At 42.9% G+C, this 121,896-nt stretch overlaps 9 protein-coding genes across 15 annotated transcripts in view; 2 read left to right on the top strand and 7 right to left on the bottom strand.

The window, feature by feature from the left end:
* Positions 1-488, top strand: part of pitpnc1b (phosphatidylinositol transfer protein cytoplasmic 1b) — a 13,732-nt gene extending 13,244 nt beyond the window's left edge. Inside the window, exon 9 of the mRNA XM_084557604.1 lies at positions 1-488. This exon is cut by the window's left edge and continues 1,329 nt beyond it. The gene's annotated coding sequence lies outside the window, so the exon portion shown is untranslated.
* Positions 489-23,341: 22,853 nt separating this feature from the next.
* Positions 23,342-31,607, bottom strand: LOC311496502 (uncharacterized protein; the record flags this gene model as incomplete). The annotated part of the gene is made up of 15 exons (XM_084556387.1): positions 31,538-31,607; positions 29,156-29,209; positions 28,417-28,472; positions 28,051-28,117; positions 27,201-27,320; positions 26,879-27,075; positions 26,566-26,706; positions 25,736-25,901; positions 25,448-25,628; positions 25,195-25,339; positions 24,498-25,091; positions 24,293-24,391; positions 23,998-24,120; positions 23,857-23,911; positions 23,342-23,766 (listed from the first exon to the last, which is right to left on the bottom strand). The coding sequence occupies exons 1-15, from the start codon at positions 31,590-31,592 to the stop codon at positions 23,342-23,344; spliced, it is 2,478 nt and encodes an 825-aa protein (XP_084412513.1). The 5' UTR covers positions 31,593-31,607.
* Positions 31,608-43,807: 12,200 nt separating this feature from the next.
* ntd5 (ntl-dependent gene 5) lies at positions 43,808-52,545 on the bottom strand. Its single transcript, XM_084557854.1, has 8 exons — positions 52,408-52,545; positions 51,076-51,210; positions 50,471-50,695; positions 46,207-46,330; positions 45,660-45,736; positions 44,966-45,148; positions 44,559-44,756; positions 43,808-44,441 (listed from the first exon to the last, which is right to left on the bottom strand). Exons 1-8 carry the CDS (start codon positions 52,472-52,474, stop codon positions 44,359-44,361), a joined length of 1,092 nt encoding a protein of 363 aa, XP_084413980.1. The 5' UTR covers positions 52,475-52,545; the 3' UTR covers positions 43,808-44,358.
* A 603-nt stretch (positions 52,546-53,148) lies between these two features.
* On the bottom strand, positions 53,149-61,172 carry dbpb (D site albumin promoter binding protein b). The gene is made up of 5 exons (XM_084557357.1): positions 60,483-61,172; positions 60,042-60,327; positions 58,929-59,369; positions 56,173-56,432; positions 53,149-55,598 (listed from the first exon to the last, which is right to left on the bottom strand). The coding sequence occupies exons 2-5, from the start codon at positions 60,229-60,231 to the stop codon at positions 55,383-55,385; spliced, it is 1,107 nt and encodes a 368-aa protein (XP_084413483.1). The 5' UTR covers positions 60,232-60,327; positions 60,483-61,172; the 3' UTR covers positions 53,149-55,382.
* Positions 61,173-63,059: 1,887 nt separating this feature from the next.
* Positions 63,060-72,311, bottom strand: LOC311496366 (uncharacterized protein). 6 transcript variants are annotated; one of them, XM_084556202.1, is made up of 4 exons: positions 71,968-72,311; positions 71,465-71,577; positions 67,130-69,614; positions 63,061-66,841 (listed from the first exon to the last, which is right to left on the bottom strand). In XM_084556202.1, exons 3-4 carry the CDS (start codon positions 69,150-69,152, stop codon positions 64,467-64,469), a joined length of 4,398 nt encoding a protein of 1,465 aa, XP_084412328.1. In that variant the 5' UTR covers positions 69,153-69,614; positions 71,465-71,577; positions 71,968-72,311; the 3' UTR covers positions 63,061-64,466. The 6 variants fall into 6 exon arrangements, with proteins under 6 accessions (XP_084412326.1, XP_084412327.1, XP_084412324.1 ...); XM_084556203.1 differs by having other exon boundaries at positions 63,065-66,841; positions 68,936-69,614; XM_084556200.1 differs by having other exon boundaries at positions 63,060-69,614; positions 72,030-72,311.
* Positions 72,312-79,148: 6,837 nt separating this feature from the next.
* shisa7a (shisa family member 7a) lies at positions 79,149-82,772 on the bottom strand (the record flags this gene model as incomplete). The annotated part of the gene is made up of 5 exons (XM_084556322.1): positions 79,149-80,068; positions 80,273-80,458; positions 80,738-80,803; positions 81,315-81,469; positions 82,006-82,772. The coding sequence occupies 5 exons, from the start codon at positions 82,770-82,772 to the stop codon at positions 79,149-79,151; spliced, it is 2,094 nt and encodes a 697-aa protein (XP_084412448.1).
* Positions 82,773-88,261: 5,489 nt separating this feature from the next.
* ube2s (ubiquitin-conjugating enzyme E2S) lies at positions 88,262-93,202 on the bottom strand. The gene is made up of 4 exons (XM_084556168.1): positions 92,616-93,202; positions 91,795-91,942; positions 90,023-90,213; positions 88,262-89,935 (listed from the first exon to the last, which is right to left on the bottom strand). Exons 1-4 carry the CDS (start codon positions 92,616-92,618, stop codon positions 89,570-89,572), a joined length of 708 nt encoding a protein of 235 aa, XP_084412294.1. The 5' UTR covers positions 92,619-93,202; the 3' UTR covers positions 88,262-89,569.
* A 1,910-nt stretch (positions 93,203-95,112) lies between these two features.
* On the top strand, positions 95,113-98,409 carry josd2 (Josephin domain containing 2). The gene is made up of 5 exons (XM_084556844.1): positions 95,113-95,370; positions 95,614-95,742; positions 97,368-97,493; positions 97,857-98,051; positions 98,269-98,409. Exons 2-5 carry the CDS (start codon positions 95,621-95,623, stop codon positions 98,378-98,380), a joined length of 555 nt encoding a protein of 184 aa, XP_084412970.1. The 5' UTR covers positions 95,113-95,370; positions 95,614-95,620; the 3' UTR covers positions 98,381-98,409.
* A 2,087-nt stretch (positions 98,410-100,496) lies between these two features.
* Positions 100,497-119,144, bottom strand: ttyh1 (tweety family member 1). Of its 2 annotated transcripts, none has more exons than XM_084556837.1 (15): positions 119,014-119,144; positions 115,538-115,702; positions 113,863-114,092; positions 110,871-110,982; positions 109,074-109,411; positions 106,990-107,085; positions 106,793-106,865; positions 105,298-105,373; positions 105,064-105,119; positions 104,664-104,756; positions 104,482-104,574; positions 104,231-104,370; positions 103,434-103,494; positions 101,718-101,796; positions 100,497-100,635 (listed from the first exon to the last, which is right to left on the bottom strand). In XM_084556837.1, the coding sequence occupies exons 2-14, from the start codon at positions 115,670-115,672 to the stop codon at positions 101,758-101,760; spliced, it is 1,542 nt and encodes a 513-aa protein (XP_084412963.1). In that variant the 5' UTR covers positions 115,673-115,702; positions 119,014-119,144; the 3' UTR covers positions 100,497-100,635; positions 101,718-101,757. The 2 variants fall into 2 exon arrangements, with proteins under 2 accessions (XP_084412963.1, XP_084412962.1); XM_084556836.1 differs by having other exon boundaries at positions 103,327-103,494.
* Positions 119,145-121,896: the final 2,752 nt, after the last annotated feature.

A 121,896-nucleotide genomic window follows, 5' to 3' on the forward strand; every position in this document is an offset into this window, starting at 1 on the left:
AATTTTTTGTATGTATGCATTTAAAGGAGAATGGGTTCTCCTTGTCAGGGATCAATGATGAATCTTCTTACATCTTACAGTTTTGTAATAATATTCAATTAAAATATGTATTTTATAATGAAATCAAGGGGAAATTCTTTGTAGAAAATGCTCTGTATAGTCTTTTATAATGACTTATTGTCAATAAACGCAAATTCTTTCCAATGAGAAGATTTACTTGTGTCTGCCCAGATACGCAAAACATTGACTCGCTGCATCACATTATCAGTCATGTTTGATCAGTATTGACCTATAAAGATGAACCAGCTGCAGGCACATCACAGCTCTCTCATGTAATCTACTCACCAATTTCACGCTGCGTGCCATGTGGAACCAGTTCCAGCAGCAGTGGACATGAAAAGAGGCACCCACTTGGGCCAGCGTGGTTTGTGGCAGCCTTCTCTCTGCAAGACAATGGAGAATTATGCATTTTTAACAGATGCGGGGTTGTGAGTTGGGCGTGGGTGCTTGTCTGTCATCCCTGTGTCACTTTATTGTTCCAAGGCTTCAGGACAAACGCCCACACTTGTCACGAAGAGACTTGAAAGTTGTTGTGATTGACAGACAAGGCAGCTTGCTTTGAATGGCACGCTTAATTGCTCGCATTATGGGCCTCATTATGGCGTCTTTTATCCATACAAATCAAGAACCAGCATGACAGTTTGTTATTAGCTTCCCAACAAAGCGCCGCAGACTCGCATTCACATACGTACACAAACACAAAACTCTTTCTCTCAATATCTCTTTTTACAGTAGCAGCAGGAGGCTGATATGAAAGACAAGTGCTCACCACAGTCAGGAGCGTTCATAAGCACTGCAGAGGGTGAACAAACCGCTGGCTGCACTGCATTAACATTACCTCTTGCTCTTTTGCTTCTTTGTCTCTGCCATTAAAATTTCTGTCTCATGTCTCTATTGCCATCTCCACAATTCTCCTCTGCCCCCTCGTTTTCTCTCTCTCTCTCTCTCTCTCATTCTTGAAATCTCCCTTGATCTCCCATTCTTACGTCCCTCTTTATCTGTGTGTCCTCATCTTCCTCAAGAGGGCCTCTAAAGAAGATGTACTGTGTTCATTATATGGAAATGTTCCCCGTGGTACATTATCATAGATCCTGACCCCGTAGCGCTGAATCATCTTGCTATTCCCAGTCCGCTAGTCAGGAACCACAAATAGCATGGTAGAGGAAAGACAGGGCGTTCTCCAGAGGCGCAACCAACCAGCTGCACAGCTGTTGCCGGGACTTTTTACTGTACAGTCACTTTCATGTGGAACCTTGAACTGGACACATGAGTACACAAGCGTGGGAGAAAGAGGAGGTACGAAAAAGAATAATATAAACAGTAAGACGACTTTAACAAGTAGAAAGTTGGAACAATTAAAAAGAAGAATTCTTGCAAAGGAAAGGATAATAGACATGTGTGGACGTAATTTCTCCTCCACCACGATGGTATTTTGGTTAACCACGCTGATGAACGAGCCTCTGCTCCAGATCAATACATGCTCTCCATTCACTAGTCAGACAGTAATGCAGCTTCCTCATTTGATTGACGATATGGTGCACGTGTGTAACAGTTCGTCATTTCCTTGCTGCGCAGTAACTCCGTTGTTAAAGGACGCTGACCATTAAGCCTCAAGGTTTACTATGTCGCTCATTTAATCTCAGTCTACATGCCAACGCTGATTGATAAAGGTTTAATGTGGCGGTGTGTTAGCGGGGGGAGGGGGGGGTGAACAGATACACAACCTCAACAGAACGGGTGTTGAGTCAATTAAAGGGAAACTTAATATTTATAAATGTGATAATATTCTGACAATATTTACCTCCCATTATGTAGTTATCCATGTCTGATAAAGTATATGTGTGTGTTTGTGTGAATTCCCACGAGTATAAGGCTTACATAAGACTAAACGGTGAGACCGAGATGCTTGTGTTCCCTCATTACAGTGTCAGCAATACAGTTTTTAGCCGCACTCAACCACATAAATGACTTTAAATCCTCTGTGTATTAAGCCTCACCACTGGGAACCCAATTTGTAACCTCTGCCCAGTAATACGTTAACTGGACTTTATCAGGGGAATGGCAGAGTGTAAAATTCATACAGTATCTGAGAGAACTAATTGAACCAATTAAGAAAGTGAATATGGATTACTGTGGGACTGTGGACACACACACTCCCTCTGGAATAGAGCTGGAGCCCACTGCTTTCACGCGATAATGATTGTCATTGCAAATGGATGGCGGTGCAGGGTCCCCGTGTGCTCCACAACAACACTCCCAGTGTCAGCTGGCTTTGCATTTACACTGATGGGTTTTCACTTCTGCAGCAACCGATCCGAAGGGCTGCTATTCTGGGCAGTAATTAATTGCATGCGGGTAAAGGAAAAGTCAAGGATAAGTGTTAAAACTGTTCCTCGCCTTGTTCATACTCTCGCTTCACACACGGGCACAGACGGCGTTCATTTTTCACCCAAACACACATTTGCTAGAGGAAACAAAAGGAGTGTGAGTATAAACAAGAAGATACGCAGGAACTTTCACAAAAATAAGGGCCTAGGGTACTTCATGCTTTAAATATCTTAATCAGAGAGCCCATAAAGCCTCCCCATTTTAATTGCACCACCATGACTATTAATTACATAACATCCATTGCGGTCAGCATGCCCATATGTTTGCTAATGGGAGAGGATGGATTAGAATACAATGGTTATTATTGATCCACAAAGGTAGAATTACATCTCCCCCCCAGCATGTAGGCAACATAAATATTGTTTTTCTTGCAAATGCATAAAACAAATGGCAGGAGACACTTCAAATACTGAATGCACACTGCACCGTAGTGTTATCGTAAAGAAGCTTCATAAGGCGAGGTGACTGTGAAGCAAGAGATAAATCAGGACAAAGTACCAAATTATTGCAAAACAAAAGACGCCTCATGTGCTGCAGGAATAACACGCAGCGTCCTTTTGAAACCGGAATGTCGCCTCTCTGTGATATACAATAAGGAAAACAGGATGCAAGGTTAAAAAGATGACATCATTTGATATTCAGACAACTTTTTGTACTTGTACACACTATACTGTTGGGATGGCGCCTCTCAGCGTTTTCCGCTCCCCTGCAGCATTAAACTGTAATTGACTGCCATTTTTTGTTAAGATAGTCGTGTCACATTTATTCAGCCCTTACATAAGTTTGTTGTACTTAAAACTTTCTGACCCCAAAAGGGAGCTGAAGCAGAACGGAGACCTCCATAATGATCCTTCATTTGCTTCAGCTGCATATCAACCCCTCTCATGAATGTATTCAAGGTGAGTTGAAATCATGGGAAAGACAAAGGAGCTTCCACAAAAGCTGAGAGAGATTATTTCATCACACCTGACGGGCCTTGGGTATAAGAAGATTTCCAAAAAAAAAAAAATAATAATAATAATTACCTTCCAAGAGACGCCATTGGGAGCATGTTTAAAATCGAAGCCATCAAACATGCCTGAGCTAGAGGTTTCTGGATGTGAAGAATGGACAAATATTCCTATCGAGAGGTGTAACAAGCTTGTCAGCGCTTACTGAAAACTTTTGTTACAACATATAGAAGGTAAAGGATGCTCCACAAAGTACTGAAGCTGAGGACTGAATTATACTGGACATGCACAAGTGTTAAAAGAGTTACATTTATTGTCATTATCTTTCATCCACATCACTATAATGTCTTGTGAGGTGAAGGCATTGAATATTTCTGATTGCAACTGTTTTTACTACCACACTAGCATCCTGTACAGGAAGTCGCCTCCACCTGCTGAGGAGACTGAGGTCCTTTGCGGTGTACTAGGGAGGACACTAATCAGAACATGTTATGAAGCAGAGGTTGCATCAGCACCCTTCTACACTGTTGTCTGTTGGTGAGATGGAATCACAGAGAGGGACAAGAAAAGACTGGACACACTGATAAAGGGGATCAGCTACATCCTGGGCTGTCCTGTGGACTCAGTGGAGCAGGTAAGTGAGAGGAGGATGTTGGCCAAACTGTCAAACATCCTGAAAACCTCTTTTCACCCCCTGTTGAGACTGTTGGGCCCATGAGTAACTCCTTCAGCCAGAGACTGCTGAACCCACAGTGCAAGAAGGAGCACTTCCTTTGTCCCTTCAGCCGTCAGACTGTCTGAGAGACACAGACACCATCTAGACAATCTGTCTATATCTCAGGAAACGTACCTATTTATCAATGTGTTACTTCATCCTGTGTAATTCTGTGTCCTTTCTCAAGTGCAATAACCATATACCCATATTGCAAGTTCTTTCGTATTGTTTTCATACTCATGTAATTTCCGTGCAACTCTCGTTTTTCCATTTGTACACACAAAAAGTAATGAGCACACTCAGTAATAGGAGCGTGCAGTGCTTAGGGAGCAGTTAAGGGGTTAGGTGCCTTGCTCAAGGCCACTTCAGCCATGAATATCAAGGGGAGAGTTTTGCCTATTCACCTCACACACAAATTTTCTTCCTTTCAGCCCAGTGATTCAAACCAGGGACCCTACGGTTCCCAGTCCGCTTCTCTAACCACAAGACCTGGTTTGGTTTGTTTAAACAATTGATTTGTTTCTGCTTAAAGTCAGTCTCTACGTGTCCGTGTAGTGAATATGAAGCTAGAGTCACCTTTTTTTTTTTTGCTCCGCATTATAACTAGACAGAGGAAGACATTACTTATCTACTATATTTTTAAAATGACACAGTGAAACCATTCTATGTTCGTGCTGTACTATAAAATACGGTTTTCTTTTATATTTGTGTTAGCCTGCATGTCTGACTTGCAAGACATGGTGACAGATTGCTCCTAACTGACAGTACAGTCGGACAGGGCCAGAAACTTGGCAGCACATGACTGGTTTACCGGTGACAGTTCAAAATAACAGTGAGGTGCCAGTCAACCTGTACACTGGAGGAGAACTATCATTTCATTTTCCCAGGCCAACCTGTCAGTGTTTCTTTTGGCCTATCACTGCAGGTCTACTTTTGTAGGGACCACAGCTTTACTTTCTATTGGTCACTGAACCCTCTGGCTTATCAACATAGACTATATTTATTTTGTTGAGGACCTGCAAGGTTAAGTTTTTATACCTAGTTCTGATCCCAGGGTCAAAAGGAACATTGAGTTTTTTGTTTCCCTTTAAAAGCTTTGCTTCTCTCAAAATTATTATTATATATATATATATATTTATGTTTCCCGCCATTTATTGTTTTGTTTTAAATGAATGTAGGTGTATATGTGGATTAGTTCGGGAAGTAATTTGAGAAAAACCAATGCAATTCTCTAAAAAGCTGAAAAGTCTTAGACAATATGGTAATGACTACCCAAGTCATAATTTCATATAAACGCCCACATGCTTTTTATTCTCCTGCTGCTCACATAACATCTATTACAACTTTCCATAGCTCTAGGCCAAGCTTTCCTCCTCGTCTCTCTTTCTCCTCACCCTCTGTCTTTCCCTTCCTCTCGTCTGCGCTCATTTCCAACTTCACCAAGGCGATCTGTTTTATTTCCAAATCAAAGTAATGAAATGGATCTTCACTGAGGAGATTTTGTTGCGAGTGAAGAAGGGGCTGTCACTGCTGCATCATGCGGAGGGGATGATGAGCAAAATGAAAAACCAGAGGAGGAAGTGAGCAGAGAAACAAATCAAAGACACCCGGCGGCCTGGCTTACTCTTATTTCAGGCTGCAGCTAGATGTACAGCTACGGCCTTAAGGAAAAATCTACTCTTTAATGCACTATTATAAGTCACCAATCGGTGGTGTTCGGTGGATTGCAGGAGTTAATTTGTCATGGAGTGTTGACATTTTTTGTCTTCAGTGCATTTGTCTCACATCTAGAGACAAGCTCTTGTTCTTTGATTCTGGAGGTGCTGTTTCCAAACCAAACTGTCAAAAAAGATTTTCCTCTGCTCTTCAGCTTTATAGAAATATTTTTGACATATCGTTGCATCATCTATGTTTGGCCAGTCAAACACAGACTGAAACAAGACTCTACAGAGAGTCGACAACCATACAAGCAGGTCTCTATTTAGAGTTTCACCATGATTACCGTCTTAGCTTTTTCTAATCATCACTAACCATAAAGTACCGCTGAGGGCATGCCAGCACTGTAGTATTTGACCATTTTATAAATTCTGACTTGGTGGATAGTCAGGGGACCACCAGCTGTTATAATTAATCCATATTTATATTTTGTTTTACATTAACAATCACATTCATGTAGTTGCTGAGACCTTTAAGTCAAAATCATAGATGTTAACCTCACGGTGACACCAGATGGAAAGGCATTATTAAAGTCAGACAGATTAACTGAGAAACACTAATGTTTTGTGCCATTTTGTGCCAATCCATTAGATGTTTCACGCATTGCAACTTTTGACCTTCTGAGATGCTGAAGGGAAATTGGGAAGTTGTCATCTAGTTGTTAGAGAAGCAGAATGGGGACCATAAGGTAACCGGTTTGAATCCCTTCTACAACCACGGCTGAGGAGCAACTAAACCCATGAAACTGATCATTGGGTGCTGCATGCACAGCTAGATAGATAGATAGATCGATAGATCGATAGATAGATAGATAGATAGATACTTTACTGATCCTGAGGGAAATTCAAGCATCCAGTAGCAGTAACATACATTGAACATACAATACAAAAACTATATAAAAAATAGAAAGTAACTAGAAATAAAATGTTTTATACAACTGTAAACTATGTTAAAAATATAAAGTGACCAATAGAGGTAGAAGGTTTTTTTTTTATATATAAATATGAGAACTACAAATGGGGAGGACTGCGTGCAATTAAATTAGGCTGTAAACAGATGAATGAAATGAATAAATGAATGAAAGTCATTCATTGCTGAGTGTGCCTTCTACCGTGTGTTTGAATGGATGGGTCAAATGCAGAGGGTGAATTTCCACATCAAGAATTAATAAAGGATATCAAAAAGACAAAAAAAGAAATACACAGTTCAAAGAATAATATGGATTCTTCTACTGCAGAGCACCATTCCCAGAAACATGCCGCATGGCTAATAGAAATGCAGGTTGCAACCCTGCAAGAAAGTCCTAGATGTTTTTCTTTCAGCCACACTAGCTACAAATAAGTCATTAAAATGACAAATAGTCATTTTTAATTTCTGTGAACTCCCAGAAGTTATCAAGGTGAATGGATCGTATGGACCTGTGAGCCTCTGTTACTGTGGGCTGGTGCATTGTGCCGCCGTGTCTTCCTGCTTCACCAGCCTATTATAGAGATATCAGGGGAGTAACAGAGGCCGACAGAGACAAACAGGTCACCCTTACCTGGGCTGCAGGATAAACGATTTCCCCTCTACCACTGATCTACCCTACTCGTGTTCCCTTCTTTTTTACCTCCATTCACTCCCCCCATCAGCTCTCCTCTACTTTTTTTCTACTTGCTTGCCATCTGACTGCTTCTGCCCATCCTCCACCACCCTTCTAGCCGTCACCCCAGCCTTGTGTGTCCCACTCTCACCCACCACCCCTCTACACAACGGAATTAATATTAAAAAAGTGTCTGTACGTGTTTGTGTGTGTGTATGTGTGTGTGTTTGGAGGGAGGGGGTGATGAGCGGAGGACTGCGTGTACAATGACCTTACTCGCAAATCGTTGCCTCATGTACAGCAAGCATGTCCTTGTTGCAACACCATAACAGCTCCAAGCCCCAGACCACAACACAGCATAAACAAAGACACAAACATCTCTACCGACAGTTTTCTCTCACTATCTTTTTCTGCAGCTGCGTTATACGCTTATTATAAAAAGTCACTCTGTTTGCTTGCTTGGCATTTAACAGAGACTACAACTGTTCTAGTAGCAAAGTGTTGCAGCTGAGTACAACACAGCTTTTTTAGGTCTGACACCTCAGTCAGGTGGAATAAGGAGGAAGAATGCGCCCACAGCCTGTTCCTCTTTAACTGTCACAGAAGGGGACAAATGATGTCAGACTCTGTTGCCACCGCTTCAAAGATGCACATGTCCTTTTAAAAAGCCCTCGAGATGTGGCATTTAACATTAACACAAGACAGGTGCTGTCATGCGTTCAGCTCTGTGTCACCAGCGAGTGCGTATTTATGCATGCAATCTCATCTGATCGCATGCATACTGTATGCGTTTATGTATAGGTGTGTGTGCGTGTGTGCATGTGTGCGTCTCCTACAGTGGCATAAATCACTGGAGCTGAGCAGGGGGCTAGCGCTGCTCTCCATCTGTCTCTGTCTGCAGGGGTGAGGTATTTTACACTGATGATAGGGCGAGCGGAGAGAGGTGAGGAAAAAAAAGTGAGCCGTGCTCGAGTCGTGTATGGACAGAAAAATAAATGCTGTGGTATTGAAGGGCAACGGGCAGTGGGCGCATCATGTGAGCATGTGGAGGGACTTGGGGGAAGGGATGCATCAAAGCCCTCAGTTCACATAATCCGCCCCTCTGCAGGGCCTGTTACTCGCTACCTAAGATCTGCTTTTGTGAAACAGACTCCGTTATCCAGTACTGAGAAATAATGCTCCCCATATAATGTCTTGGCATGCAGTCCTCCCTCTCCTCCTAACTGAATACAGCTGGAAACTAAAACTCAATATTTATTTGCTCATACATTTACTATCAGCAATATGGACACGTAGCCTCATTCTTGGACTAAATTTCTACATGCAACACAACCTTTAAGCTCAGGAACTGAACAATTGGCTGTCCACTGGTCACCTCACTTCTATCAGTCCTGCTCACCTCCTCTTAACAGGATAAACCAAAGCAGAAAAGCTCCTGAACAAATGTATCCAGTACTTCCTAATCAGGCTGCCACAGTGTTGACAGAAAACTCCCTTGAACTGTGTAGTGCAGCAATTCTTTTACTACCTATTGGTTCATGATTGGTTGAAGTGTCCCAGAGCAATAAATTCAATCCCCAAAACAGAGATTTTTCCTAAATGGAGCCTGCAGTCAATCCTACCTGTAGAAATTTGACCGACAAACAGAGATGGCAATGTAACAAACTCATTTGCAGCTGGGCTGCTGTACATCAGACCGCTTTCACAGCAGTCCCACTGGAAACTTTGAGCAGCCTCTGCTCTCGCTATGCCCACAAGGAACTGAGAGAGCTTGGTGGAAAACAATTCAAAAACTGGAATGGGTTTTGAGCCCTCATTTATAACTCATGTTGCATCCCTCATCCCTCCTATCAATTTGGATTACAGAGTTTCTAAGAGACTGAACGACAAAGACAGGAGAGACTGTTGGCCTGTGTGGTTCTTCCATTGAAGGAGACGGGGGTCATGCTTGGTTGACTTGGTTGTTAAGGTAGAGGGAGCAGAATCTCTCCTGACAGACAACCAGTAGCTTGCCACAGTGCAAGATTTGGTTCTGGGTTCTGAGATTAGCTCAAGCATGGCAATCTCTCCTTGGAAGCATTCTGGAGGGCTTAAAGAGGCAGCCATGGAGCAGCAAGAGTGAAGCAGACAGAGCAATGCCAGGATCTTTGATTACACAAAGTGAGAATTGGCAATGAAACACTTCATATTAAGACTGTCACATGATTGTTGGTGCATGCTATGTAACCCAGAGTTTAAGTATTTCAACATTTTGGGCAATCCCACTTAAATGAGATTATCATGAAGCTACAACCTGCTATTGATGGCTTCGCTGTTTGGTATAAACTGATTAATTTACACGAAAACTGGTATCAAAACAAAAATGCAGTGTTTAATGAAGGGGTTATGTGAGGTAACGTGCTGGAATTCCTTGGCGTAAACAGCAAGAAATACTGTAACCCCTTGTAAAATTACCACATGACATCTTTAATCCAATGGTTTTATTCGAAGGTTTTCTTATCTCCCCATGGAGCCAAGTTATCATACTTCACACGTATCTCTCCTCAAGAGGGCAAACAGGGTATTAATAAGAATCTAAATATGCTGTTTCGATCAAGGGGATCACAGCATCACAGCTGCAGGTGACAGGCAACAGGAACACACGCTTGACATGGAAACAGGGCATTATTTTAACGGAGTGATGTTCAGTGGTGTGAAATCTTAATTGATTTCTTACAATTCAAACTTATAATTAAGATGCTAAAAAAAAAAAAAAAAACTCTGCTGATCATATGGTAAGAGGGATCGGTGCACATTGGACACACATGGGGGCTACAATATGCATGCATCCCACATGTTGGCACAGACTCCCACACGTGTCGAGGTCAGTCAAATCTGTGAGTGCCCATGCAGTGGCGGAGCTAGACTTTTATCCTTGGGGTGGCCAGGGGGTGGCCAAGGCTATTTCAGGGGGTCCACAGACTATAACAATGAATTTGTTTCTTGACTTATCAATTGCAATCGGAGTGTCAAATGTTGAAATGTACATACTAAGCACACAGGAGATCAGATTTGTGTATATATAATTTGCAGTTTATTAACAATGCACGTAAATATAAATAGCGACCCAAATTAATTAAACGTAGACGTTAGCGGCTGTTGGAAGCTAGACGCCATGAGATGTAAGTTAACGTTAACGTTTGCTTGATGCCGTGGCTCTCTGCTTGTAGCAAAAAACAAAACAAACTTCTATCTACAAAAGTTATTTTAAACAGTGACTCATTAGGACACCACCGTAAAACTTACTTTACGACAAGGATTTCTCTGTCCATGAAGGATATCCTTCTTCTCCTTCTTTTTCTTTGTCACTTCGTTGATCTCCGGTAACAGGCAACGATAACCGACTCCAGTTCAAATCTTCCTCTTCTTCAGTGGCGATTCTTCTTCTTCTCCTAATGAAGGTGGCTCGCAACGCTTTGTGGTATATAGCGCCAACTACTGTACAGGAGGGACTTAGCAGTCAATAGGCTTCACTGATTTAAAAATGCAACTGGCTCCTTCCGACAAGAAGTGCGGTGCGCCGGTGCCGCGATATGTCAATCATCTGGGGTGGCATCTGGGGGGTCCAATCAGATTTCAGGGGGGTCCAGTGCTACCCCGGCCTCCCCTCTAGCTCCGCCACTGTGCCCATGGTGGTATTCAGAGCATATGGAATAAGGATGCAGGGGGTTGCTAATCCCTACAGTGTATATGACCTTGAGGAATGGGAGTCCTTATATGCTCATTAACATGGATGAAGCGTGGCCACGGGGTGAACACACCTACCAGCTCACCCCGCTTCTCATCAAACTGATAAGAGGACGTAAGACTTGTACACAAATGGCCATGAATACGTGCACACAATAAAACAAGTAACCTTACATGCACGCATCCTGAGCATCTATTTTTTCATAATTACAATACTATCAGCTGGAGGCAAGGTTGGGCCGTGTTACACTGCAGCTGTACACAGGCTGAGTGTGCGAGGTGGGCTGTCATTGACACTTGGCCCCAAACACGAGTTGTTGTGAAAACGTACAGGAAAGACCCAGCGGGGAGCAGAAATGGAGCAGTGTACTCTGCTACACATCCTGGAACTCCGCGGTGTCCTTTGCAGGTACAAACACACAGAGATAAATACACACTCGTTCAAATGCGCAAGACTGCTTGTGGCACAGGCTTTGTTTTATCTGATGTGGCTGTAATCTTGCTTCAGCAAGACCAATAACCCTCAAGAGGATCTATCTACAGTCCAGGTGCAGGCAGTTCAACAAAGTACACATAAGGGCTTGAATCTCTTCGTGTCAGCCTTGTCCTTTGTAATTTCATGTCTTGTCCAGTTGATAGAGGTCCTGTATTAGCAACTGACTATTGTGACATATTCAGTAATGTGTCCTTTATGCTCTGTCATTTAAAAAAACTGTACAATTCTATTTCAAATGATAAAATCTGTTTTATTTAGAGCGAGAGGCTCAATACTAATTGAGCTTTTTGGTTCCAGAAATGTTGTGTCCTTAGTCCACAGGTAAGGTCAGAAAAGAGGACAGTCAGTGCGCTGGAAGACGTCGGTAAAACAAAAAAGAAGAAATCAAGAAAGAAATCAGAAACGCACCGTCCACTTTCAAATCAAACGTAGGGACGAAGTAGATGGACATGATACGTGTCTACCCTCCAGAGACAGTGTTAACCTCGGACGGCAAAGCTAGCATTAAATCAGTTTCCTGAGAAAAACCAAACAGCGCTGGACACACTTAGCTTGGCAAAGCTTCACCCCAGTTCAGAGTGACAAAATAACAATTTATCACTTACTTTATGTGCAAAGACCCGTGTCTGTACAGAGCGAAGGCTTTTGTTACTCGGCCAAGATACTGGGAGTCAGGTTGTTAGGTCTGTTGGTCTGTCTGTTTGACCAGCCCCTTTGTCAAACAGACACGCTTCAAGTGAAGTGTGTGGGATATAACTTGATTATACTTTATTAGATAAAACAGATGCTGACAACGTTTTCATTTGAGAACATAATTCACTGGTGTTAATATGTCGCAATATGTTGTATTGTGACTTAAGTGATAATGTCATATCATGGGGTCCCTGGTGATTGGCACCCCTACTACATACAGTATGTTGCACTATACTGTACATCTGTCATGAAATCAGATGACTTGATGGTCTAAAATGTGATAAACGGCTAAGAAGATTTTGGTGAAGATAGCTGGTGCTATACATTCACAAAAACTACAACATTTGTTTTTTTTTTTTGTTAAACCTTTTTGATTTACTGTCATTACAGTCGTTACTAACATCTGCCTCCTCGACACACACAGACGCACACATACACGTGTGCGCACCTTCAAGGAAAAATATGTCCTGATCGCACCCAAATGTGATTTTTGATGTGACTTTACAGAAACTTTCAGATGATTTTTTTGTTGGATCTTTGCTCTTTATTATGGAGATTTAAAAAAGGCGTTATTAAAATTGGATTTCAACTTGGACCAAACTGACACTGGTGACCAGGTTTCTAAAATTAACATCACTGTTATGCAGATTAACTTGACAAGAAGAACTTTAATGCTGGAATGGAGGCAAAATCACTTTTGAGAAGATGCAGCACTAAAGTGGTAATTTGCGTAGGGATAATTTTTCTTCCTGTCAGAGCTGCTAAAATAAGATAGATAATGTCCCAACCTGCTTGTTTACTTCTTAGGAAAGAAACATCATCTCCGATTTGCTGTGGTTTTGATGAAAGGAGCCTGAATGTCATTAACCCCGACACAGCTATGTATTTCCAAAGCTTTTTTACTCACAGGGTTAAAATTAACTATTCAAAGAAATCACATTACCTCACATTATTCATCCCTGTACAGTCCTCCTCACTGATTACCTTTCTTTTGGGGTTAAAGAGATGTAGGCCTTTTCACAAGGTCTGAAAGGCATTTGAACTCTTATCATACAATAGTGCAATGTGTGTCACATTCTCCTTGTTCGAACCACTGCGCTTCTTATGACAGATGAATATAAACATATTATTGGAACATGAAAGGATAATGTGCTCTGAGCGGATGAGAGCAGCATCAAAATATCTCCAGTGACATTTGTCATCGGTTTCCTCTCCACACTGACCTGCCATCAGACTGACATGATTCATCGTTTGCTAAACCCCTCTACCGAGCAGCGATTGTCCAGTTGTAGCTTAGCAACAGTATCTACACATGCTTATCATGCTCCTTCTTTCTCCACATGCCAAAACACTGAGCATGGGGCTTTAACAAGCGTAATAATACACATCTAAAGGGTTTTTAGCACCTTTTCAAAACCAAAAACACAGAATATATTTCTCATCCTGAATGTTTCCAAGAGAAACAAGCAGAACATAAGAATGCGAGCTAGCTATTCTTGATATCGCTGTTAAATTAAAATAGCACCAACACTGTGGGTCCATCTGGGTTCACCCGAAGCTCAAAGCCTACTATTTTTTCGCCTGTCATTGCTGCAACTCACTGAATTGAATTGCCTTAACATTTCACGGTTTTGTGTCGCCACACTGCTTCTAGTCTCTTCCTGAACACACACACCTCTTTAAAACCAACAAAAGCAGACTTTATATTTAAAATACACTAATATACTCGATAATACTGTCTATATACTTGTATATACACATAAATATTATCATTTTGGGCTGGTAATATGAAACACTGACGCAAAGGATGCAAATTGTCACACTGACTGGAGTAGCCGTCTGCTTTACATAGAAATAAAACAGTGATCATAAAATATAAAAAGTCTTATATGTTGTAAGACTTCACAGTTTTAGGTCCGGACTGAGGTAGAGCGATGTAGTTTTGATGATGTCTTCGTGAAGTCTCAGGGTGTTGGGACTGCAGCTGCAAACTTCAAACATTTTAAGGTAACACTAAGCCCAGACAGTTCTCATAAGAAAAGTGTAAAGCTTTCATCCCACAGGGTAGGGAGGCTCAACTGTGGTCTGTCAAGAAACTCGGTGGGAGTTGCTAAGGTTCCCACTATTGATGCAAGGGACAGTTTAAGCACCAGTACATCAAAACCATATCTCTCCACCTGTGTAGTGGCTGCACAGAGCCTATAATAATGGCTCACCGGGTTAGCCTTGAAAATGAGGCTCTTTTCTTCATGCATCTTTTTTTAACTAAAGAGGCAAAACATCTGTGGTACAGAAAGACTGTTCAGTCAAGCCTTGTTTCGGCACTAATTAGTCCAATTAGCCTTCCCTATCTCACACAGTTTTAAACAAAGATGAGCAGCAGCTCTGCTCAGCTTAACCAGCCCAGCAGTTTGATGTGTGGTACTGCTGGAAAGTTGCAGAAGCCTCTGGTTACAGACACAGACGCAGGCTACTTTAAACACTTTTGGGGCATCCTTCCTTCCGAGGGTAAAGCTGCACACTGGCATGTTTTTTGAAATATCCTGTGTATGTCCCTTCAGTGAGATTTTAGCACAGAAACATGGTTTTTGTGCGTTAAAAGTCATGCTGCGGTGTGGAGGTGAAATTCCCACAGCCGTAATTTCATGATTAGCAATGCTGAAGGACACATTCCACTTTGGTCGCCTGTACTGTGTGATAACAGATTTGACGAGGAGGTGTAAATGAACCAGTTAGATACAGTTGAACAGTGAACTACAAGGAAATTTGTTATTCTGAACACAAGAAGAATAATTAATCATTCCTCAACAACACCCTCTCCACAGAAGCGGTTTATCATCATGAGTCAATACACATCTTCTCTCAGCCCTTCTTCTTTTATGAATCATACAAACTGACATATACAAATGTTATAATTATGCAGTAAGATAGTAATATCTGACCATTGTTATACAATCATTTCTACCATCTAATGGCAAAGAGAACAACAAGAGTGAACAGCACTTAAATCTTTCAAATATTTCCTCCTTGAGGCTGAGCAGCAGTAATAATTCACCAGGCTCTGCAGCAGAAAACGAGCTTTCTGTAGTGGATTCATTGAATCCCCATGTTTAGTGTCCAATAAGAAAATACATTCGGATAATTTTATTTTCTTTCTATAGACTTGTAGAAGCAGCTTAAAAACACAGTGCTGTGTTTGTCTACCCTGCACCATCTGCTGAGATGAAGATGTACATGAAAACCAAGAATCTGTTGCTGTTTCTTTTGTTCTCACTTTCTGAAGCCTCTGCGTGTAGTCATTTACTGTATGTAACACTGTGGCACGTTTGTGTTTACAGAAACACAAATGAAATATATATCCCATATATTGCTTGCGGCTCCTTTCTGTTCCCACGCTTCATCTGCTAACATTTTTATTAACACTAAACCCAAGGCAGACCATTTCCAATAATATATCATTTTAAGAACACGTGTACATCTTTGTTGAACCGTTTATATATTATCACGTTAAACTTGTTCTGAAATCACTGAAGTTCAAGTATTCTGAAGACTGGGTCTCTGGTGGACTATGCTGAGATTGCGTTTGTTATTACGCTTTCTTTAAATGCTACAAATATAGATTTTTTTTATTGATTATGTGGGCATTGCAGTATCACATTGTAGTTAAACGTTGAGCAACATAGTGCTGGCATGATACAGAGAAATCAAAATGTAGCTTGAGTATGTTTTTATTTATGCATCCAAATAAGGTTATGATCAAAATAACTGCCTGGTCTTAGATTTCTTCTCATTGTTAGAGAGGAATTTGTGGGGATGCCGATGAAGAAGAAGAAGTACCAGAGTCCTGTATGTCTTATGCTGAAGGAGTTTATTTAGGCTCGATCGAGGAGAACAGAACATTCGTCATCACAACATAAGTGCATGAGTCCACCTCAATTCTAAGGGTCAAACAGTAAAGCTCAGATTCTTATACTAGAAAGGTGGGCCGAGGCAGCAAAGGGGAGATGTGTTAACATCCAATTGGCTATAGTACATAAACATGAAGATAAGGATTCACACCAGCTAGGAAATACAAAGTGTCATCCAGTGACGGAGGGCGTTATCATCTAACTCTACAGCTGTGTCTGTTGACAGCCAGAGAGTGAGATTGAAGACGCCAAAGAGGGACCATGGCCTTGGCATGTTCCTCAGAGAGAAAATAGGGCAGATAACTGACGTAGATGTTGTGGTTGCAAACCGCCTGCACCGTGTATCTCTGCATCAGGTCGTTTAGAGTGTGGTGTGTCGTTTTGTTTATTTGATGTGTGTGTCAATTTTGTGTGTGAATTTGTTTCACCCCCTGTTTTGGACTGATGAGCACCCATTGTATAAATGTTGTAATTAGCCGATGATATGAAGAGACAAACTGATGCCCAACGCTTGTTGACGGGTGAGACGTTTCAAGTGTTTTCAATGCTCCAGTGACATGGGGACACCAATGCTAACCAATCATTGTCTTCGAAGAGTAAACATAGCATCTCACCGAGTCTCAAATTTCTCAAAGGCTCAAATTCCACAAAATACATTTTTGGGTGGCACTCGTTGGCTCATCTGTCTTAGGATGCGTCACATCAGACTTAAAGCTGCTCGGTTCATTTCTATACAGTCCTATATACATATAGTAAGTTTGATAGGTTCAATTCTGGTCACAGCAGAGAGGTAACTCCCCGGTTATGAGGGGGTCTGTGGAGGCCCGAAACTTAGTAGTTTAGATTGTATGTAGTTCTTTGTGAACTACATACAATCTCCTGCTTCTTTTGAGTGTACACATTAGTTTTGTTCAGTATGACCTCCACATGCAAATTTGCAGGAATCGTTAAATCCAGATTTAGTCTGACAGCTGCAGCGAGTTTAGGTTCTCTTAATCTCCAGCTTAAAGACAGTCTCTGCTTCTGTGTGGAATCCCCGCTTGCATGTTTAAATCATTACCACTTCTGAGGGTTGGGACTATGACGTCTCTTCTCCTGGTTCTCCGGGGTCATCAAATAAACAGGTTCATGGTTCAAAAGCTTTTGGGAGGCATGGTAAAACATCCTCTGTTACTCTCTGAGGCCGTCTTTGTGCTCGTCTCATGGGCTTTGCCAAGCAACTTCCAACAACGCTTCCATGTGGTGCACCGTGTACTTACTTAGGAAGTGTGTGCATTTTCATGAGCGTTTTTCTCCAGCTAGTTGTTAGCAACAATTGACCTGCTGATCTACCTAGCTGCCACATTCAGCTATAGTTTTTCAGTCTGCTAAGTCAACCCAATAAACATACAGGTGTCTTTAATCCAAACATGGGTGTTCACCACAATAACTGAAGCTTCAACAGCCATTCATTCATTCATTCATCTTCTGTAACCGCTTGTCCTGTGAAGGGTCGCGGGGGGTGCTGGAGCCTATCCCAGCTGTCATCGGGCGAGAGGCGGGGTTCACCCTGGACAGGTCGCCAGTCTATCGCAGGGCCCATAGCCATTATTTTCATACAAATTGGTGTGTGTGAAAAATTGGTTTGTCAATTCTGCTACGTGGTAGCGATTGCAACCATTGAGAATGAATGGGAAGTAAAGTCCATCCTTTCTCTCTCAGCTTTTTTTTGACCATTTTGAGTACACCATTGGGATGCTTGTAGTGCAATCCATGTTGATTGTCCTACTTGTCGGCTTGAACGCACTTATGCATTCTAAATACAGTACAGAAGTACGCAATTTGAAACACAGAGACCCACTTTTAGCACTGTATCATGGCAGAGTGTACTGAAGACCCTGAAGAGTTCTTTTTTAAGAGTTAGTCAGACATAGTGATTTTAACCAATTCAAGACTGAAAAGAGTCGTCACTGTAGGAGTGAATGAATATGTCACTAATCTTAATACTTTCACAGGAAATTGAGTTTGGGTCCTGCGTGAAAGAAAATGGCATTATTGACTTTTTATTGTACTTAGCTCTTTGATTATTTGTTTTTTAGTTTTCAGTTAGAGCTTAGTTACGTTTAGGTAGCAAAACTACAAGGTTAGGTTTAGAAAAAGATGGTTTAGGTTAAAACAAACCCTTTCACACTGAAGATCCCTGAAGGTAAACTTGTTCTATGATGCTGTGCATGGGAGCCGTGTGAAGTACCAGCCTCTGTGTTCTTGCAGACCTTCAGTGAGTCTCTCATATCCACACAGCTCACACAGTAAAGAGATTATTTGATGGATTTTCTATCCCGTGTAATGGTTGGTGCGGTTACCAAATGTCTTTTTTTTCTGAACATCATACTGTACACAACATTACGGTTCGCTGTAGGCTAACCGATACACAGGCTAAAGTAGCTGCCGAGAAATTAACATCCGCCTTCCTTCTCTTTATAATTGCAGAGCAAACCTCTCAGAGGAGCAGCACAGAAATCGAACCATAGCGACCCTCTGCCAGTGATCAAAGCCTGCCCAACCCCACTCCAACCCAGACCCAGGAGACGAAAGGAGAGAGCGAGGAAGAGGGAGGGAGAGGTGGAAGGAGCGAGAGAGTCCGCACAAACCATATCACGTCTCAGCAAGAGCTACCTGCTTTACATATGAAACACACCTTTCTCCCTTTAATTCCCATGAAATCGCGCAGGAAGCAGTTATTGCAAGGGAGGGACGAGGAAGGAAGTGATGTGGAACGGCTAGAGGGGCCATTACAGAGAATCCCTCATTACACCCTGGTCACAGCTTAAGAGTATTACCCCTGTGAAAACACACTCTCACCCTTGAGTGTGTAAGTCAAAGAGAGCAGATTGTCTTGTCTTATTTCTTCACGTTGTGTCTCATCTCTAGACACATATGGCAGGGTTAAACTTATCAACATATCCAGCTTCAGGTTGCTGCACAACCAATAGACAGGATGGGGTTTAAAGAACTGTTTGTGGCTTATTTCTGTCCTTGGTGGGAACATACATGGCCTCTCATGTCACATCTTGACCTAAGATCACTCAATCAGTTAATCAACTCATCAGTGTCTTGACTACTGAACAGTACAATGCAGTTAGTAAACCGAATGAGGAAAACGGAAAGGCTTGCTTAAGGTGTCTTTTTGCATTGGGCAGCAATAAGAGTTGTTTGGCAAGACATCAGAGACTAAAAACATCCTGACTCATCTATCAGATTCATGTCCATCCATTAGTTTGTCCATGTATTAGGAGATGCTGTTTTAAGATTGATGCAAAAGTCAGGGGTTGTAAAATAAAATAATGCGCTGGCATCACAACAACAAAGAAAAGCAGATACCAATTTAAGTAATGCAATATTTAACCTAATGCCTTTGTAGTAGCAATGTATGTCTATCAGTCAATTAGTGTACCACTCTATACCAGATTGACTATTAGATGTCTTGTCAGTAGGATTGCTATGGACATACCTTTCCTCTAGTGCCACCAACAGGTTTGACATTACATTTACATCTGCTTGGTTTGTTTTAGTGCCCAGTAATATGCAAATCTAAGATTATTAACATGGTAAACATATTGTACTTGCTACTTTTCACATTGAGTTAGTATTAGCATTAGCATTAGCATTAGCATTGTGTGCATGTTAGTGTATGTGCAAGTCCATTACCTTAACTTATTTTTTCATTCATCATTCATCTTCTGTAACCGCTTGTCCTGTGAAGGGTCGCGGGGGGTGCTGGAGTCTGTCTGTCGTCGGGCGAGAGGCGGGGTACACCCTGGACAGGTCGCCAGCCTATCGCAGGGCTAACATAGAGAGACAGACAACCATTCACACTCATTCTCACACCTACGGCCAATTTAGAATCACCTTGTCTTTGGACAGTGGGAGGAAGATGGAGTACCCAGAGAGAACCCACGCAGACACAGGGAGAACATGCAAACTCCACACAGAAAGGCCACAGTCGGACTGGATTCAAACTCGGAAACTTCTGCTAACCACCACGAAACTGTGCCACCCCCTTAACTTATTTAGTTATTGGTAATTTTTGTGGGGATATATCTGGGAACCCCTTAATGGGATCCCAAAGAGTTTATTTCAATGGATGATGTATTTTGAAAGATATCAAATTAGTATATAGCACTAACACGATATTAAAACATTATTTCTGCCATGCTGATCGCTGACTGGAGGTCACAGTTTATCCAGCTTTTCATTTATAGCTACGGCGGTTTTGTTCCACATTATAACACTGTGTGATTATGAAGATTAACTATCAGGCCACGTGGATGTTGAAGCAGTTTCATGGATATTTAAGAAGCATATTGGCACAAATGAATATTTAATTTACTTTGCGATCATCAATATTTGATAAGACATAATTTGGGACAGTTTCTTGTGAAAAATATAAATGGTCTTGCGTCATCCATTTGTTAGTCCTCTCAGTGCGCCATATCACAGAAATGTGCCGCTTGCCCACTTCAAAGTGGATAAAATAAGCAAAGAGGAAGCACATAGAAAATCTATTAAGACTTTAATTTTCTTAACATTTTTAAATACATTTTGGACAGGGTTTGGTATCTTTTACATGAATAAGTTACATAATAAATTAAAGAATTCATGTTTTATCTTGGCTCACATTTGTCAGAATAAGGCATTTATAGCAGCAAGTGGCCCAGTGAATCACAGTTACCTGAAACACTCAGCTGACATTTCAAGTTTAAGTTTAAACCTTAATTTAATCAAACCAGTGAAACCGTCTCGCAGGTGTTATAGGAAACTCTGCATCAGTGTGGGAATTAAATAAGAAACAAGGATAATACTGGTATCAGCCCTAAAGCAGAGGAAGTCACAGGAGGTAGCATCTTACTCTCCTGCCAATCAATCTTCTTTTTTTTTTTTTTCTTTTTTCTTTTTCTTTTTTTTTTTTTGCAGCAGGTCGTGTTTATTGATCACTATGATTATCATAGCTATCCATTCACATTTAGCTGCATTTTTCATAGTCTCTTTGTGGAAGCTGTACAAGAATGGCTTCGTAACAAGGCTGCAGTATTTGTGCTGAAGGTCTGCCGTAATCTAAACGTGGCTGTCACTGGATTCATCAGAACAAGAAACAAACAGCAACTCTGCAATGTCTGCATAGAAACAACATGACATGAGCATAGTATGATCCAAGATCTCAAGAACTCTCTTTTCTGTGCCCTTTATACAAATTATATTGCACTCAGTGTTCTACTTATTTTTGCGCATTACTGAGGAGGGAACAAACATTATTAAATAAAACAGTAGTAAAAGAGGACTTCCAGTAAGTTATCAAATAATGCAAATGTCCCAGACAAGAGTGAGCCAATCGGAGCTCTGCAAAATGACTGATGGGACATGAGGCCAATTAATTGCATAGTATAATTTTATGTAGATAGAATCTTATATCTGAATTATATTTATCTGATACAGCAGAGGTTAATGGCAGCTAACCTCTGTCAGATTCTTTCGTCAATGCCATTATGTTAAGTGGAGATGAAAACGGACACAGCTCACTGAACGTGTATTATGCAAACATTTCTGAATGACCAGTAAATCATGTAGAATGTAAAAGCAACATCACTGTCAGCATTACAAAAATGTGCTGGTATTGAGTCACAAACTCACCTGGTCATGTGTCAAGTCTCATATTATTTTGTGCTAACTCTACAGTGCATATTCATTTAATATCAATTACATTCTTTTATATTGAAATGTACAGCAGAGATTTAACAATGTCTAATAATACATGTGTGGAATTAATTTACACTAAGTGAACAGGTGTGGCTTTGGTGCTGGGTTATAAATTGTGCTAAATCTGGCTTTGCTAGTAGCAGGGTAAGCACCGAGCAGCGGGCCAGACGCTGTTGGGGGTTAATCAGGGAACAAAATGACCACCTGTTTTTGCAAAGTGATGAGGAAACTCTCACTCGGCTGATTGGTGCGTTTGTATGGGGACTATTTTTGGGGTGGTTGCCTGATTGCTCTCCTGGAGAATGGAGACTTGAATAAGGTAATGTGGTTGTTCCGATGATTACACTGAGTAACTACTCTGGAGTTACTGCCCGCTGGCAGCGAGACTACAATTAAAGGTCTCTCTAAAAAGTGGACACAGAAGTCCAAAGCCTCTTTCCTGTGTCTTTCCCGCATATCCTCCTCACAGATCAATCATGCCGCACGCAAACGGTTACATTTAACTGGAGCAGACAAATGACTACAAGTGCATTTGGCGTTAACGCTGATAAATTTACAATGGAAGCATTTGTATGTTGACACATACAAACAAAAGCAGCCGTGTGTGCACTGTCACTTATACAGTAATCAGACATACGGAAAACAATCACATTTAACACACATACGCACAAGCTCGCTCATTCACACGAGCACATATGCACACGCACTTTTTGTTTGTGGCTTCTGCCAGCTTTCACCCTCTGCATGCCGACTGTGTGTCTGGCACCGGGGTTAAGGTCTGGAGCCACACACAAGCTGTGTGCTCTGACTGGCTTTTACACACTCTGAATGGGCTTTATGAATGGCTAGGACTCAATGACTGAATCAACACCAGGGGCCACACTCAACCCAATCCGACAACGGGTTTTGGAGATAAGTCAGAAACAACATTCTCCTCGCGCATCCAGGAAGCATGTTTAAATTAATATGCCACCAGGTTTTTCTTTTGTTTTGCATGGCAAACATTGTGCTGTGAAGTGTGTGAATCCACAGATGTGTTGCTTGTTTGCCATTTCTGGCTGAGCCCAAGCGCTTTTAAACAGCACTCGGCTGTGTCTGTGTGTGTGTTGTGCTCTCGTTGTCCCATCAAAGCTATGTTTGATCTGATCACTGCAATGAATCTGGCTCTCGACATTGCGTGGAGCCAGTGACTCTGACAGCCTGTCACTGATGAATGGATGGATGGATGGATGGATGGATGGCCTCTATTCACAATCTTGTGCCCTCAGTGGGATGCATACAGTTGCCCCATTTATGACCATCAAAAAAACAATGCTCATCTACTGCACATACAAAGAAGTTGCAAACAGAAATTTACGCTCTCCTTTCAAGTCCTCACCACTGCTCTATCATTAGATCCAGCACTCGATTGACATTCAGATCTGAATCCAGACTGAAGTCTGACTCAACAAAGGGAGCGGTTGGTGGGGTAAGAGGTCGGAAGCCAGACGTTAGCGTTTCAAGCCAGTCAGCCGCCTCAAACGGTGTTGGAGCCCGCCGTTTCCGGGACTTCCCGGTGGATGGCAGAGGGGACGTACAGATGGGTGGTGGTGGAAGAGTAGGGGCGACCTGGCTGGGCTTTATTACAGCAGGAGATGGAGGGAGCTCCAGCAAGAGAGAGGAGCAAAGAGGTGAAGGCAGGAACCTGTCATCCTTGTTTTGCTGCTGTGTAGCCTGCGACTGATCAGTTTGAGGGGGAGAAGGAGAAGAGCTAGGAGCTGAGTGGGTTGGGGATTTATGATCAGAGACATTGACAGAGCCTGGAAGAGAGGTAGTAAAAATGATTAGACAGTGGAAAAAATATGAGTGTCATTCTAGTTGAATTCTTTATTAACTGAGGAGGGACCCACCAACACAGGTAATAGGCTCATCCAGAATGTCATCAATAGACTGCCGAGGGTCCATCTGTTGCCAGGGGAAAGGAAAAGTATTTCATTCTCTCTGAACAAAAGAAACTCTCTGTGATCTCCTGTTTATCTTCAGACTCTGACCTGTGCTTTCTGGATAGCCTCCTGTAGTTCTTCCTCCAAGCTGAGAACACCAGGTAATGTCTGAACAGGACTTGCTGTAATCTGCACTGGCAGCTCAAAGTCATGGCCAATCACATCACACGCCTGGCAGCAAAACACCTGATTAGAAAGCAGGGGTAAATTAGCTGACAGATGGTGATGAGAGTATGCTCTTCTGTTTGAAAAATGTCCCTAAAAGGCTCTGTCGTGTGATTCTGAAAATGAATTCTTCATATACATTTTCCCGAGATCTGTGTGTGCAGATCTGTAGAGTTACCTGTGTAAATAACACTTCTGTCTGTGTCTCTGTTTCTGGCTTCCCTCTAGAGCATCCTGGATCCTGTTGCAGGAACGGATGGAGGGATCCTCCACAAGACTGGTTAATGAGAGCAGGGGTAAACATGCATTAATGAGGGTAATTCTATAAGTAAAAAGTCCTCCAAAACATCTTAGAGCAAAGAGTCACGCCTGTCCGTCTTCACCTCATTGTGTGTGGAGCGGTCCCTGGGCCTGCTCCTTATCCTCTCCCTCATCTCCATCTCCACACTCAGCTCTTGCTGCTGTTGCTGCTGCTGCTCAGTCTCAGACCTCCAGGGAGTCCCACATTGCAGGGGGGAGGAGGACGACATGGGTAGGCTGGGGCTCGGAGTTCCTGAGGCGGTGCTGGCAGGAGCCAAGAAGACGGTGGTGGTGGTGGTAAGACCACACTGTTCACCTGCCAAACTGACTGATGCAGCATTTGTGAATCCATTTGGGACGGCGTTTAGAATTCCACTTGGAACTCTGTTTGGAGCGTCGCTGAGAATCCCATTAGGAATTCCCCTGTCCTGGATGTACAGCTGTTGGTTTGGGCTGCTGCTGGGTGAGTCTAGTCCAGAGCTAGGGCTTGAGCCAGGGCTCTGGCCTTGGGGCAGCGGGGGAGGGAGGGGCTCAAGGCTGGTACCCAGCTGACAGAGGGGAGCTGGAGTGAGGGAAGTATGGGGAAGCTGGAACGGACGAAGGCGCTGCAACAAGGCAGGCTTGGTGCCGGAGACGGGGAGGCCGCGCTTACGCAGCTGCTGACGCAACTCTGACACCTGCCGAAGGAAAGCAGTAGAGATGGAAAGGCAGTTTCCCTTAGTCATGAGTCATTCTCATTTATGTCTTTTAGAGCCACTATCGTCTGAGAGATTTTCTTACTGTTAAGTCAACCAGATTTGCAGGGAGAAGCTCAGGTTTGGATGCAGGGTTTGTGTCCGTGGGGGTGTGGTTTGTTGTGGCAGGAACAGGTTGGAGATTCACTGGCATGGCTCCAGAAGACTTCACAAGATCACTGTGTTCTCCACTGACAGGACGACAGAAGTGTTATCATCTGAGGACTCATTCCTTATTGATAAAGCAGAGATGTGCATATTTGAATCACAAATTGTCAACACTGCATGTGTACACAGACCTGGGTATAACAGTGAGCTGTTGCTGTGGCTGTTGTTGTTGTTGTTGTTGTTGTAACTGTTGTTGCTGCTGGTTCTGGAGGATTTGAAGCTGGAGGATGACCTGCTGCTGTTTCAGGAGATGGGAATAGGCTGGGTCTAAAGGCTGGGTAGAAGTAGGGCTCTTTTGTTTGGCTCCTCCCGCTGTAATAATACATAGCCTGATTAAAGTCAAATACATCAATACCAGAAGACACTGACTGGCTGAAATTGATTTTTTAATAAATATGGTATTGTATAGTGCTTTATACCCCCAGTTCCAGACCCTCCTCTCTGGTCTGGAGGAATGTACTGGTGATACTTGAGTTTCTTCATTTTGGGTTTGGTGTCCCGTGGTTTCCGCGGGCGGGGAAGATGGCTGAAGTTGAGGGAGGGGGTCAGAGATGAGGAGCAGGCGGGACTGGGAGGCCGAGCTGTCTGTAAACACAGGTAATACTCACACTTCCTTAAGCTGAAGAAGCCATCTTCAGAAAATAAAAGTCAGTTCAGTTGCCTTTGTTTTTGCTTTGTTTTGATATCTCTCACGACCTAGACAAACCTCCACAGACAAACCGTAATACAGTTCTATAGCGCTCTTTAAAGAACAGCACGTACGCCATCGCAGTGGAAATGCCAAGTAATTTCATAGTTTGACAGCATTTGGCCCGTGTCGAGGTTAAATTCGTACATGGTGATAATGTATAAATGCTTTACAAATCTCCAGATGGCAGCGTGTGCTGGTTCTGACATAAAACCATGCTGCTGGTGTGTGAATGTGTTAACCTACAGGGCAAATACCAAGTTGCCCCAGAAGTGCAAATTGACAGTAATGAATGCAGAGCAGCTTACAGCAGAGCACTGTTTGAAAAAAACAAAAGAGTGACCATTGTGTTAGGTTAAAGACCTCTACAGCGCTCTTTTATCTCTTATACCTGCTATGAATACCACCAAAGCAGGCACACACACACACACACACACACAGAGACAGACACAAACTAAATGCTTTTATTTTCTGGGTGAAAATGTTGTATATTAAATGTTTATGTAAATCAGCCAAAAGCTAAAAGGGAAAAAGGATGAGCATGCTTTAACCTGGTGTTACCTTTGGCAGCAGGGGTGTGGTCTGAGAGGTCAGATACATCCCATTTGGTCTCCCAGTTGTTGCCATGGAGTTTGATTCACCCAGTGTTACACTCATAGGTTGTCTGATGCCCTCGGTTGCCAGGAGCAACGCCAAACCAGACTGAAGGCAGAATATCAGATTATCAGAGTTGACATATGAAGCTATTTATAAACTCATCAGTCAGTTAATATTTCCTCTAATATGTTTATCAGAGGTTACTTGTGGGAAGTAATTTATTAGAGATTTTGTTGCATTCGACATATGAATTTTAATCTCTGTGTAATTTCCTCACCTGTGCAAGACTGGGATTTTGGTTAAGGGACGACCCCGCAGCTGAGCAGTCACTCACTACATGGTCACCTGAGAGCCCCGGCAATGAAGAGAAGGCCGGCGATTGGTGAGCGCCATGTTGCTCAGGCGGCGAGGATGAGGAGGAGGAGGAGATGTCATCTTCGAAGACATCAGCAGACAGAGGGAAGGAGGCAGGACCTGAGGAAATGAAAAGTGAAGGGAGGTAAGGTCAAAAGAGGAGCAAAGGAGATTGGGACGGCAAATAATAAAAAAAAAAAAAAATGTCGGTGTGTGTCGATGCATGCGGATGCGTGTTGACTCACGGTTCTCTAGGGGCAGTGTGTGTTCGTGCTCCATGGGTCCAGGCAGACGCTGGATCCTCTCAGTGAGGTCCTGCGCCTGGCGAGCCTTCTTCTGCCTCTGGGCCCCACACGCAGTCCTCTCTACGGGTGAGAGAAAGAGGGAGGGATGGTGCAGAGGAATGGAGAGATGAGGACAGATGGGAGACCAGCAGAGAGAGAGAGGGAGCGAGATGAGATCGGAGAAAGAGAAGCAACAGGATTTCGGAACATATGTGATGTGAGCGTGCACCAGAGTTTTGCCACGGGCGATCAGTCCCAGTTCAAACCAGCAGAGGCATTAAAAAATAGTAAACACTCTTGTCCATAGGGAAATGTATTGCCTTTGATATGAACACACACACACACACACATTTTAAAAAGGCAGAAAAAGACTATTATGAAATTTGACATTAAAAAAAAAAGCCAACTACTATAATAAGAACACTTTCAAATCACACGTAAGGTTAGAGGATGTTCAGAGGAGCAGAGATGATAGAATGAGATGTCAGTAAAGTGGCAGAAAATGATGACTCTGATCCTTGGATTGGCGGGTTTATCATGTGCTGTCAATCATCAATATGTGTGCCCGCCGCTTATAACGTAGCATTACAGCGTGCAACAAGGTCACATTTCTATTTAACTGACAGCTGATGAAACAGAGAAGCACTGAAAGATTTACACACTTCATTTCCTTGCACAACTACTGTGCAGCGAGGAGTGGAGAGCAGACAGAGAGAATGACTGAGGAGGGGGAAATTACTATGCACTATGCTGGGAGCATACAGGGTAAAGCAGGAAAGAGAAGGCAACAGGACTGTCGGCGTGGGATCACCTTGTGCAGTTTCAGTCTTGATACCACCAGGGGGCAACTTCTGAGTGGCACCATCGTCAGTTAGACGCTGCATCAGGAAACAGCAGGTCAAACCAACAGACAGGGCCCAAAGTGTCCTTCAAATTTTCCAAAAACCATGTCCATGTCCATTTTTTTATTATTTATTTTTTTTATTTATAAAATGCTATAGCACAGGTTATTTGGACCCTTTTCACAAGTGCAATCAGCAAAACATATTCACACAAATGTAAAAACATTGCGCTTGTAGAAGGGGAACTTGTGTTGGATGCATCAAAATCAGAGTTTGAAATGATGTGAGGGAATGTCATGCTGTTGGATATTATTGAGAAACAGGATGCTACTCACCAGAGCTTCACTCTGGTCTTTCTCTGCTTTTGGAGGGGGGCAGGTGGACTTCAACCCTGTGGAGACAGAAAGAATGTGGTTATAGAATGAAATGGCAACATATAAATAGTTTTTCTTAATCCAAATATCGTAATACTTAGAGAGCATTAGTCTGGCTAGCTCAGGTAAACAAGGCACCACCGCTTTCATCATTCCAAGTTACAGCACATATATTGGTTTTCGTATTTCTACAATATGGATTTTTTTATTATTATTTTATTCATGACACATTTTGGGCACTAAACACATAATGAAAAAAATGACTGTTGAATGTGTGGGCATGTGCAGATATTTTACTTTGCTAGAGACATAATGAAAATGTTCAATCATTGCAGGAACGTTATTAAGGCTATTTCCATTTTTTTAATAAAGCTGGAATTATTGAGCTAGATATACAACATAATGCAGCGACATTAACCGAACCATTTACCATATTCAAGTGACGTAGATTGGCCTTAGGTTTTAAAACCCACTTTTAAAACACAAAATTTAGTCCAACTATTTTGTTCTTTTGCAAAAGTAAAAGAAGAGAAAAGTAAACTGCGGTCAATATAGTAGAATCTGCAAAAAACACTGGGAAATCAATAAGTAATCATCGTTCTGTGTAAACAGGTGACTGGAAGATCATTAATATGAAAGACAACCTGCAGTCATAGTGCAGATGGATCAATCACAATGTTAATGATACACATGGACTAACCTGAGTCTGCATTGATTTCACTCAGCCTTCGGTTCTGAATCCTCAACTGCAGAACTAAAAGACAAGAACAGACAATGAGCTGTATTAAAAAAAAAGGGGTGGGAAAAGATGAACCGTAACACTGAAGGAACAGTAGAAAAAACTAATCTGTAAAAACAAATCAGACTGACGTAGAGAGGGAAGAGTTAAGTAATCAGAGACTCTCTGTTAAATGATACGGCCTTGGAACTCGTATTACCCCATGACTTTGCAGTGCTTGTAGATTGTGTATCTCCTCAAATGCCTGCACTCATCTACACACCGCTCATATGCACATACACATTAACATTCAGGACACGCACAAACAGGTGAAGCAGGGTATAGGGCTGGGCCCATTACACCGAGTGCTTCCCCCACCATGATACATTTCGGCGAGTTTCGAGACCTGAGAGACCTGACGAGGGGAGGGGAGAGGAGGGCTGCACAGGGGGTTTGAGGGCAGTAACTATTTATCTCTCAGTATGTCTATTTCTGTTGGTCCCTTCCCCCCATCAGCTGTCCCACTCTCTCCACAACCCTCTCATGCATCCCCTCCTCCTAACGTCATACTCATTTGTGCTGCTACAGTCTACTCTTCCTGCTTTCCTGGCTCTCTGAACACTCAAAACAAAAGTTGAAAAACTTCAAAATCCGGATTTCAAAGCAGATTTACACGCTGGGCTCCGTGCTCATAGTAAGAAAGAGGAGCAGTGTTTGTCAGCTTGGTTTCAGTCATTTGTTTTTATTCGCTGTAGGCCCAATGCAAATCACCACTTTCAATCGCATTACTTAACATCAATTACATAATAGGACTGCTCCTCAGGGTCTGTCACGAGAAATATCTGAGCAGCATTGTTAAGTAATTAGTCTCTTTTGCATTTCTTTCTTATAAAATATCAAATTCCTTGACGCCTTGAACCTTTCTTGGGTTGAACAGCTCACTGCTGAAAGGCAATTTATGATAAAGGGTCAGCAGTAGACATTTACAGTAGCTTCAATGGGTCAGAAGGCAAATATTCTGAGAAACATTAGTTTGATATTTGCATTTCCACTGTATCTTAATATTGATCTCAGAATCTAATATATGCGTACTTTAGAGCCATGGAGAATCAGCACGGCAGTTTATGTCAAAGGTCAACAAATACGTGAAACTGTCGACAGTTAAATAGAGATAAATAACTTAAAACTGAGATAGAAATGATATAATACGTCATACGTTGCCAGACAAAAATATTCCCCTGGCTCCGCTATGTACACATAACATGATTTTAAACAGAGCAGCTGCCTAAAGAATCACGTTTTACAGCAGGTGTTTGAACACCTAGGGGACCGTCTCTGTGTCATTTTCTCGCCTTTCTATTTTACCAGCCGTTTACGACAGCTGCCTGGGAACTCAACAGCAGCCGCTACAGCTCGTGGGGAAGCCAGTAATATATGCAACTGTGTGGAGGCTGCTTAATGCTGCTTGTTGATCTTCTGAAAGCGGCTTTCAGATCCAGACCCGTAACGGACAATGATATTTGAGTTTTGGATTGGATTTTAGTTTTCAGCTTGAAGCTTCGTGCACCACAGTTACCATTTTCTCAACATAATCTGCAATACTTCTAGTAGGCTTTTTGGCTGTTACAGATCACAAACATGATTCGGAGGCAAATACTCTAATAATTTTGGACACCGGTGTCAGAGCTTTGTCAGTGTCATTCGTTTAAAAGCCCTATATATTAAATAAAACACACTCTTTCCTTCAGCTTCTCCCTATGAGTGACGGCGTCTGTTGTGAACACGCTGTTTTTCGCCGCAGTTAGGACACTGCTGCTTATTACGGGGATGCGACTCAGTCGGAAATAGCTGGTGCTTCCTGCTTCTGTGCGCTGCTCTAACAGTACACCAATTTACCAACATTAGAATCAAAATCTAATGACAGTTGTGGATGTTGTTTGCTTATGCCGCCAAGCCACAGTGAGTCACATCTGATCAAAACACACTCACCATCATGACAAAGCTCAGCTCAGTTTAACCTTTCATTGTTAAGAATAATAACTCTGCTTGTTTTTTCTACTTAACTTCACTGGTTGTTGTTTAAGTGTGGCACAGTTACATGCGGACATCCTTTCCTCAGGGTCAGCTGTCATCGCTGCTACATGAGACATCTCTGTCCGTGGGCAGCGATCTTTAAATCCATTCATCGTGATCAATACCTTCACTCCATTGATTACGATGCACAGTGTGACAGAGAAGCCTATAACCTTCACCAACACCTCTACATATTGATGCTAATGTTGCCAATTGTGCCTGAGACCTAGAGCCACTCTTGTGTCCTCCTCTCCTCTAATTGACGCGAGCTGTTGCCGCCAGGCTCCTCACCTGAGCGGAACTTGTTCCGGATGAGAAGTGACCTCTCGGAGGCCAGCAGCGTCATGGTGGAGGGCAAGATGTTGGGAGGATGCGAGGAAGTGGAGCAGAGAGAAAGAGGAAATTCCTGGTGTCGCTCTACCAGGAGGAATGGACCCCTCTCTGTCTGTCTCTCACTGCTGGGAATAGAGAAGAGCAGAGGAAGTGGAGAAGAGAGAGAGACAGATGCTTGTTAATCCACTGATAGACACAAACTGATATTGATAGAGGCACACAAAGCCCGGCGGAGATAGACTGAGGGGGAAATAGAGACACAAAGCTCCTCAGACCTACGGGCAGACTGAACTCTATGGCGAGCTGCTCTGGCAACAACAGGCCTCCCTACAGACAGCCTGTCATAATCACACAGAGAGTCACAGAGGCCCACCCACAGAGACAGAGCTAACGACACAGAGAATTAAACAGACGAGGAGGCTTTAGAGAGACAGAGCAAGGAGCCAGGAGAAGAAGACGAAGGAGGGCGAGGAGCTTGTGTAAGTGACCAGGAACCCCAGCAGAGACTCGGACGTCAGGGCCCGAGGACGCTGATTGTGATGGACAAACATGAACTTGCAACGGCTACACCGCCGCGCCACACAATTTCACAGTGACAGCAGGACCAAAAGTGTGTCGTGCGCCGAGCTAAGAGGAGCTGACTCTCGAATAGAGAGAGCCGGGAATCTACATAAGCTGCATTATTGCTCACACACACAGCCTATTAACAGTATTGATCTGAACGGGCCGGCCACAAAACACCCAAAGGAAGCCTGTTTGAAGGGAGTGTACAAACACACACAAACAAAACCACTCACACGTGCTTTGGAATGGCTGAGGTTATGCATACTAAATCATCACAGCTGCTCTTCCTATTCCCAAACCGATAAAATCACACACTTCATTTATTTACAACATAAAGAGTCCAAAATGAAGACCCTCACTCCATAGTGCAATCTAGTAACAAGCAATTGATTGAGATTTCATGTCTGGCACAGGCATTATTTCACAGTAGGGCACCGAGGCTCGAGAAGGCACTGAAAACACTGAGAAGAAGAAAAGCAAGCGAATGAAAGAGAATACTTACAGGAAAAAGAGAATTGAGTCCCTCGGGGGAAATTGGAGTGGATTTAAGATTAAATTGAGAGAGGTGCAAGATGGAGGAAGAGAGGGAAAGAGAGAACTTCGTAGTGCGTTTAATGACGAATTCTTTCTTTCATGTTCTTTTCATATCCTTTTTTTTTTCTTTTGCCCCTTTTCCACACTTCACCGTTTTTCCTAAAGGTGAAATGCAAGACGGAAAGGGATCTGTGGTTCCTTCGTCCTCTTACGATAGAAACTCACCCTCTCTACCTCTGCCTCACTCTCTCTGCCCCTCTCCCCGTCCGCCCCAAAGCATCCTGGATCCCCGGTGCCAACTGCAAGCGACTGTCAAACTTCACCCCTCCCCCCACGGCCTCTCCTCCCTTCTCCCCCCCTCCCCTCCCTTATAGCCATTCACCCCCTTTGACATCTGCTGACTGACAGATTCAGGAACAGCTTCAAAGACAATACACGTTTTGTGTTTGTTTGCACATGACTTTGACAGAAGTAAAACCCCTGACGAAGTCAGCACAGCTCCTTAATGTTAGGAGCCGAACCGCCGACTAATGTGATGGATAGAAAAGTGAAAGCGGGATAAAGAGACAGTTTATTACAAAGCAGTCAGAAAAGCCTGGGAGTGTTTTGGACTCACATCAAATCATGTACAGCAGCAGGACTGCAGGCTCATATGCTCCTGTCAAGATACCTTTGGGTCACCCTCTTAAAGTGATTTAGCAGTGTGTGTGTGTGTGTGTGTGTGTGTGTGTGTGTGTGTGTGTGTGTGTGTGAGAGAGTCACAGGTCAGTAAGTCAGTGTCAGTCAGCATATACTTCAGCACGTATCAGCACCGGCACCGAGCGAAATCACCCGACTTTCACCTCACTGTACAGGCTCGGTAACAGCGTGGGTGAACATGTAGGTGCGTGTTTGCCAATAAATGCACGTTCCCTACACGTGTATACCTATATATGCGTGTGTCTGAGGGGGGGCATTGGGCTCCGGAGTCGGGGTGGGGTTGGGGGAAGTGAGTTTGTAGCCGGAGCACCTGTTCCGTCGATTTGACAGACAGGCCGGTGTGTGCTGGTTCAGCAGGTCATAGAGAAGAAGGGAGGCGGAGAGGGGAGGCAGAGAGGGTGAGGCAGGCGAGACAGGAAGGGCGGGCGCAACGCTGGGGGAAGTCTCAGCGACAAGAACAGGAAGAGGGATGGTAGGGAAAGAGAATAAAAAAACGGCGGTTGCTGCCATTTTATCTGACTTGGAGGAAAAGAATCTGACGTGGATACCCACTAATCAGAGCTCAGATAGCACAGCATGGACCAATTACACTTACCATGGAATAAGATGGGACAACTAATGGAACACGGAATGAATGGGAACTTTGATTTAATAGATGGCTGCAGGCCGGCCGCTCTTTCAGGTGCCATTTGCACACGGCGTCCGTGTTTGTCTTCATTATAAAGTCTCACCTTTGACAGCTTTTGTCCTCGTGCCCTGTAAATGCCTTTCACACACATCACACTCACATATATAGAAGCACCGACTGCATGGCACATTATTGTGGGAAAGGTGATGTAATTGCTTTTTCCTCTGGTTCCCCACAACAGCTACACCCTCTCCTCTGCAGCCGGGACTCCCTTTCTGATTAACACCTGTTACCCTCTTTCTTTCTCTCCCTCCCTCCCTCCCTCCCTCCCTCCCTCACACACACTCAGCACACAGACTGCATAGTGTTAATCCTGTGTCTGGTGAGCGGGCCGGCTTGCACGCTGTTAACCTTACCCTTCTGAAATATCATATTTCTCCGGGCTTACTCATCTTTTCATATAGCAATTGAGCTAAAAATGCCCCCGGATCCATCATGTAGCCAGTAAAATAGATATGCCACACAATAACGAGTCAGTGGTATGTATGTCAAAACTGTCCCCTTTCTCTGTTCCGTCTTCAGAGTTTGAATGTAAATCCAGCTCTCTGATGATGGCTCACTGTCTTCTGCCTTTCACCCTGGTCTAAGTATCCCTCCACCATTTGAGGGAACTGAGACAGCACAGAATGAGAGAATGAGCCAAACACATGCAGCACATCCTAAGTGTAATTGCGCCCTCACATGGTAGAGCTGTGCAATGGCAGCCGAGAGTATTACACTCCCTCAAAAAAGCATTCATGGTTAGTTTAGCTTTACATCATTTTGTCTCTCACTGGCAATATTGGGACGCCTGGGATGTAACACAGCGGATGTACAACAAACATATCAAAGTGCCAAATGTATCAAAGAGAATGAAAAGCTGAAACATACCAGTATAACACACTTCATTACATCTGCTGCCTCTCTCCGGTCGTCCATCACTGGATCCATTCTCATCCCTCTCTCCCCTCCTCCTCTACCTTTATCACTTCAATCACTTGGCGATGTGCCTTGTGCCACTCAGAAGGCCTGCTGCCCGTTCCACATCACGCAGCACAAACACACACACACACACACACAGGTGAATTTCGAACACACACACACTCCACAGATTTCTGTCTTCACTCTGTCTGTCATCCATCTGTCCATCAGCAGCAGCACTTTGAAGCTCTGTGCAATCTGGATAGTTACCAACCAGAACACGCACGCATGCAGACGCATACATACTGTACACTGCACACACACACATCTCCAGCTGGACTGCTGATCTCACACACTCACAGTTGAATATTCATTATCACCATACACTGAGGACCTTGTAGGCTCAGCAGTGCAACAGCCCAGTGGTGTCAATTAGGGGGCCATGAATCTGTTTTGTGTCAGTTTGTTCCTTTTCTTCCCAACAGAAGAGCGCCGATTTAATGGCTGAACCCTCTGAGTGACCTTAACTATATGTACGCTGCACTTCAATGGGCCTCTACAGCATGAAGGTTAGGAGCCGTTGTTAATTGTGGAGTGGGATCATGTTACTCATGAATTTATAACTCAAACTTACAGTACACTTGAAAGTGCGAGCATGAAATTAAAAGTATTTGAGTTAAGTTAAAAGTAATGGTTACATTGCTTAAAGGCTATTATGGGTATTAAGTGGGTGACAACTGTATATTATCATATACACCGATCAGGCATAACATTATGACCACTGACAGAAGAAGTAAATAACATTGACGATCTTGTGACTTTTGGACCTGGCATTCATGTGGATGTTACTTAGACATGTACCACCCGCCTAGACGAGACCAGACACCCCCACCCCGTATCAATGACACTCCTTGGTGGCAGCAGCCATCCCCAGCAGGATGCAGCCTGACACAGGCACACACATAAAAACAGTTTAGGAACAACTCAAAAAACATGAAAAATCAGCACAAGGTGTTGACCTGGCCTCCAAATTCACTAGATCCCAAACTGATCAAGTATCTGTGGGATGATCCACAGAGGCCCCTCCCCTCAACCCGTGGGATCCAAAGGCCCCCACTAACAACATTCTGTTGCCAGACACCACAGGACACCCTCAGAAGGCCCATGTCCATTCTTTGATGAGTCACAACTGTTTTGAAGGCACAAGGGAGAACTACACAATATTAGGGAGGTGGTCATAATGTTATGCCTGATCAGTGTACATTATACGGTCACATAATTATTTACTGACAAAATAATCGAATAGGAAATCTTCTGAAATCTTTCTTTATATGAATAATTACATATCACGTAGAGAAGAGCTGAGATAAATAGATGAAACTATAGATTTACACGATGTCTAATTTACAGTAAGGTCTGTGATTTAGATTTAGAGAGTTTTTGATCAGCTTTTTAAATTAAAAGAGAATTTAAAAAAAAAGCTGTGATATATTCTCTTTAAATGTGAAAAGGCAGTAATGTACAGTAGTTACCCACTGTATAGAGTACATAGTACATCACTTACTCATTAACTATATTGTATATATATTGTATTTTGGGTTCGTGTTATCTTTTAGTCACATTTAAAACAGTTTATATTTGAGTTTACATAAAGACCAAAATGACACAGTGCAACTGGAGTGATGACAGTTTTGAAAGAGTTTAACAAGGACAAAAGTATGACCAGTGTGACCATACAGCAGGGCTGCTCAGGGATCTGCAGCTTTGCACAAAATGACCTTTTATGACTCAATGACAGGTTTATATTTTTCTGTAATCATTCCTCCTGTCCATATTGGCGCGGAAGACAATCATTCTCAGCAGTGGAGGAGATGTGGGACTGAACACGGTCATCTTCGGTACTAAAACTAACTCTAACATGTAGCTGGAGCTATTGCGATCCCTTAACGGTAGGAGTTAGTTAGTATTTGCACTTTTCACCCTTTTCCATACAGGTGTGTCTGTAAAATACATGTAATTTTGTACATGTTTTGTCATTCTCTGACTGATGACTGCTGATTCACATTTGACCTGATCTTTAGAATCAATTTCTACAGAAGACTGAGGTTGTGGGTTTTCATCTTTTAAACTGAAGTCACATTTATAAGGAATCCCATTACAGAAAACATGAATAAGTGGAACAATGACTGTGACCAATAATTCTTTCTTGAAATATACAGCATATGAGCATGTGAGTACTCTTTCAAAGGCAGACATTGAATAAGTAGCTGTCTTGCTGTTAAGGCCAATGCAAAATTAATGTGGATTCAACTGCTATTTATCATTTGTCTCAGTCTTCAGCAGCCCAAGTGTATTTTTGTAGCCTTCTGTGAGTTAAAGGTCAAGTACATGCAGTTAAAGGTAAAGTATGAATTATTGAACTGAACATATGCTTCTACAGTTTCACCAGAGAAAATACTCAGAGAACACACCATCTCTCATCAGCGCACTCCATTCTTCTCTCCTTCCACTGACCCTCTGTAAAAGTGAGTTTGCCAAACTAAAGTACAATGGAGCTTAGCGCAGGCCTAAGAGCGGGCCAAAGCCTCCCTCTCCGCACAATGTCCAGGGCAGAAATAAGAAATGGGACAGCCATGAGGACCCAGTCAGGTCATTTAAGCGATACAGTATTTAATAACTTATCTCGAGCTTAGCTCTGTTAGGCTCCATGACTTAAATGGAGCAGAAAATTGAGAGAGTGCAAAAAAAACTGAGGACTGCGTTACAAACTCAATTACTTCCTGGAGGCAGTCCAAGTGGTCAGCTTGCACACCCAAGCAGATATGCATATCTTAATATTCTTTTATCACACAGATCTACATGAAGCCGAGCAAGTCTGTGAATCATCTTTAAATAGAGGAGCGATAAGGGCCCTAGCCCTGGTGCTCATTAAGGAAGGTTATGTGTGATTAAAACCTTTTATGATAAAGTCACATTAAATAAACACTTGAGCTGCATAAAAAAAAAAAGATAAGTGGAAGAAAACCAAATTAGTAAACGGGACTAAAACTGAATTAGAGTTGTGAAAATTTAATTCCAATAAGTTAAAATAATTCACAAAAACTAAATATAGTGTTTATGTTAGAGTAACATTTGGTCAAACTCTTACACGATATAAATACATAAAATCAACAGCGGCAACCAAATAAAAAGTAAGCATTTTCATTCACAATGTAAAAAAAAACCAAATGAATTTCGAGTTCAAATAAAATAAGCGCAAATGACTCACAGTGTCTCTGACGGTAAGAAAGATCATTTCTTTCATGTTAGATAGTGCAGAAGTGCGGCTCTTACAAACAGTACTCTATATATACAACTAGAGCAGAGAGTTATTAAGAATAGATATGCTATCATTCTTTTCTGAGCACTTTAGTGTTTATCATGGATTGCATGTGAACGCAACTTCACAGGGACATGTTAGCAGTCTAATTTTGACCTCACATAAAAAAACACTATTTCAAGCATGTGCTTTCCTATTTATATATTTTATATATATTACAGGAAAGCTAAATAAAAGTCATGTGACAGCTGTGTTTTTTGGCCCATTAAATGGAATGGGAATAATATACATTCATACAAATAAATTAGCATTAAAACAATGAAATAAATATTGCAAGTGCTCCCTTCTTTGAGTGTTAATTTCTAAAGAGAAATGTTTGGAGTCTAACCAAAGTTATATATGATCAGTCTGCCAAAAGTTCTCTCCTAACCCTTTACTTTGGAGTGTCAAGTTTCCATTTCAGACTCTGAGTTATCCAGATTGGAGACAGTGGAGCTGTACCATTCGGCACTCTCCTCTTCCTCCTGCACTCCTGAGCCGCCACCGCCTCCCGCATCCCCTCGGCCGCCTCCTCTGTCTCTTTTCTCGTTCAACATTTCCATGGCCACTTGGTGGTAAGGGTGTTTGCGTTTGGTGTGTCGGCGTAGGGTGTTGCGCTCGGCAAAGCGCGTGTGGCAAAGTTGGCACTGGTAGGGTTTCTCTCCCGTGTGCACCCGTTGGTGGCGCTGGAGTTCGCCCGCCTCCCTGAATCGCTTGGCGCAGATGGGGCACACAAAGTTCCTCTGGCCTGTGTGGATGTGCTTGTGTCTCTGTTGAAAGAAATGATAAACATTTTAATATGAAACTGGCTTTTCAGATTTCTTCATCTCCATGGAGATTGGTTGGATCTTTTGCTCATTGTTTGGGTTGATGATCCACATGGTGCGATAATGTTATTTTCAGCCTTGCCAGGTGTTTTATTATAGCAATAAAGCACTTAAAACCATGCTGTACCATCTGCCCAACACCAAGGAGCCTGAACATGTAATTTGTTTATCACAAAGCCAGAAAACCTATTCCACATGAATGTGTAAATGGACAGTTGTTGGCTACAACAAGTTCACCATTATATCTAAAAAGGTGGAGAAACAATTAAAAGAAAAATTGAAAGCAGGTTAAAAATTGATAAAGAAAGATGTATGTACTGTATATACACCAATCAGCCACAACATTAAAACCACTGACAGGTGAAGTAAATAACACTGACCATCTTGTGACAGTTCAATGTTCTGCTGGGAAACTTTTGGACCTGTCATTCATGTGGATGTTACTTAGACATGTAGCACCCACTTAGACCAGACCAGGCACCCCCACCCCATAGCAATAACTATCCCCAGCAGGATGCAGCCTGACACAGCCACACACACACACATGGTTTAGGAACAACTCAAAAAATGATCCACAGAGGTTCCCTCCCCTCAACCCATAGGACCCAACAGCCCCCACTAACAACATGGGACACAAGGGAGAACTACACAATATTAGGAAGGTGGTCATAATATTATGCCTGATCAGTGTACATTTGAGATTAATTTTATACTGAACTCAATAACTTAAAACCAGTCAATTGAAATATGTCAATTTCAGCTCTGAGAAATAGTTTTTAAATACTTTCTATTGACAAATAACTCAATAATGAAGCTGCACTTCTTCTGGGAAACACGCCATTAAATGTTACTGCATTAATTATGTGTAGCATATCCTTAGGTGGCTTCTGTTACAGCCAGTGGTTATATGGCTACAATTAGCTTGCACTGACCTGCAGATGGCTGGAACGTTTGAAGGCCTTTCCGCACTGCTGGCAAACATGAGGCTTCTTCTGCGAATGAGTGATGGCATGGCGCTCAAGGTCAGAGAGGTAAAAGAAGACCCGTGGGCACAGCTGGCAGTAGAGAACACGGCGGGCACCCAAACTGTTGGGTGACCCCACTGGAGAGAGAGGATCGAGGGGGTCAAGAGAATCGAGATTACCAGAGGGGAAGAGGGGTCCAATGGGAGGGGAGGGAGGAGCAGCCGCGTTTGAGAAGTAGAGATGGTCATCCAGAGGTAAATGTTCTGAGTGAAAGTCGGAGGTGTCAAATTTTGAGTCTGAGGCTGGTGATTGCGCATCTGCTTCTGGTGTGGGCTGAGCTAAGGGGTCATAGGTCAAACCAGCAGACTGTGGCTGAGGAGAGGACGCGGTTACAATTGATGGCTTGTTTTCATTTGAGACTTCTTCGGCAGATATGGCTTCACTTCCGTGATTTGATTCTGAGTAGCTGATCTGAGTTTGAATGGGGAGGGGTGTTGTGTCGTTGTGGTCATCTTGCAGAGCCAGAGTGGACGACGGGACAGTGAGAGAGGTTATCACGGAACCAGAGTTTACGTTATTCACGCCTGACAAGATGACTGGGGCGTTATTGGGGCTCAGTCTGATGACAGGGTGAGACAGCGTGGGCAGAGGTGATCCCAGCGTGCTGATCTGACCAGTGGACAAAGGAATAGAGACCGGAGCTGAGGCTGCTGTAATCTGGGACAACTGACCAGTGGATGGGTCGAGGACAGCGATGGGAGTGGAGGTAGAAGTGGAGTCACCAGAAGAAGAAGGTACAGAAGAGAGGAGAAGATACACAGGGGTGGAAGCACCAGGTGAAGTCTGAGTAACTGAAAGAGGAAGTCCAACAGGGGCTGAGGAGAGCTGAGAGCAGGAAGAAGAGGATGACAGGAGGATAATAGGTGCATTGGTTGAAGGGTTTGTGAGCATCTGAATGGGCTGGGTGGGTGCTGATATTCCAGGGGCAGGAAACGAACCAGCATTAGCCTCCTGAACACTCTGCTCTGCAGCCACTGAAGGATCTGAGTTTGTAATCGAACTTGTGAAGACCTCTGGGGCGGTTTTCTGATCTAGCGATACTGAATCACTGGCAGAGGCTGGTGAGGGGAAAAAGTCATCAGAAGGTGCATTTAGTGCATTGTCCAAACTTTGGCTGAGGCTAGGGCCTGCTAACGTGGTCGAATGGGACGACTCCTTTCCTTCTACCTGTGCTGAATGAGCCTGATCTGGCTGAGGATCCTCCGATGTGGAAGCATTGACCTGCGGCACTTTGAGTCCATCTGGAGTGAGAGTGTATGGGATTCCCTGGTCGTCAATGAGAAGAAGGTTTTCAGTGTCACAGTCTATTGAAGAGAGAGAAGTGAGGACAGAGGTAGAAAAGAAAGAAGGAGACAGCAGAGAGTCTTCAAGAGTATCCGTGTCACCCAGACACCGCACAGAGTCACCAACTTCATCATCATCCTCTTCTACAATGTCTCTGTCTCCTTCTCCCTCGTATTCATCTACCTCCATGATCAGCGAGCTCTCGTAGCCAGAATCATCCAGGAAACGTCCATACCTCCTCTCTCGACTTTCTCTTTTCTTAGGTAAACTCAGGTCCAGCGGTTCTGTCTGCTCCTCCATTCCCACGTGGCCAAATGCTTTGCAAGAGTTAAAATCTCTTTCTAGTAAAATAACTTCTCGGCCTGCAGTTTCCTCTATGATCCTCTCTTGGCTCAGTATTCTGTCTGTTTTACTGCTGGATATGAAAGGTGCTTCCGACCCATCAATATGGACAATCTTAACGTCCAAAACATCTCTCTCTTTGCACATTATATGCCCCCTCTCTGTCTCTGTCTCATGGAATGATTCTGCTTTAGCTCTTTCTTCTTCTTCTTCAGTCTTTTGATACATAACTTCCATGATCTCGCCTTCCTTCTTAACAGCTGATATATGGATTTTACTTTTGTTTTTTTCTGTGAGCACTTCTCCAGATGAGACCAAAACTGGTCCCCTGAAGTGTGAGCAAGCAAAGTCTTTGGTCAGGCTGATGGCAGAGGTTGTGATTGGCCTCTTGCACCGTGGGGGCACGACAATTTTGATTCTTATTGGTTGGCTGCGCAGAACAGGCACTCCAGTCTTTACTGTAATTGGCTGCCTGAGCCCACCAATCTTACTTGTTTCCTGAGAGGCTGGCTCACAAGTCCCGCCCACCTCTGGCTTTTTCCCATTGATTGAAAGAGCATCTTGTCTGATGGTCACTGCTGCTTTGACAGGGCATGGCGAGAGGTTACCTGGTACAGTACTGGGTGAGGTTTCGTCCAAAAAATCCTCTGTCACCGGCCCTGATCCCTCTCCACACTGGCTGCCATTTTGGACATCCAGGCTGCCACTGGTCAGGACTGAAGCCAACTGAGAATCCATTTTGGGGCATACCTATCTATATATCTACTAAAAGAGGATAAAATAATAGATTAGAATCTCAGTGCGTTAGCAGAATTAGAATAAAAATAATAAAATGTAAATCCCTTTCCTGTTTACTTGAGGTAGCAGAGAATGAGAATTAAATGAAAATGCTGGGTTGACTGCAAAAACTAAATGTGTGGCGGTTACTGGGGTCAAGTTTAGTGCAAAAAGCCAATAATCATCACAGATCTTGTGATATTACAAACAGACTATGCACCCTGATTCCTCAGGCCGAAAGGATGAGCGACTCACATGAATCCCTTCCTCAACATCCGGCAGTCCTTCCATTTTTTGCTGATTATCTTGCATGATCCTAAATAAATACGTCTGAATTTCTAACCGAGGGGTCGACCGGAGTCGCCGATCATACACAAAAAACGCACCGGAGCACTGAGGGGTCCGAATGATGCGAGCGAAATAACACCTCGCTTCTCACACTTCTACCATCCGCATGCAACACAAGTAAAACAATCTTTCTTTTAAATTCACATCAGAACATTATATACATCCCGCTTGGTTGGCAAGACTGTAGCGGCTCTAAACATTTTCTGGGAATAAGCCGAGGTGAACTGTCCGTGGAGGACGCCATTACGCACAGTCCTAGGTCCGAAATGCCAATATAATTATGGTGCGTGTGCGCCTTGACAGCTCTCGGACCTGGGACAACGCCGCCGCTAACGCGTCCGACGCGGTAGATAAATATGCATTTACACACATTCGCGGTGAGGAACGGATCCTTCCCTTTGCACCGGAGCTTCCTCGGACCTACAGCCAGCCATTTTAGAGCCGAGGGTCCGAGACACCGAGAGCGCAGCTTTAGGACAAACTTTCCCCGGCGCGCTGTCATTTATTTCAGCCCTGCTGTCAGAGCCGGCGTAAGACGCGGCGGACACGCTTTCGATACATTTAAAACTGTATTTTAAACTATACTCCACCCATACACTCGCTGCATAGGGACTGGCTTACCCGAGCTGTGGATATTTCCGGAGGACCAAATATGACTGTGCAGTGTAAAGGGTGATGCTGCGAATGCTGAGGGAGGGAGGGGTCAAGGGGAGTTGCTATGGTGTCGCAGCCTACCGGGTCCGACCAGTAGCCATGTTCAGCCTATGAGTACTGTTGAACCTGCAGCCCTGCGAAGAAAGGCTCTCTGTGCGCCTGAAGACTCAGGGAGACGGAGGGGGGGCAAAGTAGGGGGGATGAAGTGTACCCACACAGGAGGCCTTTATGTGCCTCAAAACAGCCAGAGAGCAAACCGTTTTGACATTATTTTATTTCAAATCACACACATCATTAAAACTTACAAGCCTCAAGACTTGATGCGTCAACAGAGGAAAGATAGATCACATAGTGAAACATCACAGAGTCAAGTCATTATGAATAAAACTACATAGCGGTATCATCACTGGCATATCTGGTATACAGTAGCATGTACTACACAAACAACATCTTGGAAATCCTATGGATGCATCTGCAGTATGCAGCGGCTCAAGCTGGACGAGTATTAAAGTAATGCTTTAGCTGTGTTTATTATGCCTGCAGTTTGATAGTATGCAGAACAAAGAGGCAAAAAGCCAAGAGCAGTGTTGAGACACGTGAGGCCACGAGCTGCTGATCCACAAGAGCTGTGAAAAAGACGAAACAGATCATAGCACAGAGAGTTAAAGCGAAACTGCGGGGTGGTCAGCGTGATGGGGTATGGAGCTGGTGTGTATCAGGAAGTGTGTGACACAATGTCATAACTGTTGAGGATGGGTTGAGGTCAGACGTGCAGGACGTCACTCCACATCACCAGGCTCGCAAGCTTCAATTTCAGAGACCAGCCGATGAGGGAAGAGTTTAAACTGTAACCATGTGGGCTCTAAAGAAATAAGAAATAAAACAATGATGCATTAATGTTTGCAAATGACATGAATCAGTCCCGATCATGCCAAGGCAGACACAGATGAGAAAGAGGCGGCTTAAACGGGTGGTTTACCAAGGTAGCAGGCAGGTGTCTGCAGCTTTCCGTCAAAGCAGATCTGGTCTGCAGTGAAGCTGCACTGCTTACGAGGATGCTTGCAGAAGAACGTAACATTTTCCCCGTGGGGAACCATGGCATCAGTAACATCAAATGGCCAGCGCTTCATTCCACCAATCACCACGCGGCTGCGCTCAGCAGGTATGAGGCACCGAGCTGTGAGAATGATCAACAAAAAGCAGGACATAAGCATGGAGCACAAAATACTGTGTCCTGTGTATCTGCACACTGCAACCAAGCATCTTCATTTTGGTCGTACTGATTGTGCCGTGATTGAAGTTCTTACAGGTTGAAATACACCATTATATCTTAGACTCATCAAAAACATTTTTCCATCTGGTTTGGCCACTTTATTTGTTTCTCACCTCTACAGTGAGGGGGTGATGCACTCCAGCTTCCATTCAACAGGCAGGTGATCTTCTGGGGTCCGTCCAACAGGAAGTTCTTTTTGCACAGATAGTGGATGTCAAAGTCAACTTCATATTCAGTCTTTTGCACAGCCACCACATAGCCCTGCTCCACCTCTCGAGGGGGCTTGCAGTACACATCTGAGAGAGTGAGAGAAGCAGATTTTCACTCAGCTTATCTTTACATAACCAGGAGATCCACTGATATTCAAAACATACTGTAAGTGAAGAGTTTTTATTGACAGCTCTACCAGCTCCAGATTACAGTTCAAATGTTTGAAACGGCAAAAACATCTCTGTGTTTTGGACAGTTTTTCTAACAGATGTCATATTCCAGCGTGATTCGGAGGCCATGAAATTCCAGTTTAAACCAAAAGATGGCAGAAAAGCCCCACGAAACAGAGCAGCAGTTACTAAAAGAGCACGCTTGCAGGGGTTTGTGTGTTTCTGTCTGTTTCTCGCCTTTCTGCACACAAATATGCACATATGAAATAGGGGGGGGAACTAACTACTTCCAAACTTGTACTGCACACTTATTTAAAGTCTTTTCACTCACATTCACCAATTCATTATATCCTACTTCCTTCATAAAGTCACAGGGAGAGCGAAGAGGATGTAACATGGTCAGTGCAAGATACCACAGCAAACTTACTTTTACAGATGGGGTGAGGATATTGCCAGGTCTGATTGTCCTGGCAGAAATTTTCACTGCTGCCCACTATGTCTGCCCTGCAGGATAGAAGGGAAAGAGTGATGGAGACAGGTGGCGGTGTGACACGTACAGTACTGACAGCTAAGGAGCTTCATTTAAATAAAAGTGATGAAAAAAAAAAGGTGTAAACGATTCCTTTTCTCACTGTCTCTCTTTCAGAGTATCTCAATTTTGTGCGCACAGTTCTGGCTGACACATCCACTCGGGCTCATCTTATCCTGTGAGATGAGTCAGTGCGTAAAGGGGAGTCAATACAAGATTAGACTGTAATGACCTAGTTAGCTCAATGGAGAAATCGTCAGCTGGGAGATCAAAATGAATTCCCTGCCATTCACCGCTCATCACACCTCTCCTGTATTCAAGCCTTCCCTCCGCTTCCTCCCTCTTCTTCACACTCCGTCTCTGTCCTCTCACTTCCTCCATTTCTTCCTCTGTACCGTTTCAGGCTCTCAGAGCCCCTGATTCACAGCATTAACCCTACCCTCACCCAGACAGGCAGCTGTAGCGGATAGAAGTTCCTACAGCAGCGTCGCCCTGGATGCTGAAGGTGTTGATCACTTCCTCAGGCAGAGGGCAGGTTGGGGCAGCTGCAGATTCAGGCGAGGAAGTCTCTGAAGGTCAAAGAAGAAAAGGAGCAGTCAATGGCTGTCATGTAAACATATTGTCACATATTGTCACTGTCACATATTGTGGAATAAAATGGTTATACTGTATTTCTCTCTGATTTGCAGAGTTTTTTCATTTCCAATGAAAAGGGAGTTCACTGGCAAATAACTCAAATATACGAAACTGATTCAATCTTGGCCCAAATGAGCCTCGGGTTACTGCATCACTGCATCTTTTTAAAATAAAAATACAATCAACATAAAAATCCATCAGAGGGGCTAGTTATTCTCCAAGCACATTCTTAGTGAACATAAGTACCGGAGTACTTTATTTGATCATTTTCACTTGTTGAAAACGCTTATTGCAGTGATTTTTTAATTCTAAATCATTTTACCACAATTTTCTCGAGGCACTGCAGTATTTTGAAATAAATCAAAAGCCCCTACCCTTTCAATCCTTCACATCCAACTTCAGCTACTACTGCATTTGTTTAAGTTTGTTTATAGCCCTGTTGCTTCAATCAGCTGATCATATGTCTTGCATAGTTGAGTTAGACATGATGATGTTGGATTTTATCGGAACGTGTTTTAAAGGGGCTGCAGTTTAACCAGATTACATTTTTATACTGCCACTCCACAACACAAATATTATAAATATTGATATTTTTATCCTAGCACGTACACTGATTAGCCATTACATTATGACCACTGACAGAGAAGTAAATAACATTGACCATCTTGTGATAATTCAGTGTTCTGCTGGGAAACATTTGGACCTGGCATGTTTCTTAGACTTGTACAACCCACCTAGACCAGACCAGACCAGGCACCCCCACCCCATAGCAATGACACTCCTTGATGGCAGCAGCCATCCCCAGCAGGATGCAGCCTGACGCAGGCACACACGCAAAAACGGTTTAGGAACGATTCAAAAAACACGAAAACATTCCTCTAGATCCACAACTGATCAAGTATCTGTGGGATGCACAGGAACAATGTTATGCCTGATCTGTGTACAGTATATTTAAAGGTTACTGAATGCTTCAACATTTGATCTACAAAAAATAAGATATATTATTACAGATTATCCTACCCAACAATAGATCATATTTAATACTAGTATCCAGTACTAGTGGTAGTAAGTTAAATGCACAATAATCAAGTTTACGATTTGTGGACTGTATTGAGAACTTTACTGTATATGCTTTACTAAGATTTTCCAAACGTTGCTGACGTACTTTTACATGTAATGCAATCATTTTACACTGCGATGCTGCTACTTTAACGTGAATATATAAATACATCCACCACAAAGGCCTTGCAGTGATACTGATCTGAGGTTCATAAACTAGCAAATCAGTCTGTATGTACTACATGTAACATCAGCTGTGACTCAAAAAGTGCCCACTGTTTACCAAGGCTAACTCACAGTGACACAGATAACACATCAGTCAGCGTTTAACTGATTGATAAGATATCATCTACTATCAAAGAAAATGAAACTGTGAAAGAAATGAAACAGTAAGTAAAACGTAGGGAAAGGCCATCATGTTACCTCATTTGACTTGTATGTACTGAGGTCTCTTTTTAGTTTGTGACCCACAGAGGCGTTTCACCTGATGCCTTGTTCTATTTCAGCCAAAAAAACAAAACCCTCTTAGGTAATAACTAAAAGTTTGTCGAGCAGGTGAAACGCCACCCCACATCTCCCCAAGCTCACAGCTATAACTGTGATTGTGTAACACCTGGCACTGTTCATTCCTGGAAGTTTGAGTGCCTCACGCTTGTGGAAATATAAATATCAAGAGTGGTGCTTGGAGAGAGGCTGGAGTGACCCGAGCTGCATCAAGCGCGGGGTTTCGGGAGCTGAATGCTGCTTTGAAAGGCAGAGACAGCTCTTGCCTGAGGGTTATCCTAGGTATCTGTAACCGAGAAACATTAATACAAGAATGTAAAGGCACCTATGGGAGAGGGAGAGTTGCATGTCTGTTTGGCTGCAGATGAGAGCCCGGAGCCGAGTTCTGTTTTCACATACCGCCCTTCTCCTGCCTCGTACTGCTGCCACCCACACAGGCTGCAGCACCAAACTGCTACGAAGCAGGTGTATCAAATTCATCTTATAAAAACTATAAAACAGTGATTTTGAATGAAACGCAGTTAAATGCACGCAAATCTGACCATGAGGAAAGATGTAAAGGTCCAGCCTGGCTCCACATAGGCCTTTTCTATGGTTTTATATATATATTTTTTTTCCCACACATAAACATACACAGAGATATATCTGCACACCACAAACTAAACAGCCTAGAGGTGCACACTTGTCCTTGGCTCCCATTGTGGAGCGAGACTTTATCAGAGGACTCAGATGGAAGAGGATGAGAGGAGAAAGAGATGAGAGGAAAAGAAGATGAGAAGGGAGGGCAGAGGAGAAGAGAACGGGGAACAGAAAGGCCTCGAGCAGCGTGAGCAAGAGAGCTCTCTGACTCTCCTGACTGTGATCTGTCGCCCACACACACACGCAGAGAAACACACACATGCACGCACATACAAATTCTGTGACACATGTGCAGCCCCCCTCCTCCCCAAGCCCCCCCTCCCGATACACACGCACACATCTAATGTATGCTGAAAAAAAGACACACACACACACACACACACACTAACAGCAGACACACATTAACACTCGCTCACACAGTGCTCATGCAGCTCCGTGCCACTTTGACAGTGATCTGCCGCCCACTGCCTCTCGACAAGCATGAAGGAGCTCGACTCACACTCTAACACACATGCAACGCACACGCAATACAAACACTCTCACACGTTCAAAACCCACCTACCTTCTGCCTGTCTCTCAGAAGGAGGATACTCTACGAGAGAGCCGAGAACCGTGTCCTTATTTCACATCTCTGAATAGATAAAAAAATAATAATAATTCTTGAGGCTGAGACTGGGACCCGGCTGCGTTGAGCATTTCCTAAGGAAGCATGTTGGCTGTAGCTGCAGGTGTGTGACTAATGCAGCCTCAGACCCTTAAAGCTGAATGACATTGTCACCTTGAAGGGCTGACCTGGGCAATGAGTGGGGTAAATTCTCATGTGCAGCATCTTGATGAGATGTGTCTAAACACCGAGAAGTGTTGGCAGCTTTACTTCATGAACTGCTGTGCAGCCTGCAGGAAAAACGGCAGCAGTGGCATGGCACGCATGGCAGTAGAATACATTTTGTGCTCATATTTAAATTTAAAGTTATTTTAGTTATTTAGAGTGATAGATGGAAAATATTTCACAACACTTTTCTTGAGTAATAGCGGTACTTCAAAGGCCTCTAATCTTTCGCAATTGACCTCAGCTACTGCATTTACTACACTGCCACTTCAATTGCCTGATCACATGCCTTAGATTTTAATTGAACTTGCCTCTTAAATTGGCTGAAATATCAATTATATCAGCATCTAAGTTTAAAAAATAAAATGCATTGTTCCAGATTAACCTGAAATTCAACCTGATCATATTTTTAGGCCATAACTAGTCTTTTTGTTGTGTTTATTTTGACAACAAAGCACTTTACACTACAAATGTGCCCCTAGGAGCCCCTATTGCTCTCCAGTTCAACACAAATACAACTTAAAATGACCAGATAATGACCAGAGTAGGAGGAAAATACATACGTGAGCTTCAGTGCAGATACACGCACATAGTGCATGTATTCAGTCTATGGTGCCTGCACACACACACGCGTGTGCATTCAGCTTTCATCTCCTATATCCTCTTTAAACTTATCAACAGTTCAGCAGTAAAATCTTCAGACAGCCACTCTGAACAACTGAAGCTCTGGTTGCTATGGTGATGGGGAGAATAGGTCCCAGTTGTGCAACGTCTAAGTCGACACAATCACAGAGGGGTTTCGTTCCTCTCTCTCTCTCTCTCTCTCTCTCTCTCTCTCTCTCTGTTTCACTGTCTTGTGTAAACACACAAAGAGCTGTGCTTTTATCCTCAGCCATCAGTGACCTACACATGTACTTCACACACACCTTTATTAACCTCAAATACAAAGTTAATCAATGCTCTATCTGCGTTATAAACTAATACGACAACATTCCTTTGTAATATTGATCAGCTGTGGGATGAACTCCTCGTCATGAAGAGAGAAAGCACTTATTTCTGCCAAACTTAAACCCACCTGTGCAGATGGGCTCATCCCCACTCCACTGTCGGTCACCTTGACAACGGCGAATAGTGACATCCAAGCCATTGGGCAAAGCAAATCCTGGCTTGCAGCGCACTTCAAGAAGGGCAGAAAAGGAGTGAGTGGGAGAGAGGAGGCGAGCGTCTGACTTGTCACTGTGGGGTAGAGGCCACGGACAAGTACGACCTGAGGAGGAAAGAGGGAAGAGAGAGGCAGGAGACAAAACGGTTCTCAGAAAGTGTTGGATGGTTCTCTGTATAAGACAAATGAATTGGTAAGCACTTTAAAAGAGCACTAATGAGGTTGTATAACTGACTCCATGCACAGTGCCCCCGTTTTACAGCACACAAGCATAATAAAAAGCTTGTATTCAGCACTGGCATACATACACATTTCGAGGGCACATTTCGTGCATGACCAAGGTTTTTATTTTAGTTCCCAGGAAGAAACACACACAATGTAAATGTATGTTGGCACAGCTGCTTAGAATTACACAAACACTTTTAATGGCTGAGCCTACAATGGTGTTCACAGTGACAACTGAGCGCACACACGCACACAAATACCTGGAGCCACACAGCTGAGACCACAATGGCCGTCACACAGACACTGGCGTTTGCTGCCACAGTCTGTGTCAATTTTGCAGGGGCGAGGGCACGTCCTCTTCCTCTCTTCTCCCAGAAGCCTCTCTGGACATGACCCTGTTGAGATAAACACCATCACACTAATTGCTCCTTTGTGTACTTCTGCTCCATTTATGGGCCCCTTGTAAAAAGCCCAAACACTAAGGGTCGTAAAGGGATTGTTTGCCAATTGTGTTTCGTTTTCTCTTTTAAGGACAGTCAATTCAGTGTGGGTGGCCGGGCAAATGTTTACCACCCAGGCTGCCAGATGAGTATTTAGATGGCACGCTTTCGTTAGGCTATCAATGTTGTTTTTCATTGAAAAATAAGACCACTGAGCGTGCGTGTATTTTCTGAGTGAAGAAATGTTTAAATCAAGTGAATAAGTGAAAAGTCTTCCCCTCATGTCGCCATATGTATTCCATCCATACCCTCCACTTCATGTAGGTTGTACGCAAAACATCGACACACCCTCAATGTCCAGAACATTTGAGAGGGACGGGGGAGGAAAAGGGGGAGACAGAGTGGGTTCCCTATTTCTGAATTCTCCGAATGAAAACATGTGTGCTACTGTATTCACTCTGCCCGGAGCACGTGTGACCACAAACATGCATGTGCTGAGCTCACGCACGCATGGGCACCCCAGAACAGCTTGGAGACATGGTGTACGGGACATGCAGCGCCTTCGACGTTAAATAATTAACTAAGTGAATAAACTGGTTGAAACATGTGACAGATCAATCAAGATCCAACAAAGATTTGCATCCACAAAATATACTGGGGGACACTTTGTGAATTCATGGGGAATATTTAAACCATTTGCCAAAACCTAAATACAAACATTGATGTCCTGGGGTTCAAAACTACAAGTAAACATATTGAGAAATTGTTGATCAGATTTACATCCATATATCAGTGATGTATGGATGTGATGGAATCCAACGTACATGATTGATTCTACTGAAATCTCCTCAGTTAGTGCATCCTAAACATCGCACATTACCAGGCGTAGTCAGCCCCCGCAGCATTTTAAAGTTCACATGATTAAATGATATTGATTAACTGCACACTCCCAAACCCTGCTTCACAACCTTTACATTAACCTACAGAGCAACAAAACATGCAGGATCAAGTCCAGAAGGACAATAATTGCGTTACCAAAAGGACACTCAATTACTAAATGGCCGTTTCCCATTTGTCCCCTGCATTTAGAGACGGGCCAGCTGTGTTTCTAGTCCATGCAGGGATCCCAGGTGTGAGTGATGGAGGGCTTACCTGACGTCTGCGGGGACACCGTTCCAGTCAGAGCCCACAGGGACAACAGCAGCAGAGCACAGTCCATCCTTGAAGCCAGGCCACAGACGATATGAGTTAGGGACACGCAGACGCAGCATTTTTAAGGAAGGGGGGAACAAAGGGTGGAAGAGGGGGGGAAGAGAGGGGAGAGAGAGAGAGAGAGAAAGGGTACAGCCCAGGAGCACACATCTGGTTCGCGTTGAGGAGGAGAGAAGTGGGGAAAATTCCAGCCTGAAGGACCTTTCACCCATTTCTGTTGAGATAGCAGATAAATTGGATGACATGTGCCCGATATGTGGGATGCAAAATCTGTAAATACGTAAAACCTGTTTCACAATGGCTGCTTTAATTGAAGTACATGTGAGCATATAGGTTACTCATCACGACTGCACCCCAGCTGGACTGGTGATATTAAATTAAACCTCCAAGGGATGCAGCGTTTCCTTTGTTGGGCAAGAATGCAAACTTGAACTGTTTTGCCTAAAGGAATGTACACAATGTGAACGAAAAGGGAGGATATCAAAACAAGTAGTCTCGGGACATTTCACCACATATCATAGTCTGGTTATCAGGACTGAGCAAATAATGAAGTAGTAGCCAGCCTGAAATTTGACCTCTGCTGCCCATTCTTTCCCTGAAAACTGGGCTTTGACTCAAGCGCTGAAGGCACTCAAAACAACAAACATGTGATAAAAAGAGCAAAGGAAAACAGAGCAGTAGTGAATGAGAACAATCTTTTATTGGTGTTTTTTGGGAAATTTTAACTACATCCAAATATACCAGCACTGACTGGAGGGCTGGGCACCATGGACACTACTGATGCAGCAGGACAGTTGATCAGTTAGAGTCACTAAAAGATTTGTCAACCACATCTGTGAAGATATTAAGAGACTAAATCCTGTTGGGAGAGCAAACAATCACTGAATGAGGTGATCAGGGCTGAAATAAGGAGCATATCAGCATCGTGTGCATAGTCCATACACAGCTGGGGAACTGAAGAGGGCATCACGAACGGTAAAATAAGTCTGCGTGAACGTCATGTTCAAGCTGTTGACCCACGTTTGGAAAATCCATAGTCAAAGAAACCAAGGTGGCATTAGTGTCCATAGTGGAAGTGAGTAATGTCCGGCGGTCCGAAAAAGGATGCAAAAAGCAGAGACTGAGGGTTTTTTTTCCACTTGAATAGTCTTTCTGAGGAACACTGAAGATTACAGATGTTTCAAGGTGCAACAGATCATGTTCATCCAAAGAAAGAAAAACATTCAATAATATAGAACAACAACAATAAGAGGGATAATCATCATAATCATAACAATAACAGCTGTAATGGTAACTATTCATCATGGTCATTGAGGGGATTCAAATCACACTGTATTACTAGTCTTCCCTCCCCCAGGAACATAACGTAGTGTACCATGCCCCTGTGTAGGTGTTGTGGGTACACAGAGAAGTTCATAGATATAGTTAAAAGTAGGTAGCAATAACGGGAGTAAACAGTGAAGAGAAGAAGGAGAAGTTTTGAAAAAAAACAAAAAAAAAAACACTAAATAGCAACAAGCTTTGTGGATCAACGTAGGATATTTTGGCTTTTATTTCTCCCAGAAATCTGAGAAATGAACACCATTCCAATCAATGGGGGTGTTCAGCCCATCTCCTGGAATACATCAAATACACAAAATGGCATAGACCTATCCAATATACAGAACTTTTCTCCCCCCTGTGTTAACACTTATTAAAGTGTGTTCGGTAAAGTACAGTAAAGTAACGATGTGCGTTTTGCTGGAAAGACTGATTTACTATTGTAGAATATGTTACAACACTGAGATTCAGCTCCTCTCCGCACCGTCGAGGTACTAGAGAGTCACAAGGACGAGATGCTGAGGGAAAAGTTTGCACAAAACTGCGAGGGGACCTGCCGTAAGTGCGAGCGCACAGAAATAGAGAGGTAGGATATAGAAGCGCAGGAGCAATTCAAAGAGAGGATGGAGAGGACCAGAGTTACCCGGGGCATCACGACAGGCTTTCACCAGCTTAGGCAAAATACAGAGTAGATTAAAAGCACTCCACTGGGAGAGTGAAAAAGAGATAAGAGTCAAAGAGACAAGTATGGACTTGAGAACAATGTCTCATGAAGTTAAACCCAAGGTACAAAGAGCTTATATGTTGGGGGGGGGAAATATAATTAAAAAAGGTGAAGTTGTTCTATTAAAAAAGAATGCACAAGACTGGTCAAGACAAGTGTGGAGGATAGTGCTGGATTGTGTACATGGTGTCTCCTCGTGTCTCTCATTCTGTCTCTCTCGAGCATGCCCATTCCCAGTGAAAGAAACATGACAGGAAAAAATTAAGTGCTTGAGTAAAATCCACAAAATGCTGAACTATACGATTTTAAGATAATTTTGCTCTCTATATTACAATTGTTACATGCGTCCTCAACCCTGCTGCTGCTGCTGCTGCATCCCGACTATAGTAAAGTCAAAAAAAAAAAAAAAAAAAAAATATCCATCGATGGCTGACCACCTGTTAAACATGTCCTGGCTCATCTATAATAAAAAGATATTTACCATAGCTTTCCCCCTTCTCTAAGTCCCAGTCATGTAGAAAATATACAAAATTATTCTCCAAATTTTCTCTCCCTCTAATATTTCTGAAGTATTATAAAAATATACAATTCTCCAATAACAAAACTCTTAAAAGTCACATCTTTCATCTGTTAAATTATTCTCTCTGTCCATCGCTTTTAAGAGCCGACATCTTAACAAAACAAGACACCTGAGCTTCAATACACATCCTTCTCCTTGTCTTATACATTCATCATCATCATCACCCTCTTCCTCATTATCATCATCATCATCTTGACCCCAATCTGTCCATCATGCCACCCCAGAAATTCAGAGTCTCAAAGTGAATCCAGCTTATTTTCCTCCTCTTCCTGATTTATCTCCACGCCGCCATCACTGGTCAGCCAGACGGTTCTCGTATTTACTAAGGATGTTGCGACACCGCCCCAGCTCTTTCCGCATCTCGGCTACTTCTTGTCGAAGCGCGGCGTTCTCTCTTTCCAGGAAGGCAGCACGAACAGATATTTGGTTCTCCTTGAGACGGCGAGCATCTCTGGAGCGCTTTGCTGCTTCATTGTTTTTATATCTCCTGGTCCAGTACTTCTCATCCTAAAAAAAGTACAAATGGAAAAAGTGATCAGAATCTGCCATGTAGGGTGAGGGTGAAATAACAACATACTCAACGGATGCTATCATTTTTAAGACTTGCTTATGCTATTTCTGTGTTCTGTTTTTTATAGCTCATGTGTTGGTTGAGTGATATTTGATTGAATATTTAATATCATTTTACTTTTAAATGTAATTCCAGACCCCTGTGTGTACCTTCTTCTGATAAATGGTTGCCTAAGGTTAGATATGTCTTCATTCAATTGCTCTAGTTAGCGTCCTTTCCCTCATTTTATCATTTTGTACTCTGATACTCCTAAAATGTATTAATTAATTAAAAAGAAAAAGAAATCTCAAACAATTTAGACAGTTTATTAATCCTTTAAGCTTCTCAGTTGTGCTTATTCTCTGCTATTTGTTTTGGCCAGATGGTCAATCTGCATTTTTCACTATTTTCTATTCCATTTCCTTTCTATTTTAAAGATATGTGCCTTCAAACAATTCAGATATGGCCTCAGAATAGACCACTAGTGTGTGCATGTTCCTGGCTCTGCACTAAAAGCCTCAGTGGTTTTACCTTCAAGTTGTCGGGCACCAGGATCTTGCGGGCCTTCTTGATCATTGGCTGTGGCTTAAGCTCCTCTTCACTGAAGGAGTGCCTTCTGGGGTCATAGTTCTGCTGGCTTGACCCGCTGGACATAGCCATGTCTGAAGAATCCATGTCAAACATTCCAGACCCATCTGGCCCGCTGTCCGTGGGCGTCAGCAGAGGTGGACAGGACGACGAAGAGGAGGATGAAGGTGACTCACAGGAGTCATTCATACTCGACTGACTCCCTGGAATGAAATGGAAGAGAAATCTGCATTATATGATGTTCACTCAACTAAATTTATTTGAATTTGTTTAACATTGTCAAACTTAGACGGATGACAGAAATCCTTGAAGACTACCAAACAAACACATGCAGCATTTTGTGACAGCCACCAGGTGGAAGCAGAGAGCTACTTTCTCTGTCCTATAAACAACAAACAACATTCCTCTGCCTTTAACTGATTCCAGTTAAGAAGAATTAGGAAAATTTTTCAGACAGCTTTCACGGACATGGACAGGTTTTCACAATCAAGACATCACAAGGAAAACAAAACTATAAAATATTTACTGAAATAATGACCAAAAAGGAGTGGCACACGAGCATAACTCTTCTATGTTGTATACTGCATACTGGATCGAATTAAAGTATCATTGATATGCAGTATATAATTTATTATACGCAGACTGTCAATAATGCAAAGCCATTAGCAATGATAGAAACAAATAGTCCTGATGTAAGAAGCCTGCTTTGCAAACCCGTGCTTTGACGAACCACAACTACATGAAATCTATCGGTTCAATCAGTGCAAGATGTTTTTGCTGCTTTTATCAAAGAAGCTACTGAGAAATTATGGTGGTCTAAGGCCAACATCCAGAACTAATTCCAGTAGGAAAATCTAAAAGTGGAAATGTTATGTAACTTTCTTCCCTTCCCCTCGAAACCAGTTTCTTTAAGTGGGGCCTGTATAGGGATATACCTCACCCCCTTTAAGGCCCTATTCACCTTACTCAACTGTTTCCCTGTAGGAGCACACACCTCCCTTTAACCTCCACGTCTCCATACAGAAACAGCCTAATCACCTCTATATGATCAAAACTATCGTGTGTTATTAATAATGTTGGACATGCCTCCAATAAAACAATTGAGTACTTTCACAGACACCCTGATAAAGTCAATCATTTCCAACACCACACAATTAGAAGGTCCAAATGTCACTAAATGTTTGTGGCGATACTGTAGGCAACCATGCACCATGGTGCCATGCAGCTTAAAACCCAACAGCAGGAGCGAGTTAGTGCAACCACCTGGTGTACTGTTTAGTTGGAATGAAAACCTGCAGATCCTGCAGTTCATGGTTGCCTCTCTCAGCTTTGGAACGCAGACTCGCAAAGTAGATTTGGAGCATTTTTGTTCACGTGTTTCAACCCTTGACTAACAGGAGATTTTCAGTTTTTGAAGAAATGGTAAAAAATGTGTTAAATTCCCAAAAGGCCTCAACCTGTTGTAAAGTCAAACAGTAACCCCAGTCTTTCTCTTCTTACCTACTACCGTGAAGTCTGTTTAAAATGTATGAAGTAGCTGTTGACAGAATACAGCGTCTCTAGTTTTAAGCTTTGGGAGAGTATATGTAAAATATTGTTTTGACCTCAGCTACATGGTAGGATATACAAACGGTTTACAGAGAAATATTTTTGTGTATTTATGTGATTGGATGACAACAGCAGTCGAATACATGTGCCTTTATTGTGCAATATCAATGTTTTATCAGAGTTTATGAATGTGCACTTTGCTATGGAAGGGTTTAATTAACTGTTGTAAGTCAATATCCCATAAAGTTTCGGGCGCACTCCTGGATAACAGAGTACTTAATGTCTTTTGCTGGCAGTCAAATGTTCAGTTTGAAGTCCAGCAGCACAGGGGAACTCTTCCTGTTGCTGTCTGTTCCTCCCGCTGTGAGCTCCTCCCACATGTCTACTAGCCCTGCCTCTAGTTCTTTCACTCCAGTACTCCCTGCCTCGGCACGTGTACCAACGCGTGCACATGGCTGTGGCGTATGAAGTGGAGAGAGATTTAAAGACACGCAACTGCAAACACTCCACACACTGCTCTCTCTCTCCTAGTATTATTCTGACCCTGCTGCACATTAATTATTGGCCGGGAGTGAACTCTGATTGAGTTGTCCACTGCAGAACATAGATCCCATGCCAAACTATACCAAACATTGTCATTGCATGAAGTCATATAGCCCACGACTTATTTGTTTACCGCACCTTTCTTTCAACTCGAGCCCTCCGTCACTCTTTAGACCACATTTCCCACACCCAACTAACAACACTGCACCTTGCCACAAAAAATAAAAAGTACCCAATTCCAAACTCTGTTTTCTTTTTCAAGTTGACTTTGCATTTAGAGCCATGTGACTCGATCTCGTGCCTTCAGCTTGACCCCACCGGACAGAAAAATGCTTGGTCACCACGGTATTCGTTATAAACTCTAAGGAGAGTTAAAGTGCTGATTCACCAGCCTGTGGGAACAGATACACCACATAACCTTGTTTGCATCTTTACCATTATTGAATTGTATGGTCAACTAGTTTCATATCAGCAGAAAGGGACACTGTGTCTGTTTCAACTTGCCAGCTCTGCAAAGCTTGCAGAACAATATAATAAACTATTCTCTCGTACAACTGGTCTGGCCGTCATTCCCTTAATAACAAAATGGTCCATGTTAGTCAACTCACCATGCAGACAGTCGTTTCCTTCTGCAAGATTCTGTGGTTGAGCCACTTCCAAACCAATCAGAGATGGGGAAGAAGAGGAAGATGGTGACGAGGATGAAGATCCAGGTGGAGATGAGGGCGGTAGGCACTGGGAGCTCTGGTTTGGTACTGCTGATTGGGAGATCTGTGAGGGGATCTGGGCTGAACTGGAACTGTTGTTGTTATGCATGCTGCCCATTCCATTTTCGGTCAGAAACTCCTCCAAGTCCATGTATTGAAGCTGGAAGAGGCCTCCATCTGCAGGCAGGGTGCGATCCCACAGGAGAGGCCCCAAGAACTGGTTGAAATTTCCTCCATTTCCACCAGAACCTCCTCCACATCCGTTACCGTTGACTACTCCACTACCATTCCTCATGGGGCACACTCCAAGCGAGTCCTCATCAAGGTCCAATCTGTCTTTATCTACCAGAGAGAAGAGAGCACAGTCATTGTTAGAGGATGAAGACCAAGGTTCTTTCACCAAAAGGTTTTCTTGAGATATTTTAGTCAGTGGCCAATGGATGCTCACATCAACTTGTGCACAACTAAATGGAATGGCAGGTGTTTCAGAAAGATGCACTTCTGCAAAGTCTCCCTCTCTTTCTGTCTCCCATTGAATCACACACAAATACTCACAGATGGACCAGATGGTAGCTGAATCGCAGCATTAAGCTCGAGCCGAAATCAATTTGTTGCCATAACATATATGTAAGCTCCCTGAACAAATCTCACAATAGATGGAGATGCCATGACCAGAATGGATGCTTGCATAGGTTTAACAGTGCAGCTCAACCCAACCATGCATCACTCATTGTAATCTGGAGCCTAATTTGAAGCCGCAGGAGGGATTATCATCCAGGTGGACACTCATCAGGGTCATGACAGAGTCATCTCAGGAATGTGTGACGGTGCACGAGACTGAAGGTGCTTTTCAATATGACAAATGCTTCTTCTATAATAATGCTACATATTTATATTACAACAGTAATAGTGAGTGAACCAGAGGGGCATGATTTATTCATGCCCTGCCACTGTATGGACAAATAGACTGTGTCAGAGAACCACACTACTTCTAATTCGTCAAAGCTTTCTCACCTTTCACATCACACTGGCTTTTTAAACGCTGGTCTCCTTTCATGGGGTGCTGCAGGAGGGATTTCAGACCAGCCATAGAGTTGAGGTTGCCCCCTGTGAGGGAGCCTGCAGGCTGAGTACAACTTCCAAACTGCGGGCTTGCTCCAGCTGGGAGGTCGGGGGTCGGAAGCTGGGAGAGCTGCCTTGACATCCTGGACCAGACGGGGTCGCAGAGACACCTGGGGCACTTTGAAGGGGCGAGGCAAACTGACCGAGCACCTACCAATAGGACAAATATGCTGGATGACTGTGTGTGTGCAGGAGGGGTGGGGGCGAAGGGCAGGAGAAGATAGATAGTTTTAGAAGCAGAACACAACAAATACTGTGCTTTAATTACATGTATAACTATATTATTAATGACGCAGACGTATTATATTTTAAACTAACGCATGCAACTTTTACCTTTCGCTTGTTGTTGTGTAAAGTTCCTTATTTTCTTGAAGAAATATTTTCATCGGAGTATTCCATTGCCATTGTACGTTGTTAAAAGTGTTGAGTAGACCAAGCTGTTCTCAGAGTAGTAGTCGTGTAGGAGGGACAGTCAGACCATCTGAGTAGGAATACTGTCCATGATATTTAAAAAAAATGCAAATATGTGAAAATGACAGCAGAAGCCGCAGTCTGCACGCACAGCAAAATGTCACAAATAAAAGGTGTAGTTCCCGAGTGAGCGGTCCGAGTTAGTTCTGAGAAGCAAAGATCCCAAAAATACTTCCTCCGTCAAAACAAAACAACCGTAGGGACGCAGGGGGAAAAAAAACACCTCGCGACGAGAGCAGTGGCTGTGTTGGTCAGATGACAACTTGTATTGCTGTTTCTCTCCTCTGCTGTCGCGCTCTGCTGTCCGTCGGGGCGGGAGGAGGAGGAGGAGGCGGAGGAGGAGGGGGTCGTTTCCTCTTTCTGTCTGTACTTTTTTTTTGCATCCGGTGGATCCAGTCACGGGCGCACGGGCTTGGGTCTGCTTGGGCCGCGAGACGTCCACGTCCGATCGTCTTCTCTCTCCCTCGCGCTCAGCTGGAACGGACACGGGCAGTTCACGTGACGTCACACCCCGCGGAACAAGCGAGTGAGGCGCGAGGGGGGCGTGGCCGGCTTTAACTCTGCTCTCAATTCACCCTTATTATTTAGAGAGACACACCTACCCTCGTGCCACACCTCGAGGAGAGCAGGCTGTTTGTTTTGTTTGACAGGTACAATCACAGTGGGCTTATCTAGTTTGATGATACCACAATGGTGAAAATACAATAAACTTTTACGATGAACTCAGGTGACATACATGTTAATGTATTTATGTGACATTTAATTAATTCTATCTCAGGACTGCTGGACCAAACTTTGCTCATCTCTGTTGGAAGATCGTTTTGTCTTTGTTTTAATCAGGCACTGCTGCATGACTTTTCCAGTATCCTTGTAATCCACTGAAAACGTGAGTGTGTCGTTTTTTCAAGCGAGAGGAACGCTTCAGCACGTTGCCTCCCGGCGTACAATAGCTGTTCCAGCTCACGTGTATTAGGCACGCGGAGACGAGTCCTGTCCGCTGGCGGCTCAAGCTCCGATTGGCTGTGGGAAGTCGACGCTCCGCCCACGACGGGCGCCCATTGGGAAGAAATAGGTCGAACAAGCCCGCCTGCTCGGATTCCCCCCGTGCATGCCACTGCCGCGTGAGGCGAGATCGAAATACAAAAAAGCGCGAGGGCTGTCTGGTCTACTGTACAGTTGCAAAGCACATGCATAACAAAGCATGCCGCAGGAATTCACCTTTGTTTTTACCACTCTAAAGTTGGACATGCTGAAGGTGACGCAAATAGATTACAGGCAAGTCATCATAGGCAACTTCAGTGAGGAGTCACTATGAATAACATGCACTGGAAGTGGATAACAGGTAATGTACTAGGGCTCACCTTAAGCACGTGTTATTTGCCTGTGTCCTGAGAACATCTGTTTTTCGTTTAAATGAACCTATCAAGCATTTGCCCTGCTGTTTATTACAACCCAAGACTACTACCACCTCACCTAAAGCCACACTGGGCATGACGCATCATATTTTGTGTTTATTATCAGACATAACAAAGACTTTAAATTTCAACATTGCAGATAATTCACGCATGATTATGAACTGGAATGTTCTCTAAAGCCACAACATTGTTCTAGACAAACACTGAATTTGTATTACAATTAAATATAGGTAGATGGATAAAGCTGCTCCTGATTACAGAGTGCCGTCTTGTTTACTTCGTAGCATTAATCTTGTAGTAAACACCAGCCCTACACATAATTCACACAGTCATCCAGGACTCAGCCTCTCTAGTCCACCCCTATCGCTGTAAAATCCATGTGACTGCCACACTCATCCCCACCAGGCCATGAGTACACCATAAATGAGTTGCTTACTGCCATCTTGTGGATCTGGGCGTGAGGTTTCACACAGACATTTACTCTGGTTTACAGACACAAAAGGTACACTAGTGAAAATAAATTCATTCTAATATAGCAGTACTGAATTAAATCTTAGCTTCGTGACGTTTATACTATTAAGCACTTACTTAAAACAACAGAGAACTACTGATTTAGCTGTTTTCATTTTGGAGGCTGTGGTTTGTAGAACTACTGTGTTGTGTCGTACTGACACGTTTGTATTATTTTGACAACCCCATTTTACTCAGTCGACTATGCTAAATAATAGAAACACTTGTTCATCGCCACAATCTACATCGTCCAAAATGATCGTACAGTTTAATTACCACCTTTCTTACACTTCAACATGAACTGAGTCATGAAGGGGGAATTTAGTGCATTCCTCTTGTGTACCTATTATTTTTGGAGGTGCCTGTATACAGTACAGAGCTAATACAGAGTTAACTTTGTTTACTGTAGACCATTCATTACCCTGAAGTAACCTGACCAATAACATTAGTATTTTAATAAAATTTATTGGTATATCAACTACATCCTGATATTGATTTAATAAACAGAGTGTTATGAAAATCACATTTGACATAAAGCTAAATATGATTGTAAAACTTCAACACTGACTTTGGTAACAGTTACAACTCTCTCACGTTCGGTGACCAGCGGTTTTCTGGATATTGTAGAAGGTGATATTGAATCAGAAATGAAAGGAAAACAAATGATTACACTTAAGGTTTATTCATTGCTGAAATATAATCAACTACTGACTTCTCAGTAAATAATGTGATAAAAATCTACTAAAACTATCATTTTTCTTTAGAAGAAAAAAGGCTTGACAGGGGTATGAACATTTGTGAATAAAGTGACAAGATGTACTTAAAACTTATTTTTCTTCAGAAGAAACAAAAACATGGTTTTACAGACTATGATTGCAACTCAGCAAAAAGTAAAAGGTAGAAGGGGTAAGTATAATATTGGCATGAAGACTGATTGGGTTACACACATAAATACATGGAATATTACATTTGTTTTCTATCATGATAGGTCCTTGTCTTTAACACACTGTGAAGTACTGTAGAAATAATCACTGCTAAAAAGAGCATACAAATAACATGAGATAAACATGTGTTACAGTCCACTTGTTTAACCTGTTTTCAATCTCTTGGTATAAAAGCTAGGAATATCTCAAATAAATGAAGTAAAGTGAACATCATACGCAAGGCTTCTTGTAAGTTTCTTCATTTTGGCAGGAGAGGGATCCTTGAAATGCTAATTACCAGCAACTTTGACATTTTATCTATATGTGATCAAATCACTTGGGAATATAGAGCAACTTCCAAATCAAGTTTACACTACAAACTTCTGGGGATATACTGAATAAACCATCACATACTGTAGGAGTGATTTCACAACCTCAGCAAAAAACTTGACCAGAGAACAAACATGCACTGACAAACTATCAACAAAGGTCTTTGTCCCCATGTCCCTACTCCTAATAAATGCACTTTACATATTTTTAAAAATCCTCAGAGCCGCTAAGTGAACAACAACAAGACAAAATACACAGCAGAGACATTTATCATACAGCAAGAGGTGCAGCGGGAATTCTAGTTATGGGGAAGAGAGATACATTAGCATGTTATTTCACCTAAACTTGTCTAGTAACTGCACAGTGTCAGCCAAGCATAGTGTCAATGCACTTAAGGGGTTAATTAATGATTCTATGGAAACAGTCAAGTCTTTGAAGACACCTTCCAATATAATCTGGAAGAACTTCAGGTGATATTTTATTGGACACTCTACAGTAGTTGTTAACACACTCATTCTAATAGTCAGCAGAGTAGATGCAACAGAGACAAGAGGCAATTTTTCCTAAAGGCAGCAGAAGCCTTTTTCAAGTCCCTTTTTTCTCTCACTTTCCCATTTTAGAACAGAAATATCCCTCTTGAATACCACTCTTTTCAAACACCAGGATGCTCAGTATCTGTATGGTCCCTGTAGAAACGGCATCTCTTCGTGACCCTCATGGGTCTGTTTCTCTCCTGGTCTTTTTGAAAGCTTCAGCCTCTTAGCATCTCTTCTCTGCAGTCCTTTAGCCCTGCGGCGGCAGGACACCTTGTGCCTGTGAAGCAGTGTAGCATTCCAAAAACGTGCAGAGCAGCGTCTGCAGGAGAAAGTCCCTCTGGCCCGATGGGAGGCCCGATGGATGAAGGCTGCCAAAGGCCTGTGAGACTGCTTCCCACATACACTGCACCTCAGTCGCTCCTGAGTGCTCAAGGCTTTTTGCGGATGTTTAATTGCCATGTGGACCAGCAGTCCCGCTTTGCGGGAAAATACAGAATTGGGGCATATAGGACAGCCAAAACGTTTCACAGGGACTTTGAGAGACGACAGGATCTGCACCTTCATTCCACCAGTGTTGACAAGTTTATACCCACCACCACCCGATCCTTCTCCTCGCCTTATTGTCAAACGAAGAGCGCCTTGTTTTTTATTCAACTGCCCTCTTACTGTACAACTGATCTTTCTCTTCCTTTTGATTCCATCGAATCTGACTAAATCTTGGGTTTCCCATTTATTTTCCCTCCAATCTCTCCTCTCGGACTTTTTTTTTTTCTTCTTTTGTCGTCTCATTTCATTGTGTGACAACTGGATGTTGCAGTCAAGGTGTTGGTGGGACTGGGTACCTGACTGATGATGAGGATGATGGTGGGAAATATGATGATGGTGATGCAAATGATGATGTTCAGTGGAGGGCAGTTCCGTGAGGGGCTGGAACGGGGCTGTGGTGTGAAGAGTACGACTACGCGATCCAGCTGGATATATGTGCTCTCCTTTCACTCCGGCTGGGGAATGCGGGTGCTGTGGGGGCATGATTGTAGAGTTGGGAGGCAGAGGCTGAGCGTAGGATGGGGCATTAGAGGCAGACGATTGGGCTGCAGCAGCATCATAAAAGAGGGGAGAGTAACCAGCTGGTGGTTGCGGGGGTGCCTGTTGGTGGCCATGAGTGACAACACTAAGATTCTGCCCTCCATGGCCTTCGGTGGAAGGGGCCATCTGTAGCAGAGCATTGGTGGCAGCCTCGCTCTCAGATGTTGACTGATTAACATCACTCCCACCTCTGTTGTCTCCCGTCCCACTGCTGCCTTCTTGTGGGTTTGATGGTTCAGTACGGGTCATCCCATGCTGAGACTGCCTGTGCCGAGTGAGGCTATTAGAATAAGCAAATGCTTTTCCACATACCTCACAGGAGAAGAGCTTTTCACCCCCGCTGTCATGAACCGTCTGGTTATGTGCAGTCAGATGGAAATGATGACGGAACGACTTCCAACATATAGCACAGGTGTAGAGTCGAGGAGGCGGTGGGGGCTGCGGTTGAGGCGGGGGTGGAGGCTGTGGTTGGGGGTTGGTGTCTTGAGGTTTGACATCTTGAGAGTAGGAGTAATAGGAGGAGGTGCTTGGTGCTTGGTTCTGGCTCCTGTCTTGTGCCACGCTACATTGAGGATTTGGGTTAAAGCTGTTAAGGTTCTCCGGAGCTGGTGTTGTGGGCACCTCTTCCATCTCACCTTTCTGGTGAAGTTTGCTGTGCCTCCTGAGGCTCTGGGAGTAACCAAACTCTTTCCCACAGATGCTGCATTTATAATTTTTTGCCCCAGAGTGGACTGTTTGATGCTTGCTGAGGTGAAATGCTTCTCTGAAATACTTTCCACAAACAGTGCAGTGATGGGGCTTTTCTCCAGTATGGATGCGGTCATGCCTGCGTAGGGTCTCACGTCGTGCAAATCCCTTACCACAGACACTGCAGAGGTGAGTGCGTGGGAGCCCACTAGGCCCCATTCTTGGGGTGTATTGCCTACGTTTGGGGGGCTGTCCACCAACTGCAGGGTCTTTCTTAGCTCTTGGTTTGCGTGGACGTTTTGGTTTGGCAGTAGGATTCTGTGGGTTGCTGCTCATAGGCTCCTGGCTCCCACCACCTCTGAAATTTTTATCCATACCAGACGTGGATGAAGGTGAGCCCAGAGGTCCTAAACCAAGACCACCTAGCAGACCTCCTATAATGTCTCCCCTATCATCTCCTCTATTTCCACTGTTACTAGCAGCTGTTATTGCAGAGATTGCATTATTGACAGAGCTAGTGACATCATCCTCTGAGTCATCCAGTAGAGAAGAGAGGGGCAGGTGGGGCTGTTGCTGCAGATGGTGGTGCTGGTTGTGGCTCTGTGAGTGTGGATGCAGTGTTGGGGCCAAGGGTGCCTTTCTCAGAGCTGGGCCCGCCATCCCACTTCCACAGGGGGAGGCACCAGAGTAGCATGGAGATGGATTACCTTGAGAACGGTGGTCATCATGGTAGCCTGTGTAACGATTCCGAGAGTAGTCAGTGGGGTATTTACCATCTGTTCTGTCCCTGTCATTTGAATTCCCACCCCTTCCAGACTGAAACAGACCATCACATCCTAAACCTGATTTTGGTTCTCTTTCCCCCACAATGATTACACCATCCTCTTCCTCAGTTTTCCCATAAATAACCCCTCTATTGCTCTGATAAGTTCCCCCTCCTCCGTTACCTCCTCCACCCCCTCCCCCGACACTGTCCTCACCATCAGTTCCTGTCTTGCTGCCCCGTTGTTTGGATCCCCTACCTGGCTTGCCGCAGGTGCCTGAGGCAGCATGGTTGAGTAGAGAGGTGCTCTCACGGAAGGCACGACCACAGGCGGGACATCGGAATGGCTTTTCCTCATGTATCTTCTCATGCCGTGTGAGTGACTCTCTACGATTAAAAGCCCGGGAGCAGGTGGAGCAGCCATATGGGCGGGCTGAAGAGTGTAAAACACCATGTTGCAGGAGGTGCCCTTTTTTCTTAAAGGCTTTGCCACATTCAGGGCAATGAAATATTTTGTCTGGGCTAGGACAAGAATTGGATGAAGGTTGGGGAGTTTCTTGGGTCGAATGGGGAAGGCTTGGGTCAGGCTGTGGCTTAATGTGAACAGGGTTTGGGCCAGTAGTGGCAGTATTGCTAGTACCTGCTGTGGTTGGCTCATGCATGCGCAAATGCCTGCGAAGGCTTGAAAGGTGAGGGAAGCTTTTGCCACACTCTCCACAATTATATATGGGCTCTGTATCAGACTCTGAGGCATTGGGTTGCATTGAGCTCTGGTTATCAGATTTAGAAAGGTGAGGATCATTAGTAACCAGTACTGAGGCAGCAGTGGAAGAGGGAGCAGAAGAGGAGGAGGAAGAAACTACTGATGAGGATGAAGATGATGATGCAAGAAGGGATGATGGGTCTCCACCCATATTTGAAATACCAACCCCACTCCCAATTAAAGCCGGAGGTTGACTATGACTGAGCCCTCCATTACTATTAGTGCTAGGATTACCGCTATGGCTAGTGTGGCCGTGGCTGCTACTGCTACTACTACTGCTTTCAGATTTTCTTTGTGGTAAATATCCAGCCATAGCTTTCTTTCTCCTACTGCTACTGCTACCACTACCACCTCCACTGTTTTCCCCTTTACCATCATCCTTAGATAAGGATAAATGAAGGGGCAAAGGGAGGGGCAAACCTGCTTCCTGCTGCATCAGAGAAGCTATCTGGTTTGACGAGAGTACGGGAATGCCCTGGAAGTCAAAACCGCCCAGTGATGAGGCCTGGGAGCCTGGGTGGAGAGGGTGGTGAGGATGAGAATGAGAGTGAGGATGAGAAAGGGTGTGAGGTGGAAGCTGTTGCTGCTGGGGAGGCTGCTGTGGAGTCTGTTGTGGTTGGGGAGTGGAGTGGCCATGTGAATGAGAAGAATGCAAAGCAGGAGGCGGAGCAAGGCTAGTACTAGGCTCCCCGCCCGTTTGACTTAAACCTAACCCTAAGTGATTATGAGTTCCCTGTTGTACAAGAAATTGCTCTAAACTAGCATTAGCAGGCACCCCAGAAAGGAAATATTGATTAGCAGCTAACATGCAACTAAATTGTTGGTGAAGGCTCCGTGCATCAGACTGGGCCCCAACCAACTGGTGTCCCAGTGAGCTGACTGCACTGCTGCTAGAAGGGTTATTAGAGGTGGCCACAGAGGTTGAAGGGGAAGGAGAGGAAGAGGAGGGGCCTGGTGATGGTTGGGGAACAGAGAGACCAGGATGCAGAGGAGGAGGGGGTGGAGGTGCTGATGTTACTAATCCTCCTAATCCCCCAGCACTCCCACTACTGCTACTTCCCCCAGCAAAGTGCTCAAAGCGGCCTACACTTGGATGTAATTGCTCCTGTGCTAGTGCTGCCTCAGACGGGTGGAAAGAGCGCAGGAACTGTGGGTAGCCTGAAGAATGGCTTGAGCTGCTGCTGCTCATCTTGCTTGACTTTGAACGAGAGCTCTGAGATGAGGAAGGCTGTTGTTGTAAAGGTGGGGGAGGAGGGGCACTCATCTTGGCAAAAATGGAGGCAGAATCAGAAAAGGCGTTACCTCTAGACCCCTGCAGGGGGCCCAAGCCAAGTCCAGACAGAAGAGCTCCAGAAGACTCAGCCTGCTGCTGCTGCTGCTGCTGGAGTTGATGCTGGTGAAGTTGCACTTGCTGCTGATGCTGTAGTTGTCGATCTAAACCAAGGCCTTTAAACTGGTGGGCCTGGTGCCCACTTAACATCTCTATAATGTCCAGATTGTATTTTCCAAATTGGAACATTTCCCACTCACTGGCACATGGGGGTGCAAGTGCCAAACCTCCAGCGCTAGGAGCGGCAACAGAGATCCCACCACTGACTGGTGAAAAACAAACTTTAACCTAATGGTATAGCTGTGCTATGATTTCTTTCCAGAACTAATTCAATGACAGCTTAAATCTTAAGTTCTTCTCTCCAGATTGTTTACTTCTGGTGCTGCTACTCCCTGTTGATCATCCACTGCCCACACTCTACTTCCAAAATGAGTGGGATAACTGAGATGATAAGTTGATGATCAAAGGGTTAAAGTGTCTTTTTGGCAGGTAGATGAGTTCCACCTAATTTAAAAAAAATTGCTTATGATAGTTTTTATTGAGAAGCAGTTCAAATGACTTCTTCTTGTTTCCTTTGTGAATTACTGCGTAGACATTTTCCTTCACCTAAGCAAGATTCCTCATCCGTGTTCAGCCAAGAAGTTCCTACAGCTGAAAACACAAAAGTCAGAAAGGGACGAAAGTCATAGAGAGTCTATATAGACAACAATTTTGTACAAAAATTCACTTGCTGCAGTCCCTTCCTAAACTGTTTTTAATCTATACCAAGGTGCCCCATCCATTGAAGCAGATATGTAGAAAAACCTTATAAACCCGTGTTTAAAGGAATTAACCTTTTTAATTAATTTTTAATCAAAAATACTTATGCTGACAAGCTACCAGTTGGGCTACAATAAATTAAACATGTCTCTTTTACCACCCACATTTTACAGCCACTGCAACAGATTAATAAATACATTCAACATTTTACATTTTGTTATAACTCACCATGATGCAGTTCAGCTGGAGTGCAGCACAACTAGAATTGCTGCATAAATAGCATTTTCTTTTTTTTCTTTTTTTTTTTTTTTTTTATTAGGTTCATATTTACAGCTGAAGTTATCTTCACAATTCCTACCGTTCGTGCATACACATTTAGTAGGCGTCTGTGTGAAAGGATGCAGACTTTGCTTATTTAACAATACTACTCTGATTTATTACAATATCATACACTGTCCTACCTCACTGTTAACACTTACATGCAGCAGCAGATGTATTTCACAATGTATTTTATCCTCTTAGGAAAAATGTGCAGTACAAGTACAATGTCTTTGCCAGTACTAAATGTTGTGTGAGGAAGAGGTAGTGTACAGACAGAGAGGTGTGTTGGTGCTGCAAGAAAAACCACATTATACAGCAGACGTCTTGGTTTCAGTTAAATGCAGGTGTGTGCATGTAACCGATTATTTAGATTTCCACTACACTGCTACCTAACTGTTCACAGCATTACAAATAGTACAAAGTCTCCCAAAATTATCAAGAATTATTACAATTAGTATTATTGTACTAGTATTAGTATGTTGTACTAGTGAAAGATGTTGGATGATAAATACCCACTGAATAGCAAATCATCTGTTTGACAATAGGGTTCATTTGAATATATTATTCAAACATATGAACCCTTTAGAAGTTATATTTCCGCATACCTTAAATTGGTAGACAAATGGGACACTGTCAGTCCCTTATTCAGGACTCTCCATTAGTCCTTACAGTTGAACATACATCAGAAACCAATAATAAAGGTTTTCAACTACAGGTCAACCCCTCCTGCAAAAAAACGTTAATTTTCATTCATTGAACATAACTGAGCATCTTTTAACCCCCAAAGTGCACCATATTTACAGTGTTGACCTTTTCATTTTAGTGTGTTTATGACCAGATAGTACCAAAGACATACTCATATTCAGTTTCATTCTTATATATGAGATCAAAATATATGGGAATTTTTTTAAAGGAACTGCTGTAATAAGCAAGCAGCAAAAATGTACATTACATTATATCCAGACGATTTCTAATCTGCATCTCCATCCATGCTGCAGATACTCCACATCAGTTACAGATGCTTTTGTACATTTATTCATTATCCGCTTGTCTTTTAGTTTTCTGCCAGTGCTTGTGGCAAATACAAAACTGCTTACATTTGTGCTAGAACGAGATGTGGAATATTAATAAAGTTGAATTATATCTTATCTAAACCTCAACCAGCAGCAACGGGAGCAATATTTACATTTTATTGAAAAACATTTACATAAACAGGCTTCAAATAGTTAAAAAAAAAAAAAAAAGAATAATATATATAGTAACTGTTGCAGTAAGCATAATTCATCGACTGTGTAAAGGCAAGTTGCTGTTAACTTTTTAAAAAATCCCCATTATTGTACTTCCGAAAAAGGCAAAAGTGCACAGACTAGGGTAGGATCACTCACTTTGAATCTCGCTTGGCTCACCTCTTAAAATCTTACCGTTTCCTCTAATTGATGCGATGGACCTAGAGGAGAGTAAGCTCCCCGGGAAGATGAGGAAGATAATATATCGCACATGTGACTGCCTCTCATTTTACTGTAAATCAGAGATCCTGTGGAGAAGGGCAGAAAAGCTTAACATCAGTAACACACTCGCTGGACAATGTAAACATAAGCAGTGCGTTACATGCGCAAGTAATAACGGATGCACTTGAGGTGGCATCCTGTAATAGTATTGGCTAACATTTGTGGGGGGGGGAAAAAAATAAAAACATTGGTCGCGCTTGCATGCAAAACTTCACGGTTCTCTTTAGCATCATATTTTGCTCGGCGTGTTTGGCTATCTGGTGCCACACGCAGTCTAGAAAACCCACTCAAGCACTGTTGCTAACGCTAGCCGTAAAGCCAAAGCACATTATTAAAAGCGCGCAGACTTAACGTTAACGGTATGATGCTAGCGTTAGCATTTACATCCGCGTAACGTATATTCGGCAAATGTTTACCTACGCATCCAGATGCAGAGCACAGTTGCAGATGGATGAGGCCTGTCACGCCTTCTTCTTACCGCCTAGCTAGCTGTCGTCCGCTTCCATTTCTGCGTGCTGTTTTCCAGTCGTTAGCCAGAGCCATTTTCACTGATGCTGCGCTGGGTGAACGCGTACACCGTTCCTCCCTGAAACCAACGCCGACGGATACCGCAGCCGCCTCCTGGCCATTTAATTGCGACGAGTCGTTCCGACGGGGAGCGTTTGCAAAACACTTACGACGGCCGATGAAAAATTTGGATGGTCGGTGGTAATATTTTTTGGGTAAAAGTGAGTGACGTGTGCTCCCTTAACATTGGTCCTTTCCGGCCCTTGTAATATTTCCGGGTAGCAGCAGCGGGGCTCGCGGTCCGTTGTTCAGAGCTCAGAGCGGATTCACCGTTAGCTTCAGTGCTGGGATCCCCTTTCACAAACGTGCATGTAATGTGTGTTGAAACCACTTCATCATCAGTGTTATATTAATAAATGACTCCTGTCTGATTATATTAAAAGTAATCGATCTTTGTTAAGTACTTTTCCCAAGGCTCCATAATGCCACATGCCCTGCAGGCCTATAAAAATACTCCACCTTTAGGCTAATATTAATTGAATATTCATTAAAGTAGTAAACTGAAATATTTCATCCGTCTGGTAAAGTCTAATTCTTATTACTATGGTTATGCAAAGGAACAGCATTTAATATGATAAATGTATGCATTAAATAGATGAATAAACTCAGAGAGGTAAAAATCTCATATACTTTAGGTGTTAGTGGTTTCCATAAGAAATCAATCAGAAGAAAAAAAAAGATAATTCTGCATTGATGAACAGAAAAATGCACAGATGATTGTCGGATGATCAGAGTGTATTTTCGTGCACCACATCCAGCATATATCCTGTTGTACTTAAGCAGAACAGGATATAAACCATGTGTCTTCAGAAAAAAAGACACATTGTGTACTAATATTCACAAGAAGGGGTAGTTCACTTTTACTTCAGCCACAGCCACAAATGATGTCTGAGACAGCCAACTGTCTCAGACATCATTTGTTAGAAATTAAGTTTCATTTTGCTTGAGTTGAACTGTCCTAGGCAAACTTCTGGATAAACCTACACTGTCTGATGATATTAAAAGTAATCGGTCTTTGTTAAGGTCTTTTCCCCAGGCTCCATCATGCCCCATGCCCTGCAGGCCTTCTGTATAAAAGTACTCCATCTTTACACTCTGATATTAGTTTAATACACACTAAATTAAACCTAAGTTGAAATATTTTTCCAACTCAGTCAGAATTGCTAAATGCGTCATAAACATATGCCAAAAAACATTCTGCATTAATGATCCGAAAAGCAAACAAAAACTGTAGGATGATGGAAGTGCATTTGTGTGCCACGTCCAGTTTATATCCTGTTTTTCATCCAAGTTTTTCTTTACGTACTGTTGTGCTACTGATATTCACAAGAAGGTAGGTGAAACTAAGACAGGTTGCTATTTTGTGCATCACAGGCACATTCGGTACTTTAAGTGTGACATATTTAAAGGAGAAACAAGAAACTCCAGTTGTGACTGGGCGTTCAATTCAGTTCTGTTCAATTTTATTTCAGCAACAATCAAAATTGTCTCACTCATTTGTGAGAAAAGGTTTAATTTTACTTGGTTGTGCAATATTCATGAAAAATTTAGATATAGCTATACATTCTGTGAGTGTTTAAAGATCAGTTTTGAACACATCAAAACATCAAAACTTTAAAAAACACTTAAACTGGTGTATTTGCACACAAGAAATAGTCTCTCTACCAGTGTAGCAATCTATATCACTGCAACAACTGTTCTAATACAAATAGAAAAACAATTGTCCATCGTTACTTTAGACATAAAGGTCAGTCAGTCTGGAAATTTCTCCAAGTGCAGCCACAAAAACCATCAAACACCATCATGACTCTGTGTCTCCTGAGGACCGCTCAGGAAAAGGAGGACCACAAGCTCCCTCTGCTGCAGAGAAGGTTCAGTCGAGTTACCTAAGAAATTATTTAAAGCACATCAGATTAGAGCCCACATCAGTGGTTCCCCGAGTTCAAGAAGCAGACACAGCTCAACATTAACTGTTGGGATGAGACTGTGTGAATCAGGTCTCCATTGTCAAGTTAATAAACACAACAAAAAGAGAATATATTAGTGGAAATGTGGAGTGGTGTGAAGGTGTACTGATGATATCTGTATGTGTGGTTCCCTGTGAAGCGTGGAGGAGGAGGTGTGATGCTGTTGGGAGAGCTTTGCTGGTGAAACTCTTAGCAATTTCACAGCATTCAGGATTCAAACCAGCATGGCTACCACAACACAATCCCATCTGGTTTGTACTTAGTGGGACTACCATTAGTATTTTTTATAGAACAATAAATCACACCTCCAGGCTCAGTGAGGTCTGTGTGACCAAGAGGGACAGTACTGAAACACTGCATCAGACGGTATGGACTGCACAATCACCTGATCTAAATCCGACTCAGGTGATATGGGCCACAGAGTGAGGAAAAAGCAGACAAGGAGAATGTGAATTAAAGCACACATTTGGCTTTATTAACACTTTTCTGTTTACTACATAACTCCATGTGAGATGTTTCATAGTTTCTGTGGTTTCAGGTTTGGTCTTCAATGAGTAGGTGCGTCCATATTTTTATGACTATTATAACCACATTCTAATTACTCATCCTAGTGTAAAAAAAACAAAACAGAAAGAGCTTTAAGGGTTAAGTTATATGACATTCTGAGCAAGGCCTTCCTGCACAGTTCATCTTGCAGCCACTGAACCTCCTGGTGGTGAAATGTGCAAATTGCAGAGACTGTAATGCAGCAGTGGACCCCACTGCTTAAATCAAACATAATATTTTTTGCGCCTATGTGTCCCTCTTGTAAAAATTATTTCATTATTACAATGGCAGCCATCCACTCTTTCATTTAAGCCTTCATACATCTCAGAGCAATAAATGTATTCACATGGGGTTTTGAATATGAGCCTTGCAGCCCTTACCTCACTATAAGAACCCGTCAGGTGCAGTATGATATAACACGGACGATCTAGAAATGATATGAAAACAATTTCCCCTTTTCATTTTATTTAAAGTTGCAGCTGTCTGCACCCGATAGCACTCCATATCCTCACTGTAGCTTAAATAATATCAGACAATATCAGTGTCTGCAGGATTTACACTAACCTACTGAACATTAGACGTCTTTTTGTTAATATTGCTGCTGCTTCTATGTGGACAAAACATTCATTTGCCTTATATTTATTCTTATGATAATCACAATTTCATAACGTATAGATGCTGACCAAATCAGCCAAGTCTCATCTCAGGGCTATTTTATTTTTTCCACACTTCATGCTATGTTATACTTCTCTGTCACTAATGCGACAATGTCACTAGTGATTTATGGATTTTATATACAAAATCCCCCCAAAAAATGAAACAGCTTCTGGCATATACTATAATGACTCAGCTCAGAATTGCAACAGCTTCACGAGTAAACATGAATGCATCAGTACTAATAATGTAATGCAATTATATAACATAAAATATCATGCACCGGGTGGCTTTTTCACTGCAGGACTTATACTTTTAATGGAGTATTCTAATGTTACATATATATTAACCTTTATGCACACAACTTCCACCAAAAGTCCAACGTTTTAGTTCAGAAGGGTTTTAACGAACTAGAATTAACTAGAAGAATCACTTCGCAGGTGTGAAAAATAGAAACGCACCATCACCATCACTCAAGAGTATTAATGTAAGAAATAAGAAAATCTCACACACTCCATAATAAAGAACAAAACGTGTTGATTTTTTCCCACCAACTTTATTATACAAATTCTTTATAAGTTACTGTTGTATCCAAGGGGATCAATGCATTTAACAATAGCAAAAGGGTTGTTTTGAAATTTATAGGCATGAAAATAAATCCATGAATTCTCATTATTGGACACTGTCCCTGTCCGTTTCAGGTGGCCATTAACCGCCTTCCTCTAAATGAATTCATAATGGCAAAAACATACACCATATTCATTCATTTCTTTCTGGAAGCTAGCTTCTTCTTCTTCTTTTTTTTTTAGCTTAACTGCCTGCGTATTAGTTCTCAGTTGTGAAAAAGAAATAACCCCTGTAGCCATCTAGGAGGCTGTGACAATAAAAAGACAACAAAATGTTATGAGTTTGGCACTGTACAATTCATTAAATACTAACACATAATTATTTTTTTTTGAATCCTCAAATTAATGTCGAAGAGATCACTCAAAATATTCTGATTGTACTAGCTATACAAAATACAATACTTGCACAAATTAGATTAACCATTTATAAAATTGTGATAATGAGTTTCGATGGATATGGCTTGTGAGATTTTACAGACTTTGCTACAGACCTTTTGTGGCTCTATTTAAAAAATCTAGTACTACTGTATGTCATCTGTCCATTTTCCCTGAAAAAGACACTCCGCTCAAAGCATTCAGGTTTCCTTAAGACCTCTGATCTTCTCCAACTCGTGTTATAAACATTCATACAAAACATACATACATTATGGCATCGTGGGTTTAGCATGTACAACCCATATACTAAATTAGTGGGTCAGGCTGCTGCAGTGGAGACAACAGGCTGTCTGTGACGTTAATAACTTCAGGCCCATCCCAGACTCATCTATCCCCCGTTTAAACAGCATCATTGAACACATAGAAGGCTGCAGATTTTTTCAATACATGTTTTTGTACCAGAGTGGAAACCTAAATAATCGCTTGAGATCGAGAAGTCGTAAGGCCGATGTCTAGGCACAGTACACACAGCTGGAAAGATCGGCCATTTGAGCATTCGTGACCGTAAAATCCAGACATACTGTAAATGCCTCTCAATGAAATGGAGTTGGCATGCATCAAGATTTGGAATGTTTTAAAAATTTATGACCAGATGTATGAAAAACCAACTAGTCATGAGAATGCTAGTTATCTAAAAACAATAAACACTTAAAATCCCACCAAGTAAAAGAACATCACATCATAAGATAATTGTTAAGAATAACCATAACAGTTATAATAATTATTAATAATAACACTCCATCATATTCATAACAACTACATTTAGCACTGTGTATAGGAAGATTGTCCAAATGAAATCTGTGTTTCTGTTTTTTCAGTGTTTCACCTCCGTATCCTTTCACATGACTGAACAAAAACCGAGCAGTTCCTTCTTTCGTCTGCGTCTTTATCTCTCATTTCTGTTGATTTGAAAAAAAAAAAAGAAAGAAAGAAAAAAAAAAAGCATCCTCTCTCGGTACGATACCTTCCGTTGATCAGTCGCACTTTCAGCCGTGCTTGTACAGAATGTAAACCTTGAGGACGTGATACAAAGTATGTTTGTATCTGGTGCAAATATCAGGGGGTAGATTTGTGCAAAGTTTTGTCTCCGTGTTTCTCTTTGAACTGTGCTTAAATTGCTCTTGTTTTTTGTACACATTAATACTTTAATACATCATGACAATATCAACACAAAATCAATAGAAAGAGATAGCATTTTATATGGACCACAGATATCACATACTACAGTATATAGGATAGGATAGCCCTTAGTATTGATAAGCGTTGTTATTGATGAAGATTTTTATTTTTATTTTTTTTCTCTTTTCTGTTTTTTCTTTTTTTACTCATACTGGCTGAAGTGCGTTATGATACAGCAAGGTCTTTGTCTTGAGGATGGGAAGGGCTTCCTAACCATCCGAGTCTCTTGCGGCACGTGGAGCCGCGCAGGAGAAGGCCTCAGGTCGCCCTCGCTCCTGACTCAGAGGTTTTTTTGGCTCGCTCCGAAGCCAATCCGTTTGACTGTACAAAATATCACTGACTCGTATAATTTGTCACCTGGTGATAATAATAAAATGGTGATTGTCAGACAAGCTTCCTCTGTGGTATTTCTCTTTGTATCTCCATAAATGGCTTTGAAGGACAGTTGTGTAAGTGCAACCTCTGCGTCATGGTTTATTCGTTTGTGCTCTGTAGAAAAACTTTTGTTCCTAGTGTACAACTTAAAGCAAGTTGCCTCTCTCTCTCTCACTAAACTGAACGCATATTTCTGTTAAATTATCTCTTGATTTCATATATTTCTGTCAAGATATTTTTTGTAATATTGTGATGGCTCTGTGGCATTTGGTAGCCCATCGTTTTTACAGGTAGGTCTTGATGTATTGGTGGGAAAATTAGGGGAAACTCACCCGTACCGTAAGCTAATATCAGCTTACGCTCCTGTAGTGTAACAGTGATCAGAGTGTGAGTTCTTCTGGGGATTTCATCTAAGGTCACATGGAAAACTAGGCAACCCAGGCATCAGATTGGTAACGTGGGTACGTCCGCAGTTTAAATCAGGCGTGGAGTCCGGCCAGTAGTGTCAGGCTGCCGAGTCTCAGTCAGAAACAGCCCGATACTTTGTCTCAGTGTCATAGGAAGCAACAAAAATCAGTTACGTCTCCCTGTGCCAGGATGAGGTTGGTTCAGCAGAGGGTAACATCTTCAAAATCCCTCCCCAGGCACACAGTTCATTCAGACTCGTCTGGTCCACGAGGGCTCTTCACCCATGAGATTCAGTTTGATAACTCGTTGTCGGCAGGAGTTGAGCAGATCGACGGTCCAGGTAGTTGGCTCGGTTCTCTCAAGTTCTGAGATACAATATTCCACACGACGGTCCTCCGCTTCAACGAACCTTTTTTTTTCACATAGTCTGATTCCCTATCTAATATGGCTCCTGAGTACTTTTTGAAAAACATATATAAAAACTAAATTATGAACGACACTTCTGTTGGTTTTGTTTCACCCTTCCAGTCAGTCTTTCTACAAGTAATGGCACCGCTGTATATGGCAATATGGCAAATTCTGTTACAAAATATGGCTGATGTAGGCTATCACATAACTGGAACAGATGTTCCTAGATTTTTAATTTAATATAAGTAGTCATATTCAAGCTATTTAATTACAAGATAACACTAATTTGAATAGCCTAAACACATTATACTGTTACTATACTTTATACTTCTAGTTTTATTTCTTGTAGCTGTATATCTAATGGTTAAATGCAGAAGGGTGATCTATTCCCATAGCTTTGATGAGGCGTAAACTCTACATTAGGCACAGACCTCACACCGTCACCTCATTTTTACTCCCTGTTCTGATCCCCTGACTGCCTCCTCCACTTCCTGCTGAGCCCCCACCGCCCCCTCCCGGTATGAAGTGTAGCTGCTCAATGGTGTTCTGCCTTTTTGCTGCAAAAGCCATCCTCCTCGCGCTGTGGCCCCCTAGTGTTCCCGTTCCCATGACTACCCCAGCCCCGGGCATCTCCCCCGCCCAGCCCATGCCCCCGCTCATGTGCCCCGTCATTCCCGTGCTCCTCTCCTGCTCTCGCCCGGATGTGGGGTGAGAGTTCATCTTGATCATGTGGTGCCGGTCCAGGGAGGGGGTGGCGCAGACGTTCTGCTGGGACTGGGCCTTCTGCTGGCGAGGCAGCGTGGGGACAATCCCTCCTGTATGGGCATATGGATCTACAACACCCATTCCGCCAACACCCATCCTCTCCTCCAAGTGGTCCGGGGACATGAGCAGCCGCTCCTCTCGTCTCTCCTGCCTGTCCTGGGTCTTCCTGGTGAGGGTCTGCGTGTTGGAGTTCTTATTGGAAGCAGCCATGGCTTTGTAGTATTGGTGTTGCTGGTTCTTGGAGAGGCGGGACAGGGTCCCTGTGTTGCCAGGGACATCACCCATGTTGAGCAGCTGGTCAGTGGACTTCACTTTTCTGGGCTTGGAGAGAGTGTCATAGTTGGGGTTATACTGGGGCTCTGGGGGATCCAGGGGGTAGGGATTCGGAGTGGGTGAAGCAGGGATGCCAGAAGGCGGTGGTGGGATCCAGGGACGAGCGGCGTGCCTGGGGAGGGTCCCTCTCCCACTTAGGGTGTAGTCTCCACCCCAGTGGAGATGGTGCTGAGAGGACTGGAGGGCTGGCTGGGCTGTGTGAGGCCGGCGCTTGGTGGTGCAGTAACCAGAGGAGTACTCATCAAGACCTTTCTCTGCAAGCCAAACAAAATTTAGCTGAATTGTTTATCACCACAGTAAATAACACCAGCACATAATGATGCATCCTGCGTTTTATGACTTAGTGTCAAGAGTGTTACCATGCTTATGAAACAGCTGCAGAAACAGCTCTGGAAGGGGAGTGAGGGTTAGACAGAACAGCTACACAGAATGTGTTTCTGGAAAATCGCTGTACTTACCGAGGCGTTTGAGTGAGGAGTATCTGTTCAGCTCAGGCTTGGTGGCGCTCTCATAGGAGGGCGGCAGCTGAGCCAGGTTGTGCAGGGAGTGGTGGAAAGAAGGTTGGGATTTGGTGTTGTTGTGCTTACTAGAAAGCAGGGTGCCTCCAGCTGCCAGCTGAGCATTGTTCATCCGAGGGGTGCGTTCTGCAGAGACCACAGGGAGAAAACGACTGTGTGTTAAATGAGATTTGATCCTCTGGATATAGCGCGCTGCACGTAGCAGTGTGTGAATCTGTGAACATTCACTGGAAGAGGCATTGCTTTCAACACTAACACAAGCATCCAAAACTCATATCATCACTATTATTGTTGAAAGAAATTAGTCTGCTTTTGAGCTTATAACGAAACTGAATAAAGTAAATGAAACATCAAAGTGATTACATGTCATTTACATGGGAGCCTGGCTTTCACCAGCTGCCTTACCGATAGTTGCAGTGTGCTTTGGGCTGGAGCCTGATGAGTGGATGAAATTGTGTTGCAAATTGCCCACTGTAAATCAAAAGAACATAAGGTAATCAGCTCACAAAATGGATGTCAGGCTGTTTCAAGCTGACTGGTGTTTGGGCATAAAAAATATCTAACTATGTCATATATATATATATATATATATACATATATATATATATATATATATTCACATGGTCATATAAATCATATACATTTTAGGAGCACCTATCTCCAGATTCTTCTTTAACCGCAGTTCAAATACTTATTACTACAAGGAAATCTTTCTCAGTGACCACTGATAGTACAGAGAAATCTCTATGATTAAGCTTTTGTCTTTTTGGCACACCACCATTTCATTGTTTTTTTCATTCTGTCTCCTGAATAGTTGCAAAGACATCCTGGGGGTGAGACAGAGAAAGAAAAAAACGCTGCATCCGTATGCAGACGTGACAAGAACAATGTGCCTCTGCAAACATAGGATGTCGTTACAAAAGCTCTAATTGTGCTTCTGATTGTGCTATTCACTAATGCCGTATAAGCCCTAGACGCTCACATCTGTTGTCCTTGCTGGGCAGTCCTGGGGCATAGAGATTTTTTGGAGCTCTCCCCAGTGTCCCCTGTCCATCCCCTACAGCCAGAGCCACGCTGTTGTTTCTCTCATCCTGCTGGACTGGACTCGACTGGTGCCGCAACATGTCAACCAGGGCTCTAATTATGCATTAAACACAAGCAAAAAGGAAACACAAGATAAAAATAGTAATAAGGTGTCAGCTGATATAATAGACTCAAGGTCTTTATTGACTATAATTTCTAAGTTGTTGTTCATCTAAAATACTGATGCCAATCGTAGCAGTCTATTTTAGACTTGTTTTAGATGAATGTCTTGTATTGTAATGAAATCTTTGACTTGACAGTATTTCTGACTTGTCATCATAAATACTGAACTATATTGAAGGGTCGGTTGTAGCCACCTCTACAACTATTAAAACCAAAATGATAATTTTTATTGCCAAAATTAGGGGTTATATTTGAGATGAGAAAGCCAAGAGGAAATCAAAACAACCATGAATTCTGCAGCAGCCACTCGATGAAGATCAAATATGTTTCAGCTGATGACTAATAGCATTATTCTGGGCCCAGAATGAGGAATCTAGGCCATTTATGGAGTACTGATTTTTATTACTGTATTCAAAAGTAGGACTAAGTAAATCAAGCTGATGAAATAAAAAGTGTCTGAGACTCACCTGGGCATGTTCAGGTCCCTTTGGTGGGCTTCCTGCTGCACCTTGTTGAAGACCACCTTGATGCCCACAGCGACGGCCACCATGAACACTATCACTCCCCCAATGACGAAGCCCGTGTTGTGGCTCTGCTGCTTCAGTGGATCAAAGTCTGGGTCAGGACCAAAATCCTCTTGTATGTTTATGGTGTCTGTCTGTGGCTTGGCCCAGTCTGGAGAGTCATAGTTTTTGCAGATGTCCTGCTCCAGTTGGCGGCTTCTCTCTGGACAGCAGAAGCGATAGTGGCATGTTCCACAGCAGAAGATAAAAGTGTCCTTGGAGCAGTTGAAAGCGCTGTCAAAGTGTCCCATCACATCATAATAACCCCTGCATACGTCCATCCATCCGTCCATGAAGCGCGGCGGAATGGGCGCGACCTGGGCCGCACCTAAGGGAGGTGCGAGGGCCTCTGATGAAGTTACATTCTTGGGGAACATGACCTGGGGCAGGGGTCTCGGAGGCGTCTCCAGAACTCCCTGTGAGGTTTCTGGAAGTTTCTCAGGGGTTTTGGTCCTGCCTTGGAGAGCAGCTGGCCTGAGATTGGCCTGGATGGCAAAGAGCAGGAGAGAGGGGCTGGAGCCGGTCTTGGGCTGCTCTGTGAACGGTCTCCCTGAGAGGTCTGTGCGCTGGGGAGGGGGGAACGGAGAAGTCTCCATGACGGTGGTAAGTGGGGCAGTAAGGAGGAAGAGCAGGGAGACAGCGAGGACTCGGAGATTGGTGGTGGGCGTCATTTTTACATGACTAAGACATCTATTTTCTGTTGTTGAGTCAATGCAGTTACAATGGTGTATCCGCTTTTACAGTTTAACCCACTAAAACGGCATGAGAAGTGTTCATGTAGCATGTACAACCTACTGGATAGTGATGTATCAGTAGTTTCATTCAGTAATCCTGGGTGATGAAATTTGACGCCTGAAGGATAAACACTACCAAAATGTTTTTGTAGGTGTTAATAATTTATGATAGGGGTATTAAAATGGTTTTATTTCCTGCTAGAAAGGGACTCTGAGGGCGCATTGACTTCATCCCCCAAGAACACCTTGCGAATCTACATCAGTAAAATGGATGCAGCTTTGTAAGAAGGACAAATAGAAAACAACAATCTTCATTATTTTAGTCCTTAATGCCTCATCCTGCATGACCCACTGAAAAAAAGAACAACTATCTCATGCTCTGCTGGGTGAAATTACTATTCGCAGCTCAGAAAAAAAATTGTAGCAAGTATTTTCGATAAAATATGGCGTTCCTTTACATTCCTGTGCTGATCATGGCACTTGAACGAGATACTATGGCCCGAGTTTTATCAAATGTAAACAGTTCGATCTGTTTTGTTCTTTACTGGTTGACTGCTTCAGTCTGGCACTGCGTACATTTGGAATTGGCACTTATTTATTCTGTAAGCAATTTTTTTTCTGTATCCATGTATTTGGTGCTTTTTGGCATTGTAAACAATTGGATGAGAGCAGCCCATTAATGTGGCCTAGTTTTTATGGAGCGTAACATTATCTCCAGCTTGTTCTAGATATAACTATAGATTACACTACGCACATTACTTTAATCTTTTTTCTATGGCTGGACTGGCGTGCATCAGTATTCGCCTGGCACGGACTGTTTCTGTGACCGGGCTGTGGGTGATAATGAGAATGTCTCTGCTTAAGTGCTAGAACACTGTAACAGCTGAAAATTAGGAGTAAGCACAAACCACATAAATGACTCCCAGGCCGTGAAACGCGTTGCAAAATGAGGCAAGTGTCATGATTTTAAATGTTCAGCTTTTAGGCACAAAATGTTGCCCGTGTCACTCAACTGTATCTCTAATTAGATGTCAACTGAATGGCACATTGCTTCTCCATGTGACACGTCTCTCTCTAAGTAAAATTATTCCTGATTTGTCTCCGAGGTTCAAAGAATATCACTTTTGTTGAGAAATATGTAAATGTGTGAAGTTATTGTGTTGGAGGTGTTGGCAATAATAGACAGAGGCAGATCTGTCTCCCACAGAAATTATAATTATATGTAATTATCAAAACGTCCCTATCTGTAGCAGAGAATGTAGGCACAGATGGGGGAGACAGAATGCTGAAATCACGGAGGCCTCCACTTGTTTCAGTTACATGCTCCTCTAACCTTCTGAGGAGAGTTCAGTGGAGGAAAAACAAGAATCACAAAGCAGCAGTTCTCCCACTGACTAATGTTCCCAACGAGCTCTCCGAGAGAATGTCCCTTCTTGTCGTCTTTAGGTGTTCTGCTCGGTTTCCAGAACGGTCTCCGGGTTTACGAGTCGACAACTGAAACTGGAATGCGTTGGCCGAATGTCCGCTGCAATACAAAATGAGAGACATTACGTTAGAAAGAGTCTGCAACCTTGTTGACCCTCGTCTTTGTCCATTTTGGGGGCGCATTGTGAGAAGCCGAGTGTGTGTGTGTGTGTGTGTGTGTTAGTTGTGTTTGGTTGCGGGAGGAACACTCTCCTGAAAAGCCAATGATGGAGAAAGAGAGAAAAAAAGAGAGCAGAGGGATAAATGCAGGGTAGGGATTTAAATGAGCAAAGAGATTGTGGCGAGCGGGAAGAGCCAGAGGTATAGATGCAGAGACGACCATGAGTGGGAGGGCGGTGTGTGGGTGGCACAGAATCAAGTACATTTCTCCCAGCACTTACCAATACAACATAGCACATCACACAAACAGCACCACCAAACAGATCTGCAAATACAGTCCACACAAGAACAGAAGAGTGCTAATCAAGACTGTAAATCAGATACAGTTAAAGGGGCACAATTTGAAAGTGTAAAAAAAGGCTTTGAGCGAGTGCGTGCATGTGAGAGCCTATAGTCGGCATTCTGTAAACCTCCTTGTAGCCAGTCTCTGCCTCTTGCCTTTATTCCTCTTGCTCCCTCCTTCTCCTCTTTTCTCCCTCGTTCTGCCTTTCTCTCTTTCTCAGATTCTGTGCGTGGGTTGAGGCAGCTAACTCTCTCAGAATAGCACTGCAGCTCTGTCTGTGTGTGAGTGAAAGAGGCAGTGAAAGAGAAGGGAGGCAGAATCCAATCTACACCCATTAGCCAAACCAGATTTCAAAGTCACATCTGCCCGTCTCTTGCTCAACAAGATGACACTGATGCCTCGCAAAGTCATCCGCGAACGCTGCTCAACTTCCATTACCGTATTGTCTGCACTGCTTGCTCTGACTCCATTCACTTCAGTTTTTTTTTTTTTTTTTCTGGCCAAATATTCAAACCCCTTCCTAGTAAATGTACATGTACCACTTGCTGACAATAAGATAAGAGGATTTCAGATGAGAAACATTCAAGATCCTCATCCTAATTATGCCATCCTGTAGCCTTAGTCTAAATTAGACAATTTGCTATTTTCCAGTCAAATGTTTTCCTCCGGGTATTTCCGTGCTGTGGTGCTGAAGCAATGCAGTAGAGAGGGAGAGAGAGTGAGAATGGGAACCAAAGGGTGAAGGGCACACATTCACAGCAGTGAAGATGCAGCCCTGAGTTGCATTGATGGGAGGACAATCCATTCCAACAGACTCCTGTATCTGCAAGTGATTGTATCAAAGCGAATGAACCCCCCTCCACCCCCCACTCCCCCTTACTTTCATTGCAGGGTGTTGACAAGACGCCTAGACGCCTGGCCATGCAATAATTTCAACAGGTGTTTGTTGGAAATTAAACAAAATGGCCTCGTTTTCTTTAGTGCTGCAAAACGCGCTGATGTGAATCAGTGAGGGGAGAAGAAAAAAGCCCTGACACAAGACATGCCAACGCAAAAGACGATTAATTACAGCGAAAGGCGCGCAGCGGCGACTGCTTTAGTCTTATCAGTGAATATATGCTGCGCAATGACTTCGCATCAGCCCGACGATTTGGACATCGTCTCCTCAGACTACACTTCATCCCTCATTAGGTTAATAAGTTGAAACTTGCAATGAACAAGCATGCGGGTTATGGACATGACTTGCATGTATCAGTAGGCAAAGAGTGCGTGGGTGTATCCGTGCCGGTGTGTGTGCGTGTAGTTCGGTTGGATGTGTCGGTGTGTGTGTTATCAGTGGTCTAAATAACAATATGTTCACAATGTGTCGGTGTGCTGACGATTAAAGTATTTTAAGTGATTTTTTTTTTTTTTTAAAAAACGCGTCAGCTGAGAATAAAGCGTCTGTGTGGATGTTTCTGTGGCGCAGAATCCATCTAAATGTTTTCTTTGACAGCCTCCAGGACAGCTGATGCGTCTAAACAGATCCCAAAACTCAATTTTCATGCACACGGAAACAAACAATAACCGCATCGATCGATTTCTAGTCTGAATCGGCAATTGCAAGTTGCATTAGTGAAAGGTGCATGATGTCGTGTCTTACCTGTGCGCTGCTCTGGGGGTTTGATGCTGGAGCAGAGCGCTGGGAGAGCCTGCGCACTGTATCTCAGCTGTTCTCAGATGGCAGCCTGTTATTGTAGCTGGAGATGATGAGGACAGCTTGAACTGTTGCTGGATGTGACACCTGCTTTTTTTTTTTTTTTTTTTTTTTTAAAGCCCGTGTTTATTGGAAGCGCTGCAGATCTCGATCACTCTTGTTGTGCCTCCACCAGGCTATTGATAATCCATCATCACGGCAGAGAGAAAGAAAGACAAAAAAGAAACGCGAGCGGGAGAGAAAGAGTGAGGGAGAGAGGGAGAGGGAGAGAGAGAGCGGAGAGAGAGGGAGAGAGAGGGAGTCAGTGAACGACGAGATGTTCTGAGATTTTTTTCTGATAGATGTGACAATTCATCTATAGGTGCATCGTAAATGTCCGTTTGGCGTGTACAAGTTAGAGAGTTGTCTAACTATCCCGAGAAAGCGCAGGAAGTTCAGATGTTTCACGATCAAAATGTCGCCAAGCGTTTCCCACAATTTAACTTTCTCCTTGTAACTGACTGAGGTTGTTCCCTTAATAATTTCCAAGCGATGCTTTACACCGCCTAACTGCGACTGACCTCACGGAGGTCCGCCACTGGGAGAGCGCTGTGATTGGTCGGTCAGACTGGTCCTGATGAGACTCCGAGCTGCTCGGTGCCGGTGGACATTGGACCCATTCAACCTGTGGCATTCATCTTTAGTCTGCTTCCCTTCATTTAATGCCCCTCTTTTAACCCAGTGACTCTAAAGGCCCACATATATAAATATACATTTATATAGGTATATTTAAAAAGTCGGATTCAGATCCTGTTCTTTCAAAAAAGTAAAAACTGTATTTAAAAAACGGAAGCAAAACTTGCTAAATGCAAAGCAGCCGGTACATTCAGCGGAAGACCTCCGAGATCCAAGAGTGTGTGTGTTATTTTTCTTTGTGCGTGTGCGCGAAGCGGAGAAAAAGACACAGAGAGACACGGTTGCCACAGCAACTGTGTCATTATGTTGGTGGCAATTATGAAAGCGATGAAAACGGGGAAGGGGAGAGGATTGGCGCAAAAGCTTTAATACTGGAGCGTGAACGAAACTGTCAATTAGACTCAGACCTACACTGACAATTCAGAGATTTTCTTAAAATGTGAGAAGAGAAGGGGGCTGCAGGGAATCCACTAAAAAAATAAAAAATAAAATAAAGAGTGGACGGAGGTACGGCGAGATATGTAAGAGATGGACTTGACTCTTGTTTGGATTCATGAATGAAATATGGTTTAGGATGTCAAGTAAATGTAAAGTGAGGATTCTGCTCTATTAATTGAGGTCTACGGGATGATTCACAATTCACACTGTATGAGACACAGGAAGAAACATTTGTTCCTATAGCACCTGACCCAAAACACACCAAAGATACACATCTACATCAGTAGGTTTTACAGTTAAAAGCAAGGTGTGTGTTTTAGCATTAATATGAATATGAAACAGAGCTGTGCACCAGGTGGTGAAGGAGGTAAGCGCTTCCAAACGGGGCTCAGGGAAGTTGTAAAGGGTTATGTGAAGCCCCAGGTGTCTAAGAAGGGCCTGATAATTACCTGCATGGCAGGTTGCTATTTCTACACAGGTGGGTGGGCTGCTGCATGTCTACAGCAGAGGCCAGTGGAGCCCTTCATTAGATGGTCCAATGACGCTCTATCGGGTGCACTTTCCCTCACTGGTTTGCTGGGGTGGATGCAATTACTCGTTTTCTCATAATGGTTATTCCATCGCTGCAGAACAGGAGACCACTATAAACAAAATGAAGTGCTATTATACAAAAAAGCTTCACCCTCACATACGTTCTGAGCATTCAAACAGTTATTAAATAAAAGAGCAGAGAGGAATCATTTTTCATTTCACTTCTCGTATTTCAAGGTTTTATTAATTTAAATAATTTAAAGTGGACACAAAATATCCAGCCAACAGTTTGCACGACAACAGGAGTTTCAGAGGCACCTTTTCCTTCCAAAGTGTCCCACAGCATTTCAGAGTGTTTCCTTGGGAAATGTAGGCCCCGCGTGCATTAAGAACAGAAAGAAAACCTGCCCAAGAAACCCTGCCAGCGCAACGGGTGGAGAGACAAATTTTTATAAAAGTGGATTTTTTTTTTTTTCCTTCTCCTGATGTCTCCAGAGCTGGGTATTTGAGAGCACACACTGCTCTGTAGGGAAGCAGAGGCAGTCAAAGCAAGTCACACCACAGTATGCTTAATACAGAGAACAGATGATTGATATTTTTTGGGTTTTTTATAAAAGTTGTCTTGCAACCTACCCTGTTCCCTTATAGCCACTGATCTATGCCTTAACACACAACCACGAGACAGCTGAATAAAGACATGTTAATTAAAAACGTTTGAAAATACTGGACAGTGAAACAATCTTAAAAAAAAAAAAGAAAGACAGACTTCCTATACCCCACTGCTAACTTTTTCCATACCTTAACTCCATTCAGATCACAATATGAAAAATACAATTTAAGAGATGTTACTTTTACCACGATCGTAACAATATTACTCCTCCAATAGTCAACCATGCACCATCATTTGTTTTTGTTTTTTTTTACGACTCGTTCCATTATTTCATTTAAGCTCATTTTGAAAACATGACCAAACCTGGTTTAGAAAAAATAAAAATAAAAAAAGAGCCACACTGTGCAGTACACAGTACCGCCACAGTAGCATTTACCAAGAAACACTGATGTCAAGTCTGAGACAACAGGACTTACTGTATGTCTCAGTAAGGGACAGAAATTAGAGGCTGTGTATTTTGCACAGTGAAATCTATTGTGTCATTCACTCAGAAAAGGACAAAATACAGCTGATAGCATGATTTCCGCAGTAAAATTGTATTCTTTCTTTTTGAGGAAGAACAAATATTTTTCATAGTGTCTTTAGGTATGGAAATAATTAACAAATCTGTAATGCCAACAAGTCAAAATGGTGGCATGACAAAAGTGGTGGTAAGAGTACAAAGTGGACAGTCTGGACTGAGGGTAGAAAGAGTCAGAAAAAGGGAACAAGAACTTTGTCAGCACACTTCAATATTTATATTTACACTCTCGCACGCACACACACGTACAACACACACACACACACACAGAGAGGTATTAAAGTCGCCTCAATGCACGCTTTTTATCTGCTTTCTTTTTCCCTGCTACATTATTAGTACTACTACTGTTGCTATTGCTGTTGGTGGTACTGGCTCCGTTAGCTCCATTACCCAGAGTGGCAGGTACAGCTGCAGCGCTGGGTCCTGCTCTCTTCATGGGGTCACCCGCGTGCTTCTTCGGCTGTGGGCCGTCATTAGGGTCCTGAGGTGCTCCAGACGTACCGCCGGGCCCACCCATTGCGTGGATCTCTGTGAGGAGACGGGCGCGAGACTCGTATTCTGCATAGTCCTCTAACAGCAAACGCCCGGCCTCTTCATTTAGAGCCGATTCCGGATTCGGATGTATGAGAAGACACTTGATTGTCTGTAGGGAAGTGCAGGAAAAAACAGAAATGTATTAAACCGTAGACATAACACAGCTGAACATCAAAGAGCAATCGGTCCACCTTACAAGTAAGACATGTCGGAGGCCGAGTTCTGCCTTCCAGTCCCTCTTCAGCACGTTGACACAGATCTCTCCCTTGTGGCCCACGTTGGGGTGAAAAATCTTGGTCAGGAAATACCCCTTGGGTGGAACAGCAGGGAAGTCCTTCCCGAGGACCAGACGCATTCGGAAAATGCCACCAGCAAACGGAGTTCCCTCTGTCAAAGTATAAAGAATTCATCACATGAACAATATGTCCTGGCCATGCCAAACTTGATCCATAAAAAAATAAGAGGGGCACTGAGCTGCAACTGAATCAACTGACAAAAACATAGAAAATGTTAAATTCTGGTCTGTTATAGACTACTAAACTAAACTGTTATATATGCTGAATATCTGCCCTTTTCTTAATAATAATAATAATAATAATAATGCATACATTATGTGAAACAAATAATCTTTAAATACAGTGAAGCATAAAGATTATAATTGAAAATGACGCAGAGAAGGCGATCTGTGGAGGTGTTACAAATGCCGATAAGTGTCTGGTTCTTCAAGGCCTACTTAAAAATAACAAGGTCTGAAGCTATGAGCGCATAATGACACGATAGCATGGATGCTGTCTGTGGTTGAAGTGGGTTATGTGTCTCACATGACAGAAGGAGAACCCACAAAACCCAAAAAATAATCCATAAAAAGATTAGTTTATACACGGTAAAACTTATGCTTCCCTGCATCATCTTAAGAAGTTGTTACCCTAATGTGCAAACTAGATCATGTAAAGTTTCATGAGGCCAGTGTCGTATTTCAGTCTTTAAACATGGGCAGCAAACCACAAACCACCTTAACATCACGGACCAGCTACCTGTCTCAGCTTAGCCATCACTCGGGGGAGGTTAACAGGCAAGCGCTGCCATTATCATAAGATGATGATAAAAGGTTAGTCATCAAGCAGAATCTCTCTTGACAGCATTATATTATCAATCTATTCTACTAAACGTGCATCGACGGGGCAGCTAATGCGCTCTATGCTGCAAATATGGAGCCGATGCAACAAATACAGCTGTAATTAGGAATACATAGTTAGCCAGTGCTAGAAAAAAATGGAATAAAAAAGGCACGTATTTCTTTGGTTATTTTCTCACCAAATATTTTTTTAGTTGAATTTACACATTAGTTACTTGTGAGTGGAAGCAATTTGTTTAATTTTCTTAAATGGATCGGATTTTTTGTAGTCTGTAGGGTATTTGTATTCATTTTATGACTGCCACAAACCTAAACCAAAGTCTAAGTAGTGTTCAGAGCTATTTAAGACATTTAGTTTGTTCGCTAGTTATTTATTTTGTTAAAACTATCCAGCTCTAAGTGGTGCTTTGTTTGCGGTAGTTATTGGTTTTGCAAAACAAATAAGGTTTTACTTTTATAAAATAAAATGAAATCTTTAAGGAACAGCTTGGCGGCAGTTTTTCTCTCAAAGCTTTGAGAGCCACTGTCAAGGACATAGACGTACCAGGATGAATTTTTAAGTATGTTGTATTTATGGTCACATAGTGAACATTTGATCTCGGAGAATGGAAGTAAGATAAGAGAGGCCTTTTTGGAGAGCACTTTAAAATCATGCCTCTACCAGTGTGCATGTCCAGTAAATGAAATGTCAAAAGGCATGTTCTGCATTTGACATTTCAACTAATTCATTTTGAGAAAGGTTTCAGATTTTGCTGTGGACAGTGACGCAATATAACTAACTAATCATGCGCAGACAGAAACCGTGTGTTTTCTTTAAAACCTGCAGTCCTCACCAGGTCCTTCGATGGCTGTGTGAAGTTCAGTTATGTCCTCCTCACTGGGGTAAATCTTGATGCCCTCAGGCGGGTCTGCGGCTAAAGCTGAAACCTCTTTGTAGACCAAGCGAAGAACATGAGGGGGCAAATTCTCCACATTGGAGTTCTGAGGAGAGAAATAACAATTAAGAGGAACCTTATTAAGAACAAAATACAGGTCAACATCAGGGATACTTTAAAGTAGATTTTTTTTTTACAGTGATAGACATAAAGTTGAGGAAAATCCACCGTCAGCATCACTTACAAGCCTCCATCTTTTCCTCTGGCTTATGTACATTAATTTACATTCATTATATTGCTAATAATTTTAACAGTAACGAGCTAAAACAAACCTGTAGTTGTTCTGGGTGAACTACAAAGTTGTAGCCTCACAAAAAGCAACCAAGTTTCAATTTGATTTATTCAACATGAGTTTATCCGGCATTAGCAGAATAAAGAGAGCCATATTACAAAACATTAATAGCAAGGTAACTGTAACAGTCCTTGAGGATCCAGCCGATGAGTAACTTTACGTTACCGTTAGCATTACTAGCCTAGCTTCAATCAGCTAATGTTAAAGCTGTTCGGTGGCTTTCAAATTTGAGATACTGCGTTTATTATAAAAAAGTATGTATTAAATTATTCAAATATAGAGAGTGTATACAAATAAACACGAGACGTCCCAGTAAATATACGCAACCCCAATTAAATAGAAAAAAATTACTCGACGGCTAAATATCGGCTCAAGCTAGCAGCTACTCCTGCTAGCCGTTAGCAACAAGCTCGGTCATTCGTCTTACCATCTTCAAAAAGGAGATCTGCAGGAGTGGCGGGTGTGTGGCCGGTGTCAGATATAATGAGCCTTTTCTGTGAACGTTTGAAAAAAAAAACTATCTTTGATTGGAAACTTAGCCGGGTCTCTCTGGCTACGGTTCTTTTCTTCTTTACGTTGACACAGGAACAAAAATACGATCCTCGGTTTAACCTACTACCACCGACCAATGGGCATCTTCGTGACGTTCGACGTTAGAAACCCTTAACCAATCACGGCACACCGAGGTATACACGTCACATTCAGAAGGCCTATCAGTTACGCAAAGTCAAAAATGTGACTGATTCTGGTCAGCCATAGGTCCGTTTAAAAAACTCACACCCCCAATCAATACTGATAACGCTTCTAAAATGTGAAATACAATAAGAAAACGCAAGTTACAAGAGCAATATTTACTACTTAACACATCTATCTAGGGAGAGAGAGAAGAAAATGATGTTTGATTGGTAGTTTTTGAAATAAAAACTGAGCAGCTCCATGCGAAATGTTACCAAAACAGCCAGACACTGTTCAAGAGAGAAGAACAAGATAGACATGTACATGAGTGGCTAAATCACAGAAAAAAATTTAAAACCACAAAGCAATGGGGGGCTAACATTTTCATTAGGTTAACATAGCACCAGTTTCCTCCAGTTGTGCAAACAGCTGGTTTCACCACATAATGAAAACATTCACGGTAAATCAAGATGTTTTCTTGCCAAATGGGTAGAAAGGTATGTTGATTGCTGTAATGTTATGTACCCACATAACCTGAACGCTAATTCTTCTTAATTTAGTGTACTTTATTTGGAAGTACAACAAGGAGAGCATGAAAGTAAATTTTAAAAAAGTATATTACAATAATGTCTGAGACTTTCTTTCCTCTGTGGTCGTGAATGTTGCTGGGAGATGCTAGGAGTAAGCTCAAAATGACTAGGAGATTTATTCCCAAGAACAGCAGCATAACTGACACCTATATCATGAATGGAAAAAAGAAAACAACAAGACAACAAATTCTAATTGCAGAAATAAAAACAATCCTTTCACTGGTAATCAGCTGGGGGGCACAACATCCTATTGCAAACAATAATGGCTGATTTTGTGGACTACAGGAGACAACAGGGAAGTGGACACACACCTATCACTGGATAGGTATCACTGGAAACTCACATCCATTCAGGATATTTATCAGAAAAGGTGCCTACGGAAGGCACAGAGCATAATAAGTATACAGCCACCCTTCACGCAGACTGTTCTCCATATTACCTTCTGGCAGATGGTACAGGAGCCTGGCTACACGCACCAAAAGACTCCAAAAGGACAGTTTCTAACACCACTCCATCAGACTCCTCAACTCACAATAGACTATTCTCTGGACACTGAACACACACCCTGTCTGACAGTATACTACAATGTGCAACATGACTGCCACTTTAACTTGTCACCTTTGCCAATTCAAATTTGATGCTGTAAATTCTGTAAGTCTTGTGCTACAACTTTAGTATTAAACTGTTGTTTTGGTTTTGCTCTCACTGTTTATGGCTGAGCTGACCAGTTCTCTTGTCCACAACATTTCATTGCACTGTTAACCCTGTATTAATCTTGCACACGACAAATAAAATTAAATCTGAATCTGACTCTAACTGAGGGGGTTGCTTAATAGTCTAATGGTCAGGGGGTATGCATTGACTCAGGTTAGGGACTCATATATGCAGGAAAAAATGAATTTATTAATCCTGATATTTGCATTGATTAAGTTATGTTACAGACACTTACGTACTTTAATTTTGTTTGGATGCAGTTTGTTTGATTTTAAACTGCGGGGGAAAACGTGGTATGAGGTTTCACTGAGAGTTTATTATTACACACTGAAATGCATATCTAGCAGTGCAATACAACAGTCTTGCATTCCAGTTTTCCTTCATGGTTCAGCTGTGTTATATCTACAGTTGAATACATTTCTGTTTTTTTCCTGTTCAATTCTAAACTAGAAAGATTGGTGAAGCCATACAAATATTACACGTTGTATAAGGATATTGCACTATGTTTCACGGAGGTCGGATTTTTAAGTGCAACAGAGTGATGAAAAACATTGAATTGCTGGACCCAATTCCAGCATGGAGACCACTTCTAACTAGAAGCAAGCCATCTAAAAAGCAAATAAGGACATAGCCGGAAGGAACTGTTTCAGGGTTCTGGGACTGTTCTGAATGCACTGACTGGGATGTGATCAGTCTGGAGCTGCACTTCATCCCTCATGCACTTGGATATGAGTCTGTGATGGGACTCATATCCAGGTGTGTGAGGGATGAAGTGCAGCTTCAATAGCATCTGTGTTGCTTAAATACCTATTTAACTGGAAACTAAACGTAATACTACTATTTTTTTTTCTATTAATCCAAATGCCACCACTATCCTCATTACCCAGACTGAGCACTAGGGGGAGCTTCAACACAGCTTCACAGTTATCAGATCTTGCTGGTAGGTTGACAGCTGCAGCGTGGTTAAACCGAGAGAAAGTTGAGAATAACGTTTATTTTATTTCAAATTAGTTCAGCAGAATCGCTGTCAGACCAACCGGTCGTCCAGTGCTGCTGTGATCATCATAAACCCACGTGACTGTTGCTCAACAACAACAATAACAAAAACAACATCACAACAAAAACAGACGACTCTTCTTCCGGTTTCTGGATGTAGCTGTCAGACTCCAGCATCATTTTCACGGGGAATTGCTTTATCAGCAGGTCAGTGGCTTAATTTCCATATTGTTTATTACCCGTACTTCACTTCGCCGCTGTGTTTGAAACTGTCAGCGGCCATATAAAGAGTATAATCAGCGGGTTGTTACAGTTTAGCCTCCGTAACTGAATGCTAACGGTGTAAGTTATCGCTAGCTTGAATGGTTTGCTAAGCTAGCGAGCTAGATAGACAGCTGTAACGTTTGGTTGCTGTTTGGTGATTATTTTGGTGTGTCTGTGTGTGGGCAGCTTTAGTATGAGCGAAGGAGAGGTGTTTCACGAGAAGCAACGATTGGAGCTGTGCGCGATTCACGCACTCAACAACGTGCTCCAGGAGCGGGTGTTTACCAAGGAGACAGCGGACGACATCTGCAAACGGTATGGGCACATTGTAGCATCTCTGTGTGTTTCCATGTAGCTTCGACTAGTGGAGATAAAGTGCTGTTTTGAAACAAGAATGGCTATTTACGAACCTCTTAATAAAGCAGGAGCGCTGCTATGTTGTCTGCCCATTGGATGAATATTAGCCCTTTCCATATGCTCTCAGCTCGTTACTGTGTCCCCACTCTTATTATTATTTTATCCTGTAATGCAGCTCATATAAAATAAGTGTTTGAGCTCCTGCACTTGCCACCTTTTCAGTCTGCCCATAATAATAAACTGTTTGCCAAATTAAATCCAGTCTAATGTTATCCTCAAACACTGCTGGCCACGCACCCAGGCTTGCAGAGCAAATGTTTGTGGAAATAGTGGATTCCGGTGTTGATTTTGTCCCTGGCAAACACCTTTGGGATTGTGAACACATCCTGGAAAAGAAAAAGAAAAAAAAAAGTCTTTCCTTATTCTGCTTTTATAGTCAGCCCTGTGTTTCTGTCAGAGTTCATAGCTTAACATCGTTTCAGAAACAGCCATAATACTTTTTTATGGCTGTTTATCGGGCTTTGAGTGGGAATGCAAACACAATCTCATTTGCCAGAACATTATGTTCACTAGTGAGAATAAATGCATTCCAATTTAAAAGTCCTGCACTAAATCTTTCATTTCATGAAGGATATGGTGTTCGGGATTTGTTTAAAATAACTGAGAGAGCTGTTGATTCAGCATTTCATTTTGGAGCATGAGGTTTGCAGTACTATTGAACTGCATTGTGTTGTATTAGCACATGTTTCTGACCTAATAGAAAAATCAGCATCTGTGGGCTAGGCTCGACGACAGATACACCTTTGTGTTAAACAGCGCCACAAACCCCATCCTCCAGAATGATAACATTGTTGAATTACCACCTTTCTTAACCCGTTTAAATGAAAACTTTAGTGCAGAGCTGTTATATTGGAATCCATTTGTTTTCGCTAGTGTACCTAATGATTTGTCAAGTTATTGTAAAACCGCAAGCGTCTCTGGTTGATTCTGTGCAGGGACGTTTGTTCTCCCATATTTCCTGATGTTGTCCCTGTGGTAGTGTACCTTGTCTAATAAAGATATAAATTCAAAATCTTTACATAAAAAGAAATTAGTAGATTTGGTTTGTCAGCAGACAATGATCTCTAGATATTTACTGTATTCCACACCCCAGGTACCCCCACGAATACGCTGTCATTAAATATAACATTAATCTTCAGGGGAAAGAGCTGTGGGGCTTTCTTGCGCAGCACATATCTTGTTAAGCGGGGCTCTTGTTTACGTCTTCAGCCATTAACTTAATCGAACATGATACTGGATGAGTCATGATCCTGGTGGCTTTTGACAAACAAATAACCTTTATTTGAATGAGGGGCAGTACTGACTAGAAATATGCAGTCCATTTAAAGCGCTATTGTTGTTGTTTGGGCTCATGCCCAGATGGAGATACTTGTGTGCAGGAGAAACAACAGATGATGTTTCTGGTAGAGTCCTCAGAGTTCGGAGTCTTTCCTGCTGATGGCAAAACTTAAAATGGAACTCACTGCCACATGTGAAGTTGACCTCTCATGATAGAGAAATACTATGTCTTTCACTCTCTGCAGGCTGGCTCCACAGTGCGTGGTGAATCCACATCGGTCAGTGTTAGGGACGGGGAACTATGACGTCAACGTCATCATGGCGGCACTACAAAGTAGGGAACTGGCTGCAGTCTGGTGGGACAAACGCAGGTGAGGGAGACACCAACATTTACTTCATCAGCTCCAAGCCCTTCTGCAGATTAATCAGTGGATAAAGACATATTTGTAGACTCACAGACAGACCCATTTCTGCACAATAGCAGACATCTTTAACAGTAGCTAGTCATGCATTGCAACCCCAAGACCTGCAGCAATGTATTGTAAGATTCATTTTTACTCACACTCTTAACCGTCCCGTGCTACAAATAAAAATGAGGACTTTATTTTGGTTAATCTAGGAAGTCAGTAAAAGTGCGGTGAAAATAGGTTGAGGTCTCTCATCATGAAAAGTCCCCTGAAATAGTGGCACTTTAGTTTAACACTTTCTTTCTGTACCCCTTTTAAAAAATACAGGACGGTTCAGAGCCTATGCATGTCAAAGGTCCAAGGCTTTATTCTCAATGTCCCATCACGAGTATCACTGGGGATCGTGTCCCTCCCACTCCGGCGGCGGCACTGGCTAGCAGTTCGGCAAGTTAATGGACAGTACTACAACCTGGACTCCAAACTGAAGAGTCCTGTCTGCATTGGGGGAGAAGCAGAACTACGGTAAGAATAAAGCCATGTAATGTGTGAGTGTGAGTGGGCCTGCTCTGAATTAGATCAAAACGTGGCATTTGTGTTGCTGCTTGAACCCTGTCCCACTCAGTGAGTCACTCCATATGAGCGGTCACATGGGCGTTACTTCATTCTTTGTGCTTGTGGTCCTCTAGTAACATGCCCACTGTCTGTGTCCCTCTAACCTTTTCTCTTGCCTCTCTTTCAGCACGTTTCTCAGCGAACAGCTTTCTCAGGATGTGGCAGAGATGCTCCTGGTTGTCCGACGGGAGGTGGAGGAGGACGGATCATGGCTGAACGCCGACAACTCCAAGAAGTGATGCTTTGGTTCGAGACGTTCCCTTGCATAGCATGGAAAACACTCCTCTGGGAAAAATGACAGACGTTTTTACTTTTAAATAGACATTTCAGAAATTTCTTCAGGGAATGCACTAAAATACATTAAATACCTACACACAGAGGAAATTCCAAAGAGAAGCAGAGGCGGGCGTTTACTCCTTAAATGAAGAACTGTGTTATTTTAACGGCTGTAAAAGCTTTTGCTCTGATACGACCTGTGTCTGCATCGTCTGCCCTACTCCTGATGCTTTTGTTTTAACACTGGGAAGGAGCATCTAAGCTAATCAAGTTGCAAGTTTGAGGAGAATGTGAGCTATTTCGACAACACTTAAGTTGTGACATATGACGGAACTGTTCACTGTTTCGGTTGGAAAGTTTGCAGACAGCGTTGTGCATGAAAACATCTACAGGATCATTTTTGGACTACTTTGTTTACTAAAATAACATCATGATGATAGTGGTCGAGCTGACTTGACACATACAGTATCATCTTCTCAGACGTGGATCATTGGTCACGATGGTCACGTCAAATGTATCACTCATGAAGCTGCGCCGTCTTGTTGTTAACCTTCTATGCACTGCAGAGTTAGAATTGTTAGCGCCGTTCGTCTTTTGTTTGTACCCACACGGGCACAGGTACCACATAGGCATCACCTCGTGAGGCACTGAAGGACAACACCAGTGTTTCTGCATACTTTCCCGACACTGGAATGTGTTTTTCCTGGTTTGCTTTTTGTTAAGTTTGATAGTCCTGGAACCAGTAACATGCAAGATCTTACCTCTGAGTACACACAGTATTGGAGCTGAAACATACTGTTTGAGTATAACACTAGAAATTGAAGTCAATGGTTGTACTGAAGTTGGGAACTAGTTTCATTTTCACCTAAACGGAAAGTATGCAGGAATGTAAACGCTGGTTTGTTACTGTATGTATCCTCTATGTCTGTAATTGTGTCTCTGCTGTTAATCTATGCATATCCAAAAGAATAGGAGCGCTGCCTCTGTTATACACTAGTGACTAACTCACACATATGCTCAGAGGTTGGTAATATTGAAATTTATTTATATTAAACCTCTTGTTTTAAGTATGAATCCATGGTAAAGCATGTGTGTTGTTGACGTCGCACTGACACGATGAAGACCAGTGTCGGGTTATTGAAGTTATTTTTATTCATGTTAGACTCTTGAGTGTAAAAGGATGCCATTCAAAAGGAGCATTGATAACCATACAAACTCAATTCAAGGGGGTTAACAAGGTCAGTTGGTAAGGAACGGGGGGATTCAATGAAATCTCAAACCATACCATATATACACAAAACATCTTGGAAAGATCTCAGAAACCCAATGCTATACATAGTTATTATTGCTAGTTACGGTAGGGCTACTGCAGCACCAGTAGCAAGAATCATATTGCTATGTACCTGCTGTCATTGCATGGGATTTGTAGTCCTCCACTCTTGTGGCTTTTGAGTGGCAGTTGTAGTTCTCCATTCAATCATTAAAACGGGGTCTTGGTAGCCCTCAAGTATTTTTTTTTTTTTTTTTTTAAGAGCAAAGGTTCATGATTAATCAGATATTATAGACAGTGAGATATACAGAATACCATAAGGTAATACAAGGAAAATACAGAATTGCCACCTATAAAAAGTATGAATAAAAAATAATATATATATATACCAAGTGAAGGAACTGCATAACCATTCACAGAAAAAAATGTGTCTTGTTGCTACGTGCCAGTGCTTTTCTACAACAATATCCATATAAAAACTTGAAAATAAAACTGGTGGTAGGGATACATTTAAGAATATAAAACTACAACGTAGTAACGTCAATACCATTCTGACTTGCCTCACCACTGTTCACAGTTTACACAGAGGGGAATGAGGGGGAATAATTTAGACCTCGGTTCATAGATTTTGCGCAACCAGCAGTATCACCATTGATTATATTAACGGCCCCTTTAGGACCGTTTCTTTTAAGTGCTTTTAATGATAATACTCAGTGGTACTGACGTTACGCACTTTGAATTCACACCTAGCATTCATTTTATTTAGATTAGTTTCTTTTTCATTTCATTAAAGTGTCCATTCATATGAAAACTAAACATTTTTTTTTCTATACATTTTCTAACAAAAAAAAAATAAAATAAAATTCAACGTGAATACAGGTTCCTCGAATGGGCGGGGTTGGGGTGTGATTGACTTCCCCCGTAACCAGTCAGCATGCTGGGAGAGTACTGCGCTTCCAGAAAACATGACGGGAGTCAGCAGAAGGAGGAGAGCGGTGGAGACGGTCCGAAGATGGATGGAGAGAAAGTGGAAGAAAGGAAAATGTGTTATTCACCCATGTAGACGTGAACTCGTGTGGAGTAGCAGACAGCCCATGTTTTGCTCACCATCTGACCATTAAGACATTTGTAAAAGGGAAGCTACAGATTAGTGGTTAGAAAAATAGACTTAGGAGTAAGGCACCTAACCCCTGAACTGCTTGGCAGTGGCTGACCACTGAGTGTGCTCACTACTACTTGTACGTACAAATGAATGGGTTAAATGCAGACAACAGATTCCTTGTATGTGGCCAAAATGAAGCAAAATATGTTTTCAAATGAACTCAAAGATCAGAATAAGTAAAGAGACTGCAGCTTTACTTTAGTCCTTCCTCAAAGCCAGCTGGTTAGAGCCAATAAAGAATGTAAATACCTAAATTTGAATTTTAAACACATCCTCTGGTCTTCCTCAGCAGATGGGAGTTTGCTCAGTTGCCACAGAATTAGAAAAGTTGTCATAATAAATGGTCTTGTACTCATCCCAACTATCAGCTAAGGACAACTCCAGAAACATTTGGTGACCGTTTCTGAAACGGGCAGTCAAGAATTAGTTGAGAAAAATAAGTAGATATCCACTGAATTAGGAAGACATTCATCTGCATCTGGCGGTCTTCCTCAGCAAATTATGATGCCTCAATTAGAAATAGCTAATATGTTATTTAAAGGGGCCATATATTAATGGGGAGATCGTAGTTTCATCAAGCTCCAATGACTCCACTGAAAAATCTAGTAAAGGATCCCAAGTTCTTCATTACAACATCTGTTTTGGTCTAAAATGGCCAGATAGTGACAAAAACATGTTGGGTAAACAAAATTCAAGTTGCACACATGTTAATTCTTTATCACATTTTTGCAGGCCAGCCCACAGGGTCCTGCGAGGTTGAGGGCTCGCCACCACGTAAGCCCGTTTGTTATCAAAGCGAGGGTGAGCGCTAACAGCAATGATAAAATGGCACAGACTGCGATGGTGTCACAAGTACAGAGGAACTCACAGAGGGGGGTGGGGACTGCCTGTCAGTCAAGGGTAGGCTCTCATAGCCAGGGTTGCCATTGGAGGAAACGTTTGGAGTCCTGCGTAGAGACAGAAAGAGACAGGGACAGAAGAGAGAGGGAGAGGAAGGAGGAAAAAAGGATAAAGAAGAGAGGGAAACGGGTGAGACACATTGAGAAAGACAGAGGGGTCGGAGGGGCCGAAGGGTGATGGGACCCGAGGACAGGTAAAAGGAAAGAGGGAGAAAGAGCAATTAGATTTATAGTGCAGAAAACCACAGCACTCACTAGAGCTAGTAGTTATTAGTGCTACTGTCACTCAAGCAGCAGGCGTACAGTCCACTCATGACTGATGCGCGACAGGATTTATACAATAATCTGCAATTACTTGCATTTAGGACTGGGTGTGACTCACCAGTCACATGTTGGTTTTCCTAATGAATTTGTTTATCTGCACTATAAAACCCAGAAAGCTTTTAAAGCGATTCCCGAGCAGGTTCCATTTAAAAGGAGTGGACTGTATTTTTAGTGCTCGCTGAGTGTCTGAGCCTTGACAGTTTGTTTTTAGTCAGCATCCTTGTATTTGTGTGTCAATATTAGGTATGGGAGCAGTCAAGCTGATCAGCTGGCATTAGAATATAAGGTAGTTAAATAGTCCACGATTAGGCAGCACTAGCTATGCTTCTTCGGTGAGGGAGTAAGAGGAAAAACATAATAAGATGAGAAAAAGTGTGGGAGGGAGAACCAAAAAGGAAGCAGGGGGGGGTTTTGAAGAGGAGAGTGGCAGCAGCCAGAGAAATAATGTGAACACCACGGTGTGGAGACAGATGAGAGCGATGCAGGAGGGGCGGGGGGTTGTGTGTGGGAGGGTTACCTATAGTCAACCTGAGTCTCACATCGCCGGAGTTTTTACGAGCGCGGCCTCGTCAATGACACCCTCCCCCCAACACAGCAGTAGCGTACTGCTGTTTAGGAGACAGGACGCCATTTGAGACAAGATCTGTGACCGAGCGGCCTACGTCGTCTGTCCCGAAACACTCGACAGACGGATAGACAGACACACAGACAGACAGACAGACCTCTGGAGTTGTGTCTGTTTCTCTGCCTACACTGTAGTCCATATTGACCTGTCTGTGTGTCTGTCTGCAATGCATGTGCTTAACCTGACAGCTCTGTTTATTTGGAGTAATCCTAATCCTATCCTGTATATGTAGAGAAGAGTGTGCTGACTGCTCTGCACTCAAAACTCCTAATCTGCTGACTTTTGTGTAAAGATGGATGTGCATTTTGTTCAACACCTGTGTGTTTTGAAGGAGGTAATGTGGTTTTAAGCTGAATGTTTTCACCAGAAAAGACTACGTGTGTGCACAAAAACATCTTAACGGTGTTCAGTAAGTCTTACTTAAGTATATTCTGTGTTGTCACACTACTTTCTGCCCTTTTTTTTTTTTTTAAATCCATAATCCGAGGGAGGGACTAGCACCAAACTGCCCACGGCTGCAGATACTAAAACAGTAACACAGTGAAACTGTATGTCAGAGCAACTTCCTCCTCTTTCAACATCTGGTGTCTGTCTGTCTGTCTGTATGTCTATGTGTCTGTGTTACTCACGGAAGAGGCGGCGCGCTAGAAAACGGGGGTGTCCACCCGGCCCCCGGGTAATTATAGAAGGGGGCCATGGCCCCTCGCTGAGACCCCGAGGCCGTCGGTCTACGTGCCTGATGGGAGGTGAAGGGGTCCTCACTCTCGCTGTCCGAGTCTTCATACTCCTCTGATTCGCTGTTGTCGTCCGTGTAAAAGAGAAAAAGGTGTCGTGTGAGATCAGAGAAACGATGAGTGTCAGTGTTTATGCAGAAAATCTTAAAAGACAGCTGCTCGTATTCTGCTGGTCACTATTCATGATTGCAAGGAAACATATCGTACAAATTAATAGATGGGAAACACTATGTATTCATGTACAAATGGTCACCACATCAAACTACTGATCTACAGGACTTGCTACACCAGGAGCTCCAATCACAAACCTGCCAATGTTTCTCTTATCTTACAGCCACCTTAACAGGGCTCTAAAGGAGTTACCAACATCCACCAAACCTGTGCTACTAAATGTCACAAACTCTAACCTCTACCTGTCTGCACAAAAGAAATTAATTAATCTAGAAATGAGGAGAAGAGAGCCAAACCTCAAGCTATTGGCAGAAACTGCAACACAATCATGATGTGTTTGTGGAGGATCAGAACATCGAATGCTACCAGTGGTCAAACAGAGGAGTAAACATCATTCCCAACACTGTGGGACAGACGAGTTTATTAACTAATAGTCTGGATTGTCTGCCAGTGTCCATTTCTTGCACCACTGTAGGCAGGTGATTTGCAAAGTGTTAACACTGTACAGGTGTGAGTGCATTATAAATATCCAAATTATATTTATGACTTATGACAAAGTACTACAGATGACTTGTTTACTCCACACTCATTTCTTTATGCTGGGTGCACAGGAGACACACACTCTCACCTGGGGAAGCTCCTCCAGGCGCCAGGAAGAGAGCAGAGGATGGCAGTGAAGGCCAGAGCAGAGAGGAAAGAGTAAAGGGAGAGGTAGAGCAATCCCTCCATCCCATCGTAACACAGGCCTTTCAGTGAGTCGATGTAGTCCTAAAATGAAATCATAGAGCAAACACAGTGGCTTGATAATTAGCTATTGTTGCTTTTTTTTATTTATTTATTTATTTTTAAATATATTTAACTCTCAGCTACTTTGATTACCTTATTCAGACCCCGGCAGTTCAATAGAGCCACCAGCTGATGAAAGTTGCCCTCCGTGGAGTTGAGAATCTGTTGAACCTCCCTGAGTGATTTCTGCAAAATTGCTCAATGTGAGAAAATCACCAGATTCACGTGTAGTAGATGTTGCATTTCTAGTCAACTTATAAACGATGATAACATACCTCAGCTTTGGGGAACTGCGGGAGAGCGTTTCTGTCCAGGCTGGAGAGGTGTGTGTGAATGTTTGAGAGCGCCCTCTGTGACTGGGTCAGCAGCTAAAGCCAACAAGTCAGTGGAGTCAGTGGAGTTAAGAGCCTTTATTTTTGGATAGTTGCTCCCTTCTATACCATTAATATGCTGAGAGCGTAGCTGTTTTTTTCCTGGGGACCAAATCATTTCGAGGACAGGACACGCAGCAACAGCTGTGCATCCCCTCCTCAAATAATAATAATCCTCCCTAACTGCCCTTGAGAAAATGTGACATTCAACCTGCTCGCTTACTTTAAATCACTCGGGGGTCAGCTAAACTCCTGCAATGTAATATGTTGATGCGCTGCAAGGGATGCACAGAGGTCACGTTACCTGCTGGAATGGACTGTTCATGCGCCTGCTGCAGGTCAGGTAATAATCCAACACATCTGAACGGGCCAACAAAAGATCGGTGCACAAAAGATCAGAGCACAATAGAGACGATATGGAAACATGCGCCATTATATTAGATTCAGCTTTGAGAAGAGCAGATTTGGGGCGGGTCAATGTAAAACAACTAGCTCTCCTAGAATGTGCTGTTTGGACGGGGAAAGATTAACACGGTACCTGAGCTGGTCCCAGTGTTGAAGTTGGTGGAGTTGAGGACGAAGACGTTTGGATCTGAGCAGAAGTCACTGAGAGCCTGGCGACGCAGCAGAGAGTGACAGGAAGAGTAAGGGCGGATGACAGGAGGTAAGGAGAGCCGGGGACAGATGAGGTGAACGTAAGAGGGCGAGAGAAAAAAAAAAAGTTAGTAGACACAGTGACCGACTGACACACTTCCCTCAGCAGATATCTGACAGCAGCGTAAAAAAACACTGACAAATATTGATCTGTCTGCATCACAATTCCTGGACTGCACTTTTAGATCTTTTTCCATAGCATGTCTATACCATGCTGTGCATCGGCCCTACTTTTGAAGAGACATCACACCCACAAACACTCGCCCCACCAGAAGAGGGAGTGAGAGCCACACAGAGAAGCTGGCGACGGATGGGGGGAAAGCAATGACCCGGGGCAGAATAAAGTGGGTAGGCCCACAGCTGGCCCATTGTTTCCCTGTCAGTGACCAGGGACAGAGCGGCTCTGTGTGGACCCACAGGCTTTGGGACATCTCCCGCCAGCCCCACATGACACTGAGACTCTTAAACGGGGCAGCAGTGCAGGAAAAACACCCTCCATTTACCGTCTTCAAACAAGTCTGCCCCTCAGAAAGTATGGCCAGACTTCACAGAGAAAGCTCAGAAAGGACTCCTCTGTTTGGGACATAAATATGTTCTTTATGCTCTTGGTAAATATCACTGCGATAAGTGGCTTCATATTTGGCTGTAGGAAGCAGCAGGCTGACGTCATGTTCAGGCCAGGCTTTCAGCTCAACACTTTCAAGCAGCATGCGAGTAAATTTAACATTCACAGGATTACACGCACACTTCCACTTCTTTGCATGCTCGGTCTGAATGCCCGCAAGGCTGAAGAGCAGCAACAGCTTCGAGCAAGCCGATGGTTTCCCCGCTCTCTCTCTCTCTCTCTCTCTCTCTCTCTCTCTGTCTCTCTCCCTCTCTATCACTCACTCTCTCTCTAAAAGTGATCTCAAGATGCACTCCCCTGCGCTTCCTCTCCCCTCCTCTCCTCTCCTCGTTGAAAGCACTTCTCTCATCTTCTGTCATTTCTCGAGGCCCAACGCCCACACACTCGCAATGTAAGACACGCACGCCAGCGCACAAACACACTTTGTTCGCAAACACGCGTATCTACACTCGCATTGAATCTTTAATCTCTGCCCCCATTTTTCCTGCCTTCTTGGTCCTCTGCCATGACTGCAGCGTTCCCTAGCAGGCAGGTCTTTTCACAGTTTAGCACAATGGCCACAGAAATCACACACAAACGCACGCACACACACACACACACACATCACTTCAGCCTGCCATCAGGGGTCGGCCTCCTACAGCTCTCTTCTTCTTCGGCCATAGCCAGCCAACCCCATTCCAATTCACTTCCCATTCCTCTCATCCCTCCAGCTCTGGCGGCCGCTCAGCACGGTCGTGTTGCTGGGTCTACTCACCACCACAGTGGCCGTCTCCAGGCCCAGGGAGCCCCAGCTGAGGAACAGAGCCAGCCACGCCAGCACGGTCATCCTGTGGAAGGGGGGACAGCACAAACCCTTCAGCCAAGAGGACACCCTGACCATCGATCCAGGGTCGTATGGTTTGTGTCTGAAGATAAGTGCGTGTGTGTCTGTGTGTGTGTGTGTGGACTCACAGGATGAGCAGCCAGCGGGCTTGCTTGGCCAGTCCCAGCAAGATGAACAGACACACTATGAGGTCAAGCAGCAGCAACAACACGTACGACAGCCACCTGGGATGAACAAACACAAACATACAGCACATGACTCTCTATATATTAAACACATTATACATTCCTGACATTTTATTTTAACTCTAATCTTAACAGTTTCCTTACTCGTGATTGCTGACAGACCTTGAAACGATCAAACTCATGTGACATTTAGAGTAATTGTAAAAACAGGACACTGCCTCTGTTAATATGAACATCCTCAAGGTGCAGGTGAGTGGTCATGTGAGTTTCAAGTGTCCACCACCAACAGATGTTACTAATAAAAACCTAAATGCCTTTAGTTTAGCTTAGTTTTTTGGATATAACATGACCTGGATGACTAATTTAGTTTTTCTATCTCTCTGTGGCTATGTTATTTTATCCGACACAGTATGCAGCAATGAATTTGTAGGAAAGATGAATTATTTCCTGCGTTTGGTACACTAGTGGGTTATCAGTTAGAAAACAAGCCTCTAGTGTGTGCTGTAGGATTCTGATTTTGTTGGAGGGGGATTCAGTCTCGATGACTTCGTGAAACATTTTATACATGATGGGACAAACTCTATTTAATGTCCAGTTTCAGCTCTCAAGTATGTGGTCTCGCGCTCTTCTTAACTGAGGCAACAGTTTTGAGGGTGATTTTTCCTTGTCAGGCCGTTTGGATTTATCGGTAGATTGTTTAATATTTAAAATAGTTTTCTCTGTAAACTTCCTCCCAGCCATTACGTGTTAGTGCAGATTAAACCATGGCCCTTTCATCACATTTAGATTTTTCCTCCTGCTCTCGGATTAAAACCACTGTTCTCCGAATTAAACCAGCTGAGAAGTATAAAAAGATTATTTGGGTTCAGAAAGCACTGCAGATGTGGGATATCCATTCATGTGTATTTATAAAGAGAAAAAAAAAAGAGGCAGCATGTATCTGTGTTCACCTATATTTCTATTCTTTTAGCTGTATCTGCTCTCTATAGCTATAGAGACAAAAGAGGACCCGGGAAGAGATTGAACCTTGCTTCACCTCTCCCCGCTACAAGAGAGGGATGTGGTTTATTTATGAGAACTCTGGTATTACTCAACAGACATTATTTATCAGTGCTAGGACTTTTATTTATCAATTACAACGTGGCCATTACAGAATATGGAATATGAAAGCATCCCGTCATCCCACTTAAAGTAAAACCATTTTGTAATTTAAATGCATCCCTTCAACAAAGACATCTCAATGAACTTACAACATTTATGAGAGGCTTGGCAGGACACACTGTAAGAACAAGGGTTCAGCGGCCTCCGTAAACAGCTTCTACTGTTGATATTTGTCAAAGCGGTCCAATAGGATTTCGTAAGCTCAAAAAATGACCTCACTTATTTTTTACGAGCGGGAGTCATTATTTCTTGCAGTGAAGAAAGATTAGTTCTAATGAGCACAAGCTGTAAAAAGAGCATAAACAGATTCCAGCCCAGACAATACGACCTGAGAGGACGCAGTCAGTGTTAGTAATCACTAGCAGTAATCATGATCTTCCACAACGTTTCTTATTCTAAAATGATTTCAGTTTTTATTTTCAAACTATGAAATAATTATATAAATAATATTTCAAAATAAAATAAAATAATATAAAATTCGTTCAAATCTATCATGATTCAGAGTAAAATCACCTTTATCCTGGGAAGGAACGGCTTCATTTAAACCACAGAAAGTCTTGAATTAATAATTAATAATAATTCGGTTCTTATCAAGAACTGTTTGCATTTTTTATGGCCAACTGACAAACAGTCAGTCTCTTTTCCTTCCACTTTGCACCAAATTTATCTATAAAAAATGATTTTTCCAAGAATATTATTTTAAAATGACCTGGTCATTAAAAATGTATATGTATTAGATAGTGGTCTGGATTCAGACACTGCTAATAAGCATTTGAGAAGAGATCTGACCAGCAGCTTCAATATATCACCAACATCTACTTCTACTTGTCTAAACTCCAGATGTCTGCTCTGGACTGTAGACTCACCTGTAGTCCTCATTGACCATCAGCGTGTTGGCAGCCCAGCCAGGTGAGAAGGGGCTGGGCATTAAGCTGCTAGTAGGCACCACAGTCGGGGCCACAGAGGGCGGCACAGGGGTCAGAGGTATGATGGACGCCCCGCTGACGCTGCTGTCGTTCCCCAGCCCTGCGTCAACGCTGGATCGAGCCAGGGAGATGGAGGAGAGGAGGTTGATCACGTTCTCCGATAACCTCCGGCAGTTTCTCGTCGACACCAAGAAGGGTTTGCTGCCAGTAAACAGCTCCTCCATAGACGACAGAGGGCCAGAGACGGACAGTTGCAGTCCAGTAATTGTGTCTGAAATCTGGAGAGGGAGGAAGTGGGAGTTAAGTGAACCACAAAATAGACGTAATGTTGCTCATATGCTCATAAAATTTCTGTGGGGTAAGAGTGGTCGTGTTGTGGTCGTCTGCAAATGTCTGGCCCACATAATCTATAACCCTGCTCAGATTTCACACCCACCATTTATCAAACTTCTAAAAGCTAAAGTTTGGACTCCTTCACTTGTACTCATACTTTGTTCGACAGAAGTGAGTTTGCAATGTATCATTGGTCACACTGAATAATCTAGGTTTCATTTTTATACTATATTTGTATCTGGTCTCTCATTAAGCTGCTAATTTAGTATCATATATATATAATAATAATAATATGATTATACCTGCACATATATTCATGCAGTACAGGTCTTAGTTATTATCTGCAGTCGTCCAGATTCTGGTGGTCCTAAATTCTTCTTCATGCAAAATTTCTCTTTGTAGCTCATCCACTGTAAACACATTTTTGGAGGGCAGTAAATATATATATATATACACTATATATACACCAACCAGGGTTCTATGGGTTGAGGGGAGGGGCCTCTGTGAATCATCCCACAGATACTTGATCAGTTTGGGATCTAGTGAATTTGGAGGCCAGGTCAACACCTTGTACTGTTTTTCATGTTTTTTTAGTTGTTCCTAAAGCATTTCTGTGTGTGTGCATCCTGCTGGGCATGGCTGCTGCCATCAAGGAGTGTCATTGCTATGGGGTGGGTGTGCCTGGTCTGGTCTATGTGGGGGGTACATGTCTAAGTAACATGCACACAAATGCCAGGTCCCAACGTTTCCCAGCAGAACATTGAATTGTCACAAGATAATCAATGTCATTTACTTCTTCTGTCAGTGTTCATAATGTTATGCCTGATCAGTACATGAAAGATATAAGGTAAATCCTTTTAGCTAATTGATCCACTGTACAGATAACTCAAGTGATTAACCATGTGATCACCAGATTGCTCGTAAAGGTTACTTACATGTGTTATTCCCAGAGGTTTAATAAATACGGGCCCAGATTAATCCGTCTAACATTTGTCCCCTCTGTCCGTTTGATGCGGTGTCACTTAGAAGTCCTGCATTTGCTAAGGTGTTGGTTTCTTTGGAAGTGATTTACTTGTGTGTTTTTGCTGTCACTGATTGGTTTTCATACATCATCTGCATGATTTTTCCTGACCTGCATCTTCAGCAGAGCAGTGGACGGAGGACATTTAGCAGTCTGACACATAAACCACTGAGTGACCATAGGGAAATCGATAAAACAGAAGTTTGTATCTGATTTTCTGTCTCTGTCTCTCCCTCTGCAGACCCCGTGAAAGCGTGAACACGCTCTCTCTCTCCCTCTCTCTCTCTCTCTCTAACTCTCTCTCTCTCCCACATACATAAAAAACAGCATCAAGCACGGCAGATATTCTGCATGACATTTTACTTGCAGAGAGCAGCACTCACCAGCAGATCGATTGAAGCTAGCGTGTAATTGGCTGTGAGAAGAGACGAGGTCAACTGATACATCCCATCATTAGCCTCGCTGTTGCCATAGAAACCGATGCCTATGGCAACACTGCAAAAGGGGGGGAAAAAAGAGAAAGATGAAAACATTGTGGGAGGGTGCATATGTGACACTGAGAGAGACAGAGAGTGGGAATGAAGAACAGATAGCAGAAGCATAAATGTAATGTTTAATTCAGTGTGTATGTACATTTTAAATGAATGTGACACAAGGAGATGGATGCTGGTGAGGATGTGATGTGTGTGTGTGTGTGTGCTCTGGATGAGCATACCAACAGTGGAGCGGAGGGGAAGGAATAAACAGATGATGGGGAAAAAAGCTGACTCTTAGCACTCAATAGTTAATCTCACGCGAGGAAAATATTCGAAATGTTAAACATAGTGACGTGTTTACTCATTTTTCCGTTATTCAAATATTCAGATTAAGGCTCGGGACAGATGTTCATCAAATCCCCTCAAACCCAAGAGGAATGGTATGACCCAATCTCCCACAAAGTATGTGACCCAGATTAGAAAGCAGGGGGAAAAGGAGGAATGTGTGCCTGTGCCCGAGTGTGCTTCGCATTTCAAACTGCCAAATGTGAACAACGTCTAACGTGGCTGCTTTTAAAAAAGGATTTTTTGGAGTTGTGACCAAAAACCATCATCCCCGAGGAAACAGTGTCACATTAAGTATTTTCAAGAGGCGAACTGCAGCATTATTTCTTCCTCCAGTCTAGTGTGGAGAACACAACTAATCCAGCGATCCATAAGGGGGAGACACGAACCACCTCATCAACCTACAGTCTATGTGATGACATCATTATGGCAACTGAAATCATATCTGCAGTACATTATGTTCTGTGCAAGATAGGAACACAGCTTCAGTGCATATAAACGTGCAGGAAATGGACTGGAATATAATAACATGCATTAAATAGCACTATCATTTTCTCACAGCACGCAGCTTGGCTTGTTAGATTTAAAACGTCTGATGGGCAGCCGAGCTTCCCCTCAGTGGGATTCACTTTTCCGCTAGACAAGAGTGTCTTGGACAGATGTCAGACAGCATTTTTCCATAATGTACAGTGAACACAATGTACTGACTTGATGACCGCATGGTCACCAGAGCTGTGGGGAACACCGGTGGGAGAATAACTCCTGTACTGTAGGTGGGCCAACTGAGATCATCCTCACACACACACACACACATACACAGAGCTGTTGTATCCCCGTGGTTAGGAAACAACAATGTAACATGACTGTCAGCTGTCATCTTGTTTCCAAAGACATCAGTGACTGCGTGAGAAAAACACATGACGGCGGAGATGTTGGAGGAGGGACGGAGCTTGTGATTCATTCATCACTGCTGACGGAAAGTTACAGATTACTTTTAGAACTGCTCAGTACTGTTTTGAGGAACTTAATTTGACTGTTAGTTACTTTATACTTAAAACTCCACTGGAATACAAGCAGTAAGGTAGTACCTTTACCTGAAAGTTAGTTATTTTACCGCTAAAAACATAATGCTTATGGAATGTAAGATTAAACCCTATTCCCTTATAAAGTTTTGTGTAGTTGGGGCAACTCACAAGTTTCACATATGTATGAATTTTTGGTGTTTTCAAGAGTGATTTTCTCTCTAATGCTGTACCCTAACAGTTCCTGTAAAGAAATTCATAGCTCAGACAGGCAGCTGATCCTCTAATCTAAGCTAAATTTAGACCTACACCTAGGTAGCTTATTTTAGCATAAAGGTCAGAAACTGTTAGCCTGTCTGAGTCTAAATGTAAAAGGATACAATTAGAACGTGTTAATTAATTGAATAGAGCCTCTAGATGAACCTTCATATTTACTGGACAGGTATTGGAGTGGTATCCATGTTTTCTAAGCCCTTTGAAAGAAAGCAATTAGGAATGTTTTCTGAAAGGTTTAACTACTGATATTAATTTAAAGACTTACACCAAACCCTACTAAAACAGAAACATTATACTAAAAAATAAAAAAGTAGAATTAGAAAAGATTTATCTTGTTAAAGTCCTGCATTCAAAAATTCACATCAGTCAAAGTAAATGAGTATTACACCTGTGGCTGATCTTAACAAAAGAAAAGAATATAATTATTGAATCCTCAGAGGGGATATTTTTTCTCTGCATTTGACCCATCCATTCTTTCACACAGTACTGTGTACATTTACCGTTGACCTCTTGAAAGTCACAAGATTAACTCGAGAGGTATTTTACCATTATCCGTTATTATCTATTAGTGCATACCCTCTATAGAGTCACAGAGGGGCTGGAGCTTAACCCAGTAGTCATTCAGTAGTCACTGGAGTAAAAGATCTTATTCCACCACTCCTAACAGGACCACCCTAAACAGGTTGCCAGGCTATCACAAAGAGACAGACAACCATTCATACTCACATTCACGCCTACGGACAATTTGGAATCACCAGTTTACCTAATATGCAAGTTATTGGACAGTGGGAGGAAGCCCACACAGAAAGGCCCCAGCTGGCCAGTGGGTTCCTATCCAGGAGCGTGTAGCTATAAGGCAACAGTGTGAACAACTGCGCCACCGTGCCATCTGCTCTTTAAAAATTACAATTGACTGCTTCAAGAAAGAGAGAAAGCTGTAACAGTTCTGAAATATGAGTTATTATGATACATTTTGCATCATATTTGCATAAAATATCATGTTTTTTATGTTAAATCATTAAGTGAGCAGTAGTAAATGCAGTAAGCAGATGTCCCTGTCTGAATCGTAAGGTAAAGTCAAAGCAATAACAACACTGTATGTTATGCTGATGATACACCAGAGTTTCCATTCAGGTAAAGTTCTGAACGCGGGACTTTTACTTTGACTAGAGTCAAAGATCTTACTCCACCGCTCCTTAAAGGCGACACGTGTTTGTTTCCATGAGATATAACCACATCTGAATCCTCCCTCTCACCAGCACAGCGTGACAGCTGCCACCGCCACCCACGTGACGCAGCAGATGCCCCTCCCCTTCTTTCCGCTGTAACCGTGACCCGTGCTGCCATCTTCATCCTCCTCCTCTTCTTCTGATCCCTCGCTCCGGTCTCCACGGTGACAGCAGCAGTAGTGTATGAGGAAGGAGAGAACCACCAAGAGGGAGATAACGAGAGCGATGGCTGATAAACTGGACAAAACCAGCAAAGTCTGAGAAGCAGAGAGGAGGGGGGAGAAGAAGAAAAAAAACAGTGGAGGATGAGTCAGTGGATGTAGAAAAATGTTTTATTGAGTGAGATTCAGTCCAATTTACAAGTGCAAAAGAGATATGAGAGTGAAAATACCACCTAATCCTGTTAAAAGCTTGTTATTTTGTCTCGCCCCCATAAACAGGAGGAGACAGGGGTGAGAATTTAAATCTATATACATTAACAAATATAAATATTGAAGTGGTTCTTGACCATCCCTACTGACTTCAAAGGCTTTAACCCATCATTTCCTGATCCATCTATGCAACGTGATGGGTTTTAATGTCACTAAGCCATATCAGACTTCACTTTTGATCAGGCTCCATGTCAGAAAGTCAACATTACTGAAATGCATTTTGCTCCGACACATATCTACAGTATTATCCTTCATCCATCTGGCCGTCTGTCACTCCCCATTCCTCCACCTTCTCTCTATCTCACCTCCTGCTCCCCGAAGCCCCTCCCCATCGCTCCACCGCTCCAACCATCCCTCTTTCCCCACGCTCGCCCCCGCTCCCCCACGCTTTCTCTCCCCCCCACTCTCCCCTCTCTTTCTTTCTATCCACACCACTGAATCTCTATTAATAATCTGTGACCTACTTAAATACATTCACTGCCACTCGCCCGCGCTCCCACTCTCGCTCAGTTTGCCTTCTCGCTCCCTCTCTGCCCAGTTTTCCGTTCAGCAACCTCCTCGCATTACTCATTGCCTCTCTCGTTCTCTCTCTCTCTCTCTCTGAGCACTTTCAGTCTTTTGTCTTTCTGTTCTGCAGGATAATTTGTGCCCCCCACCCTCGCCCCTCCTCTCTGTACAGCAGAGAAGTCACAAACACTGAGATGTGGCTAGCTGGAGCTTTTGCACGAGAGCTTGTTGGAGGAGAGGGGATGAAATCTTGCTTTTTCCTGCAGAAATAGGACAGTGCAGATGATAGTAGCGAAACGCGCAAACTTGCTCGGAGGCTCACGCCGTGTCGACTCTCATGCACTACCTGACATCAAATTGCATAAAGTGGCTCAGTTCAGAAGAGCATGATCACATCTAAAGCAAGGTGACGAAACAAACAGACATGAGACAAGTTACTGCAGCAGCCTAGTGCCATCTCCCCACCAATAATTAGGCCAATATATACGCATGAAAAATTATTGTAAAGGCCTGTAAATGCCATTATCAGAGCTCTACCGATTGCTGTTGCATTCAGTGATTCATCAAGCGATTTATAGAGTTAGGTGGCAGAAATTGGCCATAATCCAGTTACTTAATTAGAGGAAAATATTCCTGTAGATGTATAACTGCAAATGGAGAAACAGGGATATGATTATTATGCATTGTGGCACCTCAGACTGGAGAGCTACAGCACAGCATGTGGTTACAGTGTGCCATGAGCGGCTGCGGCAGGTGTCTGTTACCTGCTGGTACTCCCAGCTGTCGGGGACAAAGGTGTTGTCCCTCATCTGCATGGTGAGGTCCAGCCGGGGGAGGGCGTGACACACTCTCACCCATAGCGAAGGTATATAGCTGGGCACCGTTGTCATGGCAGCCATTTTCTACTGCCCCTGGTCCCCTCCTCCACCCTGAGAGAGGGAAGGAAAAAGAAAGGTTAGGATGTAACCAGGACGTGAAGAACAGAGGAGAGGAAAGAGGGTGAGGAGAGGTGAAGGTCTTCCTGAGCACACGGCTCAGATGAAAAGACAAGAGGGGTCACCGTGGAACTGTGGTCAAACTGTGTTTGACCACCATTCTGGTATTATCTATGATCAGCCATCACCTGCGATGAGAAGCAACCTCATAAACAGTAAGGTGTATGAGTCAGACGTCAGGTTAGTATCAAATGAAATGTATCGTATACTGCACAAGTGTTGTGATTATAAGTGAATCAATTAGTTGAAACCATGACAGGTAATCAAAGCAAAAGGTTATATATTTGTTGGTTATGACTTCCCAAAGGATAAGATTTGCAGATTTCTATGTGCTTTTGTTTTAAATTTTATATCTTTAGGCTTTTGCAACTGTTTGTCAGACGAAATAAAGATTTGAAGATAAACGACCTGGAAACTCAGGGATTTTTCACTGTTTTTTACTTTCATACCGTAAATGATCATTTAATTAAGATGTGTTGGCTTTAACGCACAGAGATCGCATTGCTATACATTAAACATACTTCTCTGTTAACACTATAGGAAGGACCTGCATGGATGGTACATAGGGGATATAATGTACAGCGCAGGGTCTTTGAAGGATCTTCCTGGGAGAGTATATGCAGAGGACAAGCAGCGCATGAGATAACGTGAAGACCATGAACTAGAATGATGTGTTCGATCCTCATCACCCCACTGTTCTTCTGTTAATCATGTCTTACTAAAGCCGGTCAAGGGGGGAGAAAGTAGGGTAAATACAAAGGGCAAATCCGGTTAGCCAAAACACACACTGGAATCCTCATTACAATGACAGAACAGAGGGGGACCAGAGGACAAGAACGAGCCTGGTCGGCTTCTGATACCAGCCGCCGAGATTAAGAGACCATCAGAGCTTTACTGTTTAAGAAAGGGCCGTTTTAAGACTGAGAACCATTCACGACAACAACAACACTGAGGCTTAAATATAAAGGGCGATACAGCTGAGCTCTATGCTGATATCACAGGCAGATACCATTCTGCATCTAAAAGCATTCAATAATGTCACATAGATTCTGAATGGCAGCCTGTGTTGGATTTTAATGTCTTCCAAAGCATTTTGGTTGATAGATAAATCTATAAATCACACCAATGTTCCACTTTAGTGAGGCGTTTTATTGTCCCCATTGATTCTCCACACAGTGCATCTGATGCTCAGAATCGAGTTAAATACTCCACATAATAAAAGTTTGGATCTTGCCACATGTCCCTTTCAATGCCAAACCATTTGGCCATTCAGATTTAGGGAGTTTATGGGCCGGAACAAGTTAACAGCTCACACACAGACCAGACAGGGCTGCTCTAAGCCCATTACAATAAGCCTGTTCACCTTAATGGTTCCAGCAGCCCAACTGTCACAAATCAAATCACTGCCAACACTCCACTTCCCTTATTAAAATAGTGCTGAACATAATGGTTCACACGCTGTGAGAGCTGCATCCATCCACCACCCATCAGCAGTGTAAACAGACCGAGTCGCGGTGTTATGTTTCCTCCGTGATCGCTTATCTTGAGTGAATTTATTAGATTCTGTGTATTTTAGGTAGCCGCGAGGCAGGTCTAGGTTTAACAGACTCTGAGGGTAAAAGCTTTTGGAGAGGCATAATAAACAAGCAAGGGAATATTTCAACAATCAGAGGAGAAGCTGTGTACCTGGTGAGATTACCACCGGCAATAATTTGGGTCAGTATAGAAAAGCAACCGCTGTGATGGATTGATTTTCAAGCAGAATACACCACAGGATCCCCCATTATTAAACAATGAATGATAAATATGAAGATACCCGTCTAAATGTGAAATCACTTCTTGCACAAAATCAATGCATGACAAAGGAGAAACACATTCGTGACAGGCGTCAGGTGAAAGGTCAGGTAGGATTCTCCTGCCTCCCAAACATAGTGGAGGCAATTAATGAGGTGCTGATGGGAGGGGGTTCACAGTCATGGCTGTTACTCAGCAGTTGTCACAGATAGAAACCCTCAAGTTGACGTGATGTCTACTGCCAGTTTGTTATTATGCCTGTTATCATTGCATAACTGAAGGCAAATAAATGTGATTTTGAGCTCAGACGGTGGAGGAGAGAAAAAAAAAAACAAAGGGGAGAGACGAGGAAGGAAATCATGGACTCACACCGAACCATGAGCTCCCAACAAGAAAATAAAACACAAAGGAAGAAGAATACATCCGTTGTGCCTTGTCTATAAGGAGCTCCAACAACACATAGGATTAAATGTGCTTCCATGATATGAGACTGCATGATGTGTGAATGTAAAGAAAAGGGCCATTTTGTGAGGCAGCTAATGAGAACAAGGCACACGCATCTTCTGTCAGACGAATTTAGGATCATGGGAAAATCCTCTCCACCTCATCCTTTTTTTTTTCTTTTTTAAGACACTACAGCTCTGAATCAGAACACATAAATCATATATAAAGCACGTTGCTAATTTGCCCAGTAAAATCTGTTACGAATCACATTACAGCCTGAGCAGTCGTCTAACAGCCCCTTAACAACAACCTTAACGACCACAATTTATGAGGCAGCATTACATCCTCATGAAACACCGTATCAGTCAGGGGAAATTAATTAACGTCTTTGTAAAGGGTTAGAAGTCACCTTTATCTACCACGGAGAAGCTGCAATTAAAATCACATTTTTACAGTCATCCACAAAACGATACGATCAGTCCCAACAATGAACCTTCAAAGTGAGTCCGGCTGACCGAAGGTGAGTGAGTGCAGCTCTCAGACTGTAAGTCAGTGCAAATCAGTGCTTTGACGTGCGCTAGAGTCCAGCGTGATGTGAAGTTGAGGGTGACAGCCACACCACTAACCAAACAGGCAACCCTACACAGAACTAAATGTTTTCTTGCGGGTTCAGTAAGCAGTCTAAAAGCAGATGAAACCGTAATTGGGTGGAAAATCAGTGCATGCAATCAAACCAATATGACATCATCCACTTAGTTTCTTAGTCTAAGTATGTCCATGGGAGAGGACATCCATTAAATGTGATTGCTGAAAAGATAAATTTGGCAAATACAGTATAAATGTTTCAAGAACATGAACATTATGCATTTACAAAGATAATAATGCACCCACACTGGGAGTACACACCAGTAATGCACATTTGTAGCATATTATATTTCACTTAAGTGAAGATTTATCTTTGCAACACATCAGCAATTAAGTCACAATGACCCAGAGAAGGATCTTACCTCTGACGGCTGTGCTGGGAGGTTTCTCTCTCCTGCTGTCTCTTCTCTTTGCCGGTGTCCGTGAAATATTTACCCACTCAGAGAGGTATACTGCCAGCCATCAACGCGTGACGCTCTTGAAAAATCATCATCCTGAAAAAAATGGCTTGGAGACATACCAAAAAAAAATATGTCAAAAAACGAAGGGGGAAATAAACCAGTAATGAGAGTAACAACTGAAATATTAAATGGTCAATAATTGTCTGGTTGTCTGGTGACAGTGGAAAGGTGCTTGTGTTGATGGATGGGAGAGGAGCTCTCAGTGAGCGCGAGTGAGTGAGAGAGTGAGGGAGTGAGAGAGAGAGAGAGAGAGAGGGAGAGCGAGAGAGCGAGAGAGGGATTAAGATTGAGGAGACACCCCTAAGGGACCCTTTATCGTTGCATTGTAGCCCTTCGTAGCTTAGCGCCCAAGCAACTTCGCAACACTGCAGTGACACGATATTGGCCGAAGATAATTAATCTGTTAACGCGGATTAACGGGAACTAACCCCTCACTCACTTCATAGCAGAGGCACACTTCTAATGCCGACCCCCAACAACATCCAAGCACACTGCCATCCACCCAACCAATGTCTGTCCAGACTACCAGACTGAACCAGATTACCAGGAGAAAGAGTAAAACATGCCAGTGTGCGTTAAATAACCAGGAAAATACATTTTAAATAATCCACTCACATGTTGGATGAAAAAAAATGTGAACTCCTGCCTATGACAGCGTGATGAAAGCTAATGAGAAGTACTGAAAATTAGAGTAAGAGAGGCGCATAGGGATGAGTATGGGGAGGGGGAGACGGAGAGAAAGGCAACATGAAATACTGAGGAGAGGAGAAAAAAAAAAAGTGGGTTCCCAGGGAGTGATGCTGAGAGAAAGAGGAGGGAGGGAGAGAGATGGAGGGAACAATGAATAGAGAGGGGCAAAGCAGCGTGCAGTGGATTTGTAGGCAAAACCATGTTTCAGTGGAGGCTGCAGGACAGCATCAACACTGATTCAGTGACAAGGGGGGCAGTGGACAACACGCAACAACATGACAGAAGTGATGACAGCGTACTGATGGAGACGATCTATGGGTGACTGGACTGATAAATGCAAAGTGAAGACATGGTGGAGAAACGCAGCAAGACAGAGTAAAAAGAGTAGAGTGTTTGTCTGCCATTGGAAAAAGGGGGGCAAAAGCAAGCGCGCAAAGAGGGAGGGGGCGGCGTTAGTTTTTCTGTGTCACTGAAAGAGAGTGGGGGAAGGGAGGCAGGGAGATAATGCGAGTGAGGGCGCAAACAGTACAGAGCACACTCACTGACTCATATAGCCTATGTATAGTGTATATGTGATTATGTATCTGGGAGGAAGCGGGGGGGAAAAAAGACAGAAAATTATATTATGTATGCAAGAGTTCAGCTCAGAGAGCATTTCCACAGCCTCCGTGTGTCTGTACGTTGGAGAGCAGCAGCAAAGCATCCACAGCATCCATCGCTGCACTGATAAAATATCACCACACACACAGGACTGGCCCATTCAATATTTAATGTCCAAGACAATCTTGTGGTTATAATTCATCGCAACAAATACAAACAGTCCATACAATATTCATAAAGTATAGATTAATCATGAAATCCTGAGCTGCAGAAGACTACTCGCATAAAAAAAGAAGGCTTTTTCCTTCTTAACTATTTATGTATAAGATTTTATAGCAGAAGCATATGTCTTGTCTGTGTAGTGTAGTGTAGTAGTACATCAGGAAAAGTTAAGAACGATGACAGGTTGGTCCCATTCACACAGTTTGTCCCATCAAACCTAACATTTAAGTAAGCTGAAGAAAAATGACAGACGTTATTGTTGTAAATCCAAATCATGGGCCTGAAGTCAGACTTGACACAACAATCGAAAAATCTGAATTGTCAGTTCTTTGTGGATTTTACTGTATCTAGGTGGGGCTCCAGAGACCAATAGTTTTGATTGGCAGTTGATTTATTATTTTCTGTACTTCCATTGATATGCTCAGTTGTGACCAATCAAATGCATTAACACATGAGAGTCACATATGAGAGTGACTTTCAACCCTCTTGATGTCATACCTCAGATGTTTTTATATAAATAAAGTCATGAATTCTGTTAGCCCCTAGTTAGTGTCCTTTTTTATCAAATTGTCTGTCTACTGACTACGTCCCTGATCATTTTAAAACTGTGAGTGTGAACCCACTAGAAAAAAACAGGACCGGATGCCTGATGAGCCTCCCCATGTCTGACGTGTTAACAGACAGGTTGATCCGAGTGTTTTTAGGAACTGCCTTCATGCAGCTTCATACAGACAAGAACGAAATCCCTGTGATTGAACCACAGCAGTTAACACAACAAGATTCACCCTTGGCTGGTTCCCTCGGCAACACCATCAGTCCTGATGTGAGAAAACTGGGTGTCTGGTTTGACTGTTTTGAGTCCCACATTACTAAGCTGGTCCAATCCCATTTTTACCGTCTCAGGAATATTTATCTTTTAAAGACACAGAGGACATTTTGCATCATTAAATTTCGTCACGCCAGGATTATTGTAATGGTCTTTATACCTGTCTCAATTACACAACTTCAGACGGCACAAAAGTCCCCTGACAGGCTTTTAACATGAACCAGTAAAGGGGATCATATCACTTTGGTTTTAGCAGGTGTCCATTAGCTCCCAGTATGTTTTAGAGTTGATTATAAGAAAAGCTCTTCATGGTTGTGCTTGTGCTTCTATATCGCCTTTGACCTTTCAGCACCGTACAGGTCAGTACGTCCCTGGAGATCCTCGGGCAGAGGTCTACTGTCTGTTCCAGGGGCACAGCTGAAAACAATAAGGCCTCACGACTGTGG

Source organism: Chelon labrosus (genome assembly GCF_963514085.1).
Source record: "Chelon labrosus genome assembly, chromosome: 12".
Classification (NCBI taxonomy): Eukaryota; Metazoa; Chordata; class Actinopteri; order Mugiliformes; family Mugilidae; genus Chelon; species Chelon labrosus.

Coding starts and splice junctions, on each gene's coding strand:
- ntd5 (XM_084557854.1), bottom strand. CDS start 52,474: ATGGACTGTGCTCTGCTGCTGTTGTCCCTGTGGGCTCTGACTGGAACG. Junction 44,757..44,965: donor ATCACCCCCTCACTGTAGAG/GTGAGAAACAAA, acceptor TCATTCTCACAG/CTCGGTGCCTCATACCTGCT. Junction 44,442..44,558: donor GACACCTGCCTGCTACCTTG/GTAAACCACCCG, acceptor TTATTTCTTTAG/AGCCCACATGGTTACAGTTT.
- dbpb (XM_084557357.1), bottom strand. CDS start 60,231: ATGTCAAGGCAGCTCTCCCAGCTTCCGACCCCCGACCTCCCAGCTGGA. Junction 59,370..60,041: donor AAGCCAGTGTGATGTGAAAG/GTGAGAAAGCTT, acceptor TCTCTCTGGTAG/ATAAAGACAGATTGGACCTT. Junction 56,433..58,928: donor AGGAAACGACTGTCTGCATG/GTGAGTTGACTA, acceptor ATTTCATTCCAG/GGAGTCAGTCGAGTATGAAT.
- LOC311496366 (XM_084556200.1), bottom strand. CDS start 69,152: ATGTTCCAATTTGGAAAATACAATCTGGACATTATAGAGATGTTAAGT.
- ube2s (XM_084556168.1), bottom strand. Junction 90,214..91,794: donor CACAGCCATCGAAGGACCTG/GTGAGGACTGCA, acceptor ATACTTTGACAG/AGGGAACTCCGTTTGCTGGT. Junction 89,936..90,022: donor GCCTCCGACATGTCTTACTT/GTAAGGTGGACC, acceptor ACTTCCCTACAG/ACAATCAAGTGTCTTCTCAT.
- josd2 (XM_084556844.1), top strand. CDS start 95,621: ATGAGCGAAGGAGAGGTGTTTCACGAGAAGCAACGATTGGAGCTGTGC. Junction 95,743..97,367: donor GCGGACGACATCTGCAAACG/GTATGGGCACAT, acceptor CACTCTCTGCAG/GCTGGCTCCACAGTGCGTGG. Junction 98,052..98,268: donor GGGGGAGAAGCAGAACTACG/GTAAGAATAAAG, acceptor CCTCTCTTTCAG/CACGTTTCTCAGCGAACAGC.
- ttyh1 (XM_084556836.1), bottom strand. CDS start 115,672: ATGGCTGCCATGACAACGGTGCCCAGCTATATACCTTCGCTATGGGTG. Junction 114,093..115,537: donor ACAGCTGGGAGTACCAGCAG/GTAACAGACACC, acceptor TCTGCTTCTCAG/ACTTTGCTGGTTTTGTCCAG. Junction 110,983..113,862: donor GCAGCTGTCACGCTGTGCTG/GTGAGAGGGAGG, acceptor CCCCTTTTGCAG/TGTTGCCATAGGCATCGGTT.